Below are 140014 nucleotides of genomic sequence, written 5' to 3'. Positions count from 1 at the left end.
CAGTTTTCATTGGCCAAAGAGTTTTTCCATTAGCACATGAAACTAAAATTGGCATACTTCAAAAGTTTCAAAATCAAGAAGCTCCTCTCAAAGACAAAAAGAAAAAGATTTTTTTCCCATTTCTAAGTGCCCATAATCCTTTGGGATAAATTATTGTTTCAGAAGACAAAGAAAGAATGGATTCCAGAAATCTGTAGATGAAGATTCATGGACTAATCTTTTAGAGCTGAAGTGCTCTACTCTCTCTCCCCTCTCAAGTATCCAGGATCATTGTTCTCCATTGCAAGAAAAGCAAAGCATCTCAAAAATTAATTCAATCTTACTCATGATTTTTAAGGGTATCCATGCCAAGAATATTTGAATTTACAAAAAACAACAAATGGAATAGGGTTGGTATTATTTTATTTCATTTATTTATTTTTTTAGAAATTGGTTGCAAACAGAAGGATATTAAGGCATGCATCAGGTATCTTGTGGATATGTGTGGATGTGGAGAAAGAGTAGGAATAGGGCAAGTTCATTGCTGCCATCAATTCTCACCACAGCAATACCTTCCACTTACTGAGCACCTCCTTGATACTAGGCCATTTAGTACATTATATCACATTGAATTCTACTACCCTGTGAAAGGTGAGTTTATTTTACAAATTAAGAAATGAAAACTCGGATAAGCTAGATATCTTACTGGAGGTCTTGTGCTTAAGAGAGGGAAAGCTACAATCTGCTTCCCAACTAAGTTTCTCTCCATAATTCAGGAATGTGAATATTCAAAATTAGAACACAAGTCAAAGGATGTTGGGAAGGATGTAAGCCCTCTAGCCCAGAGGACTGGGGTTCCTTAACTCAGGTGTTCTTTCAACCCCACCCTCCAGGAAGTTGCTTCCCTACCTTTGGCTTACTAGGTCTCTTTGATCCTCCTTCCCCATGCAGAACAGACACTACCCTCGCCTGCCTCTTCTCCTACTTTCTACTGTGGAGACCTTCTGTTTCCATTTTCTCCTCAGTCTCACTCACCATTGGTTGAGAAGATGATGAAGATCCACCCCAAGTAGGTTATTTAAGACCCAACTCTAGAAGAAAAAGAGGGAGAAGGACAGGGGCTGGCTTTTGCCTGATCTCTGCCTATTAACAGTTGGCAGTGTCTGAGGCAGCCGGGTGGCCTTCAGCAGCAGCCCATGCTACCCTCTGCTGGTTACTTTTGCCATTTTCTATGCTCTTTGGACAGCCCAGGGTTGGGTGCCAGGGTCTATACTGCCAGTTCAGGCACCCAGAGCTGTGGTGGAGACCCAGTGTGGCAGGTGGTTGCAGCTACTTGGAGGTGCTCCAGATGCAAAGCAGCCCTGCTGAGTCCACAGGTGGGAAAGGGCTTGTAGGAAGAATGTCAGGTTGACTGCCAGCTATTCCCATCTTTTCCCTCTAACCATCTGTCCACCATCCTGGAGAGGCAGTAAGAACTTTTTTAGGTTGGAAATAGGTGTAAGGATCCATTTTGAATCATAGAATCATTCTCTATTTCCACAGTAAAGCACTATAGAAAAAGATAGTTAATGAGAATAGCATGATGCAGGCTAAAATCTCTAAAATGGTTGAAAGAGACATGTTAACCATATTTCAAAAAATTGCCTTCTCATCCTCAGACTCCTTGGCACAGCTTGCAGGAATCATTGTAAAAATGGAAGCAAGCTATCTGAGGGAGCTGGGTGGGGTACAGGAAGGATGTCAGGGAGTCCCTATTGGTCTCTTGTCCCCTCTTTTGCAAGCCAGGAGAAGGTGGCTCAGCCCAGGCTGGTGGGGAGAGGTCTTGCATTTGTCACGCTGGCCCTCCAGGTCACTCCGATACCTGCATTTCCTGGACAGGTTTTCTGGACCTCTGAGCTGCTTCAGCAGAGAGGGCAAAGCAAAGCAGTCCCTCCTGGGTCTGTGGGTTTCTCCTGGTTCTAAAGGCCCCCTTATTTCCTTCCCTGATGCCCCGATCTGCCTCTTCCCTTACTGAGGATTTCGGTTCTGTCCCTCTATTCCTAGAGTTGTATTTTGCTGCTCCATGTTTCCCTCTATGGCACTTGGGGGTCATTTCCTCTAGATTGGCTGGGGTGGGTGAGGAAACCCAAGCGCTTGCCTTAGAAGTAGGAATCAAGGTCTCCCAGAATCCCCAAGAGTCACCTTTCCTAGCACTACACACCCTGATCAGCAGCCTTAAGTGTGAGCTCTTTATCTATTTTCTTTTCTTTTGTTCCTTATGCCCATATGCTAAACAGTGAGGGGGGGGGGATGGGGGAGGGGGGGAGGCTGTCTATTCTAGATGTTTACTGTGGGCTTTCTCTGTGATCGTGCAGTTCTAAAAGCCTGGGTTGGCAAGAAGTGGTCCAGAGGATGCTAGGAAAGGCAAATCTTTCCCTTCTCCTGGGAGGACCTGTCACCACCCTCCCTCCCCCCACACAAACACTTATAATGGGAAACAATGAAAAACCGCAGGACACCTGCCTCTACTCAAGGGTCAAGGGCCAGACCCCTGCAGCTCATATCCAGGTCAGGGAGGAGGTCAGAGTCCAGGAAGAACAGCAAGGGTCGGTCACGTTGAGGTTTGAGTCTCCCTACAATAGGGGCACACATCCACTGCTGGGAGCACTGGACCCCAGAAGAACTCCAAATGTCATGTGAGGTATTTGCAGGTTGTCCTGTGCACGTGAGTGGTCTTGCGGGGTTTATCCTTTTTCTCTTCACCGTCTCCAATGTGGGATTATTGTCTTGTGCTCTGAGATACGGATAAGGGGGACCCTTGGTGGAGAGTAGGACACCCTGATGAAGGGGGAGGAACAGGCAGCTCAGCCTCTGCTAAATGTGGCAGGAGCATAGTCATTACCCTCCATAGCCAGCTGTTTCCAGCTACCTGTGCCTGGGCAAAGATTCTAAGTGTGCCTTCAAGCTTCAAAATTAAACCTCCAAATCCAGCTGCCAGTGGAGTAGGAAATCTGAAAATGTTTTTAAGTTTAGGAAATAAAGTATAACCCCCACACACCTTTTTTTTTTTTTGTAGTCCCTATTAAGTCCTTACGCCAAAGTAACTCCATTTTGAAAATCAGCACCCGCCATCACCATCTTAAGAAGCCTACCCAGGCATGACCTTCTCCTTAAGTGCACCCCAAAGAGTTCCTAACTATAAAAACCACAACAAAGTAACAATCACAGGACTAGATAGGTTATTTTTTAACCACTTCCTTGCCCATGATCATATAGTTAAGAAGTTTTTCCAGCAGGCTGCTGCGCCTTGCAGAAGGGCAGCCTGGTAGATAGTCTCTGTCAATAAACCTTTGCTTGGTTCAGTGCTGTATCTCTCATAGATATTAGTGCCAGCTACCCTAACAGTACACTACAGCACGGCTTACCAGCTCTTCTGAATCACCAGGTCTTAGTAGAATCTGGCTTCAGCATCCAACTGCATCTCTGGCTGTTTATCCACAAGTATCCGCCCATTCCAATTTATTAAAGAGAAGTTAAACCCAAGCATTTATGTTTGGATCCTGGGATCAGTCTCATTCTCCTCCTTGGTCCTCCCCTCCCTCCTCCATGCAAAAGTTACCTTCCCAGGTACATTGTTTGGGATTTCAATGGAGTTAATTTCTTCATAGAAAAGGAATGGTAATTTGAAAGGCTCTCAACCAGGAGAATCTTTGTTGCCCAAGGAGGATGCATTTGTGTGTTATGTAAAATAAACTGAATTTTAAGAAACATATTTGGACCACATCTCAGATCTGCAATCTCTTGTTTGGGAGAAAGAAAAGTGTTTAAATTATCTCAAAACTGATATTGGAAAGTGATCTTGTAAAGAGGGAAGAGGATCTGATTTCTCATAATACCAATTCAGGAAGGGCTGCCAGGGTGTTGGGGACAGATGCTCCTTCAAGCCTTGTGTCTCCTTTGGCCCTCTCCTGGATTTTCTCAGGAGTGTGAATCCAGCTAGTACTGAAGTTTTGCTCTTTGTTGATTCTTAGGTTTTTGTGATTGTTGGGAGTGGTATTTGGTGTTTGGAGCATTTTGTGGACATCAAGGGCTTAGTGAGAATGTTGAGACCCACACTAAATGAAGAAAAGACTAACACTTTAAATTGCTGTTTCTCATGATCAGAGGAGATGTTTAGGTGCTGCCATTTAGCTTTTATCTTTTTGAACCATTCCAAATTATCACTGTTTTGTAATAATAAGGTAAATATTTTATATCCCCAAACTGTGTTATTCGACAGTTTAATAATTATATTTAACTAGATGTGTCCTCTAACATAATTACTATAGTAATAATTAATGAGCATCCTTTATTGAGTATGGGAATGAGCTAGACATTTGAGAACTTAATACAGTAATAATGACCTCTCCTTCACCTTCTCAGAACTGCTTACTTAGCAAATTACCCCTTGCATTTAAGATTTGTGTTAGAAGAAGTGATATCATGGAAGGAAGTTACTTGCCCAGGATATTCTAGGATCTGCATTTCATCTCAAGTAACTTTTAAAGATAAAGTTCATTTTCCATTGACAGCAGGGGTTCCAAGTATGGACAAATGGGAAAGATGCAAAAAAATTACTGAGTCTATCAAGACTGAGGTAGAGGAAAAGGAGAAGTGGTTGTTCAGGTGTGCACTAGCACTGAACACATTCAGAGTCTTCTGGCCTCCCCAAGTAACAAAGGTGAGGAAAAATTTTCCTGAAGACAACCTGTTGCCAAAGGAAAAATGGACAGAACCATACAATAATGGAGACAGTCCACCTAGAGAGTAGGTGATAACCTCCAAATATCCAGCACATGATCTTGATGGTGACTCTGGCTCAATTATTCTGCCAAGCTACCTGGGGCAACAAAAACAAAGGGGGGAAATCTTCATCAAGTTAGATTAGGGCCCAGCTTCCTTCACAAGACTCCTAAAGCACAAGAAATAAAATCAATGAGTGGGGTGGATTCAAATTAAAAAGCTTCTCAGCAAAAGAAACAATCAGTGAAGTAAAGAGAGAGCCTACATTTTGGGAGTAAATTTTTGCTGTACACACGTCAGAGCAGTAATCTCCAGGATATATAGAGAACTCAAAAAAAAAAAAAAAAAAACTTCACACACACACAAAACAATCAATAAATGGGCTAAGGAGCTGAACAGACACTTCTCAGAAAAAGATATACAACTGGTCAACAAATATATGAAAAAATGTTCAACATCTTTAGCAATTAGAGAAATGCAAATCAAAACTACTCTAAGGTTTCATCTTCAGTCAGAATGGCAGTTATCAAGAAATTGCGAATTGGCAAGGATGTGGGGGAAAAGGCACACTCATACATTGCTGATGGCACTGCAAATTGGTGCAACCAATCTGGAAAGCAGTATGGAGATTCCTTAGAAAACTTGGAATGGAACCACCATTTGAGCTAGCTACCCCACTCCTTGGTCTATACCCAAAGGACTTAAAAACAGCATACTATAGTAACACAGCCACATCAATGTTTATAGCAACTCAATTCACAATAGCTAAACTGTGGAACCAACCTAGATGCCCTTCAATAGATGAATGGAAAAAGAAATAGTGGTAGATATACACAATGGAATATTATTCAGCATTAGAAGAGAATAAAATTATGGCACTTGAGGGTAAATGGATTAGAGAATATCATGCTATGCGAAGTAAGCCAATCCTAAAAAACCAAAGGCTGAAGTTCTCTCTGATAAATGGATGCTGATCCATAATGGCTAGGGGTAGGAGGCATAGGAAAAACAGAGGAACTTTGATTGGGAAAAGGGGAGGAAGGGGAAGGGAAGGGGCATGGAGACAGGAAAGATGGTGGAATGCAGTAGATATTATCACCCTAAATACATTTATAACTGCACATATGGTGCAATACTACATTGTGTACAATCAGAGAAATGAAAAGTTGTGTTGCCTTTATGTAACAACGAATCAAAATGCATTTATATATACCTAAGTAAAATAAATAAATAAATTTATTAAAAGAAAAAAGCAAAGGGAAGCCAGGAGTGGTGGGGCACGCCTATACTCCCAGTGGCTTGGGAGGCAAAGGCAGGAGGATTGCAGATCAAAGCCAGCATAAGCAAAAGCAAGGTGCTAAGCAACTCAGTGAGACCCTGTCTTTAAATAAAAAATAAAAAATAGCTCCTAAGCAACTCAGTGAGACCCTGTCTTTAAATAAAAAATATGGCTAGGGATGTGGCTTAGTTGTCGAGTGCCCCTGAGTTCATTTTCCAGTACAGGAAAAGAAAAAAAAAAAAAAAACAAAGGGGCTGAGACCCATCAACAGCACTATGACCCTTGCAAAACTCTGTGGGTAGAAATTGTAAGATAGCACTGGAGACCCAAAGACTTTGTTTCACCAATAAGAATTAAAGTAACATGAAGCTGATGAAGATGATCTTATAATAGAATTACCTCCAGTCATGTCTGCTTAGGGTCTTCCTGAAGGTGACATGTGCTCTAGTTCTGATGACACATTGTAGGAAGGTCTTGGAGTTGTCAGTGAGTCCACAGAAAATGAATCTCAGAAGGGAAAGAATGCTAAGCAGATTGGTGAATTTTTCCCCCTATCTTCCTTTTCCTTCATCTAAGGGAGTTTTCCTTAAATACATTATATCCTTAGCCTTAGATTATAGCTCCTGAGAAGTGCGACATTGTTTTTTTTCCCCCTAAAAAGTGAGATAGATTAAATCATTGCAGAATTCTCACAGTTCTTCTAAGTCCTTCAAAAGAAATGCTAAAAATTGGCTTTTTAAAATAGTGAATATACATATTCCATAAATTTTATTTCAGACTAGCATTTATTTTATTTTTTAATTAATTAATTATTTATTCTAATTAGGTATATATGACAGCAGAATGCATTTTGATTCATTGTACACAATTGCAGCACAACTTTTCATTTCTCCAGTTGTACACACCTAGAATTTTTCTGAATGATGTGGTACGTGAAAGATGGGACATACTTTAGTTTGTTATAAGGAAAGTAAACTATGTACTTTGCCGTACACTGATCAGAGGACCAAATCTCAGCTTTAGGAATACAGCTGTGGCAAAAGCAGTGCATAAGACCAGTGACCACCATGTGGTGGACACACAGGGGACAACATCCTCACCTCTCTCTTTTGTGAGAATTGATCATTTCATGCCTCATACATTATTTTGTTATGAGTGAAATTACTTTCAATTTAATTTTACTATAAAACTTAATGGGGAGTTTTATTTCTTTTTTATATACATAGTAGGAATACTAAATAGAAACATATTTTCTTGGGCCAAGGATGTGGCTCAGTGGGAGAGCTCTTGCCTAGAATGCATGAGGTCCTGGGTTCTACATCTAGTACCAGCAAGAAAAGAGAAATAACTTTTTTAAAAGATGGGTGTGGTGCTGGGGATACAGCTCAGTTGGTAGAGTGCTTGTCTTGCATGCACAATGCCCTGGGCTCAATCCCCAGCACCACACACACACACACACACACACACACACACACACACACAGTATGTTCTTCTTTTCTATAGTCCATTATTCTATATTTAACCAGATGCCAAACAGAAGGTAGCTCATCAGAAACAGACTTTCTTAATGTCAGAACCCTGGCCCATTATACCTCATGAGTAAGACCGCACTCTGTCAGCCTTTTTCTTGAGGAATATTTGAAAATTTATAAAAGATAGAACAAAGCCCTTAACGAGGTCAAGATTGTATCATGTGATATATCTGAAGATACAGTCACACAAATCTAGTAACTAAAAGGTGGAATACAAACTCATGGGGTACAATTAGCAATAACTTGATTCAGTTTCTCTTCACTACTTCTTTGAAGCCAGGCTGTGGGACCAATTCTTTCTTCCTGCTTGAATGACTTTTTCAATTTTTTTTTAAGTTATAAAAAGTCCCCTGGTTACTTCTAGTGATAAGAACTGGCTTAGTTTCTCACCCAGTACCTTGCAGGTGGTTGAATTTGGGTTTCCTCTGCATGTAACAGGCTGGCTGCAAAATAAAGCTAAGAAAGAGAAAACAGGAAGAAACCATAGGACACAGGAAATAATTTTAGAAAGTGGGGGATAGGACAGCTCTCCCATATTAGGGATCAAGCTTTCACACTGAAAGAGAGAGCGAGAGCTCCTGTTTGCTTTATTTATATGCGGGAAGCATCAAAAGTTTTCCTGGAATATTCTTTTGCCAAATAAGGTAGGAGGTGGGCTGTACAGTTTCTAATGGGTTGTGCCCCACTACGGAGCTATGGTCACATGCATTGCACAATCCATTGAGTGGGAGGGGCCACAAAATAGTTTGCAATGCCAAATCTAAATCTTCCTGGCTCAAGGCCAAATGAAGATGATCAAATAAGCTCAAATAATTGACAGGTGATTGTGGGAGACCAACCTTGCACGTGACTGAACCACTCCCCCGCTGGATGATGAGGAGTCAGGTGGCTGCTAGACTGCCCTGCCCTTCTTGGGTTGGAGGGACAGTGTCTTTGTGCATGGGCGTGCCTTCCTACAGCCCCATGGGCAGAGCTATGCTCACCTGTTCCTTTGTAATATTACCCCTTGCCCTGTTTGAGATAGAATATTCCATGGAAATACCTTTTGTGGGTTCCCTTACCTTACTGTGTCCTTGGGTGTGGCCTAACTCGATGTCAGTCAACCTGCTGATAGCAGACATCATGAAGCTAGATTCAGCCCCCTGAAACCTGACCCCTTGCCTCATTTGAATAGCTTCTCCTCAATAAAATGGGTCAGCACCTGCGGGCTCTCTCCCTCTGTCTCTTTCTGCAGACCATTAAGGTCAGAGGAGCTGTCACAGCAAACCCAAAGAAAAAAGGTATTTCTGTCTCTTGTGTGATTATTTCATGCAGCCTAGTTAGCCCAGTTCCCCTGGAGTGACCCCTGAGTGTTTTAGTCACAAATGCAACCTGGCAGGTGACGTCCCTCATTAGTTCCATTATTTTCATATCAAAGCAGTAGTACATTAATCAGTGCAGTTATCTTCCCCCTCTTATTTATCTGTTTATTTTTGACATAAGGTCTTGCTATATTGCCAAGCTGGTCTTGAACTCATGGGCTCATGAATTTCATCCTCCCAAGCAACTGGGACTGTAAGCATGTACCATAATGCCTGATTTCTCTTTTCCCCTTTAAATGTGGCACTTGTGCCTGATGAACCACAGTCCCTACTACTTCCTATAACTTACACTGGCTTATGTTCATCTATGGGCCATGCCTGGTGTCTTGGAAGCACCTGTGTTTGCAATCTCTAGTCAAGAGCTTTTTGTCCAAATTAAAACCTTTGAAATTGGTGGCAATAGATTTGTCCCCTACTTCTATGCATATCTTCAAGACTCCATATGAACTGTGTGAGGAGTAGGGAGTAGTGGACTATGTTAAAGGAGTCCTAACTAGTGGACTAAGTCTCACTAGGTTGAAGGAGTCCCATTTATTAGACACTACTCAGCTCTGACTTTTGCAGTTTGGAAATTCAACTTCAATAATTACAGATTCCTAATTTTTGTTTATTGTTTGTTGATTAAAATCTTTGTCTAAAATACAACTAGGCAAATACATGTCTGAACATTAGATTTGGGCTTTAAGATGCCATTTCTCTGACTGAGGTTCTAAGAGTTGTAAAAAGAACCATTTGTACATGTAACAAAAGACAGATTTCAGATCACCATGAGAAAGTCTTTATAAATGATGAGTGTCCATCAAACAGCTGCTTCACAAAGCAGCAAGCTGCCAATAGCTAGACATTTTAGGAATGCAGTTTTAAGTTGTCATCACAACAAGGAATTCCTGCACTGAGAAAAGACTGATTTAAGGATTCTTTTCATTAATAGGTAAATTTATGTACTGTACAATTGATACATTCAATGTGTACAGTTTAGTGATTTCTTTTTGTATATTGACAACTGCAATTTTAAAATGCTCTATCACCCCCCAAATTACCCTGTATCCTTTATCTGTCAACCCCACTGAGACCTTACCGTTCTAGGCAACTAAACTACTTTCTGCCTCTATTTATGTCCTATAAAAGATACTCTCCTAAAATCAGTAAGAAATTACTATTTTTATACACAGCTCATTAAGACAAGTCAGCAAAAAAAGATGGAATATGTGAGAAATAAGTAAAGGGAGTATTATAATGATAATATATTTCATTATAATTATTTTTTATTTCTGTAAGTTTTATGTTGTCCCCTCTTTCACTATCAATTTAATAATTTGAATATTTTCTCTGTCAATCTAGCTGAAGTTTTGTCAATCTTACTGATCTTTTCAATGAACCAAGCAAGTTTTAGTCCCATTGATTGCCTTTATTATTTTTCTACTTTTTATCTAATTAATTCCATTCTGGTCTTTATTATTTCATTCCTCCTCTTTCTTGGGATTTAGTTTGCCCTGAAAATTCTAGTTTCTAAAATGAAAGGTTAAGCTACAGGTTTGAACCTTTTCTTTTAAGATTTCTTTTTTAGTTGTAAATGGACACAATACCTTTATTTTGTTTATTTATTTATTTTTTTAATGTGGTGCTGAGGATCAAACCCAATGCCTCACAAATGCTAGGCAAGTGCACTAACACTGAGCCACAACCCCAGCCCCAAACCTTTTCTTTTTAATAAAGCCATTTATAGGTACAAATTTTCCCTCTAGGCACCCATTTGCTGCATCTCGTAAGTTTTTGTTTTTTATATTTCCACTTTTATCCATTCCAAAAATTTTTCTAATCTCTCATGTGATCTCTTCTTTGATGCATTGATTATTTAGGAGACTGTAAATTTAATTCTCACAAACTTACTTTCCCAAATTTTCTATTATTGGTTTCTAATATCATTAAGCTCAAAGAACATGCTTTGTGTAATTTTGAGGCTTTTATGTCTAGTGAGGGTGATTTTGTGCCCTAACATAAGGTCTGTACTGGAAGACAGTGCTTAAGAATCATGTTATTCTATTCTTGTGGCATGTTCAATAGAGTCCATCACATCTAGTTTCTTCATAGTGTTGTTGATGTCTCAGTTTTTTTGTTGGTCTTCTGACTTGTGTCTATTATTAAAAATGAGTGTTGTAATCATCAACTCTTCATTGTTATTTCTCCCTTCAAGTCTGTTGGTTTTCGCTTTGTGTGTTCTGGTTCTCTGTTGTGAAATGAATATTTATTTATATTTGTTGCATCGACCTGATTGGTTGACCCTTTTATCATTATAAAATGTGTTTTCTTGTCTTTGTCTTAAAATGTGTTTTGTCTGCATAGTCATTCCAATGATCTTTTTAATACTGCTTACAAGGTCAACCTCTTCTTATCCTTTTACTTGGAGGCTACTGTGTCTTCAAATCTAAAAATGTGTCTTTATAGAAAGTCTATATTATACCTTTTTTCTTGTGCTCTGTGATCTCAGTCCTGCCATCTGGATCCTCAGGTCTGTCCCTGGTCTTCCTAAGGTGCCTCTTCCCAGAGTCAGTGGTTGGGGGTCTGGTGAATCTGCCTGCCTTTGTTCAGGGCCAGAGCTCCTTTGTTGCCTCACTCTGTAGAGCAAGCCAGTGGACACCCTTGCCTGAGTCACAAAGGGTGAGCAGGGCTAGATGTGCACTTCCCAGGAAGAGGTCCCCTCTGCCTTCTCCATTCCCGTTGTTTGTGGTGGGGGCAGAGAGGGAAGTTTCCGCATTTTAGGGCCAGTAGTGGTCCTTCTAGAAGTTCTTTGTGGCCAGATTTTAAGAGGTCCCCCTGCAGAGGACTTCCCTCTGGTTTAATTTATAGCTGTCTGGGCATGGGGAGATGCCATGCTGTTTTAAGGGAGTGACTGGTGGGCTGAGGGTGCCACAAGATGGCTGCAGACCCCGGCTCAACTTTTTTTTACACAACTTGGTTTTAAGCTATTTTAAGAAGGTTTCTGATACTGTTGTCTGCCTTTCCACCATTTTTAGGTGGGTGAACTTGAGAGAATGTCTGCTGCCCCACTTTCTCTGATGTCCCTCTCCTCCCTCTCATCCACCATTTTGGGGAATTAGGGCAGTCTGTGTTTGTTTTCTACTCAGATACCCTACTTCCAGTCTCTCCAGGTCTCAGACTATGTAATATCAAGTCTTATAGCTTTTATTTCATCATCCACCTCTCAATTCTGCTTTTCCATTGCTAACTCCTTTTGGAGATGTGAGGCGATTGGGATACTGCCTGGCTCGCTTCTGCCATTTTCCTCACTTCAACCTTGTAGCAGTTGTTCTTGCTATCCTTTTGAAAATTAGCAAAAACAGGAGAAGGAAAACAGAGGACTTTTACTTAAGAACAATTTGGGTAGGACTCTCAACTATTTCTCTTTTTTGATAACTAACATATTGAAAGGTTAATAAAATAGGTACTTGTCACTCTGTTTTTCTATATGCTCAACAAAACACTGTTGAAATCTTGTTCCCAGGATGTGTTGTCCCCAACTGTGAACTGTTTGCTAATCTTGTACCCAGAATGTGCTGTCCCCAACTGCCAAACTGCAGGATGCACTCCCTCACTTGGTTGCAGGCAAACTGCTCACTCGCCCTGACCCATCAATGAACTTCCCTCCCTGCCCTCTCCAAGAAAAGTATATAAGCTCTGCTCAAGCTGTTCTCAGGGCTCCATCTCTCTTTGCTATAGAGAGCTCTGGGCCCCAGCATGCTGGTCTCCAAATAAACCCACCCTTCTGCTGTTGCATAAGAGAGTCTCTTGTGGTCTCTACTCCGACGTTTCGCCGGACCCTTACATTTGGTGCGTTGGCCGGGAAGTGCGCATCGCCGGACAGGGAGACCTCAACAAGACTCCTTTAGGGGGGTAAGTAAGGCGCCTTATCTCCTTCTTCTTCTCCTCCTTGTTTTTCCTTTGCGATTGTCTGGCTTCTGGTTTCTGGCTCAGAGAAGAGCGAAAGCTCTCAGAGCTTCTGGTTTCTGGCTCAGAGAAGAGCGAAAGCTCTCAGAGCTTCTGGTTTCTGGCTCAGAGAAGAGCGAAAGCTCTCAGAGCTTCTGGTTTTTCGGTTTGGGTTGGCAGAATGTGGTTGCTAGCGGAGAGCGTAAGCTCCCCCTGGCGGTGGTGACAGACGTGTCAAGAAGCCACAGGCCACGGTCTTTCAAGGGACGCTTTGAAAGACTCTGGGGGGGACGGAGGTGCCCCCATCTGGGAGGGACGGAGGTGCCCTCATCTGTATTCTGCTGCCAACCCGTCTGGTCTTGCCGGCAACTATTCTTTCTCTCAGGTTGAATTCACTGTCTGTTTTTAATCTTTGCCTCTGAACTTGTGTTACACGTTTACTGTTTATTGTGTGTCCGTGTTTGTGTCACGTTTGTATTATCCCTGTCTTTGTTCAAGTAACTTTCATTATGGGACAGATTCATTCCATGCCTCTGTCCCTGACCCTTGATCACTGGACTGAAGTCTGCATAAGGGCTCAGAATCTTTCTTTTTCAGTAAAACGTCAGACCTGGCAGACTCTTTGTGCCTCAGAATGGCCCGCCTTTGGAATTGGATGGCCTCCAGAAGGATCTTTCTACTTCCCACTAATTTAAAAAGTCAGAGATATTGTCTTTCTCTTTCAGCCGGGACCACATAGCCATCCAGATCAACAGCCGTATATCTTAACTTGGCAGAACCTCTGTGAATCTCCTCCTCCGTGGGTGAAAACTTTTCTTATCCCTGCTCCTACCCCTCCCCCCCACGATTCTATCTCTCAAACCCTCAGCTCCTTCTCCACCCTTTGTTCTCCCTGAGTCTCAAGATTTGACTCTGCTGAACTCTCCTCCCATTCCTTATCCCCTGCCTTCATTCCCCAACCCCCAACACCCTCTAAGTGATTCCCCTGCTGCTGACTCGGCTTCTCCACTACTGGAGGAGGTTAAGCCAGCTCAGTGCCCTCCAGATGACTCCTCCACAGCACACATAGCCACTCCTCCCCTAGAGGAAGCTGGCCCGGCTAAAGGAACTCGCCGGCAGCGAATGATTAAAAACCCTGAAGCCCCCGTGATACTTCCCCTCCGTCCTTATGGGCCAATGATAGAGGATGGCCATGGTGGAGAAATGCAAGTCTACCAGTATTGGCCTTTCTCCTCTTCAGATCTATATAACTGGAAAAATAACAATCCCCCTTTTTCCGAGGACCCCACCCGGCTCACAGGTCTGATTGAGTCATTGATGTTTTCACACCAGCCTACTTGGGATGACTGCCAACAACTCTTAGGCATTCTCTTCATGACAGAGGAATGAGAAAGAATCCTCCTAGAAGCAAGAAAAAAATATCCTCGGACCAGATGGGCGACCGACACAACTTCCCAACATAATCGAAGCTGACTTCCCCTTGAACTGACCCAACTGGGACCCCAACACCTTTGAAGGTAGGGAGCATCTGTCCACTTATTGCCGGGCTCTAATAGTGGGTCTCCAAGCAGCCGCTAGACAGCCAACTAATTTGGCCAAGGTAAAAAAGATTATTCAAGGGCCTAATGAATCTCCCTCTATGTTTCTGGAGAGAATTATGGAGGCATATAGGAGATATACTCCTTTTGATCCCCAGGCAGAGGATCAAAAGGCATCTGTCACGATGGCCTTTATTGGGCAAGCTGCCCTGGATATTAAAAAAAAAGTTACAACGCTTAGATGGATTACAAGATATGACTTTGAGAGATTTAGTCAGAGAAGCTGAGAAGGAACAAAGGAGGGAGAAAGAAAGGGAAGAAAGGGAGAAAGAAAGGGAGCAAAGGGAAGATGAGAGAAGCAAAAGACAGACTGAGGCATTGACTAAGGTCCTGGTCACAACAACAAATAGGCCAGAAGTTAAAAGACAGGGAGACAGAAAGGGATACCTGGGCCCATGCCAAAAACCACATCTGGCCTCAGATCAATGTGCCTACTGTAGAGAAAAAGGACACTGGGTCAAAGAGTGACCTAGAGAGAAACAGCCACGCCAACCAGCCATTCTAACTTTGGAGGATGACTAGGAAAGTCAAGGCTCGGATCCCCTCCCCGAGCTCAGGATAACTTTTGAAGTGGAGGGGACCCCAATAAACTTTGAAGTGGATACAGGGGCAATATACTCAGCCCTTAAGGCCCTATTGGGCCCTCTATCAACTAAAAGGTCTCTAATTCAAGGGGCTAACGGCAGTAAATATCAGGCTTGGACAACTAAGAGGACCATGGACCTGGGAAAAGGAAAAATCCATCACTCCTTCCTAGTGATCCCAGAATGCCCAGCCCCATTGATGGGCAGAAATCTGCTCACCAAATTCCGGGCCAGAATAACTTTTAACCCTGAAGGCCCCCAAATGGAATTTCTAAATCCTTCAGTAAAAACTCCTATAGTCATGGCTTTAACTATGTCAGTAAAAAAAATGAACATCAACTCTTCACACCCCCCCAAGACTGATCAAACAGGCAAGCTATCCCAGAAATGGATAACAGATTACCCAGATGCCGGGGCAAAAACTGCTGGGTTAGGCCTCGCCATAAAACAACCTCCAATAATGGTGGAGTTAAAAACCTCAGCCTCCCCAATTAATATTAAACAATATCCTCTGAGCAAAGAAGCTAAAGATGGGATAAGGTCCCATATTCAGAAATATCTGGCCTTAGGGGTCCTAAGGCCCTGTCAATCGGCCTGGAACACTCCCCTGTTACCAGTAAAAAGCCAGGAACTGGGGACTATCGCCCTGTTCAAGACCTAAGAGAGATCAACAACAGAGTGCAGGACATTCACCCCACAGTACCTAATCCGTACAATCTGCTTAGCACCCTGAACCCTGAGCGAAAATGGTATACTGTTCTGGACTTAAAAGATGCTTTCTTTTGCTTGCCTCTGCATAAAGATAGTCAATTGCTGTTTGCTTTCAAATGGGTAAACCCAGAAACTGGAACGACTGATCAACTAACTTGGATCAGACTCCCACAGGGGTTCAAAAACTCCCCCACTCTCTTTGATGAAGCCCTCCACAGAGATCTCAACAACTTCAGAACTACGCACCCCGAAGTCACCCTGCTTCAATATATGGATGACCTACTACTGGCAGCCGATACCAAGGAAAACTGTGAGTCTGGGACCCAAGCACTATTATCCGAGCTTGCTCAACTCAGGTATAGAGCTTCTGCCAAAAAGGCCCAAATTTGCCAGCAAGAAGTAATCTTTCTGGACTATTCCCTTAGGGGCAATAAATGATGGCTCACTAAGCCCAGAAAACAAACCGTTGTGCAGATACCACCCCCATCTAACAAGAGGGCAAATGAAGAAGCTAAATTGGCAGCCCTAAACAGAGTAACCATGTTAACACTTTCCATACGGAGGAAATATGAGTCAGAAGATTTAACTACATCAGAGCACCCCGAAAACTTAACATCTGAGGACACTGACACTGAACTCCTTGACAACACTGAACCCAACTTGCAATTTCAGAAAGCCCTACACTACATCAACTACATCAACTCACTCACCTTGGTTCAAAGAAATTGCAGGCATTCCTGAAGGATCAAGAACAGAGTTTTCCACTAACCGGCTCACAGCAAAAGGAAAAAACTGAACGGGTAATAAAAGTCTGTCGGGTCTATCAATTGGTTAATGCTTACCCCTCCAAGCTTCCTATAGGAAGGCGTCTTCGAGGAACCAGACCAGGACAATTCTGGGAAGTGGACTTTACTGAATTAAGCCAGCAAGGTATGGACTTAAATATCTCCTAATCTTTGTAGATACATTTTCAGGATGGAATGAAGCCTTCCCCGCAAAAAAGAAACGGCACAAATGGTGGTCAAGAAGATCCTAGAAGATATTTTTCCAAGATACAGCCTGCCTAAGGTAATAGGGTCTGATAATGGACCGGCGTTCGTGGCCCAGGTAAGTCAGGGGTTAACCAGGACCCTGGGGATTAATTGGAGGTTACATTGCACTTATAGACCCCAGAGCTCAGGACAGGTAAAAAGAATGAATAGAACCATTAAAGAGACCTTAACAAAATTAAGCTTGGAGACCGGCATAAAAGATTGGACTATGCTCCTGCCTTATGCACTGTTTCATGCAAGAAAAATGCCCTCTGTTTCTTTGTGTAACCTCACCCCCTATGAAATTCTCTATGGTGCCCCTCCTCCAATAAGGGACCTGACCCCAACTCTAAGACCTAACGATTCTTTTCACACCCCCTTGCTTGACAGACTTAAAACTTTTGAAAAAACTCAGTGATGCCTGTGGAAACAGCTGGCCACTGCCTACCAACTTGGGAATGAAGGAACTCCACACCGATATCAAGTGGGAAACTTCATCTATGTAAGACGACATCAGGTGTCATCCCTAGAACCCCGCTGGAAAAGACCATACCAGGTGCTACTTATAACACCTAAAGAGGTAAAAGTAAATGGAATCACTTCCTGGATCCATGCCTCTCATCTCAAGCCTGCGCCCTGTCCAGATTCTGGTTGGAAATTGAAAAAGACTGGTAACCCTCTCAAATTGCGTATTCACCGTGTGGATAAGGCTATAGACTCTCCCCTTGACCACCAGTGGTCCTAACCCTCATCAGCCCGTACAACAGTGATGGCTAATCTCAAATCATGTCAGCTGGCTATAGGTCTTTCCTATTGAGATATCCCTGATGAAAAAGATCCCACTAAAATTCCATTAAATCCCTTCCATACCAGATAATAGAAACAAACATTATGGATGTAGAGACACTCGAGCCAGATGTAGGTTGGTTAACCTAGATTACTATGTTTGCTCGGCGAACTATCAAAGCCACAAACAGTCACAGCTATATTAGGAAAAAACCAACTTCTTCTGTAAGTCATAAGGATGTAAACATACAGGGGCTACCTGATGGAACCCAAACCTCCGCCGGTTCTCAGACCATTGCCCCTTGCTGAAGTAACAGGTACTGAGGTATCTCTCCACCCATTCACTCCTCTCTTCTCCTGTCAATGTCCACACCGGGTCCCACCAGGTCCTCCTACCAGCTAACCCAAAGCTCCAACCAGCTGAGGAGAGCCCTCAGACCCCTATCCGAGATGTAATGAAAATGGCCTTTAAAGTTGCTTTGTCATCACTGAAAACAGGTTACTAAAAATTTAAAGTCCCTCACAGGCTTTTTGGGATACTCACTCCCGTCTTCCCCTCTGCTCTACCTGTTCTACTACTCGAGTTTTTGTTGCTAGGAAAATCCCAAACCCCTTTCCCATTATTCTTTTACATCTCTCCTTCCTCATTCTCAGATCCATGGAGCTGCTCTCAGCACCGCCTTCCCCGTCCTCCCGCTCTGTACCAGGCCCACAAAACTGACCTTCTTCAGAAGTCTTCACTATGGCTGACTTTAGGACTTTCAGCAAAAGAGTCCCTATAAAAGAGTTCAGTATAGATAAACTTCCTCTTTTCATATTGCCCTGTTCTACTTGGCCACTGACTGGAAAAATCAGCACTCCTAAGCTAGACACCCCCTTACTAGTTTTTCACAAAATATGTGAACAAGGCCTCTGGCCTTGAGCTGGGGCTTCACAGAGATGGCTACATTTCTAAGATAAAAAGTTATCAACTGGGCTCCATGGTAACAGCTGGCAAGGAAAAAGAAAAAGTTCTCCCCCTCCCAGGTGTCCTTGAAAAGTTAACTTGCCCAGAACAGAGAAAGAAAAAAAAAAAAAACAGAAACAAAAACTGCTTTTTGTAAACTTCTGCAGACTGGAAACTTCTGAGCCCCTTCCCTTACATGTTGAGTACAAAATTCTAAAACTACCTAAACTTGAGTTACAAGAGATTAATTGATTACAACAGAAGCAATGCCCTCTGAATCTGGTTGCAACCAAATAAGACTGTTTCCCTGTCTTCAGTGCTATCTTAGGTGCCTTGCCTTGCCCGTCCCTGCAACAGTATAATTCTATATACTTAAACATTATTTATGTTTTCATAAAATGGTCAACAGATGTGATTAATTATGTAATGGTGCAGATGTTTCCCAGAATGCTCTATCATGATGCAGGTTCATTTAAAGATCAAATAAAGGGACATACAACCTGGTTCCGCTGGGAACCTGTAGCCCTCACTCTAGCCATCTTATTAGGAATGGGAATTGCTGTAGGGGTGGGCACAAGGACTACTGCCCTGGTCCGTGGGACGCAACAAATAACCCAATTAGAAACAGCAATGGACCAAAACTTAAAGATATTAGAAACCTCCATCACAGCTTTACAGGAATCTTTAACCTCTCTCTCTGAAGCTGTTTTATAGAACAGGCGAGGGTTGAACCTCCTCTTCATGAGAGAAGAGGGCCTTTATGTTGCATTAAAGAAAAATTGTTGTTTTTATGTCGACCATACTGGAATTGTAAAAGAATCTATGAGTAAACTAAGAAGACGCCTTGAAGAACTTCAGAGAGAGAAAAAAAAAAAAACCCAAAAAGGATGATATGAGTCTTGGTTCACACAGTCCCCCTAGTTAACTACGCTTTTATCAGCCTTGGCCGGTCCTCTAATAATTCTTATATTGTTGCTAACATTAGGACCCTGTTTGCTCAACCGTGTAGTTTCCTTTCTCCAATCCCAAAATTGGACAAGTCAAACTTATGGTAATCAGACAACAATATACCCCACTAGCAGACACAGAATGTGATACCCCACAATGATCACTTTTATGATTAAAAGTAGCCAGAAGAAGAAGTGGGGAATGAAAGGTTAATAAAATAGGTACTTGTCACTCTGTTTTTCTATATGCTCAACAAAACACTGTTGAAATCTTGTTCCCAGGATGTGTTGTCCCCAACTGTGAACTGTTTGCTAATCTTGTACCCAGAATGTGCTGTCCCCAACTGCCAAACTGCAGGATGCACTCCCTCACTTGGTTGCAGGCAAACTGCTCACTCGCCCTGACCCATCAATGAACTTCCCTCCCTGCCCTCTCCAAGAAAAGTATATAAGCTCTGCTCAAGCTGTTCTCAGGGCTCCATCTCTCTTTGCTATAGAGAGCTCTGGGCCCCAGCATGCTGGTCTCCAAATAAACCCACCCTTCTGCTGTTGCATAAGAGAGTCTCTTGTGGTCTCTACTCCGACGTTTCGCCGGACCCTTACAATATCTAGTCATCAAGAGCAGTACTTCATGAACAAACTTGGTGTGCATTTCAGGAACATAGGAATCTTGTTAAAAGGCAGATTCTGGTCCATTAGGTCAGGAAATGGCCTCAGCCCTGAATCTATAACCAGCTCCCAGGGCAAGAAGCTAGAGAAAAGGAGTTGTTTGAATTTGGTTGTATTTGGAGTAAAACCAAATGGTTATGCTTCTCAAACTCCAATAAATCTTATTGTATGAAAACTAAAGCAATCTAGACATTTTAGAATCACCTAATAACTTCTCACACAGAATTTTTCTTCTACAAAAGGGTTTGCCAAAGACTGCCTAGCAAATTCTGCTAGAGAATTTAATAAGAAATTAGAGAAAACTGAAAAGCAATCTATTAGAATGGGGGAATGTGGGTGTGGTTGTGTGGTTGGAAGCAGATCCTTGAACTTGAACTCTTCTGCCATGTGAGAATCAGGATGTATCCTTTATGGTTCATGCTTGTAGGGTTCTGTGGAACCCCTAAATGGACAGTATTAAGAATCACTAAGCATGAAGACCTGGGTTATGTATCCTCTGTGCTATCTAAACTTGCCTACATGTCTTTACTTTTCTGAGCCTCATCTTTAAAAATGAGGTCAATATGCTTATCTTGCTAAGATAATGTAAAGTTTAAGTCAAAGTCCTAAGTTCATTATGAACCAGGTATTACTGATATAATTCTTACTCCTCCCTTACACAGAGCATATAATGTCAGGTGGTACAGGGAAATATACTGTATTTTTTATTTTTATTTTTTGATTTTTGATTGAATGATGGGTATACAGACCTGGAATTCTTTGGGGCCATTGCCTTACTTAATATTAATCATATCTAAAAGGTTAACAGACTCCAACATTACTTTCCCTTTTATGTTAAAAGGAGAGAAAGTGCTATTTAAATTTCATTGAACAACTCATCTTTTTTTTCTGAGTGCTCACAGGAATTATTCTCTAAAGACATCTTAAAGACTACTGCCTTCTAACTGAAGAACAGTTACATGCCAAACCTTGACAAATCAGGAAGCATTGTTTTAAACCCAGGCATGACAAAAACTTTTGTAAATCACGGTAAGTAGATTTGAACTTAAGTCACCCTTTCTACATGCTAAAGCTGGAACATAGGAGGCCAACTGTTCTGATATTTCTTAGTGGAATTGAGATTTGTGACCAGCATAATTAGGCTATTGATAAAAGCCTATTATTTCCTTTTCCATTTCACCCCATTTTCATTATCTGAGTGCTTATTTTATTTAAGTAACCTATCTTGTTAAATCCTCACAGCAACCATTTTAGGCTGGTACCGTTAACAAATGAGAATCTGACAGTTAAAGGGCACTGACCAAATAAGCCTGGGTTTAAGCCCACAGAGTGCAAAGCCAGAGCTCCTACTCTGAGCCACTATTTGCATAGATACCAAGTACCATGCTTTGAACCCTGCATACCCTGTCATTATGAATTCTTAAGAAAATATTTTTTCTTACTTGCATTTTCCTCCAAATACTAGGTATTGTTAGCGTGTACATCCGTATAAAAGAGAAAAAGAGGGAAACAGAATGCTTACCATCCATCAATGATCAGAGTTTGAAATGTAGTCATGGAAATGTTTTTCAGTAACTAGAAAATATTAATTTTCATCTTTTGAAACTTTAAAACTAATCATTGGAATCATCTTCGCCATTTACTGTTTTTATTTGTCTCATTTGGCTTTGTTTCTTGAAATCCCTTTGGTGGAGGGCAGTGTATTTTGTGGTTAAGAACAAAGAGGAGAGCCGGGCAGTGGCACATACCTGTAATCCAAGTGGCTTGGGGGGCTGAGGCAGGAGGATTGTGAGTTCAAAGCCAGCCTCAGCAAAAGCAGGGTGCTAAGCCACTCATTGAGACCCTGTCTCTAAATAAAATACTAAATAGGGCTAAAGGATTTGCCTCAGTGGTCAAGTACCCCTGAGTAATCCCTGGTGCCATCCTAACCCTCAAAAAAAAAAAAAAAAAAAAAAGAACAAGGAGGAGGAGGACATTAAGCAAACCCAGGGTTGGATGTCAACTGTCATTCACCTCTCTCATGCTTGGTTTCCTCATGTGAATAAGGGGGTGATGGTAATCATCCCATCAGGTTGCTATGACAATCAGTTAAAGTCATGAAGTGAAGTGCTGAGCACAATGCCTGCCTCATAGCCTGATCTCACAATAGATACTCAAATAGGAGATGCCCTCATCATCATCACCAGAAGCAGTTCAAGGATCATTAATAGAAAACAAATATTCATACAAGGGTCTAGTGAAAAGGCCAATGTACTCTCAACAAAAACAGAGATCATTGTGGGAGACAGTGGAAAGATAATAAAGAAGCCCTAACTCCTATTTCAGGGACTGTTACATGTTAAAGTGGGTGACTGATCAAGTTGGCTGTAGTCAACTTGTGCTAAAACCACAATTGCCTGGCATTGTGCTGACTCCACAGGTGGACAGGGGAGGCCCCGTGAGCAGCAGCAGCCCTGGTGCCATAGGCAGCTCACCAGTGGTTCTCCTTTGAGTAATCCTGTCACTTTGTGATCACACTGGCTATGTGCCTGCTAGAGGATCAAGAATGCAAAGGCAGGTTTCTGCATTTGGGTCTGTTTTTCTCCCCCCCCCCATTTAGTCATGAATAATTCTACTTTCTGTTTGTTTTAGCTTCTAAGAAGATCTATTGTGGATGTGGAAAAACACATGCTATGACTCCTTCAGGCAAACCCAGTGGGGTAGAAGACTGTAATCATCACTTTGATCCAGTGGTAAGTCATAAAGGCAAGTATTTGGTAGTTCTGTTTTATTTGTTTGACAAACCTGTGCCACTGTTGTTCAGAGGAAAGTGGAATGAAGGGTTCAGTTCAATGTTTGTTAAATACATTCCTGGAAAGAGAAACAGCATCGACTCCAATGTTTCAATGCAAACAACTACTGCTGACCACCACTTTTACATTTTTTCTTGAAGCCATTTGTCTCTAGAACCCTCAGGGCCTCCCCTGTTCACCTCAGGCTGTGACAGTTCTTCTGTCTTTTTAAGACTTCAAGTCCACTGCCTCAGAATCTCACCTCCTGGCCATAGGGCCAGCATTATGACAATGTCTTTGCTAACAGCATCAATTCCTTGTATCACATCCCCTTCTGGTCTCCCCTCCACTGAACCTCAACCCCTGTGAGTTTAACCAGGTTGCCTTTCTCCTTATACTTCTTTTTATAAAACCTAAATAAACAGTGTGTAACTGTTTTGCTCAGTTTTCCCCTTCCACCTTGGCTATTCCATATCTCCTTTTTTCAGGCTTCCCCAGACTCAAGTTGTTCTCTGCATCTGACCTTAACTAACATTTCCACTGGGTGACCCTGGAGGAAGCATCCTTGTTTCTGCCAAAGCTCCTCCCCTGTGTGTGCATCCTTTCCTCCAGCACTTACTCAGGGGCTCATCAGACTCTCTTCTCTAAGATCAGCTCATTTCTCAGCACACCATTCTGGTATCTTCCCTTGGTTTAAACAAACAAAACCTTAATGAAGTCTCCTGCTATAAACTACTCTCATTTTTCTGTCTAGTTGTCTACTCCAGCTGGTTCCACTCCCACTGAAATTCACATCAGTGACCTTTAGGTGGACAGTTTTCTTATACACTTTACTCTTCTTTTCAGCATTGTTCCACCTTATTCTTCTCCTTCTCAGCTTCCAACCTTCTCAGCTTTCAACCTTCTCTGCTGACTACTCCTCATAACTTCTAGTTGCAGAAGTCCTCAGAGCTTGATTCTGCAACCCTCATCTCTTCTTCCACCCCTTCTCCCTAGACAAACTCATTCTTCCCTATGTTTTTTTTTATATATATTTATTTTTTAGTTTTCGGGGGACACAACATCTTTGTTGGTATGTGGTGCTGAGGATCGAACCCGGGCCGCACGCATGCCAGGCGAGCGCGCTACCGCTTGAGCCACATCCCCAGCCCCTTCCCTAGGGTTTTTAAACACTGTCTAACTGCTGTCAGTCCCTAAATGTGTTTCTCTAAGGTCACTTTTCCACTAGATTCCAGGCTTTTCGAATTCCTGACCCCTCGTCCTAGCCCTGAGTCTTCTCCAGCACAATGGAGTCCTGTGGTCCACTTAGGTGTATTTTTTTTCCAGAACCCGGTGCCACCCTTATCACCTTCTTCATTGTGTGCCCTTTCATGTAGTTAGTATACAAGTTCCATTTGTCAACCTCGGAAATTTACTAGAATTGCTTCTTCTCTACTACCTGAATCCCAGTCCCCTTCATCTATCCTTGACTGCCACAGTGGTTTCCTTCCAAGTTTCACTGCTTCTTTCTGTGCTCTTTCCTTTGTTCAGCTCCCCACTAACCTATTTTCTACCCAGTAACCACCAGAATAATTTTTTTAACCATTATATTTCTGTGCACATCATGCCCTGCTTTAATTAAACCCCACTAGTGACTTTGCCTACTCTCTTTGGTGCCCATTCCCCTCCTACACTCCCCCTCACTATCTTCATGCCCACTGGGCACCTTTCTGGAGACTTCTGACCTAGCGTCTTTTCCACTTTTCAAGTGGCTAGCTTATCACATCCTTTATGTCTCCAAATGTTGCCTCTCAGAGTCCTTTATTGATTTTGGTGCCTAAAATAGGGTTCCCTCTCCTAGGGCTGTACCCCATTCCTTCCCTTCATACCGCTTAACTGAACTTTGTAATGATTTAATAATTTGTTGTCTGCCATCTTTAAAAGACCAAGTTTTTAGAGGAACCATGTTTTTTTTTTCTCTCTCTCCAGAACTTAGCATTGTACCTGACACAGACAGGCCATCAGTAAGCTTTTGGATAGATAGTGGACATGTGAATTATTTATGTAGCTGTAAACATAAGTATGGATGATATTGTAGTAAGTTCTATGAAGAAAACAACACAGAGGAAAATAACTGGAAACTGTGGGCGATTAAATACGGAATAAATAATGTAGTAAAGTAAGTCAGACAAGTTTTACTTGTCTTTAAAGTATGGAGAACTCAGTTTCAGGATGTAGGGGTGAGAGCTATGAATCTTCCAAAGAACAACAAGGAGAGAAATCACTGAGGAAGAACAAGTGTAGTAGACAAGTAGACACAGGGCAGTGAGCAGAATGAGGATTTTGCGATGAGCAGACTTGAGCTTTGGGCTGTTTTCCCACCTGCTTTCTCTGGCCCGGTTGCTTATGCTCTCAGAACTTTTATTACCACATCTATAGAAAGGGTTTTATATGGAAATTCAATGAGCTGATGTGTCAAATCCTGGACACATAATGAATGTTCTGTTAACAGTGGTTCTCTGCTTCCTTTCTCAGCAGAGGAGAAGAGGAAGCCGTGGGCTGCCAAGATTGGATGAGTAATGTCTGGGTTGGTTAAGCAAGAGCCTTCAATGCCAGCCAGCCAGGGAAATTTGCATTCGATCAGTAATGTGCAAATGAACTTCAAGTACAGTACTTAAGGAGAGGGATATAATGAAAATATGCTTTAGGAAGATCAGCCTTAACATACTTAATGTATAAACTAAAACAGAGGCAGAGGATTTGTCAGGGAGCAGTTGACAGAACATTGTCTTGGGCTAGAGGACCGGCTCAGTACCTGACCAATTACGCAAAACAAAGAGTGCATCTATAGTGTGGAGGTCTTGCCAAGATTGGAGCCAATGTCTGTATGGTGGTCTCAGTCTATGTAACTGGGTGACCTTGGATTATATGAAAGCCTTGGATAAGTGACAGGAGAAGGTGGTAGGAGCCAATCATTGAAAGAGTTCCAGTAGAAAGAAAAGGTCAGGGAGTAGGAGTAGATGTGGGGAGGATATTTGAAGTAGTTTGTGGAGTCAAGACAGGAAAATGAAGTGAGGATCTAGGGGAGCTGGTGGACCAGGGCAGATGATGAGGCGAGGGAATGAAACATGTTCATGACTTTGGACATTATAATTCACCTTCAAAGCACAGCCCAGCCCCTGAGAGTTCTTACGGTAAATTTTGGTAAATCTTTCCTGCTCACTGTAATATCTAAAAAAGTAACTGTTGATAGTGGTAACATTAAAACATTTGCACAGTAGAGTCCTTAAGAGTCTTTGACAGTAAGATAAGACTCACATTCATGGGTCTTAGCCATTTTGCCTTGTAAAGCTTATTTGTTTTTATTTTATTTTTGGTAGGTTTGCAGTTCTTGTGGCATAGAATCTTAATACCACTGTTGTGACCTTAGATACCCTGAGTGTCAGGGTAAGACTTTTCAAACAGGATGCTGCTTGTTTCAGTTACCACATCAGCACAGACCTTAATGATCAATAACAATTCGAAAAATGTTTCCATTGATGAAATTTTCATGACTTGCCTCTACAAAAAAATAGAATAATATATTTGGCAATGCTTGTCCAATGCTCACAATCAAGAAGGAATCCTGGAGGGCTTTGTGAAGGTTTTTGTTGAAGTCCTGGCTGCTGATGGTGATCAGTGTGTTTGGGAGGTGGTGCATTGATTTTATGTTTTATCACTGTAATTACAGCCAAATGATTGAATAGCATTCTAATTTCCAGGGCCTTATTTCTCAATCACCTTTAGCTTTGTAATGTTTGTTCACACATTGTCAGATGAAACTGAAAAGAATTAGTAGACTTTCACAACTGAAACTGAAAAGAATTAGTAGACTTAGTTAGCCAAGTTCCTATGCCTAGTAAGTAATGGAGCCAGGAATTGGCTCTTGATCCTCTTTTTATTTGCTAATTTTTCTTTGTATGTAATCAATGGCAATTATAATTATAAAATTAATGAGATTATATGAGTGAAAAAAGGTTATCATATTTGTTATATTCCCAAATTGGCATAAATCTTTAAATACTTTTAAAAACATCATTGTTTATAGAAACAGAGAAATCTTGGTAGAGATCTTCCTTCCTTCATATAAAAATTAATAGTAAAAAGTGAAGAAGAAAACAGAATTGGAAACCACAAGACCAAGAGTGCCTCACCATTTACCAGCTGTAAGTCTCCCAGGTGCTCTAAGCTGCCAATTATGGGATTAATGACAACTTCACAATGAATGCAAGAAACAGATGCTAAAAATATGGGGCCATGCTTTGTATATGTCAAACATCGTGTGAGTAGTCATCTATAACAAAACATTTATAACTAGGGTTTTATTCCCTATATTTAGAAAGCAAACGTGTGGGGTTACTTATTAATGGTAGAAGGACAGTGTTACCATTTCAATCTTAGAACTTTCTGGAAATAACATGCTGCTTCTAGCTTACAAAGCAGTTATCATTGTCATACTCTCTCTAGGATTCCATGTTTATATGGTTATAGTAAAGATTCTCTCGTTGAAGCTGTTTTTTTTCATTCAACAGGGAACCTGGCACTATATTGTCCAGTGAAGTAGATACTAAATTGAAGTTTAAATATTGGCTTTTGGGTTGGACTAGCTATATTTGAATGGTTGCTGAGATCCTGCTGATTTTTTTCTTCTTTTAGTGAGGTTGTGGTTTAGAAGATCCCTCCTGGCATAAGGTCTGGCTTGTGCACTATTTTGCAGTGGTACTGGGATCTGATGAGTAGGGCCCATGGAATAGCCATGGAGCTGAAGCCTGAGCAAAGAAACATTTGGAGGGACTATAGCTCTGGGCTCTGGGGGTTAATAGCTCTGGTACCTGGGGCGCAGGCATTCCCACTGCCACTTTGTTTTTGAGGTAAGGGTGCTTGTGAAGTAAGCTGGGGAGGCACAAAAGAGCACATAGGCATGTGCCTGTTCAAGTGGCTCTGGGATCAGGATAGGGCCTATCCTCTATGGTAGCTGAGCTGGTGACAGGAGAGGCATATATGAGGGCTTAACTTTAGGGCCTGGAGTCTGAATTAGCTTGCTATGCTGTCTGAGATGTGGACAGGCCCAGTGTGGGCCTGTAGAGCACCTGCAGCTCCTCTCAAGAGCAACCGCTGCTTGACGTTGGAGAGAGTTGGGTGTGCAGCTGTGCATCTCTGAGATCCCCCAGCAGAAAGAGCTGTTGGTTAGCTCAGTGGCAAGAGATGCCTGTGTTTTCTGCCAAGCAGGTTGCTGGGGACCAAAGTGGTTCCCACCCATAGTGGTTGGTATCGGTAGCCTCTACCTTTCTTTGCACCTGTCTCTTTGGCATCTTGAAACGCCAATATTGCCAATAATGCCCTCTTCGTGGATCCTCTCAGTTTTTGCCCTGTTTTGTGGCTGCATATTCCTTAGTGGGTCCTTGAGCCCAGTCTGTCTATTTTTGATTTGTGAATAGCTTTCTATATGTATTCTTCTGTGGGAAGATGAAGGTTGATATCTCCTTCTGTCCCATCTTGCTCATGTGACTGGATATTTCAATGGCTCTTCATTTGAGTTTCCATTTAGTTCATTATGATAGGCTGGCAGCTTGCTCTTGCTCTGTATCTCCTCTTTAATATGCTACTGTGAAAAAAGAGCCCTTGGGATAAATTCAGTTTCCTTATTTCTGAATACATGAGATTGTTTAGGAAGGCTAGAATCTCAAAGTTTATGTAGCATGTTGAACTGCTATTGAACATTGTAACACAAAAAATTCTAAGCCCTGGGTTCACATTGGAAAATACCAAAGATATGCTGCCCTGAGACAAGAAAATGAACTAGATAGAAGGCTTCTAGGAAACCTTTCCGACTTTGTGAGCTTTGGATTTTGTGGTCTGATAGCGTATATTCAGCAGCAGCCACTCTACATGTTTGTTACTGACAGAAGTTAATAATTGAAGAAAATTTTCTTAAAATAGAACAAAGATTTGTCAATACCTAGGAGACATAATCCTGGACAAACCATGGATAGGCAAGACATTTATTCACTTATATGATCTCAGTGCAGCATGTTTTTACAGCTTAAATGGTAAACTCACAACTGATCTAAACAAACTTTTTACAATGTGCAATACATGTAGGAATGTTAATTCAATATGATACATGTCACACATCTCCCAATTCTCTCTCCTGGCTATTTTATTTATTGGAATACACAAGTCAATATTACCAGAGAAACCAAAAGGTAAATCCCACTAATTCATCTATTAACCTTGTTTATACTTTTCTGAAGGTTCTTGGGTGTCTAAGAAATTTTTTAGGTGTCAGTTCAGAATGCTGACTTAGGGGGCTGTAGAAAAAGAAGACAAAGCTGTCATATGATCAAATGAAAGAAACTAGTCTGGCTTCTTCAGGTAAGGGGTGAAATTGATAGAAAGATCTTCCACATCATTTGAATGTAACAGATATTCTTTAATATTAACCCATATCCCTGTTAGAATTCATACATCGTCCTCGCTTTTCTTACCTGTGCTCTCAGGGTAACTGCTAGGTTTATTAACCATATTTTGCTTCTACACAGCTAAATATTTTATAGCATTCAATTATAAAGGCAAATATCAAAAAATATCTAGGACAATAAACAAATTATGTATTACAGTAATTGTAGTCTCATACCTTCCTATGAAGTCCATGTTTTTAGAAAAATATATTATTGCATAACCACAGGCACTCAGATTTCAGCACATTCTTACTTAAAACAGTATATACAGTCCTACTGGAGTCAGAGTATACTACAGATCCACTCGGGGGTTTGGGGTTGAAGGTCCCAGACGTACAGCAATATATGTACACACTCCTATATCACAGCTCTTGGCAGAGGCTTGCTTATTTTCTTAGCTTGCATCAAGGATCTCTCATGCCAGTGAAGGGGAACACAGGACACGCAGGTGAAGATGTTCTGTCCTAGGCTGCTTCCTCAGCAGAGCAGTCGATGCCTGCATAGGTAAACTTCTCATAAAGCGTGGTGTTCACGTAGGTCTGGAAGAGCAAGAATGGTTCAGACACAGGCAGCCTCAGCTCTGCCTCTGCAGGGGCAGTTACGATGATACCCTAGTTTTCTTTGCTTGTTTCAATTCACATACTAGATCTTTAGGGACACTTTCCTGTCCTCAATCTCTGTTGTATTTGACTGTTTTCCTGAAAGTGGATGTCATATGCTTCCTGTCCTTAGTCTTTGAGCTTCTCTTTCTCATGATCTCTCAATGCTCCCCCTGAAATAAGTTCTCTGGGGCTTCTTGCTCTGTCTATGTGTCCCAGGAATGATCTTACTCACATTACTGGTTAAATTACCACTCGGGCTTTGGTGAAGCCAAAATCTGTTTCCTTAATCTAGATTTACTTAGCTGTATCAATCTGGGGCTCAACAGGCAACTACCTTTTAAAAATATTGATAGGATTCCTGACCCTCCCTGTAGTAACCTGTAGTCTAGACTTGGTTATCTACTTGTTGAGTGTCCTTCAGCAAGTTACTTTTTACCTGAGTGTGTTTTTTTCGCCTACAAAATTAAAGGGTCAGCATATAGGCCCAAGATTCTTTCTAGCTCCAATAGGGTAATTCTGTGTGTTGTTCTAGCCTGAATATGACTTTATCTTGTACACAAATTTATTTCCCTCTAATTGTAACTTCCTTGGAATTGGGGAGGGGGCACATCCTTTACATCCCTGTATTATCTAAGAACTTGTTAAAATCGTGTCAGTGATTTTTGATGAATCGCCCTCGGTGCTTCAGGAACTCCAGTTAAACAGTTCCTGCTTCAAAGTGTCCACTCACCTTTCGTTCTTCTAACATTCTGTTTAAGGACACCAATATCTGGGCAAATGAAGGCCTCTCGTAGGGCTTCTCCCGCCAGCATTGTCTCATTAGATCATACCTTTGAGAACAAGAAGTTTAAGGGTTAACTCTGTGCTTCAGTCCCGGGTGTGTCTTAGTGTGGGGCAGGAAGAGAGGAAAGAGAATTAGCAGAAGATGAGAGCACAGCACCTGGAAGTTTCCACTAAGCTTCCTGGCTCTCTATCCACATCCCTTCTTCTCCACCCTAGAGTGCTATTCCTGCAGGATCTTGGTTTCCACTGTTCTGATCATCCAGAATGAACTGTTCTCTGTGTGGAGCAGCATTTCTCTTAGAATAATACTACCTCTCAGAATGGGAGTGTCTCTTGTAAAATGCTACCCTGACATCTTCCTCTTAGAGGCAAGACTCTCAGAAGCCCTGTCATTAAAAACAAAAGGCTCCAGGGTCAAAATGGCAAGCAGGCCTGCTGTGGTAGCATCAGGATGGTGGCTGGATGGTATTCACAAATGGTATGATAATGAGCTGGGGTTCATGCAAGATGATACAATGTAAAAGAAGCCATAGAAGGCTTCCTGAGGACCTTTATAATGACAGGGTGTTTTGCATCAAGAGAGCACTGGACCAGACCATGAGGCATCAGATCTTGCCTAAAGAGCAGGGAACAAAAATAGGAAGAGGATAATATCAAAGAGGTCATTCAGGAAAGAAGACTGGAAAAAGAAGTAATCATGTGGTTGAAATCTGTGGACACAACAGTCCTCATAGTATTTTTACAAAATTGGTTAAGTCTGAAGCACACAATTTAAAAATCATTTGGTCTGCATGTATATTACTTTAAATAAATGTCTATCACAATAATAAAGACCTGTTTAATCAGGTGTGATGGACTGAAGGTTGGGCAGTCATCTCAGAACCAGGAAAACGGTTCAGAGACACCAAACACCAAATCCGCTGGCACCTTGATCTTGGATCCCAGTCTTCAGAATGGTAAGAAATATGTTTCGGCTTATAAACCATGCAGTTTATGGTACTTTGCTATACCAGCCTGAACTGATACCAGGCTTAACGTGAAGCTTTCTCAGCTTGCCTGACCACAGAGCTCCCTTCCTCTTGTATCATTTATTTCTTGCAAGACACTAGTAGATATGCTCTCTGTGGTCAGAACCTCTTGTGTTATGCAGCTCTCTGGGACCTGCCCTAGAAGTACAGAAGCAGGATGTCTAGGAGTGGGCCAAGACCCCACAGACTGAACTGAATTATCAGTCAGTTACAGATAATAGAATGATTTTACTGTAACACATTTCTTTTCTTTTTTTTTTTTTTTTGTAACACATTTCTTAATGATGGGAGTTAATCTCCTATGGAATGACTCTCACAAAGTGATAGCTGAGGAACTTTGTCTACTAATGGTACAAGTACATCCAGGTTTGCCTCTATGGCCTACATGTATGCTATTATTAATAGTTTTCATTCTCACAAAGTGGCATAGTCTGGACAATAAATTACTTGTTCAACTTAGAGCCTCTGAAATCTCCATGCAACATTAAAAAATTCTATGCATTTATTTCAGATGTTGTCCTTCCTCATTTCAGTCTTGGCAAGATTTGTACCTTAAAATCCTCCTAGATTTCTATGCTTGGAAAACTACTCCTGCCTCTCCATTATGTAAAGGTCTTAATATAGAAGTACTCATTTTCTTCAGCTCTCTGGGGTCTCTAGGCAGTGTGTGTTGAGGGGTGTGTAGGTATCAGTGAGTTCTTCATTAGGGTGGACCTGTCCAAGCTGCACAGGAGGAAGGTTGAGATAGAGCAGCCCTCAGGGTGAGGCCTGACTTACACCTCGTCATCACAGTTCAGGGGCTTCTCCAGCCTGTAACCCTGAGGCAGCTTCTCATAGAGTTCTGCACAAGTCATTCCACAGTAGGGGGTACCACCTGAAAGATAAAGTGGTGTAGCTTTGAGTCCCTCAGGCACAGCAGGCAGTACATCCTGACCCAAAGCCAAGAGGTGAGGAGGGAGACAGGCTATCAGCGAGGTGAGCACCTGCTCTGCACCAGGCTGGACTTGCAAGGCAAGAGTGCACCGAGATGTGATCATTCCTTCAGGGGAAGCCCTATTACTGACCGAGCTATTTTTCTTCCCTAAGTCCGCCTATATGCAGAACAGCTGCTGTGCCCGCAAGATTTTTCTAACTGGAAAAGTCAGCAGTTATGCAATTCCTATTTTATCAATAATAGCTATTGTACATTTTTAATTATAAGATTAATATAGAAAAACTCGGGATACAAAAATAAGGGGGAAAAATCACAATAGTTCTTCTTATTTTTTCTGTGTAATGCCTTAGTTTTCTTGAACATGTAAGTATAAAATTGAGGAAGTAAACAGTTCTGATACCCTTGCCCAAGCAGAAACAACCTATGAAGTTCCTGGCCACTATGTCAATAGTATTCCATATGTTAGGTGTATGGCTTTCAAAAAGAGAAGCATGAGAATAACTATACTTTGTGGAAACCTGTAAGGTTGTATTTCCCAGTTACATCCTAGCACCACACGCCAACAGTGCCCTGTGGAATTATTAGGAGACAGTGCTGGAGGGTCCCCTCCCTTTGCCCAGTATCACCTGGTAGGGAAACATACTCACCTAAGCTGACAATCTCCCATAGCAACACACCATAGGACCATCTGCAGGAGGGAAGAATGCAAAACCTTTAATCAGCAAATAGGTTGGCCACTCCACTTTCTGGCCCCAAAGGTCAGGGTGATCCACCTTTTCTCAGACAGGGAAATGTGAAATGTCTGCTTCCTGGAATGTGGCCCTGCACACAGTGTGGGCTCCTTGTAGGCCAATGGAAGGGTATAACAGGGGAATGGGCTCACTTTGCCAAAACCTTTAAATTACTTTAAGTAGGAAATGCAAAGTAGTACTGTGAAAAACGAGGAAAATTCTAAGCCAGTTGGGTCTGAGTCAAATCCCCTCTCTGCCACCTAATACTCCTATAACCCAGGCCAAACTACTGAACATTTGGTAGCCTCTTAGTGTGTGTGTGTGTGTGTATTTGAAATATTTTAACTAAAGTTTTATTCTATACAACTATGAAATATAGATTTTTACCCTTTTTTATTGCAGATTGTCTAGAAACTACATTACTGTGTGGCTGGAGGAGAAAAAATATATATAACCATGCTGAGGGGGCAGATCTACAACAGAGATGGAAAACAGTCACCCAAGACTCAGCACACGGGGCGAATTGACCAAGTGAAACCCAGTCCTTTATCTCAAAGGCCCCTCATGCAAACACAACTGAGAGCTGGTAAATGAATATTTCATTTAATTTATTTGTTTATTTATTTTTGCCATTAGTTCACAACTATTGCTAATTGTTGTACCCAACAGATAGAAAGGATTTTTTTTTTTTTAAAGGAGCCAATTGCTCTCTGAGGAAAGGATAAAGACCACCTCAGCTCCTGGGAAATGTGGCCATGTCTTTGCTCACTTCTTCAAGGTGCAAGAGGTACACTTTCCAGAGTTAGCTGACCAGCAGCGAGAGAACTCTGTCTCTGTAGTTGTGCGGATCAGACTATCTTCGCATATTTTTTGAAAGTGGGGAGACCAATCCCTGCTTCAGAATTATGCAGAGATAATATATAAAAGGGACCTTGCAAGTGAGGATACAGTCGCTGCCAGTCCCCAACGTAGGCATAAGCAAAACCCCTGAAACAAGTCACCCTCTGGGCCTCAGCTTTTTCTTCTGAAAATGGGGTGCAAGACAAGATGGTCCAGTCTCAAACCCAATCCTTTTGACCACTGCCAGCCTAAGACTTGTCACTGCAGGCAGACATGGCCCTACTGTGCCACCACCTGTGCTCACCAGCAACTATTCTGGGCTGTGTCCTCAGAGCTAGGTCCAGGAAGGGGCGTCAGAGGCAGGATCATATGCCTCTAGAGATCACAAGGACACCACTTGAAGCAAAGGAGACCCCAAACCTGCCGTCAGTGATTTTACACTCTGGAAACTGTTCTGTGGCTTCATTTATTCTATATTTCCTCCACAGAAGTATAGGATATTCCTGCTTCTCTTTTAAGCCTGTTAGATGTTGATTTTTTTCTTGGGGGGAAAAATCCCTTAGCAATAAGAAGATTACTCACACGTCACTGTTGGTTGTGTACACGCTGTAATTGAGGGACTCGATTGCCATCCAGCGCACTGGGAGCCTTCCCTGTAGAGAAGAAAGGGAGAGGTCACTCAGGGTAGGGACCCTTCAGAGGCTCTGTGCTGGGCCTGTGTCTTACTCAAGGCCCACAGGGAACCCTGTGTGGTGCTCAGCAGACCTAAGGCACGGCAGACTCAGGAATCTTTGCTTTATGAATATCCCAGCCACAAGCATGTTTTCAAATTCAAAAATGTGCAGATAGTGCTTCACTTACCTCAGAGGGCCCCTCTAACAACTGTACATGAATTTGTGGATATGCACATTGACACACATTTGACCATTTACCTTGTGGTTTTCAAGACCATCCAGTGACTTGAAGAGGCAACAGGTGTAGAAACTGAGAATTGGAATGTGGGAAAGGGTAAAGGGAACACTGGGGTGGGGTGGAAGACCATGCTTGGAGGCCATGAAGGATTGCATTTTCCTGAGAAGGAGACACCTGAGCCCTGTTCTTTAAGAGGTATAGGCATCATCCAATATATGAGGAGGAAAGAGCATTTCAGGTCTCGGGGAACAGGATACATATGTATCAACGGAGGTTGAGATAATGTCTAGCCAGTGCAATTGACATTGTGTTTGGAAACGAGACAAAGACACACACTCACCCTTTGGGTGCCTGGCCCTCACTCCAGGTTGCTCCCATTTTTTTTTTTTTTTTTGGCTCATTGAATCCCCATAGGCAAAATGAGATGTGCACTAGACATTGTGAAGCTTGGTTTCAGACTTTTTTCCCCCATTTCCTCAAATTCTATATGATTTGTAGCTCTTTTCCCATCCATCCACCCCAGGAATCATATGATTTGCCACGGACAGATCATCTCTCACTTCCAGAGCTTTGTCCAAATTTTATCAGCTGCACTTCAGCTACATTAGCCGGTGGCAGGGCAAACCCAGGAGTACTAGAGCATGTTTCTCAGCACTGCCCAGCAGGCAGCTCCCAGGCCACTCATCCACGCAGTCACCCCACTCCCATCCCAAGGATGATTCCTCAATGTGCCGTCTTCTCCCAGGTCCGTGTGGAGTGGCAATTTTCGGAAGCATACATTTATGATTATAAATCCCAAAAGGTACTTCTGTACTTTTATATTCAAACATCAAAGTGTCCTTTCCCACATCTACACCTTTAATGTTTCACACTCACACCCTCATTCACTCTGCATCCACCCCACCCTGTCTCCCACCTATTACTCCAGCTCTCTTCCCTGACGTGGCTAAGGATGGAAGGTGAAGCCCACTCTGACTGTGTCTTAGGACTCACTTGCTTCCAGCCTGCTGGCTTTCTAACCTCTTCTAACCTCCTGGTTACCAAGTTCCACGTGCACTTTTTGCTTTTCTTTTTACTCCTGTTGGATCTGTCCCTATAGTTACCACCTTGATTCAGGCCACCATCATCCACCACCTCATGACAGCCGCTAGTTCACTGACCTCTGTGCCTAACTGACCTCACTCTAATAGTCTGTCCTCCACACAGGACATTTAAACAGCAACTCTAACCACATGGTTCTTTTCCTTAAAATTTCTGAATATCCCTGTCCCAAATTCAGGGACCCTCAGATCTTCTCCCTGCTTCCTCCTCCAGCCTGAAAATGGAACCCTGCTCCTGTTTCAGCAGTACTCTCCAGCTTTGTTCTAAAGGTCTCTGGGGCTCTCCTTTGACTCTATACTTTTTGTCTGTAGTGTACCTCCAGCTCATCTGACTCATTTTCATATCCAGTGTCTACTCGATATTTACTGTTAAACTCGGGTTTTGACCTCCTACAGGAAGCCCTCTCTGACTGCCCTCAGTCTTGGTTCAGTGCACTTCTCTGGGCCACCATGGCATGTGTGATTTCCTCACCGTTAGCTAGTTGTGTGTCTATGTGTGAGCTCTCCAAAAGTGGAGTCTGTCTCTAATATATGTTACCCCCAAACCTAGCATAAAGCATGAAACATCATGGTACTAAATAAATCAGTGATGAGGGTATGGAAACATTAATGATGGTGAAATTTTAAATCACTCAGTACAGGAGTTTGCAGCAACACTTCTAATAGTAGAATCCTCTAGGAGGATTTAACAAAAGCCCAAAATAATGCAGGACCACTGGAATCAGAAGTATCTAGATGGTAGGACTCAGCATCTGTACTTTTTTTAAAGCTCCTCAGATAATTCCAAGGTGCAGTGAAAATTGGAACCCCAATTTAATAAATTGGCCAGAGTTTGGCTATTGTGAATTGTGCTGTTATAAACATTGATGTGGCTGTGTCCCTGTAGTAAGCTGTTTTTAAGTCCTTTGGGTATAGACCAAGGAGAGGGATGGCTGGGTCAAATGGTGGTTCCATTCCCAGTTTTCCAAGAAATCTCCATACTGCTTTCCATATTGGCTGCACCAATTTGCAGTCCCACCAGCAGTGTATGACTTTTTACCCACATCCTCCCCAACACTAATTGTTGTTTGTCTTCATAATAGCTGCCATTCTGACTGGAGTGAGATGAAATCTTAGAGTGGTTTTGATTTGCATTTCTCTAATTGCTAGTGATGATGAACATTTTTCATATATTTGTTGATTGTTTATGAATGGATAACAAATGTGGCATATATACACAATGGAATATTACTCAGCAATAAAGGAGAATAAATAAAATCATGGTATTTGCAGGTAAATGGATGGAGTTAGAGAAGATAATGCTAAGTGAAGTTAGCCAATACCAAGAAACCAAATGCCGAATATTTTCTCTGATATAAGGAGGCTGATTCATGGTGGGGCAGGGAGGGAGAGCACTGGAGGAAAAGATGAACTCTAGATAGGGCAGAAGGTCTCTGAGAAGGGAAGGGAAGCGGGGCATGCATGGGGTTAGAAATGATGGTGGAATATGATGAACATTATCCAAAGTACATGTATGAAGACACAAATTGGTGTGCATATACTTTGTATACAACCAGATATATAAAAAAATTATGCCCTATATGTGTAATAAGAATTGTAATCCATTCAGCTGTCATATACAAATAAAAAAATTAATTTAAAAAATTGGATAAGAGAGGATAGTCACTCTGCCCCCTGGTGGTGCCTTGCTGCACTGCACCATCCTTGCAAAAAGCTTATACCTCTCTACTCTTTATTCCTTTCTTTTCCCTTCTTTTTTCCCCTTGCCCAGTCCCATGCTGCTACTGAACACAATACTCATCTCTTATGAGATAGAGTTTGACCCTGACCAGTGCTCTGCCCCTCTCAGCATCTCTAAGCTCTCCAAGACATCCTTGTCCTTTATGAAACTCCAAGCAAACAAGGGTTAGTCTTAGGAATCTGAGAGCATCCAAACATATAGTCTATGGAGCAACCATCACTGGACTTATATAAACCCCTCCATTCCCTCATTTGGGATGCCATAACCCCAGAGTGAAGCAGCAAGGGATTCTGTGTAGGAGATAGGAGTTGGGAGGACTAGACTAGGTGGACGAGTGATGGGGCCTGCTTTCTTTACAGAGGAACACTTGCCTTGAGTGAGTCAGTCTGCATAGCCTGGGAAGAAAGGATTGTCTGGAAGTCAGCCCTCAGGGGGGTGTCTGTGGCTTCTGAAAGTGCTGGTGATAAGACTGCAGGGCCTTGGACAGGGCCAGCCGGGCCCCATTTCAAGCCCTCATCAAAAAAAGATCCAAAATGACTATGTTCACTAGCTTTCTGTGGAAAGAATAACCCCAAAATAAAAAAGCTGTCAAGGTAGTGAATTATGAGTGCCTTCCTTTAAAAAAAAAATGCCTCGAGTATTGTTTCTTGTTTATCTTGTCAGTACCTAAAATAAATACATTAAGAAAAAAGGAAACCTGGATTTGAGGATAAATGCAGGACCCAAGCCTGGCTAAGAGGCGATTTGGTGCCTACCAAGCAAAAAGACCTTCTGTTTCACTTGACAACTGGAGCAATACCAGGGAAACTGAGCCTAAGTGATTTCTCTGACCTAGAAAAAGGGACAGCCATAAAGAATAAAAAGGGCTGGAATGTAGCTCAGTGGTAGAGCCCCCCTGGGTTCAATCTCCAGTACCACACACAAAAAAAATTTACAAATTTCCTACAGGGTCTCTTTATGATTTAGGAACCCATTAAATATATTTCCTTGATTTGGGAGAAGTTACTTTTTGTTTCTCTGAGATGTTTGCTGTTCCATGAAGACATTATCGGAGTTCTTAGAGATTTGAGACAAAGACATCGAAGGGCCTAGACTGAATACAGACAAGACACTCTGCCTGAATCACAAGGTCTGAATGTTCAATTACATGGTCACGTGAGACAGTGTGTCCATCACTGACCATATGGAGACCATATCATCTTAGGAACCAAAACTTGAGAGAATGCTTGCTGGGCCAGGCAACATCTGCCAAGATACAGTTCTATTTCAGTCACCACAGAGAACTGGAGTTCTAAGAGAAGTGCCATGAGGAGAAGGAGGGCCCTTGAAGTATGTTGGTTATCAGCGTCTATGCTGAACTCACCATCGTCTTTTTCACATATACTTCTTGACCTCGGGACAATCCAAAATCTGCTATTTTGGCTACGTAGTTTTCACCTACTAAAATGTTCCTGGCAGCCAGATCTCTGTGGATAAACTGAAACAAACAAAAAGCATGTATTTTCAGCATGATACTTGCTTTTCCACTAACTTATGTTAACACAAAGCCCTGGGAACCAGTTTAGGAAACAGAGAAGAAATAATAATATGAAAAGAGGTTTTTTAAAAAGTCACCAGAATCCAGTTCCCTTAAAGTACCTCTCCAAAAGTCTCAGATAGTATATTGTGCCAAATGACCCTATCACATCCTGGGAGAAGCATTTCAGAAAAAAAAAAAAAAAAGTACAGGTCATTAAATGTTCTAGTTACAATGTAGCGCCTTTGCTACTGTGCATTATTTAGAGGCAAACCAAACTAAGATTTAAGGCTTCTCACCAAATACATATTATGAAATGTACTAGATAAATAACTGTCAATATTGGGCATTGAATTGTATACTAACAGATGGGATATTAACCAAATAAAACTAGGGAGACTGTAAGAAGGAATTGAAAGGTTGACAGAAAAATCATGCAAAACACGAAAGCCCTGACTCCAGAGGAAAGATGCCCAGAGCAGGGTCCTCAGGGCAAACCTGCTTTTGGCTCAAGTAGTCCATGCCCCGGGCCACGTCTGCAGCAAAATGAAGCAGCTGCTGGGAGGACAGCGTGGAAGCCGTGCTGTTGGCAATGGCGAATGCAGGGTCTGTCTCCAGCACGCGGCTCTTTCGCAGAAAGTCCAGGAGGTTTCCATGGGGGGCGTACTCGATGGCCAGGTACAAGTAGCCTGTGGGGAAAGGACCAGGGCATTGCTGCATCATCAGCTGAACAGTTGTGAAATTTGGGAGATGTACTATGGGCCTTGGCAACTGCTTACAAACTCCCTTCTGTCTATCCGTTTGGGCATTTCCCCCAAAACGGATAGAGCTTGAGAATGTCTTGGTCAGCGAAATCAGCCATCCCCAAACACCAAAGGCAGAATTTTTCCTCTGATAGGTGGATGCTAATTCACATGGGGGATGGGAGGGGGACAGCTAGAGAGGAATAGAGTTACTTTGGATTAGGCAGAGGGGAGGGGGTAAGGGGGTCAGGAGGATAGTAGATAGTACATAGGATAATAGAATGAATCAGACATTATTATTACCCTATGTGCATATATGACCACGTGACTGGTGTGATTCTACATCATGAACAACCAGAAGAATGAGAACTTATACTCCATTTATGTATGATGTGTCAAAATGCATTCTACTGTCATGTATAACTAATTGGAACAAATGTAAAATAAAGGGTTAAACAAACAAAAACACAAAAGAAAACATCCAGTGCTACCAAGCTACTAATGCTGGGGACATGAGGGACTATAAGTGGCTTCCTCCTACAGTACTCTAAGCGGGCAGCCAGAACTCAAGGCATTCCTCTCCCTGACTCTCCTCTCCATTCCTACCAAGATGAACTAATGTGACCTTCCAGAAGTGCTTTCACCACTGGGGAATATGAGTAGAATGAACTCAAAGCATCCTCTTCCACCTCAAGAACACTCTCTTTAGGTCACCTTTAATTATTCGTAAAGAACTTACTATGTGTCAGATATGTTATTCTAGCCTGTCTCCAGCTTTTCTTGAGGTTATTAAAAACGATTAGATACACATAGTGGAAGGACCTGCCGAATTCTCCCCTGCCTTCTACTCATTCAAAACCTTAAATCACCATTTTGCTGATTTAGGCCACTGGCCAGCAGAATATTGTTTCAAAATTTGTATGTGGATAAAGAAACCAGAAAACCCAATTAGGAAAAATAAAACAATAGTTCCTAGAAAAAGTTATGGTCCATAATCTAAATTTTAATTCCAAGGGTTTCCCATCCCCCCTCCTTTTTTTGTTTTGATAAAATTTTTGCTCTTCAGAGCCAGTGAAATATAAAGCAATCTTGCTGGTGTATTTTTTTATAAGGAGGTTTTATTTTGATAAACAATTTTTAAATGTCAAATGAATTTGAACTTCAAAAATATTCTAAAATCAAAATTCTGACAAAAAAGAAATCTAAATTTGAATTCTGTTGTATTATCAGGAAAGATAGAATTAAATTCTGGTATGAATATACTTTCTCACATCTTTAGTGAATTATAAATTTTAGGAGCCAAAGAATTATGTGCTAATGAGCAAAATTTTAAGACACATATTTTTTTCTCAGTTGTTGATGTGATTTTCTTTTTAACTCACTGCAGTCCCACACTGATTATAGTTTTCAGGAAGTCACTCAAAAATAAATGTTATTACTTCATTATGTAACTGAGGGACATGATCTGGCTTCCAGAATTACACCCTTATTGGATCATAAAATGATATACTGTTGAAAGTACTAATATTTTTAGTTTAATAAATTGAGGAAATAGAAGTAGTCACTTTTCTATTGTTGGTGTTTGTGCTGCAAAGCCAACAAGAGGTTGTCAAGTTTATAAATCACTGCATGGAGCTTTTCTGTGGAAGTAAACTTTTCCATGAGGAAATCAGTTTAAGCATAAATTCAGAATTACAAACCTATGCAGCATGCAGGGGTGAACTCAGATTTTTATTGTAATCTACTCATCTATAGCTCATCACACATCACAATAGCAAGTACTCAATAAATATTTGAGTTCACAATGTAAGTTTGAAAGTAAGTGTTATACAGAATAGTTGTAAAGCTCTAATCTAATTGTACATGAACACCCTTTGGATACAAAAAATATCATATATAAGCTGCTTATTATTATTATTGTCATTATTTAATCTAAGTATCATCAATGCTTTCATATTACAGTACATTATTAGCATTCATGGTGTTAACATTTAGATTACCAATTTTCTTGGGTTCTAAGAACAATGAAAAGACAGATAAGAAGAACCTGTGCATGGCACTCTTTCAGCTGGTGAGGGTACCCCACTCCCCCCTAGTAGTAATAGTAGTTGAGAACACCTCTAGGTTTGTGAGGATGGGGCTGGTAGGAGCTGTGGATAATTTTGGGCAGTAATAGACTACTGCAGAGGCCAAATGATCCAGCCTCAGCACCTCTTCACAAAAGATGGCAAACTAGCCTAGAATTGGGATTGGCAGGTGCAGTTAACCTTACAATCTTTGTTTTTCAGCTATAGCCACCACATATATTCCCTTATTGACCTTGTGTCTTATTGTCTGTTATCACCTAGCAACCTGGACAGTTTTCAGTGTACAATTTCTAGTTTCAGTGTGAACTGAGTACATGAGTAAGATCCAGATCCATAGGAAGAGGAGATGGTCAAGAATCTGGATGGTCAAGAATCTTCCAGCCCAATTAAACCTGTGATTGCTCTAAAGCACAATGATTTTATATATATATATCTCAAGAGGAACCACCACCAATTTAAGAGTCAGGCTATTGAAGCTAGATCAGAAGGAGAAGGAGAAAAAGAAGAAGAAGAAGAAATAGTTGTGGTTGAAATTGAAGAAAAACTTGAACTTGATGTTGGTTGCCTGGAAAAGGACTGTGGGTGAGGATAGAGATGACCCCTATTGTGAAAGAGAAGATTCCACCTCATCCTGAGAGTGCTAAATTTCTGGAAACAGATGTTGTACAATCATAAATCAAAAAGAAGACAAGCTGAAGTCCTACATGTTGTTGTTGTATTGAAAATTTGACTTGTTAAATTTTCTCAATAAAGCTTTACAATTAAAAAAAAAAAGATGGCAAACCATGGCTCAACCCACTAATGGGACTAGAATTCAATTGAAACTGCAACTTAATAGGTAATCTTCTTAAAGTTATTATTTTTCTTAGTTTCAGTGTGGAATGTGCCTGTTTAAAAAAAAAAAAAAAAAAGATAGCCTGGCAGGAAAAACAAGAAAAAAGCACCTTACCTCGATGTTCACATGCTCCCAAGAGATTGATGATGTTTGGATGATGTCCAAGTTTACAAAGCACCTCCAGTTCTCCCGCAAAGTCCCTGTGGTCATCTTTGGAGGCATATTCTGGGAAGGAAGTCAAGGGTTGTGATCCTTCTTCACTGAACCTTTTCAGATGTAACTATCTCCTCTTGCTCCCCAGGACCTTCAGGTGCACTCAGTCACCATCAGGTCTGGAAAACTGTACCCACAAAGAGATGCTCTAAAGTAGGGCTTCTCAGCCTCAGCATTGCTGGGGGCTGACAATTTTCTGCCATTGGGGGCTGTCCTGTGCATTGTAGGATGTTTATCAGCACCCCGACCTCCACCCGATAGATCCCAGTAGCCTAACCAAAAATGTACAAGGCATTGCCAAATGGCACCCAGAGGACAAAATTGCACCTGAATAAGAACCACCACTCTATAAAGTTTTCTTGATTAACTCTCAAATACTCAATGAAATAACTCAGTAGAGGTGGAGCTGACCCAATGTTTAGATTTCAGCTCTTCCAGCTAAATCTGCTTTCTAGAAACAAAAAGCTAAGGAAAAGAACCAAATTTTTGGTGAAACATCACCAATAATGTACTTCCCTTACTTTAATAATTTTAACTTTTTAACAAACCAATCTTGCTAAACAAATCAAATCCCAATGACATTTTATAGGCATTCCTGTAGTCACGAAACTGGGTTGCATTTTTTTTCTATTCTTTTTGCCCTGTCTCTTCAACACACGTTGACCAGAGTGAAAACCACCAGCATGGTTGGTGTATGAACTGACCCATCAGACTTGAGTGTAGAACAGGGTGCTATTATTACTGATTTTGGAAAAATTACATGGTAGGGGAGGGGGAGATCGCAGGTGGCTCTCTGTATGGTTGAATGTGCTGAGAAATTGCAGTGATGTTTTAGATGGGCTAGTGGTACCTATAAAACTGACAATAAATTTCAAGTCCAGTGCCCTGTTCACAGCCACAGGAGCCTCACCATGGATCTGGCCCAGAGAGTCAATGTCTTAGGAAAATTTTGCTCTTGCTTCAGTAACCACCCTTGGATGCATTGCTCCTGCTGCCTCATTAAGCTATTTTACCTCTTCATATGGGTATAAGATGGAAAATCAGGCTTGGGTCATATCCCAGTACAAACTGACTTCATGAGATTCTGCACCCTGTCTCCTCTCACCATTTACACAAATTCTCCATGACTAAAGTAACAGAACAGAAGAAAAATTTCTGGCTATTAAGGGTTTTTTTTTTTTTGTGTGTGTGTGTGTGTGTTTGTATTTTTAAAAGAAATACATTCGTATCTCTAAGCATAGGTAATGTTTTGTTTCCTGAGGTGGTCTTCTTAACAATGCAGAAAGCAGATAATTTAAGAAGCTTTAAAATTAATTCTCATCTTGGGTTCTATATTGCAGTCTAAAAGAAGGAAAGCCCTCAGTGACCTTAGAGAGTCCCCAAGGTAGAACTGTACAACACCACAGTTAATCACATTTTCTGCTCTAAGGGACCACTTTTTGGACACACAGGCTGTAAAATCAATAGGCAGCTCCACAGTTAAGCCCTGCAGAAACTGCCAATTCACACAGAAGGCAGCTATGCTGCCAGTAAGCCAGACATTCTGCTTCCTCAATACTTATTATCCCATCTTATTAAACAGGTAGGTACAAACAGTCTTGAGATTAATGCTGTTAGAAAGCATTTAGTTCTTACGGCTTTAGATCAGTGCTTTTTATACTTGAGTATGCAGAAGAACTTGGTGGAGGTGAAGGGGTGGTTACTGGAGATTGAATCCAGGGGCCCTCTCTACCTCTGAGCTGAATCCCCAACCCTTTTTGTTTTTCACTTTGACACAGTTTCCCAGATTGGCTTCCACCTTGCAATCCTCCTGCTTCAGCCTCCTAAGTCACTGAGATTACAAGCATGCATCACCATGCCTTGCCATAAGAACTATTGAGTAAGCCTGTTTAGAACAGAGTCTCATATTCATTCAAAAAACTTGAATGAATTGGGTATCGGAAGGTCAAGTGGATGCATTTCTAACAATGTCTCCAGACATTTTGGTACAGAAAACCCATGGAGATTGTTATTCAAAAAAGTATAGTTTCCAAATGTAATGCACTCCACTATTGTCATTTATGTAAGAAATTAAAAAAAAAAAAGTATAGTCTCCAAATAGGATCAGCATCATTTAGGAATTATGAGATCCAAATTCTCTGCCCCTGCCCCAGATGCAGCCCAACAATTTTGGGGGATTTTGTTTTGTTTTGTTTGTATTTTTCTTTGTTTTTGCAGTAGTTGGGATTGAACCCAGGGGCACGTTACTACTGAGCTGCATCTTCAACCTTTTTTATTTATTTATTTATTTTGAGATAGGGTGTTGCTAAGTTGCTAAGGCTAGACTTGAACTTGGGATCCTCCTGCCCTTGTCTCCTGAGTTGCTAAAATGATAGCCATGTGCCACATCAATTGGCTCATCAGAGTGATTTTAAATAAACCTTCCAGGTGATTCTGATGCATGCTCAATTTTGAAACCAATCCATTATGATAAATAATGACGTGCCCCAAAAGTTAGCAGAATATGACAGAGAATCAGTGTTTCCAAATTCTCAGGAATCATGACACTGGTGTTGAATGACTCCCACCTTCACATCTGCCTCCTGATGCTATCACAGGCTGCATCTCAAAGGAAGCATCATCTTCAGCTGCACACTGCAGGCACAGCTGACAGGCCAATTTTTGGTTCAAAAACATGTAAGGGCATAGCGGAAAAACTTCAACAGGAAATCAAGTTGTCTCTCCACCCTGCTGAAATGCTGACTGTCTGTGTAACCACTGACCTTTCATTCTCTTGATGGCAGCGTCCATCCGTAACCCATCCTTCTTGATGCGCGCCTTAAGGACCTGGCCAAAATTGCCCTCCCCAATCACGTCTTGAAATTTGATGTCATTCCAGTCAAGCACTGGATAAATTGTGGGATCCGGGTTGTTTTTGGCCTTCCTGTTCAGGGCCAGAGTTCCTGAGTTGAACTGCACAGCTGGTTCTTCCCGCTGGAAAAATAATTTTTTAAAATTGTTTTTGTATTATTCTAAGGTGAATGCCTTCTGGTTTGTATCCACACCATGTGAAAAAAAGAAACAGTATATCTAATTCTAGAATGGAAGTGGAAACTGGTTTCATCTCACAGGCCACTCCGAAGAAGCCACTATGTGGGTTTAAGTCTGGGCCTCAGTGGAAAAGCATGTCAATTAGCCATGCCCTCAAAGGCCAAGAAAGGACAGAATAGCTATGCATGCCATGGGTTGGTCATTCCCAATTTGGTCACACTTGAATTTTCTACTCTGCCATGAGCGTTCAGTTCTGGTGTGGAAAATAACCTGGGAATCCAATATGGAACAGGCACTAAGTATGAGAGTCCTCCTAGCATCATCTTGGTCCTGGTCTGTTCTTGGCACTCCCATTCTCTCTCTTTTTTTTTTTTTTTAAAGAGAGAGTGAGAGAGGGGAGAGAGAGAGAGAGAGAGAGAGAGAGAGAGAGAGAGAGAGAGAGAGAGAGAGAGAGAATTTTTAATATTTATTTTTTAGTTCTCGGCGGACACAACATCTTTGTTGGTATGTGGTGCTGAGGATCGAACCCGGGCCGCACGCATGCCAGGCGAGCGCGCTACCTCTTGAGCCACATCCCCAGCCCTCCCATTCTCTCTTATCCAAAAGTTTAGACTCTCTTAAGCCCCAGGATAGATAATGGTTACAGCAAAACCCAGCATGGTGTCTCTTATTCTCCTGAATCCAAATGGCTCCAGACAGTATCCTAACAAAGCACTGATATCATGACAAGCTCCAGAACTCCAACCCCCTTGGTCTTTTCTTTCCAGTGACAGCCAGAGTTGAGCCAGCTCTGGCATGGAGTCAGACAGTGCAGTTCTCCTGACCTCCATGGAGGGGAACCTTGGGGACTCTGGCTCATAAAGGAATACCTCATTTTAAATATGGCATTATACTTGTTTTATGTACAGAACTGATAAAGTCAGGTACACCAAGTAATTTTACCCAGCTTGAAATTATAAACTAGAGAAATGTCTAGGTTTTAATATACCAATAAATAAATAAAAGACTCATGTGGAATGGCTGTTGGTAAAGCGTGACCTTGAAGACCTTTGCTATAGGTCAAAATTCCTAGATAAATAACAAGACAGCACCAGGCGCTACAAACTGAGTGCAGGCTGAGTGTTCACAGGAATGGAGGCACGCATACGTGTATGATTCTTATAAATGTGAGGGATGATGGGATTGAGGGATATGTTAGAAGAGGGAATGGGAACTAAGAATAGGAACATGTGGGGAGACCTGTCTAGGACAGTACATCATTTCCTGTCACACTGAGTAAGGTCTGGTTACTCTCATGTCCTTCCTTACCCAGAATGTTCAATTCATCCTACTGCAAAATTGTTCCCTCAAGTAACTTATCACTAGGACAACCATACCTCTCATTTTGGGAAGGAATGGAGAGCAGCTCGGTTTCAGGCCTGGTTTCCTGCGTAATTAAGAGTGCCCTCTTTACTCTCAAAATTATTCTGGTTTGAACAAGAAATAGTCATGCTACCTATATCCATTTGATAATGGAAGCCAAAGAGAACATGAGACTTGCCTATGGGAATTGTTTACTTTGCAAGTGAGGTCTCCTGTTCCACATGGTTAAAGTGAAGGTCCTGTCTACATGTGGAATTGCACTTATTAGCTAAGAAGAAGACAAGACACTACCACGTTTTGGAAGGCTTGGGCCATTCTCCTTTGAACATTTGCCTTCTTCAGCTGCAACATGATCAGAAAGGCCAACAGCACCGTCAGGCAGGTCATTCCAGCGGAGCCAAGGATGGCTATCAGCAGCATCTTACCTCCGCCCAAGTCTGCTGGGGCTGTGCAGGGGAAGAGAAGTGAAGCAGATGGGTCAGTTAGGTAGAACAGATGGGCCAAGACTGTCTGTGGGGGAAGACACCATGTAATAGGAGTGCAGCAAGCCCTAGTCCTGCCACTGAACTACTGTGACCTTGGGCTGCTCATTTATTTTCTGGAATTTAGTGAAGATAAGTCTGACCCCCAAGGTTGTTACCTTTTATTTAAAGTGTGCTTCTAAAATAGCAATATGCTAATCATTATCTATTTGTTCAACTCTTAATTCCAAACAGGGTCACAAGTAGATGAACAATATTGAATAATAGTGAGAATGACTGACCAGATGGACCATCTCAAGAGAGTGCCTCAATCTCCCCACCCAGGATGCTTTAATGTTCTGTGATGCTAAGAGCTGAGTGTGTAAGTTGTTTAGTTTTCTTCTTTCCTTGTTTTAAAGACCTGAGAGAGAACACTGGATGATATCCAAGGGTGGGAAGGAGGGAAAGATGGTAGAAGGGAGAGAGGGATAAGATAGAAGGGGAAAAATTTTAATTTAAGGCTCGGGTCAAAATAAGCTATTAAAGACTGATCTAATCCTTCTACTTCTTTCCCTTATTTGAATTTAAATGCAATTAACTCAATATATTTTATTAATAACAATACATAGATCATGATCCCAGTTGAAGTATTTCTCTGTGCTCATCTTCCTCTATTTCTATGTACTGTGCCTGAAAAGACATCTAGAAAGGTGAAGATATTTTTTGTTGTGGTCTTGTTTTTAAATATTTTTTTCTTTGTACTTTATGTATAGCTTGGGTTTAGTACCAATAGACATTTTACCAAAACATAGTAATTATAAAAATGCGACATTTATTAAGAATGTGATCTGAAAACTATAATTCTCTGCAATTGGCAGATGCACCATTCCTTGGACATTTCAAAATTGTTCCAGAATCAAAAATGAAAACACAGGTTCTTTTTATATCTTAAGCCCTAAGCAAACCTTCAAGAGAACCAGGAAATTTTTAGTGCTACAAGACTTTCTGTAAAAACAGACTAATCCAAATTATAAATTTGTAAAAATCACCTTTCCTTCTGAAATTTTACTATCTAGCTCCCTTATACACATTGTACGCCGCAGAGGGCTAGGAGGCGCCATGTGCAGACTTTGAGGAGACCCTCAGTGGCAGGCTGGTCCACATGGGGGCACTGCTTCATGTGATGACATTCAATGATTACAAGCAGTGGCACAGTGTGCTGGGCACTCTGGGAGGATCTCTCTCAATCTTGAAGAGCTTACCCTCCCCGAGGTGGGGTGAGGTTGGAAGTAGACATGAAGATCTAATAACCTGGATTAGAAGAGTAGAAGAAAACTCAGAATAGCATAGTATTATCCAAGCCAAAAGGAGAATTCATTTTGAAAAAGAACGGAAGGTAGTTCTTGGATCCTACTGAGGTGGCCAAATCAGCCTGTCTTCCGTAAGCAGGTTCCTCACTTTTCTTTCACCATAGAATCAAAATTCTTTTTCCTCCGAGTATTCTTAGAATGTCATACTGGGTACGGCACTAGGCTAATCTGTTTCAAGGTGTAATAGAATATGGACTGACAGGGGTCCTTCACTTGTGCACTTTGATCTTAAGGACCTATGTAGAGATAATAAAATCTATTAGGACAAATGAATTGTGACACATGTATGGGGTAAACCCATTGAGGGTTTTTTCCGAATGCGATCCACTCTACCAACCTTGAGACTCTGGGAGGGTCATCAGCTCATGGGAAAAGGACGGATTGCTTGACCCAATGTTGTTCTCAGCAAAGATGTCCACCTGGTATGCCGTTTCAGGCTCCAGGCCCTTGAGCTGATACTGAGTGATGGTGGCATTCTTGATCTTCACATCGATGTGCTGGTCTTCATTCTTTCCCTGAACCTTGTAACGGATGATAATGGAAGAAATAGAATAGCCATCCAGTATTGTCCAAGAAACCACAGCCGAAGAATCTGTGATGTTGGAGATCTTGATGTTTTCTGGTTGAGGAGGGAGAACTGGAAATTTAAAAAAGAATTAAGATATACCACCATCTCTTAGATTATCATGCTTTTGAGAAGCAGTTCATGTCACCTCACACACCATGAATGGCAAATGTGTGTTTTCTCAGATGGTAATTCCAACACACTGGTAGTGGCACCGGACTCTGTGCAGACTAGGAAGACTGGCACAGACAGAGAAATGGCAACACACCTATCACCTACTTGTCTCCTTATACTAGATGAAGACCTCAGAAATTCTGTTACTCTACAATCTGTGACAATTGTTCTCTAAGTGGGGAAGAATGAAAAGATTAGGTGAGCCTATGTTTAGGTAGTGTTTACAAAATACCAGGCATCATCTAGATCTTTCTATGTATTAACTCATTTCCTCTTCCTTACTATATTACTGTTAAATACTCAGTCACAGAGAGATTAAGTGACTCAGCCAAAGTCACACTGCTATTAAGTATAAGTAGGATTCAATTCTGTTAATATGGCTCTGTGTCTGTAGTCTTATCCAATGTGTCACATGGCCTCGGATTCAGATTCAGTGGGTCTGGGATCAACATCTGCGTTTTAGAAGGATCTTCAGATGAGTCTTTCCCATAAATTCATTTATGGAATAGAAGGCAAGTCTGCGTATACACAAGAAAATGTGTTAAGCTCTTAGGATAAAAAGTGCTACAGGGATTCTGGGAAAAGTAAGATCATATTCCATTCAGGACCACAGGCAGGAGAAGAGAGAGAGAAGATCTGAGGTTTCCAGGTCTGAATTTGACATGCACAGAATCAGTCCTGAACCTTACTGTAACTCCTTCCTAAAGGGCACAGGACACAAGGAAAGTTAGGCTGTTTAGAATGTGCCTCCACATTTAGACCTTCAGAACCACATCAGCAGGTACAGAGGCAGTGCTGATATTTTTATTCAAATTTTAGAAATGAGAAAACTCACTTCAATAATTTAAGGGACTTGTACTGGTCCTTTAATTGGCAATTAGTAAACTCAGGCTGTTTGACTCCGTATACCATTGTCTTCCCATATGAAGGTTATAAGTAAATTAGAACCTTTTAGAAGTGTCTTAAGCCATGCTATTTCTATTCTAAACCCTCAGAGATTCTTCATTCTAAATTTTCTGTTTCTACTGTATTGATTCCCCATGTCATACTCCTTAGGTAACAGTGGCAATTTATGAGAATTAGATATTGGATTTTGGGCCTTTCATTCCAATTGTTATTCTCTTTGTCTTGCAGGTGATAAATTACCCAACGCACAATTAATCAAAAGTCTGTGGAACTTCCTTTATATCTAGTAGTGAGCTTTTTGGATTTTTTTCTACAAAAATATAAAATAACCTTCCTTTCATAAGAAGATTACACAGTAATAGAAATATGAACATTTCCAGATTTCTATGAACACACGTTTAATATTTGTGAAGTTGTACCTCAAAAAATTCAACTTCATAAACAAGTTGTTGTCTGAGCACAAATGTAATCAGTGCCCTGTTGACATCTGCTAGAAGAATTATGAATATTGATGCCAACTAAAAATCATGAATTTACATTGGTCAGTTTATCCGTTTGGGGCCTGAAAGGAGTTATCCTCTGAGATAACTCAATGAACCTCTGATTTAGAGTCAGTGAACCTGGGACTAGTATCTCCATGTCACTAGGTTCCCCAGATGAGTAAAAAATGGATTATAAAATACTTAAGGAAACACTAATTAGACTTTAAGTAATTTTGAAATGTGACATCACCCCTAAAGAAACCTTCAAGACCCAGACTTGCTTTGAAGCTGTTGATTGCCAATTCAGAGACAAATCGGTAGCATGGTTTGAAAGGAAAAAGGATGATAGTAAAGGAGGGAGAAAGGACATAAAGGGAGGAAGAAAGAAAGGAAAAAAGGGAGAGGAGGAAAAGAAAACTGAAATATGACTTAGGATACTACTTTCAGTGAGTACTAATTTTTGTTTAATCCAATAAATATGATACTGATCCTATAATCAATAGTCCATAATCCTAATGAGGATAAAATTTATACAGAATAGTAAATTAGCATAAGATAATTTTATAAAAGAATATAGTAATTCACCATACAGTTATTAAGACACTTTACAAATATATAGTTAATTTAAACAGACTGGAAATAATATAGTAACCAACATAGGTCAATGGAAGAGAACAGAGAGCCTAGAAGTAGAATCAAAATCAATATGAAAATTAGGGATATGATACAGAAAGTATCACAAGTCACTAGGGGGACTATTCAATATATGGCATTGGGACCACATGTGAATCAATAAGATTAAGATAAAAAATATTAAAATATACTGTATACTCAAATAATATTCCTATATGTTAAAGACCCAAATATGTAAAACAAAACTCAAGAACTACTAGAAAAATACAAGGAATATACTTGTGGCTTGTAGCAGGAAATGATTCCAAAATACAAAAAACAACAACAAAAACCCCCAAAATGTGCCAACTGTACAGGCAAATATTAACAGGCCTGAGTGCATCAAAATGTGAAGAATATATGGGGTAAAAGACATAACACACAAGGTTAAAATAAATGATTAGAAGAGTATATTAGCAATGCATAAAACAAGATGGCACACAAATTATCTTTCTTGATTGGTAAAAATATATAATCTATAGCAAATGGACAAATTACATCCACAAGTATATTTTTAAAAAAACACACAAATAACCCATGCACATAAGAAAATGTGCTTGACCTTGCTAATCGTGAAGGAGATGAAGCTTGAAATTAATAATGGGATTTCTTTTTTGCTTTTAAGATTAGCAAAACTAAAAAGGGCTGACAGTATTAAGTGATATAAACACAGGGGAACAGTATAGATACAGAGATGTGAATCCAGTGCCCTCAAACTCCGTGACACAGTACACATTGAGTGGTGCCCATGAGTATCACTTCTGGACACGTTCCCTAGCAAAGCTCCCCCACGGCACATGGAGACATGAATAAGGTGGCAGTTGCATTTTCGTGACAGTAAAACAATGAAAACAGCTTAAATGTCCATCTAAAAAGAAAGATATAAATGATATAACATGCCATATATAACAGATGTGTATAAGGAATACATCAGATCTAAATAAATTAACAGATAAGAATCATGTTTATTAAGAAACAGATGAATGGTCTGTATGCATATGTACACTCATAGATCTCTATATATTATTATATAACAATGAAAGGAAAGACAAGATTTCATACTTTTGGTTGTCTCTGGAGAGAGGGGAACAGAAACAGGAATGATAGTCAAAGGGGATTTTAACATATCTGTATTGTCTTATGACTTCAGGTCAACAAAAAAAAAATGCTGAAAGCAAACATGACCAAGTGCTAACTATTGTTAACCTGGATGGTGAATGTGTGTTGTGTTAGTCTCTGCACTATTCTGTAACTTCTAAATTTCACATAATGCGCGTGCACACACCACACACACACACACACACACACACATATAAACAAAATCAATCCTAAATACTAGCAACACAGGTCATACTTTCAAGAGTCAGCGACATGAGAGAGTGACTGGAGAAACACTGAGCCAGCTTGCACACTGTTAATGAGGAGGCAGAGACCAGCTGCAGAAGAGAGCCTCAGACTTTGGGGATTTTACAAGGGGCCATGTCACACTGACTTATAGTAGTGTTATGCCCAAGAAGTATCTCATCTTCCCTAGGCCTCCAAAATGTAATTACACAGTTATAATTCATTGAAGCAAAACAGCACTTGCTGCGTAATGACATAAAAACTTTCGATCCTAAAAGAAACCCCAAAGTTGTAACAAATTTTAAATAACCAATCTGAAATATTGAAAAGCCTGAACTGTAGACTATTTTGAAAGAAAAAAAATGGTTTTAATGCTCCCAGATACATATATTTTAACTCTAGGAACTGTGTTTTAAAAAGTTTTCAAGTAAGTTGTTTAGCTTTTAAGATTAAGAAAGACTCATCCCTCATTACTGGGTATCCATGTACTCACAAACCTTACAAAACCTTATTCATGTTACTAGTCTACTTAATAAAGCCTTAACAAGGAGGGATGAATTTAGCAATCCTGCCTGAATCATTGAAAATCCTAATGGGCTTTGTTTTGAATTGCAGGTTAGTAAAATGACTAGGTGAACATTAATTGTCCTTAACTAACAACTACCTTTTATTATTTCTAAAAATAGTCTTTTTTAATTTATGTATGACAGCAGACTGCATTACAATTCTTATTCATATAGAGGGCACAATTTTCATATCTCTGGTTGTATGCAAAGTATATTCACACCAATTTGTGTCTTCATACCTGTACTTTGGATAATAATGATCAACACATTCCACCATCATTAATAACCCCATGCCCTCTCCCTTCCCCTCCAACCCCTCTGCCTATCTAGAGTTTGTCTATTCCTCCCATGCTCCCCCTCCCTACCCATTATGAATCAGCCTATTTGACCCAGCTATCCTTCTCCTCGGTCTATACCCAAAAAGACTTAAAAACAGCATACTACAGGGACACAGCCACATCAATGTTTATAGCAGCACAATTCACAATAGCTAAACTGTGGAACCAACCTAGATACCCTTTAATAGATGAATGGATAAAAAAAATGTGACAATGGACTATTACTCAGCAATAAACGAGAATAAACTCATGGCATTTGCAGGTAAATGGATGCAGTTAGAGAAGATAATGCTAAGTGAAGTTAGCCAATCCCAAAAAAACAAATGTCAAATGTTTTCTTTGATATAAGGAGGCTGAGAACAGTCTTGAAGTGGCAGAAGCTAAGCCCCAATGTCAGTAGCTGAGTGCTGTTCAAGTGTGACTAGAGAAGCAAGAAGGACTTACTGTCACTGAGGGTCCATGCGATGAGATCTTCACTCCACTCCCCCTGGGCCTTGGTGTTGACTCTGGCTCGGACTACGTACTGCTCTCTGGGGTGTAAGTTGTTGAGCAGCACTGAGGTCAAGTTGCCTGGCACTTTAATATTCTGCTGATCACTTTTTATTTGTACCGACCTCCTCTCTACTTCCACATAGAAATCATCTTCTGAGCTTGGAAATATCGGTTGCCAGGTCAAGTTTAGCGTGGTCTGACTTTTTGGTAGAAGACTGAGACCTCGTGGGGGAGGGAGTCCTAGGAGAAACCAGGAAGATCATTATTTGACAGAGGTCAGAAGTGATGATGTCCCAAAGGGACACCTTGGAAGAATAACTTTGGCTTCTAGAACAATATACAACTTCCCACGCTGTCAAAGGAAACACAAGCTAGCAGCCATACGATACTTGTTTTGCTACCCAAATAGCAAATCTTTAAAATAATATGGGGTTTGAGTAACTTTAATACAACCCCACTGGAGAACTTGGGGGATATTTCTTTAAGAGCCTTAAAAATGACTGAAGAAATAAATCCTGAAGGAAGAAGAAAAACTATGTGCATGGAGATATTCATTATAACATTATTCATAACAGCAAACGATTGGAAAAAAACTAAATCGTCAAAACAGGGAAATTTTTAATGAATTATACTATAGCCATCAATATATTAAAATAGATAATTAAGAGGAGTGTGGAAACCTAGTAAAAATATATATAGTGCATGAGTGAAAAAAAAAACTGAGTGCAACTTGGTAAAAGTCATCTAAAATTGGTAAAAGATAGGAGGGAAACTATTGAAAATAAAAACAATGGGTTTTCCTAGGTGGTAGGGTTGTGAGTATTTAGCATTTGTTACCATTTTGAGAAATACATTTTAAAGCTGTTTCAGGGATACTTCCCCTAAGCAAGGGGAATTTCAGACATTATAGCAGCTGTGATGGCAAGGTCATCCCTTTCCCTGCTCAGTTCACATCCAGGTATCAGCTATGCCAGTTCTGATGGTTCATACCTGTAGTCCCTACAACTTGGGAGGCTGAAGCAGAAGGATCTATCACAAGTTTGAGGCCAGCCTCAGCAATATAATGAGGTCCTCCCTAACTTATTGAGATCCTACCTCAAAATAAAAAGTAAAAATAGCTGGAGATGTAGCTTAGTGGCAAAGCATCCTAGACTCCCCCCCCACACACACACACACAAAGTATCAGCTATGACTACACACTGCCATAATTACCCACATGAACCTCCATGACCAAAGAGGTGGCTGAATGGAAACAATATGGATTTTAAAATCAGAGAGCAGGAGCATGCCACTTCAGTTCCATGACCTGGTGCAAATTCATAGCCCCTCCAAGTTAACATGTAAAGTAACACGAAAATACTCTCTTCCAGACTTAGGAGGAATGAATGAGATAATGGATGTGAAAATGCTTTGAAGGTATTGGAGGCTCTGTTTATATTTCTTCCCTCCCATCCTGCTTCCTTCTTTCCTCTTGTGTTAATAATAGTAATCAATGTATAAATCCCAGATATAAATTCTTTTCAAAACAAGATGGGTATCCCCTCATTCGTGCATTCTCAGTGGCAATGTTACCAACCCTAGGGGACAAAAATTGGCTCTTAACAGCATAAGAAAATATTAGATTATTACAATGGTTCATAAAGGGTCATGATACACAGATGGACACTATCATGGTATTAAAATGTCTTGGGGAGAGGAGAAGCCTATTAGGACAAAAGTGTTTTTAAAAAGCTACTTATGGAGTGATTTTTTAAAAAAATGAGGTTAAGAAACACTGCTCTGACTCTTGATTAGAGGTGAGAGGAAGGGGCTGCTTTCATTGAGCTGGAAATCACACCAGCCATCCTGACTGCTCTCAGACTAGTGAGATCCAGCGACCAGGCATGCTCTTGCACTTTAGCATCATGCTAAAGATCTCTAAAATCTAGGCAAATTGAGTGAGGTGGTGTTCAGTCCTTTTGCTAATCTCTGAAGTTTAAATTCCAAAGGCAGCCACCCAGAGTGGTTAGGCAGGCTTACAGTGGCAAAGTGGCCTGAAGAGATGACGTTTTGGAGAACACATTGGAGCCTCCCAAGCTTGTGTCTCACAGAGGAGACGCTGGACAAATACAGACACTTCCCTTTCCCTTTCCCTTGAGGAGCATGGCAGCCCTTGCCCCTGCCCTGTCTGCTCTTTCTCCAACATGTTCAGAATATGTTTTCTTCCCTCTTCTGTTGGTCTCCCTGGCTTTCACCACCTCAATCAACACACATAAACAGTGCAACTTTCAGATGAATTAAAAAACCAGCATCAGCAAAATTCAGATGGGAAAAGGAGAACCTTCAAGAACTCCCTTCCCGTCCAGCCTTGAGAAGTACTTTGAAGTATTCCAAGAGACTTCTGAATACATCCTGGTTGGAACATATTCTGAGGGCTATATGGTGTGGGCCTGTGAAGGATTTATATTCTGTTCCATAAATACTGCCCATTTGAATCAAATTAGGACTTCTTCCTTCAGATTCATCAAGAGAAAATCAACAACGATTTGCCTTTTGGCAGCACCCTGATGACACATATGAGTTCCCTTTAATTTCAGTTACAGAGATCCCTTTCTAATGACTTCTAGTTTTATTTTTTTGCTTTCACAACCTGATGGGTTCTCAGAAAGCCAGTTCTTACTTGTGCTTAACCTCTACAAGCCCCATTTGGTTCTTTAAGGATGCTGGTCAGATGAGACTGGTGGATAATGAGGAGGGGGGGAGCTGTCTTTATTGGGGTGCACAATCCCCCCAGAGGATCTAGGTGTTCTTCCTAGTTCTCTCACTAAATCATTTCATATCTTCCTGCCTTTAGTAAGTGGACCAAAAGAGAAAAAAAAAAAAGGAAATAAGGAAATGGCAACTTTGGGCTCATAGGTAAAAATAAGAAACAAGGATATGGATTCTGATGATTTAGTATGGTACATGATTCATAAGACTCGTCATCACAGGCAAATCACAGGCAATTTATTAACCACTCTGAAACTCTACTTTTCCATCTGTAAAGTGAGGAAGATGATTATTTTTACCCTATAAGGTAGTATGAATTAAATTTATATGAACCTGAAACTAAACTATAAAGAATTGACCAGGAGAGAGTAAGATAATAATTATACACAGTGATTATGCACAGTGAATAAGTCAAAGGTCCAGAAAAAAGAACTTTACAGAGGATCACTCTGGTGTTTCAGAGGAGGCCCCTGGTGGCAGAAAGCTGTACCCCAGGTAGTGTCAAAGGGGCTGCAAAACAACATCAAGAGCTTCTCCATGAAACCAATGGAAGGCCAACAGGTACCAGACGATTTTGGTGAATTGAGAAATATCTCTACACAAATTATCTATAACATGTAGACCCAAATCAGCAATATTAAACATCACTTGAGAATTTACTAGAAATGCAAATTATTGAACCCCAGCCCCACCCCTACTTCAAACCTGCAGAATCAGAAACTCTGGGGATGGGCCCAGCAATCCAGTAAAACAATCTCTCCAGGTGATTCTGCTGATGTTTGAAAACCACTGATTTAGCAACAGGGAGGCAAAGATTGTAAGAAACAGTTTAAGGAGATAAAACTGGCTATAGGAGGGAGATATGGGAAGTGAAGGGGTAAAGCAGGGGGTGCTGTTCTTTAGATAAAAGCCTTTCATTCTATTTGAAGTTTTAATCATGTGTATGAACTACTTTGAAAAGTTAGAAATTGTTTTAAAAAAAATAAACAAACTGGGATTTCTAAAGTATGTCTGTGGCAGAAGCCTGGCCTGGACCCTTAAGATGGAAACAGGAAGCCGGTGGTGAAATACAGGAGCCCAGGCTCAGCACAGTTGCTGCTAAGTAAATCTCAAGTCCTAAGGGATGTCCCTGCCTTCCTGAAGATTCATCTGCTTCCTTTTCTGTCCCCGTGGATGGCTGCAGACCCCCTCCCCCAGGGAGACAGACCAGGAGTCCAGCCCAAATAAAGGCACTGTTTGGCCTGAAGTTGCCAGCCTTCCTGTCACTTTCCCACCCATTCAAAAGCAAACTCCGTCCACCTCCATCCCCACCCACCCACTCACCCACCACCACCCTTCCTGGTCTTCCTTCCTCTTTCCCTTTCCTCCCCCTCCCACCCGGCTCATGAATAAATGCCTGTTGGCTTCAACTGACCGATAGAAGCTGTTGTGAACCGTCTCACGGGTCCAGGATGCCCTTCCCCGCCCTCTCCGCGACGGACCAGCTGCACACAGAGCTCGTACTCTGTTCGAGGTTCCAAATAGTTGAGCGTAACAATCTCATTTGTCACTGAGAAGAGGAAAAGTCCAGGAAACTTCAGTTTGCATTTTGTTAAATTGTTTAAACTTGGGAGGTTATTAATGCAATGTAAAACAAATTTAAAATTTCAAAAAGATAACATCTGGGTGAAACAAGCAATTCCATCTTTAAGACCTCATTTTTTCAGAATAAGAAAAATGTGACTTTTGGAAAAATGTTTCCAGGTCACGTTGTGTCGTTATGCATATCTCTGGGCCACCTGCACATTTCTGCCCTTGTGCTTTTTATCTTTCCATTTGCAAAATAAGACCTTACAAATTTACTATATGAAACATCATACTTAGGAGGAAAAACTCAATAAGAATAATTTTATTCCTACCTGTTTTCAAGTTAATACACTGATTATAATCAAGTTATTGAGCAAAAAAGACTCTTGAAGGGTTTGCTTAATGTGATCGGACAACCAATTTGTAATAGTCACATCTATATAAGGAAGGGTTCTGAAGTCCCTGAAAAATACAGGATTATTTTCAAATAGCATTTTCTCCTTAGTTATTTGCTTTAGCCAGCATCTGTATCTCCATGAACATTTCAAAGGTAAATTTTTTCTTTACGCTAAGATAAATTCCTAATTGGCAAGGGGAGAAATAGACTATGTTTAACAGTTCTTAGAAAGGTACTCTATGGATATTCACTGGTAGACAAGGTGATGGCTTATTACCACCATATGACAAAATGGGCCTGGCCACTGATGTTGGAAACAGCTGTCGAGCAAATCAGCTCAACATCCCTGAGTCCATATTTTATTTGAATCTACAGTAGAACGAGAAGAACTCAGTAGCAATATTTTCACTTCATCCAATCTACCTAGTTTGTCAGCAGCATTATTGAATTCAAACCCTCCTTTTCTTCTTTAATAACTTTCTCAATTATCTACATACAGTAGATACAGAATCATTTTTAGGAAATCTTGGGCAAAGTAAGATTAAATATGGAAGGATACATGTTTCCTACAAGCTGCATAGTGGCAGGTCTGTCTATGAGATGGCTCAATTAGAGCATCAATTGATATTTCTGTTCTATTTTCATTTTTAAATTATGATTTTATATCATACAAACAGAACTGTAATTTGTGTTTCAAAATAAATTTTACTGTTATCATGAACTTTTGACATTTTGTCACATTTTGCCAAATTTTTTTCTTCTTTCAGGAAGTTGGAGGAGCGTGATAGAGCTCTCTTTAACCACACCTCCCTCTTCTCCCATCCTAGTTCTATTTACAACTGCCCAAACTTTTCAGGTTCAAAATCCTGAACCTGTGTGTTAAGAGTCTGCAGGACAGGGCAAGACATGAAAAGAGAAAAAGAGTAAATGACTTAACAAGGCACAAAGAATCACCCCTAGGATTTAGGCAAATTAAGTCTGCCTTTCCAGCAAGCCCTGGGCTTCCTGTTTCCACATTCATGGTGTAAACACATGTTTTCACCACGACCAGGCAGGAGAGAGTGCTCAAGGCAGAACTGGAGATCCAGAGAGGCCTAGACAGGAAATACTGACCTAGATAGTTACTCACAATGCAAACGGTCTCTGTGCCCCTAGTACACAGAGACTTCCAGAAAGTCAGTCCCAGAACTTAGAGAGCCCCCCACACTCTCCTGAATATTCTGAAATGGAATAGAGGGTAGTGGCAGGGAGAAGGGGATTTCTATATTTGGGGAATAATTTTTTTCCTGATGTCATATCTCTGGGGCCCCTCCTGAACAAACCTTACCTTGAATGTGTCTCCAAGCCTCATAATGATTAACAGGTTTATACAGAAGTTTCTTGGATTTGATTGGCCCATCCCCAAAGTAAGGCTCAGAGCTGATGTTGATGATAGCAAAGTTATGTCCAGTGTCAATCACATTCGGTGCATTCAGGGGCTTTGGGAGAACTAAATAAAGTTAAAGCAATAACATTAGTCCTTAGGCTTTGGGGTTTTGTTGTTGTTCTTAATAGGGGTAGAGGAAGAGTGCTTTACATTTCCAAGTCCTCTTGGAGTTCTCTGCTCAGATTCAATGCTCTCTGAGCTCTCTGCTTTGATCTTGTCCCTCCTACCCATTATCCAAAAAATTCTTCCCTAAAATACTCCTCAGCCCACACCCCTTCAGTGGATTCTCCTTATACATAGGATTAAAATCAAAACCTGTTCCATGACCTGCCAGGCCTTGCACAATTGCTCACTCTAATTCCAAGCCTCCTCTTCCCTCATTCAGTACCCTCCAGTCCCATTCACCTTTTAGTTCACTCAAACAACAAGCACCTAGCTCCTTTTCCTCTCAGCCTCTCTGTTGATGTGCTGCAAGGAATCCACCTCCTATTATTCTCCCAGTTAACTCCTACTAAGCATTCACCTTTTAGCTCTGATATGGCTTCATCACAGGAGGCTGTCCCAGAACCTCGATTAGATGCCTGTGTTATATGCTCTCAGAGAACCTCTACTTTTTTTTCCTTGTAATTTTCTGAGTTAATTATTCTAAGTTATTGTGATTATTTTATTGGTCTTCCTACCAGGTCATGTATTCACTCACTCATATATATGCTCTTTTTTCTGTTTAACAAAACACAGATTTATTATTTTACAGTTGTGGAGGTCAGGAGTCCGACGTGAGTCTGACTGGGCTACCATGGAAGTGTCTGCAAGACTGTGTTCCTTACTGGAGGTTCTAGAGCAGAATCTACCAGAGACTACCTGCCTTCCTTGGCTCCAAGTCTCTTCCTCATCTTCAAAAGCCAACAAAGTCAGGTCTCTGCGACCCTCCTTCCACTATTTTGCCTCTTTCTGGCTATGGTCAGGAAAGATTCTTGCCTTAAGTCTATCCAGTGGGTGTCCACTGGAGAGTCTAGAACAATCTATCCATCTCAATGACCATGCATTCTCAATGGAAGTGAGAGCAACTCCAAGGAACTGAAAACTGGTTTTTGGAGGAATCAAAAAATTTAGATATTATAATAGATTGTAGACCTCCAAAGGGTCACAGTCCATAAATGGATGACAGTACAGCTGTAATGTTGAAACTTTATGGTGCTAGGAGTTTTAGAATAAAATTTTTAAAAGAGCTCCTCAGTTGAATGATAATAAAAGAAGGTTGTAAAACACTAGACTCTAAACTACTGTAGGGCAAAGACCATGAAGGTTTGTTCACCAGTACAGAACCTACCAGGTGCTCAATAAGTGTGTGTCAGTGAGTTTCCAGGAGCTCAATAGCTCCATTAGAAAGAGACCTTCTTGGGCTGGAGATGTAGCCCAATGGTAGAACACTTGCCTAGCATGTGTGAGGACCGGGATTCCATACCCAACACCTCAAAAGTGTGTGGGGGGAAGGTTTTCTTAGAAATACATACCTGAGGTTTCTTTCCCTCCTCAAGAATGTGTATTATATGATACGAAAGCTTCAGATATCAGGGGACAATTCAACATTCAGTAATTTTACTTTTCTTCTTTGCCTCAACACTTTGACTTAGAAGTGACCTTCAAGGCTACCCCACTTAAAATTGCAGTCATCTCTTCAGCCTGCCCCAGCATTCCTTACCCTACTTCTGCTTTAGTTTCTTCCATGGCACTCAGCATTTTAACCAATGCTACAGGTTATTTATTTGCCATCTATTTCCCCCAAAGGAATATAAGCAAGGTATAAGAAGTTATTTTGATCATGTGAATTTTCTACTGAATAAAGAGATTTTGAAAAAAAAAAGAGAGAGATTTTGGCTTTTTTCTATAATTAAAAAATAAATAAATAAATAATGAGTCCAAGATGGTGTACATGGATCCTCAGGGCAGAGAATTAAAGTCTATGCAGTTGTGTTTATGACTCTGCTATTACTGACCTCCTTTTAAAACACTACTATGTTCTGAGTACTTATACCATTTCATTTATTGAGGTTACATCTGGGATCTCCCAAAGGATTTCTAATTAAATAATGGGATGGACTAGATGCTATACAACTTTGGCCATCCTGCTTCCTCATCTGTAAAAGAGACTTCAAAAGCAAAATGGTCTAGAAAAGATAGTTCTGGTGTTGAGGTCAGGAGACCCAGATTTAAAACTAAGATTGGCCACTTATCAGCTGTGCTATCTCATACACTTTAAATCCTCTGAATTTGTTTCCTCACTGGAAAAGGAGATAAAAATATCTGCTGTCCAAGGCTCTTGCAAAGATTAAATAAGATGAAGTATGCAATGACTTCGTATTTAGATATTGTAATATCAGTGCCATTTGTAGAATTTATACCAAAGAGCTATTAGGTATTTTTGTCTAAATGAATTCATATGTCACTTCCATATTTAAAATTCCTTGTTATGTCTATGAATGACCAGCCAAGTTAATTTGTATTTACCTCTAATTTATTATTTCCCTTCAAGCCACAAATGTATACATATTCACTCAGGTTAACTAAAAAATTTGAAATACCAATTTATAACAGGAAGAATGTCCACAACCCTGAATTCATGAACAATCATTCATGTTAATTTTTTAAAATAGCTTCATACTAAGTGAGTGATCTCCAGATCATGATGAGTAGAAAGTCACAATGATGAAGCTAAACTTATTGAGAAAACTTACTGAAAAAATGTCACAACGATGATGATAAAATAACTCTCAGGGGTTGAGAAAATAAGCTTTATTTATAAAGAATGGCTCATGGAGGTTAAGTTCATTTGTTCAAGACCACATACAAGATTACCAGCTGTTAGAGACAAAACTCAAACTCAAGGCTATGTGACTTCAAAAATTATACTCTTGATCTTTTTATTCTACTTTCATGGACATGATTTTAATAAAAAAGACTCAGTTCCTAAAAAATTCCTCAAAAGTATTTTGGTTCCCCAGCAATACATAAACACCACGCATCAAAGGTGTAAGATCTTCCCATGGAAAATGAAGCTTACCTTTAACAGAAATGTTGAAGGGCTTTTCCACCATCCCAGCCACTGTGTTCACACTGCAGACCCACACCCCTGAGTCAGGGGGGAGAATCCGGTGGATGGTGAATATGGCCACTGAGAAATGATCTGTGTGGTTAAAGTCGTTTGGCTGAAATAGTCACGTACAAAAAAAAAAATTAATTAAAACTTCTAGGGAGTCATAAACACAAAGGTCCAAAACACTGACCCCATCTCATTGTTTAATAAGTTTTCTAGGAGAGATTAAGTAGCTCAATGTAATGCTAATATAATTATGGCTTATTTCCAAAGCTATTGTAGTAGCCCTGAACGTTTATATTGGATGGATGCCCTCTCAGATCCTGCTGTTGTATTTATGTTTGGGAGTGTGAGGTAAACACAAGGGAGGAGTCTAATTCCCTTTAAACTGCGTCTGATAGCATTTGTTCTTTTCTGGTCTTCTACCAAGATGGCTGGGTGGGAGGATAAGTGGTTTCCAAAGTATCTGAGGAGCTGTTGGGTGTGGATCATGGGAAAAAGCCAGGGATCTGAAGACACATGGACCTTGGTTTACTTTTGATAAATTCCTCAGCTACTTAACCTCACCCTATCAGTCTCCACTTCTGTAGAAAGGGGGACAGGTAGGACTACGAAGCTATGGGTGGAGAGCAAGATGGCAGCTGAGTAGGAGGTTCCAGCAATTGTTTCCCCAGAGAAATCAATTTGAAGAGCTATTCACACCCCAGACTGCTGTCACAAGAGCAAAGGGAAACCCAAAGAGAGATCATAGTACCTGCTCTTAGAACAAAAATGAAGACATACTGAAGAAGGTATCAGAATAAATCAAACAGAAAAAGAATAAGTAAGCTTGAACACAGTCTGTGTGGATATGGAGGAGAAAAAATGGGGGAAAAAGTGAAATAAAGAAAGCTTACGAGAACTTTGGGATAGTATTGAGAGAAAATATTTAGGTTACTAGGGTTCAAGAAAGACTTGAGAATATCAAAGAGGTACCAAATTTATTCACACTGATAACAGAAAAATTATCAAACCCAGAGAAAGATACAAATGTCTAAGTAAGGAAGATGAAAGCTCACTGGTTTGATTTAACTCCACCAAATCTACCACAAGATATATTATAATGAAACTCTAAAGGGTCAAAAAGAATTTTCAGCCAGATGCAGAGGCACATACCTGGAATCCCAGATACTCAGGAAGCTGAGGCAGAAGGATCACAAGTTTGAGACCAGCCTGGGAAAATTATTATCAAGACCCTATCTCAAAATAAAAGGGCCAGGGATGTAACCCAGTTGTAAAGCACTAGCCTAGCATGCACAAGAATTCTCATGAAGACAAAGGAAACACATAATGCATACAGGTATCCCAATACATCTGACAGAAGACTTCTCAGCAGAAACTTTCTAGGCCAGGAATTAGTAGGAAGAGATTTGTGCACTAGGGAAGGGAAAAAAAAAAAACTGTCAACAATGGATGCTTTACCCAGCAAAGTTATCCTTTAAATGTCAAGGAGGAGAAAAAGACATTCCAAAACAATCTGAGGGAATTTATCACCACCAATATGAGAGAATTTATCCCACAAGGAATGTAAAAGAGATTGTCAAATTATAAAACGGAGACACCAACCAGTAAGGGGAAAATATCAAAAGAGAAACAAACTCACTGTTAAATTCAAAGATGAATCCAGAATACCCTAACAGTGCAAACATGGTACCTAAATCACTCATATCTTCAGTGTGAAGACTAAAATATAAAACAGTTAAAATAATAAATATTAATATATCAAGAGATATGCAATGTAGAAGTATAAGACATCAAAAATTCAAATGTGGAAAGAAGTATAAAAAATGTATTAGTGTTTTAATCTTTTTTCTTTGTTTATTATCCTCTATTTCTGAATGATTTCAAGTTGCTATGACTCCAAATAGAATTAAAAGCTAGTTTTTGTAAGTCTCATGATAGCCATAAAGCAAAAGTCCTTATTAGACAAGCCGAAAATAATGAATCAGACAGACTGCTAGAGAAAAATCAGTTAGCCATAAAGGAAGACCATAAAAGAAAGAGAAAGAAACAAGTAACAAAATGGCAATAGTTATTAAACCTTACCTATCAAAAACATACCTTCAATGTAAATGGGTTAAATTCTGCAATTAAAAGACAAAGCAGCAAAATGGATGGGGAAAAAAAGACCCAAATATATACATGGCTTATAAGAAACTCACAACCCTAAAGGACACATGAGGACTAAAAATGAAGAGATGCAATGCAAACAGAATTCAAAAGAAAGCAGGAGTAACCATATTGATTTGAGATAAATAGAATTTAAATCAAAAGCAATAAATAAAGTCAAGGATATAATGATCAATTTAGTCAATTTATCAGGAGGAAATTTTACACACACACACATACACACACACACACACACACTTGTAAAGACAAACATACACTCAATCCAATAGTAGAGCACTTAAATATATAAAGCAATTATTAATAGTAGAAAACTATATTAAATATTAATGGAAGAGATATATTTCAGTACAATAATAGTAGGGGACTTCCAGAAATGGACAGATGATCCAGGCCAAAAATTCAAAAAACTAAGACCAAATAGACCTAACAGACTTTCTATCCAACAGTTGCCACAGTGCACTTTTTCCCCTTCAAAACAGAACATGGAACATTTCCGGGATAGATCATGTTATGTTAAGCCTCAAAAAAGTCTCAACACTCTACTTTTTCACACTAGGGATTGAACCCAGGGGCACTTAATCACTGAGCCACATCCCCAGCCCTTTTTATTTTTTATTTTGAGACAGGGTATCACTAACTTGTTTAGGGTGTTACAATGTTGCCAAGTTTGACCTTGAACTTATGATTCCTCCTGCATCAGCCTTCCAAGTTGCTGGGATTATAGACATGGGCCATGATACCTGGCCTCAACACATTTTTTAAAAACTGAAATCATATCTTTTTAGTCACAATGCTTTTAAACTTGAATTAATAACAAGAAAGACTTTGGAAACTATATAAACACATAAAAATTCACCAACTTACTCCTGAAAAACAATGAATCAAGGAAGAAATTAAGGAAATCTAAAAATTTCTTGAAACAAATGAAAATGGAACTAATATACCAAAACCTATGGGATAAAGCAGTATCAAAAGGGAAGTTCATAGTAATCAAAACAGAAAGGTCTTGAACAAATTATCACTATACCTCAAGGAACTAGAACAACAAAAGAAACCCATAATTAGTAAAAGGAAAGAAATAATGAAGATCAGAGCAGAAATAAATGAAATAGAGACTGAAAAGAAGAATGCAGAAAAAAAAAATCAATGAATGAAGAACTGGATCTTTGAAAAGATTTAAAAAATTAACAAACCCTTAGCCAGACTAGGAACAAAAAAGATGACTCAGATAAAATCAGGTATGAAAAAGAAGACAACCAATACCATATAAATGCCAACAATCATTAGACTTATTATACACCAACAAAATGAAAAAATTCCTGGATACATATACCTTACTAAGATTAAATTATAAAGAATTAGAAAACCTGAACAAACTAATAACAAATAATATAATTGAATTAGTCATGAAAAGTCTATCCAAAAAATCCTAGGATCAGATGTCTTTATTGCTGGCACCAACAGCTGATGCCATCTACCATGGGCAAGTCAGAGAGGGAGATTAAGAGAACCCACATTTTGGATGGCACTAAGGCATGTCTTAAAACAGAGAGGACAGTGATCAGGGACATTATCAATCACACAGTGAGCAGAGGCTCACCACATGACCCAGAGTGTAACTAGAAAACCAGGTGATTATCCTCTCTTTGCTGGTTTTCATGAAATATTTTATTTTTCATGAAATATTTCATTGAGTATATTTTGTAGTGAAAGCTTTCTAGTTGTGAATTCTTTTAGTTTTTGTTTATTGTGGAAGTTTTCCTTGCATCATCAAATCTGAAGCATTAATCTCATAAACAAGCAGGAGTTTCTACCCTCATATCAGATAAAGTGGACTTTAAACCAAAGTTAATCAGAAGAGCTTTTAATACTGCTTAAGGGAATTATACATCAACAAGATATAACAATTATAAATATTCATGCCCCAAACAATGGAGCATCTATGTACTTCAAACAAACCCTTATCAATTTCAAGAATCAAATAGACCACAACACAATAATACTGTGTGACTTTAACACGCCTCTCTCATCACTGGATAAATCTTCCAAACAAAAACTAAATAGAGAAGCTATAGGACTAAAACATACAATTAATAATTCAGACTTAACAGACATATAGAATATTTCATCCATCAATAACTGAATACATTTTCTTCTCAACAGCACATAGACCCGTCTCTAAAATAAACTACATTTTAGGCCACAAAGTGATGCTTAGCAAATACAAAAAAAAAAAAAAATCGAGATATCTTACATTCTAACAGATCATAATGGAATGAAATTAGAAATCAATGACATAACAAAAAATAGAAGCTATTCTAATACCTGGAGACTAAATAATATAATACTGAATGATCCATGGATAGCAGAAAAAAATCAGAGATGAAATTTAAAAATATTTAGAGGTAAATGAGAACAGCAACACAACATATCAAAATCTCTGGGACACTAGGTGGTTCTAAAAGGAAAGTTTATAGCACTGAGTTCATTCATTAAAAGAATAGAAAGTCACCAATTAAATAACCTAACATTACATCTCAAGGCCCTGGAAAAAGAAGAGCAAATCAACATCGAAAGTCATAGAAGAAAGGAAATAATTGAAATCAGGGCTAAAATGAATAAAATTGAAATTGAAAAAACAATTCAAGAGATCAACAAAACAAAAAGTTGATTTTTTGGAAAAAAAATCAATAAAATTGATAAGCCCTTAGCCATGCTAACCAAGAGAAAGGAAAAATTTCTAAAATTTGTGATGAAAAAAGAAATATCACCATAGACACCACTGAAATACAGAGAATAATCAAACTATTTTGAAAATTTAATACTCCAAGAAAATAGTCTTGAAGATATCAATAAATTTCTAGAGACATATGACCACCCAAATTGAACCAGAAGGACATAGAAAATTTAAACAAATTCATTTCAAGCAATGAAATTGAAGATGCCATCAAAAGTCTACCAAGAAAGAAAAGCCCAGAACCAGACAAATCTCAAAAGTTCTACCAGACCTTCAGAGAAGAATTTACACCAATCCTCCTCAAACTATGCCATGAAATAGAAAAGGAGGGAACGTTCCAATCTCATGAAAGCTAGTATCATCCTGGAATGAAAGGAAAGAAATCTTCCCACCAATATCCCTAATGAACATAAATGCAAAAATGTTAATGAAATACTGGAAAATCGCATTCAAAAACACATTCAAAAGATAGTGCACCATGATCAAGTGAGTTTCATTCCAGGAATGCAAGGTTTTTTTCAACATATGGAAATCAATAAATGTATTTCACCACATCAATAGATATAAAGACAAAAATCACAAGTTTATCTCAATAGATGCAAAAAAAAAATCAGTTGACAAAATACAGCATCCATTCATGCTCCAAACGCTAGAAAAACTAGGGATAATAGGAATATACCTCAACATTGTAAAAGCTATATATGCTAAATCCAAGGCCAATATCATTCTAAATGGAGAACAATTAAAAGCAGTCCCTCTAAAAACTGGAACAAGACAGGATGCCCTTTTTCAATTCTTCTAGTTAACATGGTCCTGGAAACTCTAGCCAGAGCAATTAAGCCAAAGAAAGAAATTAAAGAGGAGTGCCCATGGGGTTGGGGTTGTGGCTTAGTGGTAGAGCGCTCACCTAGCAGATATGAGGCCCTGGGTTCAATCCTCAGCACCATATAAGAATGAAATAAAGATAATGTGTCCAGCTACAACTAAAAAATAATAAGTATGTTTAAAATTTTTTAAAAAGAAATTAAAGGAATATATATAGGAAAAGAACTGAAACTATCTCTATTTGCTGACAAAATGATACTATATTTAGAAGACCCAAAAACTCCACCAGAAAACTTGTAGAATTCATAAATGAATTCAACAAAGTAATGTGATATAAAATTAACATCCATAAATAATTGTTTTCCTATACACAAATGATGAATCAGCCGAAAGAGAAATTAGGGAAACTATCTCATTCACAATAGCCTCAAAAAAAAAAAAAAATCCTTGAGAATTAATCTAGCAAAATAAGTGAAAGACCTCTACAATGAAAACTACAGAACACTAAAGAAAGAAATTGAAGAAGACCTTAGAAGACAGAAAAATCTCCCTGCTCTTGGATAGGCAGAATTAACATTGTCAAAATGGCCATACTACCAAAACCATTACATAGATTTAATGAAATTCTTATTAAAATACTAACAATATTATTCATAGAAATAGAAAAAGCAATCATGAAATTCATTTGGAAAAAATAAGAAACCCAAAATAGAAAAAGCAGTCCTTAGAGAGAAAAGTGAAGCAGGAGGCATCACAACACCAGACCTTAAACTATACTACAGAGCTATAACAACAAAAACAGCATGGTATTAGTACCAAAACAGACATGAAGACCAATGGCACAGAAAAAAAGACATAGAGACAAACCCATATTAATACAGTTATCTCATACTAGACAATAGGCACCGTAAATATACATTGGAGAAAACATAGCCTCTTCAACAAATGGTGTGGGGAATCTGAAAATCCATATGTAGCAAAAATAAAATTTAACCCTTCTCTCACTCTGCACAAAACTCGACTCAAAATGGATCAAAGACCTAGGCATTAGACCAGAGACCCTACAGGTACTAGAACAAAGTATAGGCCCAACACTGAATCATGTTGACTTAGGAACTTCCTCAATAAGACTCCTAAAGTGCAAAAAAAAAAAAATCTTTGCTACTTGCACCTCAAATAGAGAATTAATATCCAGTATATATAAATAACTAAAAAAAAATTAACACACACATAAAAATAATCCAATTAATAAATTTGCAAAGGAACTAAATAGACATTTCACAGAAGAAGAAATATGAGGAGTCAACAAATATATGAAAAAATGTTCAACATCTCTGGCAATTAGAGAAATGAAAATTAAAACTACACTGCAATATCATCTCACTACAGTCAGAATGGCAACAATCAGGAATACAAGTAATAATAAATGTTGGTGAGGATGTGGGGGAAAAGGGACTCTCATACATTGCTAGTGAGACTGGAAATTGGTACAACCAATCTGGAAAGGAGTATGGAGATTCCTCAGATAATTTGAAAAGGAACCACCATTTGACCCAGTTATCCCACTCCTTGGCATAGATCCAAAGGACTTAAAATCAGTATACTACAGTGACACAGCCACATCAATGTTTACAGCAGGTCAATTCACAAGAGCTAAACAATGAATCATCCTAGGTACCTTTCAATAGATGAATGGATCAAGAAAATGTGGTATATGTACACAAGGGAATGCTACTCAGCCATAAAGAGAAATGAAATTATGGCACTTGCCAGTAAATTCACGGAACTGGAGACTATCATGCTAAGTAAAATAAGCCAATCCCAAAAAAACAGAGGATGAATGTTCTCCCTAATATGTAGATGCTAACTCACAATAAGCGGGCAGGGTTGGTGGTAGAGAAGAATAGAAGTACTTTGGATTATATAAAGGGGAATGAAGAGAAGGAAGGGGAAATGGGAATAGGAAAGACAGTAGAATGAATCAGACATTACTTTCCTATGTGCATATATGATTACATGACCAATGTTATTCCATAGGAAAGACAATGAAATGAATCTGACTTAAAGTTCCTAAGTACACACATAAATACACCACAATGAATCTCCACATTATGTACAACCACAAGACTGTGATCCTAATTAGAATAAGATGTGCTGTTTGTAAAAATATATCAAAATATACTCTACTGACATGTATAACTTAAAAGAATTTTTTTAAAAATCCTAAAATTTTAAGAAACCATACACACACACACTGCAGATGGCCAAAGAAATACTGAGCAAAAAGAATATAGTAGGAGGATTTACATTACTTGACTTCAAACTAGACTACAAAGTTACAGATTTTAAAACAGCATTAGTCTTGGCACAAAATTAGACACATAGACCAATGGAACCATATAGAGAGCCTAGAAGTAAGCCCACACATCGGCAGCCAACTGGTCTTGACTTAATTGCTGAGAATTTGCACTGGAAAAAAAGACAGTCTTTTCAGTAAGGAGGAAATTGGATATCCAAATGCAGAAGAACAAAACTACTCTCTCTCTCTCATCATATACAAAAATATAGAAAACTCAAATTAAAATGGAATAATAATTAATAAATGAATTAATAAATGAAGTAATAATTAAATCTATGAAACTACTAGAAGACTACACAAAGGAAGTTCTTGAGGACATAGGCCTGGGCAGGGTTTGAGAAGATCCAAAGCCCAGGAGACAGAAGCAAAACTGGACATAGGCAATTACATCTAGTAGATAGCTTTTGACCTCAACAGAGGTCAAAAGTCATTGAAGTGAAAAGACAAGCTATGTATGAGAGGGAACATTTGTAAACTATATATCTGACAAGAGATTATTAGTGGATGATACACTCAAGTAGACATTTCTCAAAGGAAAACATACAAATGGCCAACAGGTACATGAAATAATACTGAACTTCAGTGGTCATTAGAGATGTGCTCTGAATCTCCCTATACTTTTCATTTTGTTCTTCTAGCTTATACTCACCACCGAGGTCTCAAAACCTCATTCCCGTTAGAATGTCTGTTAAAAAAAAAAAAAAAAAGCATAACCTTGCCAAGTGTTGGCAAGGATGTGGAGAAAAGGAAAGGCTTGAACACTTTTGGTGGGAATGAAAATCAATACAGCCATTGTAGACAACAGTATAGAGGTTTCTCAAAAAAAATTAAAAATAAAAATACCATAAATTCCACTATTGGGTACATATCCAAAGGAAATGAACTCATTATGCTAAAGAGACATCTGCACACCCATGTTTATTGCAGTACTATTTACAATAGCCAATAAATGGAAACAACCTGTCTCCAACAACGGATGAATGAAGAAAATATGGCAGTAGACACAATGGAATACTATTCAGCCATAAAATGGTTGAAATCCTGTCGTTCTTGATAACCTGGACGGAACTGGAGGTCATTATATTAAGTGAAATAATTCATGCACGAAAAAGGCAAGAACTACATGATCTAACTTCTATGGGAAGTCTAAAAAAAGTTCATTTCACAGAAGTTGAGAGTAGAATGTTTACCAGAGGCTGGAAGGAGTAGAGGGGAGGAAGGATGTGAAGATGTTGATTAACAGGTACTACATTAGCTGGGACTGGTGGAGAGGGCTGTAATCTCAGCTATCCTGAAAGCTGATGCAAGAGCAACACAAGTAAGAGGTCAGTCTCAGCCACTTAGTGAGAACCTGTTCCAAAATAAAATAAAAAGGGCTGTGGATATAGTTCAGTAATCAAGTGCCCCTGGGTTCAATCTCCAATGACAAAAATAAAGAGAAGGGAAGGGAAGGAAATAGAGAAAAGAAAAAAAAAAAAGAGGTACTAAAGAGCCCTTGCCTAGCATGAACAAGGCTCTATGTTCAATTCCAGTACCACAAAAAATAAGTAAGTAAATAAATAAGAAAGAAAGAATGCACACACAATTCTATGATTAGATAGAAAAAAAGATTTGTGGTTCTATTATCCAGTAAGCTGACTGGGTAGTGTTTGATAAGAATATGGATGTACTTACCTTCATTTGAACATTATACAATGTATACATGTATCAAAGTATCATACAGTGACCTATGTACATGTACAATTTTATGTATTAGTTAAATTTTTTTAAATAAAAATAAAGGATTAAAAAAATAAGTTAGAATAGTATGGTTCACTATTACTGGAAGGTGGGCATTACTTCTACTAGCTCATGGTAAAGCCACCAAGATTTTTGGGAACTGTCCATTAGTTTCTTCTACCTAATGCATTCATTGTTTGGGATTAGGAACAATTGATGTGTGGACAATGGTAACGGAGAAATTTATATACCCTGCTCCCAAGAGGTCCCTCATACCTGTCTTTAGTCAAGTTGATTTTTCGGTCATCTTTATTTCAAAATCTATAATTTTCTATTAATTAATTAAGCCATTAACTTTCCAAGGATTGCTTATAACATGAAAAAATTGAGACTGGCTCCTTTCTCTGCTACATTTGGAATGGCTGGGAGAGAGAAAGGAAGATGTTGGATAGTTAGATCAGTCCTATCCAGCAAAATAGAAGTGCTGTGGCACAGCCCTAAGTAGGAGAGCAAAGTGAAGATGTACAGGGAATCCTAAGAAAAGGCACTCAGATCTAAGGGGTTCTGGGGAGCGTGGTTTCTGAGGTGGAGATGTGGAAAGGAGATTCAAGACCTTTCCAAGTAGAGTCAAATGGATCATGCTGAACTTTCCTCTTCTATACTCCCATAATTGCTGCTCTGAAAAGCATGATAGGAGTAGACCAGTCAGTAAAACTCCATGTCCTAGTAGTACATGAATGTACGGGCCACCTTACATTTCCTTACATTTCCTGAATATGAGGAGTTACCGATGTGGGGATATGGTGAGGGCAGAGTCTTGCAGTGTGGCATGTATGCACAGTGTGGTATGTACATCCAGCTCGCCACACAGAGTTGGACAGTTCTGTAGGACACCTTCCATCCTTGATACTCAGCTCCATTGACCCCGCAATGGTGGCATATTCCCAACCTCACACTGCAGAACTGGCCATGCAGAAGAAACTAGTGAGGCTGCTCTGAGTCTGTTCTGCATCCACCAGAATATGGCATTTTATCAAAGCATGCTGGCCAAGGAGGATGTAAACACTGAGTGAAAATCTAGCCTTGAGAGAGTGATTACCATACTGAAACCATCTCATGGTATTAGGAAGGCAGATTAAAAGTGGCTCTTACTTGGAGCACTGTCCCATCTGGCTTCACCAGGGTCATTTCTTCATTGGCAGGTAGTGGCCGGCCAGAGGCTTTGCAAATGGGATTAAATTTACCACTGTTTACTTCTATATGATCTGGCAAATCCTCTATCTTTGGCGTCATCCTTGGCATGCCTGAATGAAGAAAGGAGAGCCATGAAATCTGATCCTGAACCCAGCAGCAGCAGTAATAATAATAATAATAATAATAATAATAAAAAAATAGCTAGTTCAGCAAGTCATGCACAGTGCAAGAGATTTACAAATATTTTATCATTACATAATAAACACGTGAGGTGGGTGCTATTGTGGTCTCCATTTTATAGATGAGGAGACAGAGGCTCCGAGGCCAGAATCAAGCCTAGCCCTTTATAAATCTAACGTCTACACTCTTCACCATAGGGCTACGTTCTCTCAGTGGACCTAGGAGAAGGAGTCTCAATATTAAAATGATCATCATGGCCACATCTTCCCCTGACCGTGCAGTTCAGTCCCTGTCTTGCTTATTAAGAGTGTTATTTCAAAACCAAAAGGCAAATTCTAGTTTCTCCCACTTAGCAAATGACCATACAATGTTGCTAATCAACAGCATTATTCTTAGTTGGGGTAAATGAAAACTATGTCACTGATTGGGAAGTCTAAAAGACACATAAATTAGAAGGAAAATGTGATTTAAATAATAAACAGTTCAAAGAAGTGATGTGAAGTGTAACTTCTCAAAATCAAATTCTAGTCAGCAGCCAACTCCAATTTAGTGCTGCCAATAATGAAGGGAAAAAAATGTCTCTGGTATTAACAAAGGTAAAGGGATCAGACTTCCTTGCCTAATATCTGCACAGTAGAGAATGAATTATGCTGAAATGCAATTATATCATTCTGAACTTCAGGGTCTTAGGGAAACTTGCCATTTGTGATTTAAATGATCCATTGTGCGTATGTATGGGATATGTGCGTATGTATGGGATATGGCTTAAGTGTGCCCTCCAAAGGTTCCTCTGCTGATAACTTGATCCTTAGTGTTGGGTTTTAAGTGTTGGGATCTAATACAAGATAATTAGGAAATTAGGGGTGCCATCCTCAGAAGGTGTTAATGCGGTACTTTTGGGACCCCGTTTAGTTCCCTCAAGAGTAGGTTAATATAAAAACAGTGAGCCTGATCCCGGAATCTCTCTGCCTTCCTGCCATATCATGTGATCTCTTCTGTATACACTCCTGCCATCTGCCATGAAACTCACTAGAGCCCAAACAGATGGGACCACCCGATCTTGAAATTTCAGTTAACGAAGTCTATTTTATAAAGTACCCAGTTTCAGGCATTTTGGTATAGCACAGAAAACAGATTGGCATAGGTCAGTAAAGGATATGGGAACTGATCGCCCCAACACAATGTGGAGAAGGGAAGGAGGAAGAAGGCAAAACATTGATCCTTTCCCAATAAATCCTTTCCCAGTGACAAGACAATCCTGAGAAGGAAGCACACATCAATCCTAAAAATGGCAGTCCCTGGATAAACATTGATCCTTTACTATACAATAATCCTTGGAGGAAAAAAGATAAGCACTGAGACCCTCCATTCCTGCCCAGTAAAAACAAGTTTCAAATTCTCACATCCTATTTCCTAAGGGCCCAAACTGATATGTTCTGTCAATAATTAAGTCACACCTCAGTGTAACCTATAAAACCCAGGCCCCTCTTATAACCAGTGGCTGTTTTCTACCCAGAAAATGAGCCCCTCTGATGCCTTACTCCACTGCTGAATAAAAGGCCTTGCTGATCCATGAAGTCTGCTCTCATCCTGGTTATTTGTGTTTTCATTATGGTGCTGAAACCATTTTAATTGTTTTTGCTTATAAGCAAAACTTGCCTAACACTTAGTAAAATATAACAGGAGACAGAGGTGCCCTAAGAGCAGCAGTAATTTATGTGCTCCTGCATATTGGTGGTGGGAAAAGGTGAAGTCAAGGTAAATACATCAATATTGATATTTCATCCTGATATCTCATTTCTCAGGCTTAAATTGACATGGATAGACATGGAGAGATGATTAGAAAAGCTACAGAATTTTGCAATCTAAGTAGCTGTTTAAGGAGGAATTTTTTAAAAAGTACTTTGACACTTTAAAAGCATTCCATTCCTTTATTCTTGCATTTTTTGAAGTTGTCAGAGGTGAAGGGGATGTGCTTGAGGAGTGGGGAATAGTGGAAGGGAGCTGCTCTTTGAAAGCAGGGACTTAGGGAGAGTGCAAACCTGTGTTAGGGTCGCCCAAGCAGAAGCATACATTTTGCAGCATGAACCTTAGAACAGAAAGGAAGCAGTAAAGTACAAAATCCAAATTCTTTAACTTATGAATTGCCTGTTTTCAATTCAATTCCCTGGTACCTAAGGCATTTCCTTCCCTTCTCAGCACTTAATCTCTGCCCGGCTGCTAAGTCCAGACTTAGAAAAAAGAAAATGTATAAAGCTAAAGAGTTTAAAAGCCTTTGGGAAAACCAATTTTTGGTATCCTCCTCCCTATATTTCTGATTTCAAAACTAACAAGAGAAAAGACTCTGACTGTCTTAATCTGAGTGTAGATTTCACTGAATGTATATCTTTTTTAAAAAGTATGATTGAAGAAGTAACATTTTTTATATTTTTAAAATTTGAAAATATATAAAAGGTATGCCTCTCATTTTTTTTAAAAAAAAAGCATATTTTGTGGGTATTGATTAGCAAACTTTCTGTAAGGAAAGCAAGTATTTTTAGCTCTACAAGCCACATTCTCCGTAGTAACTGTACAGTCTGCCCTGGTAGCATAACAGCAGCCAGTGTCTGTATATGGTAAATTAACAGGTGTAGCTGTGTTCCAATATAATTTTTATTTACAATAACAGTAGAAAATGAAAAAGAATTAGATACTGATACATTCTATAACACAAACTTAAAAAATAAGGTAATGGAAATGAAAGAAGCTAGCTACAAAAGATCATATGATTCTTTTTTTATTGGCATAAAATCTTTACAGACAAAGTAAATTAATGATTGTCAGATACTGGGAGGGGATAATAAAATTTATTGCTAATCGATACAAGAGGTTTGGGTTTTGCATGTTGAAAATGTCCTAAAATTAGATTATGGTTATAATTGCACAATTCTAAATATACTTTAAAAACATTGAACTGTAGATTATAATTGTAATAGACATTATTATCCAAAGTACATGTATGAAGACACAAATTGGTGTGAATATACTTTGTATACAACCAGAGATATGAAAAATTGTGCTCTATATGTGTAATAAGAATTGTAATGCATTCTGCTGTCAAATATAAATAAATTAATTTTAAAAAGTGAGCATTATGGAATAACAATTATATCTCAAGAAATCTGTTAAAAACAGTGGGTTGAATTTGATCTGTGAGTCTGAATATGCTGACTTCTACTCTAGGGTAATTTCTGAACTAGGATTATTTAAAATCTCATCTTGAGTCTAATCTTTATTAAATGTTTTATTTTTTTCTCTTTTTGAAAGTATGCTTTGTCCAAATCCCTCCAAATAACTCTTTCCCTGTTATGTAGTTCAAGGGAATGCCTGGTTCTAGGGAAGGGAAAAGAGACCACCGAGCTCTCTAGGGCCCGTCCTCACTTGCTGTGCAACTAAGAGAACAGGGTTTCCTCCTGGTGGGAAGAGGAATAAGGACCAAAGAAGAGAATTTGAATGCTAGTTTTTAAGTTTTACAATAAATTCTTCTTAACTTCTGGAGGGAAATGGAAGTAGTGGGAGGATCCTGGAGCAAGAGCCCCACCAGGACAGCTCTGTGGAGACGCAGTGAGCATGCCCCTGTCTACAGTGTTACCTTGCTTTACCTTCTCTCTCACACTGGAGCCCTTGCCATCCTGGAGAGCAGAGACACCCTTGGAACCGGTCGCACGTCTCCCCATTAGTGCAGCTGCACCTCAGCTTACAATCTGGCCCGTAATAACCAGGGAGGCATGCTGTAAACAAAGACATCACAACCACTGTTAACACAGGGAAAGGAGGAAACGGAGGCTGAGAGTAACTGGTTCTAGTTTTCCCTCCCAGCTATCAACTGTGCTGATTCATATAAGGTAGTAAGTGATTGATGTGAATTACCAGGAACTTAAAAGGTTGGAGAGTTCTGCTTCCAAAGAGTTGAATAAGTTCCTACCAGAAAAAAAAAAAAATAATTGAAAGCACTGAAACACAGAAAAAAAGAAGAAAAAACAGAGAAAATGAAATTTGAAAGTCATAATGGTGTGTTTCTCATTTTTCAGCTTTTTGCTTAATTCTTGGGTACAACTGACACCACACAGGGTGATTAAAACTCCAAAGAAAACCTGTAGTCTTACTGGCCTGACAAATCAGAGGACAGAGCTGGGACAACTGTAGCCACAGGAGTGTAAGAAGGAAAATCTCAGAAAGGGAGAATCAGAGAGAAGACTCAAATCTTTGGCTGACCCTTGAACCACACATATTCAGGACCGATTCAAAGTAGCCCAGCTCAAGATTAAAGACCTGACCTGAGTTTGACCTGACGACTAAGAGTCAAAGTTTGCAGCTCAAGTTCTTCTTAGTTAATTGCTTATGAAAGTAAAACAAAATCAACATTCCTCAAAGGAATCAAAGCAACTCCGGAGGCTGACGCAGGAGGATAGCAAGGTCAAGTCCAACCAGGGCAACTTAGAGAGACCATGTCTCAAAATTAAAAATAAAAGGGGCAAAAGTGTAGCTTAGTGGTGAAGCACTGTTTACAGTACTTAGTACTATAAACATGTAGGTCAGTGGATCAGAGAGCCCATAAATAAATCCACGTATTTACTGTCTAATGATTCTACACAGGTACCAAGAACACAAAATGGGGAAAGGATAATCTCTTTAACAAAAGATGCTGGGAAACTAGATAACCACAAGAAAAAAAATTAGATCTCCATCTCTCCCCATATACAAAAATCAACTCAAGGTAAATTAAAGACTAAAACGTAAGACCTGAAATTATAAAACTACTAGAAGAAAACATTCTGAAAATCTTTTGACACCAGTCTGGGCAATTTTGTTTTGTTTTATTTTGACATGATCCTAAAAATACAGAAAACAAATGCAAAAAATAGACAAATAGGATTGCATCAAATTAAAAATCTTTGACACAGCAAAGGAAACAACAGAGTTAAGAAGCAATGAATAGAATAGTAGAATGTATTTCCAAACTATACATCTGATAAGGGGTTAATATCCCCAATACATAAAGAACCCAACTCAAAAGCACGAAATTAATCTGATTAAAAATGGGCAAAGCAAGGTTAATGAATGGAGTTGGAGAACATCATCCTAAGCAAAGTAAGCCAATCCCCAAAACCCAAAGGCCGAATGTTCTCTCTGATAAGTGGATGCTGACCCATAATTGGGAGAGGGGGCGCATAGGGAGAATGGAGGAACTTTGATTGGGCAAAGGGGATAGAGGGGAGGGGAGGGAAGGGGAGGGAAGGGGAGAGGAGGAGAGGAGGCAGGGGAGCAGGAAAGATGGTGGAATGAAAAGGACATCATTACCTAGGTACATGTATGATTGCTCTTATGATACAACTCTACATCGTGTACAACCAGAGAAATGAATAGTTGTGCTCCATTTGTGTATAATGATTGAAATGCATTCTGCTGACATGTATAACTAATTAGAACAAACTTTAAAAATGCCCCCCAAATGGGCAAAGAATCTGAATAGACATTTCTCTAAAGATAACATACAAATGGCCAACATGTATATGAAAAACTGTTTGATATCCTTGATTGTCAGGGAAGCACATTTCAACAATGAGCTATCACCTTGCAACCTGTTAGAATAACTATTATCAATAAGACAAGAGGTAAGTGTTGGTGAAGATATAGAGAAAAGGAAATCCTTGTACATTGTTGATTGGAAAGTAAATATGAATAACAATGTGGAAATTCCTTTAAAATATAAAAAATAGAACTCTCATATTGTTTTAGTCAACCTTTTCACTGCTGTGATGAAAACACTTGGCAAGAAGAATTTTAGAGGAAGAATGTTTATTTTGGAGCTCACGGTTTTGGAGATTTCTGTCCATACATGGCTGGCTCCATTGTTCTGGGCCCAAGATGAGGCACAACATCAGGGCAGAAGGACACAATGAAGGAAAATAGCTCAAGAGCTTAAGGCAGGACAATCAGAAAGCAGAGAGACAGCTCTTGCTCACCAGGGACAAAATATAAACCCCAAAGGCACATCCCCAGTGACCTAAATCCTCCAGTCACACCCTATCTGCCTATAGTTACCACTCAGTTAATCCCTATCAGTGGATTAACACACTAATTAGGTTAAAATTCTCATCACCCTACCATTTCACCTCTAAACTTTCTTGCACTGTCTCACACATGAGCGTTTGAAGAACACTTCATATCAAAACCATAACACATATGATCCACTAATCTTACTTTCTGGAAATGAAATTGATATCTCAAAAAGGTATGTGCTCTCCCGTATTCCTTACACACACACACACACACACACACACACACACACACACACACAGGAGTAATATTCATCCCTAAAAATGATAGGAGATCCTGTTATTTTTGAAAACATGGTTAAATCTGGAAGATATGATGTAAATGAAATAAGCCAGGCACAGCAGGGCAGAGACTACATGATCTCTCATAAGTGGAATCTAAAAAAGTCAAACTCATAGAAGCAAAGTCCAATAGTGGATATCATCAACTGGGGGTGGGAGAGGGCAGGATGTTGGTCAAATGGTGCAAAGTTTGTTTTGCAGGATGAATAGTTCTGGAGATGTAGAGCATAGTAGCTGCAGTTAATAAACACTATATTGTGCATTTGAGATTTTCTAAAAGAATAGGTCTTAAATATTGTCATCACAGACACAAAAAGATAATTATGTGAGGGAACAGAGATGTTAGTTAACTTGATGACTGTAATCACCAAATGCTTGAATAAGGTCCATAGATGATAAGATCATAACATTTTCATTTTTGAACCTTGGTTTGGATATGACCCCAAAATTGATTTTTGTGGTTCACTGAAATACAACAAACACACACACACATCTTCCAAGATCTTCTTATTCAAAGACTGATCTAAAATTCAACAGAAATAGAAGCATCTGGAAGCTTGTTAGAAATGCAGAACCTCAGGCCCCATTCCAAACCTACCAAATCACAACCTGTGTTTTAATACAATCCCCAGGTGATGTGTCTGAGATGCACTTATGACATGCACAGTCTCTCGTTATGAAAGCATAATTTCTCTTGAATGAAAGCATCTGTGATTTAAACCCCTGTATCCCAGCAACAGATGGTTGACTGTGCTGTCCAGGTGGGTCCTACTTTGATTCCCAGCAAACTGCATCTCCTTTGTACACCAGCTAGAATGTTTTACCATCAAGGGAGTGACCGGTGCATACCTTCATTGCACTGCAGACCCTTCCAGCCTGTGGCACAGGAACAGCCATAAGGGTCTGGGAGACAGAACACATAGGACTTGCATCCCTCTGGTCCACTACACCTTTCTTGACAAGTTCTGCCGAATGTGTGTAGTTCACAAGCTTTGGGGGAACCAAAAAAAAAAAAGCTGATTGAGAGTCCAATTACAACTACTTGAAATGGAGGATTTTTTTAAAAAAGGAATCCCTCAGACAGGTGAACAGAAATGGTAGTCTGATCTCAGACTACTAGGCTTGGGCAGGATGAGCACACATTTATGGCCCATTTTACACACAGTCATACTGCCTCACAGACAGGATATCAAGGCTGCCACTAGGTTTCACAAGTTATACACTGCACAAACCAAGGTGATAACATTCACATTATAGGCATCATGGACTTGTGTATTCTTTATAGCTTTAGAGTGGCTGGTAATAAAGCATCTTTTGGAAAGGGTATCATTTTTTAATTCTTGCAAAGGCAGAATATAGACTAATAGAAGCCATTTAGCTTCCATTCTTGATGCCCAGATTTAGAATTCTAGATCCAATTAGTGATTGCTTTTTAAATCCACAGCTTACTCACCAAGGACGCTCTACTTACCCTTCTCACATGTCCTTCCCATAAATCCAGGAGGGCAAATGCATTCCCCAGTATCTTCATGGCAGACACCATTGTTCATACAAGCAGTACAGACACGCTGACATTCAGGTCCCCACTTCTGAGCTTTGCATCCTTTTTTATGAGAAACAAGGTAGTGGTGAGCAAAGTACAATCACTCAACAAACATTTACTGAGCACCCATTATGTGTCAATCATTTTAGTGGACATGGGTAAATGAAGATAAAATAGCCTCTGCTCCTCACCCTAATAGTCTAACATAGGAGATATATCTAAACAGTAACTAATGATAGAAACAAAGACAAGAAACACTAAATCTTATCTTGCAGGTACAAGAGGGCACAAATGAAAGCTTCCCAGAGGACATGGGATAGGAGTGGAATTTGTAGGCCCACCTTAGCAGCAAAAAACACAAGGTTGGAAAACGTGTGACAGGCAAAGGCAAGGCATGGGGAAAGAGTCTGGCATGTTCAGGGAGCTGCAGGTGCCATTAGAGACTGTAGCCTTAATTTTTAAAGTGTGGTCCCTGATAGGCAGCATCTCCATCACCAGGGAATCTCATAGAAATGCAAACTTCAGACAGATCCTCTACCCACAACCTGTTAAATGAGAAACTCTGATGTCAGCCTAGTAGTCTATGCCGAACAAGCCTTCGCAGTGTTCCTCTCGTATGCAAGAGTTTGAGAACCACTGGTCTTGAGTACATGAAGGAGGGATAAGGCTAAAAAGGAAGAAGCAGCCTAGGACATCCACCTCACAGCAAACAAGTGAAACAAGAGACACAAGCCAATCGCACAAGGATGGGGAATTCAAGAATCATCTTTCCTGGTAACTTCCCTCCAACACTTGGCTATTTTAAGTTGTTCATGAGGTCTGAGGTGACCTTCTTATATAAGGAACACCCAACAGGTCTGGGATGATGCTTTGCGGTCAGGAATTTGGTTTCATTTCTCATTTAGAAGGAATTAGTCTTTGTCCCTGAATGTTAATCTCACAGAGGTGAGCTTGGACCTGTGCCTATAGCGGATGCAACCTGACCATCTCTTATCACAAGAAAGCCTGGCTATCAGTATTCTAAAATAATCAGGAGAGATTATTCTCTCCTGTCAACAGAGACCATTTCTTACAGCCTTCCATGTAATAAAGCCACAAATTGTGGAAAAGCCAATATTTATATTCCTTAATAAAGAGAGGAAGGGTCTGCACAATTAATGGTTTCTCAAGAGCCAGACCACAGGCTATTTAAAATGATGGCAGACAGTGTACGTGGAACTGTCCTCCAGCCCTGTGCCTACCCACGGAGCTAACCCAGACTCACTGCTGATCCCAGAAAGGAGGAAGAAATAAAGCTTCAGAGGACAATAGGGTGATCTCTTAGGGATGGGGAAGTCAGGACTTTGTTGATAACCAACAAGTATGCAATTAGGCATCTGTGATTTTCTTCAAAACCTTGTGATTCTGTATTTTAAGATAACAATATTCCTGGCACAAAGAAAAAAAAAACTACTGTGAAAATTTTTTTTTGTCAGGGAGAAAATTTATACTGAAAAGAAATGCAATAAATGTAACCAATGTTATTTTTTAAAAATATTTATTTTTGTAGTTGCAGTTGGACACAATAACTATTTATTTATATGTAGTGCTGAAGATCGAACCCAGGACCTTACACGTGCGAGGTGAGTGCTCTACAGCTGAGCCATAACCCCAGCCCCACCAATGTTATTTTTAATACAAAATCTTTTAAGCTCCTAGTCTACAATTCATCCCAGAAAGATACTCTCCAGCTATATGAGGGGAACAAAAGCCTTTAGCTTCCCTCATTTCTTACTAAATATCAAAGAAATCATACCGGGGGAAATATTCTCAAATAGGATGATTTTGGCCCAATTCAAACTTCCTTAGATTGATTTCAGATATTAGCAGTGCTTCTTAAATAGTTTCATTAAAATTCCTTGACAGTATAAGGGGGAGAGAACACACACACTCCAGGCAATCAGGACATCAAAAATGTATTTTAAGTCTTTTGCTTTATCTTGAAAATTCAGGTGGGTTTCAAGTTTTAGTCTACACTAAATTTTATTTGTTCTCACATTAAAAAAAAAACCAACAACTTAAGCTCATCCCACTGTGATGTTGTGATATACTAAAAAATACTTAACTGGTCTCTGCCCCTGGTTCCCAGCACACAGTTCCTAAAATCCTTGGAATCTCCAAAGTGATGACTTCCCTGTGTATGCTAATGAGGTGACTGGTATCCAGGAAGCCCTAAACAGCTTCAGATCAGGAGCTGACCACCAGAAAGACCAAAGCATGATGTGAGAGTTGGGACACTCAGTACCACCCCACCCCCCCGCAATCTTCAGAAAGGGGGTAAGGGCTGTAGGCACAAGTCCAAGTTCATCAGTGTGAGATCAACATTCAGGCACAAAGGCACCAATGGCCAGTGATTCAAATAATCACACCTGCCTAAGGGAGCCTCTATGAGATCCAAAAAGACAGGGTTCAGAGAGCTTCACATTGAAAGGTTCCTAGAGGGTATCTGTGCCCTATGCATCTCTTCCTCGCAGTTGCTCATTTGTTTCCTTTGTAATATTCTCAATAATAAACTGGTAAATGTGAACATTTCTCTGAGCTGTCCTAGCAAATTAATCAAACACGAGAAAAGAATCTTGAGAAACTTTGATTTACAGCCAGCCAGTCAGAAGCACAAGCCATAACCTGCGGCTGGCAATTGGCATTTCAGGTGAGAGCAGTCTCATGGAACTCAGCCCTTAGCAGGTGGGATCTGAGGCCACCTCCACGTAGACAGAGTCAGAACTGAGTTAAATTGTACGATTCCCAGCTGATGTTCACTGGAGAATTGCTTGGCATACAGGTTTAGTGAGAACAGAGAATAGGAAAACCATTCCATTGTTTCCACTGTCAAACAACCATGTATCAAATCTGAAGTTTCTGATGTTCCTAGACAAGGTTCCCCATTTACCCCAGACTCTAAGTTCCTTGGGAACATGGTAGTGAATCAGACTAGAAACTATCTAAATGTAGTGAAGAAAATCATTTCCTTGCCATTCACATTTGTTTATCTAATTCTATATGTAATTCTGACTGGTAATTACCCAAGGGACAGGGATTTATATTGTTATACTCTTCTCAACACTAATACAATGCTTGGTCTAGAGTTATAATCGATACATTGTACTGAATGAATCAATTTACTAAATGAATTAACTTATTTATTAACTTGTGTTATCTTCATGAATCATAGATAGTATTCGGAAGAATGACAGCAGCTCATGCACTTAGACCTGAAGACCTGAATATTTAATATCACAACTAACCTAATTTTTTCCTAAGAGCCAGGAAAAAAATCCAGGACAAATCTTTTGCTTTCTGTAGATTAATTTCATGTAAAAATTGCTAATGGAAAGTCCCACTTCAATAGTTATAACAGGTAAAAAATGTTTTCCCTAGCTGAGTGTGTTGGTATACACTCCTGAAATTCCGGTTAATTGAAAGGCTAAGGCAGAAGGATCTCAGATTCAAGACCAGCCTTGGCTACTGAGACCCTGTCTTAAAATAAAAAATATAAATAACTGAGAATATAGCTCAATGGTAAAGCATCCCTGCTTCAATCGAAGGAAGGAAGGAAAGAAGGAAGGAAGGAAAGAAAGAAAGAAAGAGAGAAGGAAAGAAAAGATATTTGAGAGTTAAATGACCTGAAAAATGTGGGATTTTTTAGAAAACAATGTTTAACTAGAGGTTAACCTAGTTCACCCCACCCCATAGCAGACACTTTTCAGGGAGATTATCCTGCTCACTGCAATCCCCTTTTAATAGGAATGATTCTGCTATTCAAGTGTGAGCCCCTGGTGTCTATAGCATGTGGCTCCTCTCTTGCCCATAACCCCTTAATCTAGGCTGATAGAAATCAGATATATGTTAGGATGATCCCATCTTTTCTCCTGGGAATTCAAGATCTGAAAGGAAAGTACATTGTGGGAGCTAAGGTACAGTAATGGCAGCATCCTAGAGAGAAAGCACTCCCCATTCCCCCACCGCTGAGCTTTCCATCTTTCCTGGAACTTGCTTGTTGGTGTTTTTCATCAATTCTCTCAGAGTCTTTGCTGTCTTTCCAACCAATCCCTGTTTTTTTTGTTAAGTAACAAGAGTAGGTTTCCTCCCTTAAAACTGAAAGTCCTGCCGGGCACAGTGGCACATGCCTGTAATCCCAGTGGCTCTGGAGGTTGAGACAAGAAGAGCGCAAGTTCAAAGCCAGCCATTAGCAATGGTGAGGCGCTAAGCAACTCAGAGAGACCCTGCCTCTAAATCAAATATAGAATAGAGATGGGGATGTGGCTCAGTAGTTCAATCCTTGATACAAAAATAAAATAAAATAAAATAACTGAAATCCCTAACACTACACCATCACAGGGGATGGCCTTACAATCACTTACTCCGGACTATCAGCCTGGTGAAGGCCGATGTGAAGAGGTTTCCTCCTATGTACCTGGCGGAGTACACTCCAGCATCCTGGGGCTCAGCACGAGGCAGGTTCACTTCTAAAATATCAGGTACTTCGTGGCGAGGCACAGAGTGGATAAAGGAACCTGATGAGAGAGAAAAGCAGGAACAATAGGTTGTACTCAAACACTCCTATTTCCTCATCTATCCTTGCAATCAAACCATCTCACATTTTACATGGATGAATTTGGGCCTTATCATATGATGATGGTCTTTTATTATGTAGAATGTCATGCACATTCATGAGGGTACAGTGTGCATTTGAACCCCCTCCTTTACTTAGGTAACCAGAGAACCTAAGAAGGCTTCTATCAGCCAGAATTGAATAAACTTGCATCATCGCAGCTTTACAGCAAACATCTGCCCCTGAAAACCACAACAGGATGATGATCCAGTACATCATCTATGTTATCTGATGCCCCTGCACCCTGGTGCTGGAAGGAAGTGAAACATGTACTCACCATTCTTGTAAATCACTGCATCTTCTTCCTTAATTAACACCTTTCTGAAAGATATAGTCACATTATCTCCCCTGTCCACAGTCATAGTCAACGTAGCTGGTAGGAAGGAAGCTTTTGAAAGAGACGACAAATACCAAAAATGAGGTCACACATTTTCCCCAAGGAACAGCGGAACACCAAATTTCAAAAGATGAGACCTGGCATTTGCTAGGAGTCAGCTGGTTTTTATGATATGAAAAACAATGATGGCTACTAGATTTCCATCTTTCTTAAGATATGTATCTTTTTGAAAATTCTGAGGAAAGAAATGGTCATTTTTCTGTAAAAATAAAGGTATATACACACAATATATACCTTTATACATATAGATAATTTTCCTATGCAATTGATTGGAGAGGCAAGGACTGTTAACATCTAATACCCACCGAAGTCCTGACATTAACTATAAACTATATACTAATCATAAATCTGCCATTCTCCTCCAATTCCTACTGAGTTTCCTTAAAGTGAAAAGAACATGAATAGAACATGAATTTCCTCAAAATGAAATGAGAACATCTGCCACATGGCTTTCCCTTGGTCCTTGGGTATGGTGGTAGTTGCTTCTCAAACTAATTCTAATTCTTTTAGAGTGCTCCAAGCATTTCCCAAATGGAATGAGCACAATGCTGGACTAATGAAATATTGAACAGTAAAGGATGAAACCTAATATCTTATTTTTCTATCCTTTAATTATATATGTGTGAACTGACATAGTTATGGAACTGGACAGTACTGGGGGGAAATGGAACATTATTCTATCTTTGAGTTATAAATTCAGAGTCAATTCATTGAAAACTTCTGTCACCATGCCAACATTGGAATACAATATTGCCTGAGACCTTTGGGTTATTGGAAAAGAATATAATCTTCTCACATTCTCCCAGCTGCAAGAGTTTCTGAATTCCTTTAATTTATTCCATAATCTGCAGAGAACCCACACTCAGTGGAATGAGGAACGATTAACTTTAGACTTGTAAAATTAAACAGTGTAAAATATAAGGATTACCACTAAAAGAAGGGAAACAGTACATATAATTTTATTAAACATGGAGGGCAAGAGAGAATGCAAGTAAACAAAGGAATAAAATGAAAATACATAAAGCCAAAGAAAATCATGGTGGAGAAAAGACAGAAAAAAGATGGCAGAAGACATGCAAAATACATGGTTTGAAAAACTGAACAACTCAGAATGAATTAAAATAAATATGTAACCATGTACTATTTTCATGAGCTATACATTAAACATAAAGACAACTCAGGTTGAGAATAAGGGGATAGAAAAATATGTACTGAACTAACTAAAAGAAGCTAAGCTTTGCAACATTAATATAAAAAAAATTCTAAGGCCAAAATTTTTAGGGATAAAGATGGTCTTTACATGAAAAAAAAAAAGCAACAATCCACCATTCTAATAAGTCTCATTACAAGATGTCATTCTCATATCTTGTTCAGGAAGATACAATAATCCTGAAATTGTACACATACATAACAATACAGCTTCAAAACTCATGGAAACAAAAACTATTAAAGGAAGAAACTACAAGCATACTAGAAACTTTCAGAAACTTGTCAAATGGAAAATCACTATGCAAAAATATAGAAGATTTGAAAAACACCATTAAAATGTGTTGAATATTCATGGGATCCTTACCGCTGTTATCTCAATACATGTTATTTCTAAGTGTTTTACCTCCCTGTTAAGCACAAAGCACATCTCCATGAATAATAAATTCCTAGAAGTCAACAGCAAAATAACAAAACGCCCCAAGGTATGAATTCAAGAGTTTCAGCCAAGGGCCAAGATTTGAAGAATAGAGAGACTCTTGCTGAGGACCTTGTGCTTACTCAGCCAGTCATTGTGCCTTAGTTCTTGTTTCATCTGTGGCTTTCTGAAGGAGACTTGAGAGAGACTGATTAAGAGCTGGGCACACCTCTGGTTTAGACAGCAATCCTGTGAGGGCAGAAGATGCCTCTAAACCATGCTCAGAAGGACTTGGTTTCTCTCCTATTGTCCTTGGCTGTGGGCTGACCCTGCTAAGTTGGGCATAGCATACTGCCAGGACTTCTTTGGGAGGCCAAGTATGTAAATATCTTTAATGCAGATGACCACCTGGGGCAAACCCAGAGGGAGCGTAGAGTAGCCCTCCCATAGTATGAGATGCAAGACCTGGGTTTGAATCTACCCTCTGCCCCTTACCCATTCTTGAGTCACTTCACCTCTGCAAATCTCAGTTTTCTCATAATTTGGAAGTAGTAACATCTACTATAAAGGCTGTTAAGAATATTAAGTGGTGCGTGCCTATAATCCCAGCACCTTGGGAGGCTAAGGTAGGAGGATCACGAGTTCAAAACCAACCTCAGGAAAAGTGAGGCACTAACCAACTCAGTGAGACCTTGTGTCTAAATCAAATACAAAATAGGTTTGGGGATGTGACTCAGGTCGAGTACCCCTGAGTCCAATCCTCTGTACCCCCCTCCCCGCAAAAAAGAATATTAAATGATGGATGCCAAGCCCCTGAGGTGCTTATAGAATCCTTTCAACAAATAAATAGCAACAGTGCTGAGCTGATATTTGTACTGTGGATGTGAGTGGGAGCTTTCTTGATGGTGCTAAAATAAACTTGCTGCAGGGAAGGCAGCAGGGATCAGGGAAGGGGGAAACTGGCTTTATGGGGCTCCTTCTCACAGTGACTAAGTGCTTCATGAAGCCATTCTAACACATGAAATTCTGCTCTCTGCAAAAGGCTTCTGGGCTCCTGAGAGAGTTTTCCCCCCAACCATTCCATGCCATTTTTCCTTCCTATGTGGTTTGTTTATATTTTCTGGCCCTTTGTGTAAAGGTTATTTAGTTGACTGTGGGACCTCTCACTCAGCATTGTATTGAGATTCTCCAGTAGGCTCAACTCCAATGTAGTTCTCCCCCCTACTCTGTGGCCCTTTTTTAATTTCAGACTTTGTACCTTTTAAGCACCCTGCTTTCACACCAGCGCTCTGTTGCTGTCTAGTCCCTTCCCTCCTACATTCATGTGTCCAGGCTGACTGTCCTCTGCTGGGTTCTAATGAGGAAGGGCTAACCTTCATGTTCTACTTTGAGCTTCCTGATGCACAGGAGCCTGACTGGGGTTTAGTACACATATTGAGGTTGTGTGACTTCGGAGATCTTAAAAATAGTAGTGCCTACCATATACTAGGTACTGTGTCCTAAGCCCTTAAGCAAACTAAATCTTCATAATATCCCTATGAGACGGGTACCACCATTATGTTAATTTTACAAAAGAGGAAACTAAGCTACAGAGAGTTTAAGTAACCTGTTCAAGGTCACATGAGAGCTCGGGAGACCAAGGATTTGAATCGGGGAAGCTGGCTCCAAGGGCTCTCATAGATTACATAACATGAGCACTCAGAAGGGTTTCAAGTCCAAAGGGGGCTGGGGATACAGCTCAGATGGTAGAGTGTTCATCTAGCATGCACAGGGCCCTGGGTTCACTCCCCTGTACCATAAAGAAAAACTGGAGGAAAAAGTACACAGTAGTCAGTTATAAACAAAGATGTTTCTCATGGATGAAAAATAATTGATCTAAATTTCAGCTGTCTCCTTTAAATTTAATATTAGATCAATACTGATGACAGTAATACAGTATTTCATCCACAATTATTTTGTCACAACAGTTTTGTGAAAATAGCACGTCCTCAATTTACTCATGTCAGAAACAGTTAAGGACAGCACGTCCCTTACCAAAGGCCTCCTAACTGAATAGGTGAAGTTGAGACACAAACACAAGAGGTCCACACTCACTCCTTGGCACCAACTCTGCAGGCCTGCACCCTTAGCTCTCGTCACTCATGTCCATGTGCTGAGTTTCCTTCCTTCTCTTCCGCTTCTTTTCCCCACATCTCACCATCTCCTACTCATTCATGGGTCTCCATATGGATGTCTCTGGGGGCTTTGCACACTTTCTAGAATCCAGGTCAGGTGGCCACTCTCCAAATACCCTACCCTTCCCCCATCACATTCCTGCTCACAGTGAATGTCCCCTACCAGACTGTGTTCCAGGGGTATGTGGAGGCAGGACCTAGGGTGTTTTGAAAGGCAGCACAGTGATGGTTAGAGTTTGGCCTCAGGATGGGACCCTGAGTTTGCCTTCCAGGTCCAATGCTCACTAGTGAATGCATTGAAACAATGATGAGCCTCATCTATTAATGAGTCTTAGTTGTGCTCCTCTGATTAGCATAAATGAGATGGCAACATATATAATGTTGCCAGGGGAAATTTCAGGCACAGAAAAAGTATTCAGGAAATATTAACATTGCATCTCCATTAATATTGCAGCACAAGACAGACTCAAGAATAGTTATAAGATGAAAAAAAAAGAATGAATTTAATTTCAGGTTTTCCCATATCCTTTATGCTTTTAATGTGTTTATTTGTGCTATTTGGATACAGATGGTTCCCCTCCATCAAACTCACAAGTCATGTTTGGGTAGTTTGATGTTCTTAATGTAAAGCTATTTCTCAAATGAAAACAGGAAGGAAAAAAAAAAAAAACCCTGTGTCTTTTCTAATGGATTATTCCGAAACAGTTCTTTGGATCAAAATTTATTTATAACTTCCTACCCCCAAATGAAATCACCTGTGAGGTTTGAACAAACTGCTGTTGATTGTTTTGGATGAGGCCATTGATAAAAATGATTTGGCTATTTGGGATGTGTGAGCCAACTTAAGCTGTGTTTTGGCACATCTCAGATGGATTTTCCACTTCCTCCCAGATGCACATGTCAGCAGAAGTGGGAATATACTGAAGTTTATCCTCTCCTGCTGTGTCCCTGAGCAGGCATTTCTGAGTTCCCAGGATGTTTTACTAGGGAATGAATAGTGGCATGAGGGCAGTTGGGGAGGTTTTCTTGATTCACCATGATGGATATCACTTACGCTGTGCCATATCTCTCCTACTGGGTGGATAAAAAAGAAGAACCAGTTCCCCAATCTGAGAGGCTGTTATTGCAACTACAGGAGAAAACATGCCATATTTTTCCATTTTGATTAAACCTCTGCAGTTATGTTAATATGTGATATTTAAAAATTCTATAACTAAGTAGGAAATTAACAGTCCCACTAAATTATTACTCCAAGGCACCAAAATAAGAGTTGTTGAACATGTTCTGTGAACCAGATAATGCTGGTATTTTTATTTGATTCTTAAATTTGCTTATGGTAAAATCTTTATCTTCCACTCTTTTTCAAATAAGGAAAAACTACAACCCCAATTAAGTGATGTGCCTGAAGTCCTACCATTCAGTGCAGAGCTAGGATCAAACCCATGTCTGGCTGACTTCCACACTTCTACTCTGTCCCCTGGGTCATTTGTAGGGTTGTAGAATTGTTTTCTTATTTTTAAAAAAAGTGCTCAAAGTCAGACAGTTGTTATCACTGAGACCAATATACAAGGATATAAATGTGAGGGTTACAAATACAGGCTCTGAAATCATATCATAACTCTATTCTGCACATCAATGTATGCATGGGAATTAACGGGTACACCACCTTATTTAAAACAGCAGAATGCTGTAGGTATTATAACTATTTCACAGATGGTGATAAATGAGACTAACAGAAGTTAAATGACTTGCTTAAGGAAACCCAGTTGGTAAGTGGTAGAGAATTCAAATTCAGGTAAGGATAGGTCTAAAAGCCAATCTCTCTTCACTATTGCTCACTATCCAAGCCTGCCTTGCCTTATCCTTTACCTGTGTGATCCAGACTCTCAATTGAGAGAGATTATTGCAGTTGATTTTTAATTCCCAATGGGGATCAATACGTTTTACTATTTATATATTGTCAGGGGTAATCTTGGGAGAGCCTAAGAAGACCAGGGTGGCACTCCTCACTTTACTTCCATGAAACCATAGAGTAAAAATCTCCTATCACCTTCATTCAGGACAGGGACACTCAGCAGAACATTACTCTTTACACAAGTCAAATCCAAAATGACATGTGAAAAATAATAGAGCTGACTTTCAGCCGTGATAGCTTTGGCACACCTCACATCCTTTGTTCAACCTCTCTTCCCTCACTGGAGGGCTGCATTCCTGGGAATTTCTGTTGTATGCTTTTCCCACTTGCTCTGGTGTCACTTAAAGGTGAACATTTCAGTTTTGGTAAGAAAATCCTTTCCTTCATTTGTAATGAATAGCGATGTTATCACTTTTGACCTTAAAATAAGCTTATTGCCCTCAAATTTTTTTACTTACCACCATTAGCAAATTCAAAGAAATGTTTTCAGGTGGACCCCTGATACTAGCTGACTAAATTCTTGCTACTCAAAATATGGTTTGTGGTAGAGCATTTTCTTATCACCCAGAACCTACTACCCAGAAGAGTCTCAGGACTCTTCCCTAACAATTGAGTCACAATCTGCATTTTAGCAAGACGCATAGTTGATCAATAAATATGTTAACACTGACAAACATGGACCTAAAAATCCTTCAGATTCTTATATAAGAAACTACCAATGAGAAATGTGCAGAGGTGTGTTACTTATCTGGGTCAGCTTAATAATAATAATAATAATTATTATTATTATTATTATTATTATCATTATTATAAATCTAAATCCCCAAAGAGCTCACAATACCATTATTTTTTAAAATAAATTCTGAGCCCTTGTGTCTAGAAACTATTAATTTGGAAAGGACTTCTGTATTTTAGGTATCAGCAACCCAGAGAAGGTGTCTGGATGAGAGGCTGGATCATTCCAAGGAGAGGGCATCACACACAGCTGGAATCCATGCTTGTTGCCATTTAAGTTTGCAATGCCCTCACTCTGAATCTAGGCTCAGCTCTTTGACTTGCTTTGGGAAATAAAATGAGGCATAATCACGGGTAATTCTGTGCCTACATTGTTCTCATGTACTTCTACCATATTCATGAGATCATACCTAGGTTGGCCTGCTGCAGGATAATAGCCACATGGAACTGAGCCAAGTGGCCCCAGCCAAGGCCAGACTGAAAAGCCTGCAGCCAGCCAACACCATGTACTAAGAAAGCCCCACCAAGGCCAACAGAGTCACTCATCAACCCAGCTGACAGCCTCACACTAAAATATTCCATGTCATATGCCATTGTGATTACATTACACAACATTGTTGTGGCAATAGGTAACTGATACATCAAGTAACCAATTAAATTGAGCTACTTACTGGTATATACTTACTGGTATATATTTCCCTGTTGAAGATTTTATTTCTACATAATTTTCTCATGAAAATATTAACTTCTCTAGTATGAGCATTTAGGAAAAAGCAAAACAAAGTATCAAATGAAAACTTAATGAGAAATCTCAAAGTAACCAATAATTTGGCAATATGGATTTTTTTTGCCATAATTTTCAAATGAAGACATGACTATGTTACATGTATACAATAAATGTCATGATATTTCATATCATGAACTAGACACAAGTCTACAGAGGAAGTTGGGCTGGATGGTCTTTTATGTCTACTATTCTAGGTACCCGAGACAGCAATCTTAGGTCCCGAGACAACAAAAAGGTCCTTGAGCTCTACACTCAGACAGGTCATGCAGCCTCTGAGGGAGCAGCTGCCAAAACAAAAGGTATGTGCTCCCAGTGGACCTTACCTGTCCACATTTAGGGACATATTACCTTGTTGACGCATCTTCATGGTCCGTATCCTTATTGCCCGTCCTCGAACTCGCCCTTCACAGAAATAGGCACCATTGATTTTACTAGCCTTTTCTCTCTTCCACACGACTTTTTTAGCCCATTCTCTGGTCACATCTTGGGTAACTTCCAGTGGATCTTGATGCTGGTTCATTAAGGCTTCAAAGTCTCTCCCTATGGTGATGGGCTCATGGGGATGCCATCCAGAGGCGATGCAGGTGAGGGATGTTTCAGCATCAGATACAAGAGGTAGGGAATTAATCAAGATCAAGTCCATGGCACCTTCCACTGTTCCTAAAGGAAAAATGGAGAATAATGCATGCTGAAGGCCATTAAGATAGCTCGTGGGGTAAACTAGTCTTGTCTAAAGTATCGTCTAAAAATAGATAGTCTTTCTAAAATTCCACTAGTCACCAAAGCTTCAAGACCCTTTATCACCCAGACCCTGCTAATTCCCTTGCCCCTCTGAATACCCTGGGGGCAATGCACGGTAAGTCCCCCCACCCCCTGCAACAAGCCATGCACTATGTATATCTATGTACTATATTGCCTGAGACCTAGTTGGGCACTCTGAAAATTCTTGTTGAGCCGAAATAAATTATACTAGCATTACTATCATTATTCATTATGATTAGTAATTATTATTAGTTATTATTGATGCTATGTAGTATTGCCAAAATAAAGTGTTATAAAGAAGCATCAACTGCATTCACTTATGCCAATGAAATAGAGCCTCATTTTTTTAAAACTTCCCCAGTTCTACATTAACTTCTTCACAATGAGAGGGACAGTGACTAAGGGAAGTCTGCATTTTCCTCTGAACCTCATTTGCTTCCTCTTTAAAATGGTGACAAATTCAGAAGATTAAATAACCTGCCAAGCACTGTCATATTCTGAATGCCCAGTGACCATATTTCATTTCTCTTTCTTCTGTTTTCAGAACACCTAGTCACAAACCTTACCCCCTTCCCAAGCATAAAAACAAAACCATGCCTGACCTTTAAGATTCGGTCTATAAATGTATTCCATAAATGATAAAACACACTTTTAAAAAAACTTTGTTTTATTTTCTTGCTATTTCTCTCTCCACCCACCTACAACCCCTCAAATCTACCATATTCTTCTTCTCTCTTGATTTCTAAAGTTTCTAACTTGAATAAATGGAATCTGTCTATTCTCTCCTTTCTAAATGTGGAAATATCAGGAATGAAAAATATTTTCTAGCTCTGGTAATGGTTGACCCCAAGTTTAGATAACATAATCAGCAGATTAGAAAGATTAAGCACATTCATTGGATGGTGAGGACCCAACCGAAATCTCAAAGACCTCTATGTAGATATAAAGTTATTAAGGCAAGTTACACTCTTTAATTTAATACCCATTAAATTCTCCCAACAACCCTCTATAGCATGCACCTTTATCTCAATTTTAAATATGAAGAGCTGAAGGTTCAAAAGATTGAGTAGCTTGTTTGACCTTTCAGAGCTATTTAAGGCAGAGCTGGGATTCAAATGCTCACTCATCCCTTAGTCCTCAAATACACCACACCCTTTCCATACTTAAAGTCTATCTATTTGCAGTACCCTCTGCCTGTAAGACTCTTCTTCACCATTGAACAAACTTCTGTTCATTTGTTGGGTCTCAGCTTAAATGCCACTTTCTCATAGAGGGTTTCTCTGCTTGCTGTATATAATACCTACACATTCTCATCCCATTTTCTTCTACCTCAGCCTCCAGTTTATTTCATAAATATCACCATAATTTGTGATTACTTTATTTACTCTATTCCCCTCAATGGTAAGTTCCATGAACTATTCTGCATAGGAATGGAAACTTAGGAATTCATTTATATAGAAATACTCTGCCTAATTTTGACACATACAGAACTTAAATGTTTGTTGGATGGATGGAGTGATGCCAAAACTCTATTCCAGGTCTATTCCTATTCCTATTCCTACTCCAGGTCTGCCTGATCCAAGTCTATCCACTTATCATGCTCCTAATTTTATAATAACTAACTTAAAAATGAAAGCACTCCTATGAATCTAAACTGATCTCCTTTCCATCATCAACAGATTGTTTTGATAACTGAGTTTTTAGGAGGCAAAAACAAATGTCATTGTTTTTACAAAATACCATAGATAGGTGATCAGCAGTTCCTGAGAATCTGCAGTCAATTGGCATTCACTTATCAGACATTATTTGATAATCTACTTAGGCCAAGCATTGTGCCTGGTATGAAATTCTCATAAAATTCATTTTTAATGGCAATTACCAATGTTTGCTACATGCTGTGATTTCGAGTATTCCCTTACTTGGAGTTAAATCTTTATCTAGTTATTTAGGAAGAAGAATTTCAAAGTCAATATAAGCATTGTATATAGGGGATTGAAGGACAAAAAAAAAAAAAAATCTCTCCTATAATGGGTTTCCCAATCTGACCACAAATGGAAGGATCTATCTTACATCGAGCCTTGTGGATAACTTTTAAAATCTCAGGAAAAGGAACAAAGGTTAGGACTTTTTTTAAAGTGTTGCAAAAGAGGATGAGTGAGGAACCCTAGCAGTGGAATTACAGCCCCCAAAATAGCATCAGTACACACCTCCCTCTTTATGTGCACACCCAAACTAGCACTGCTTCCAAGCGAACACCACCGTATCTCCTGTGCTCATCATTCCAGGCATGTTCCAGAAGGGGTCATCAAGAGGAAGGAAACTGTCACTCTTTCAGCTCCAGTTAGATCCAACCCCATTTCTAGGGCCAGTTGAGTGATCTGCCAAAACCATGGGTTCTGCTCTAAATTAACACCACTGGCACTGGCTGAGGTTTATTTAATGACTGTAGGAAATAATAGAAAAAGCAGATGATTTGAAAAGACAACCAAGCTTCATCTGTAAATAGTTTCTAGGTATGGATCTAGAGATTTTTTCCCTCTTGTTCATCTAGTTATCTCCCTTTTCTTTCAATGATGAAAAGGGAAATTGTATGTACTCTGAGTGTCCGGACTTGATTACATTTTGCCACCTTATTTAACATGACAGTTACAGGAAGCTTTCTTCCAAAGGTGAGCTCTGTCCTTTGTAATACCAACTACAATCAAAACAGAAGGATTGTACATGTGAGTTTTATATATAAGAGGAAATAACCTATCCTGAGCTGGATCATTTGCCTAGTTTTATTAAAATAAGAATCTGTATTTACTTTCATATGTCTAAAGAATTTCTAGAAAGTGACATACAGAACTAAGGACACATGTGACCTATTAGGGGAGAACTGAGTATTCAGTGAAAAACAACAGGGAAAGGACATTTTCCATATGCATATGTATAGCTTTTAAATGATTTGAATATTACCCATGCACAAAAATTAAATGTCATAAAAGTAAATGTTATTGGTCTTCCCTTAAAAAATGGATTATTGGAAGGGAATCAATAGCCATGAAAATACATGTCTCTTACCACCTATCCCTATAGCCACTCTTAATCTGGGATTGCATTCAAATAATGCATTTTCACTCACTCTCTTCTTTGGACTATTACGGAATGTGATGTCACTCTACAATGCTAAAAAAAATGGGGATAAAATAAAATTTAAAAAGAGAAAGGTGGCTACACTGGGCCTTTCAAAGAGACTAGAGCAGAGGCCCCACTACAATGGGTACAACTCTGGCCTATGGCTTCTTGAAAGGGTTCTACTGCTGACACCTGAGAGGCATTACTGAACAGCGCAGCTGGCGTCACCCAAGGAATCGGTTACTAGGGACACTGTCCTGAGAATAACTATGGAAAGACAGATCCCACATGGACTCATGCCAATATCAGTCCCCATGCCTAACTCTTTTCCTTACATGATAGCAATCCTCTCCAAGTCATCCATTTTAACTCCTTTTTAACTCAATACTGGGGACTAATATTGAGTTTTTTCATCATACCTATAGCCTGAGGGGCTCTGATCAAATTTACTGATTAATTCCATTTATATTTTATTGACAAGGCCAAGAATCTCCCATAAGTACAATGTACATTGAAATCTACACATCTTATCTTTTTGAGTGCAATACTATTTTTTCATAGCAAAGATTTCTTAAGTACTTTACAGTGTTTACATAATTGTGTTCTTGGCAAAAAAAAAAAAAAACTTTCCTTGTGGCAAGACGATTGTTAATTTCCAAGTGAATCATTGATCATCACATCAAAACTCTAATCCTACTCTCAAATGTCTTGCTCACTGAATTTGCTGCGAACTCTACTCAGCAGCATCTGATCTTTCACAGATGCATTTTCTCACCAAACCTCATCATGGTGAATTCAAATGTCTAACTCTTATTGCATTTGGATTTTGTTATATTCAATATTCTTTTGAAAAATGAGCCCTTAACTAAGACATGGAAATATTTTTCTTTAAAAATAGCCAGAGATTCTACTGTCATGTATAACTAAAAAGAATTTAAAGAAGAAATAGAGAAATGATTTTGGACTTGAATCACAACTCCCATGTAATCGAACTAAGTTGAATGAGAAATTAGAGGTAGTGCCATGTTTTTTCAAACTAAATCTCAAGGAATAATTACTTCTCATTTTCTAAAAATGTATTCCTGAAGTTTTAGAGAGTAGGAGAGGTCAAAGCAACAGAATGAATTCCAGACACCCACACCCATGCACTCTCAGCAAGCTGCTCAATGTTTTTTGTTTACATTTGGGTTCCACATCAGATTTCATTTGGGGAAAAATGATTCTGCTTAATTAAAATCATAAAACCTCAGAGGTCATCCATTTTAACTCCTTTTTAACAGATGAAGAAAATGAATGTTTAAACATGAATGTCAATAAAACAATCTGTTACAACACCACATGCTTGCTCCAATTAGCATACCCTCCTCTATTCCAGTTCAGCACAGCTGCACATAGTCAAGTGCTGATTAACCTAGCTCAATGATCTGGAAGCATTGGCAGGCCAAAAGGAAAAAGCAGGTTAAATGTTTGCACAGTGAGTCCATTCCCTTGTGCATTACCTCAGAATTTGGGGGGGTGGGGGGTGGAGTTTCATTAACATGTGTTTGGAATATGTACCACATCTTCAGAACAACCTTCTGTATGGTTCTTAAAAGTTTGGTATTAGCTATGTTTAAAATATTTTGAAGTTGTTAATGGTCATTTTATAGGTATTTTAAATATTTCTGAATATTTGAAATGACAGTCAGGACTACTCTGGCCAAAAGCACTTCAGAGATCAGGGGATTGGCAATGAACTGAAAAGGCCTTAGCCCAAAGCATTTCTGGAATCAAGACCCACTGGCAATGAGCCAAAGAAGCAAAGACAATCCCAAAACTATCCAGGGTACTTTGTGGAATGGCTTGAATATTAGGTATTGTTTAAACTGTCTCGTAAAGGAGTAGTCTCTTCAAATGTATTCAAGTCATTTATGTGTCCATTTATTCATTTACTAAACAAATGTACTGAGTATCTTTGATGTGTTTACTGCACTAGGCCCTAGAGACACAGCAAAGAGTAAAACAGGTATGTTCTCAGCCCATCCCTATAGGTTTTCACAAGAAAACGGGGGACAAAGACATGGAAAAATGAATCACACTAATAAATATGAGGTTGGTACCATGCTAGAAACTATGAGAGGGAGTAACAAGATACTATGGACAGAACAATGGTGAACTTAATCAGACCTGACTTGGGAAGAAAAGGTTTGGCAACATTTAGTCTAAAAGAATATTGGAATTACTGAGACAGAACAAGGCAGATGGGAGAAGATAGAAAAGTTTTCCCCAAAAGGATAACTACTAAGCAGGGTTTTAAAGAATGAATAAATATTTAATAGGATTCACTTCTTAAATCTGTCCTAACACTGGCATTAATTTCTGTTTTTGGGTTCTAAGACCTACTGGCGCCATTTCTCCGTGTCAACACTATGTTAAAGTATTTTTAGTATCTTCTCTGACTTCTTGTCTCCCCTGAAGAAATACAGTTCCCAGGCATGCTTCCAACACTTTAATCTTTTCTGTTGTTGTTCTCCATTATCCTTTTATGTATTAGTAAATCTCAGCCATACTCCATCCTCAAGGTTCCTTCCAAGAAAACATTAGGCAATTAACAAGATGATACCGAAATGCACAAGACTGGAAATAACTAAAGGAAGTCACTAACTTTTTATTGTATACCTGGGAGTTTAGAGTTAGACAAGGCATCCTGGATGTGGCTGGGCTGCGTCTTTCTAACAAAGTATTTTCACCCAGGAGTTGTGCCAAACCAGCCTCCCCTAAGGGCATGCCCACTTCCCGTCTCTGTTTCCCAGCCAAATGGGGACCTTGTCTGTCTGTTGGAGAGAGTAGTATCTTTTACCCACCTTCAAATGCCAGAAAATTTCCATCAAGACTGAATAACACAGGTTTTAATTAGAATTAGAATCAGTCAACTGGTGGTCAACTTTTTATTTCCAGGAAATAGGCAGCATCCACAGAGTGAGACTTTATTGAATGTCTTGTATATGTGTGCATCTACATGCAAATCCATTCTGGGAGGTACAAGGGTGGAGGAAATAGGGTCAAGGATATTTTTAAACTGGAAAGAGATTGTCCAGTGCAAGCCTTATGCTTTATAAGGGGTGCTTTAGAAAATCTTGTTGCTGCTGTGATCTAAGGCCCTGTCAAGAACAAGTTCAGAGGAGGGAAAGTTTGTTTAGCACTAAGGATTTCAGAGGTCTGAGTCCATAATCAGCCGGCTCCGTTGCTCTGGGCTCTTGGTAAGGCCACACATCATGGAGGAAGAGTGTAGTAGAGGAAAGCAGCTCAGGACATGGCCACCAGGAAGCAGAAAGAGGTAGGGGGCTCCTCCACTTACCAGGGACAAAATACATACCCCAAAGGCACATCCCCAGTGACCTGCCTCCTCCAGCCACGTCCTGCCTACCCACAGTTAGCACCCAGTTAATTCATTCAACTGTATTAAGGCACTGATTAGGATAAGGATATCATAACTCCATGATTTCACCTCTAAACTTTCTCAGCTTATCTAACACTTGAGTTTAGAGCACAACTCTTATCTAAACTATACAATGGGCAATAGGAAAGAGACTAAGGGCCTAGACAAGACATTGGTTGGTTGTCATACAAAGGAGTAGTAAAGCCAACTCTTGAATTCTGATTTTCTAAGGCCCTTTCTGTCACCCCAGGGTTGCAGTGTAAATGGCCAAATCCTTAGTGAGACAGACTTTAGAACATTTACAAATCTGGTAGGATGCCACCTGGAGAAATCCTGGAGCTTGGTATTAATTAGGATAGGAGGAAAGACACTGAAGATAAGTGGTGAAAAATTTGGAAACCATACAGAACAGATGGAATAGAAGTGCCAAGGAATGAATATCACAGACATCCCTAATCCTGACAATCATCTTTCCTATTTACTTTGCCCTGAGAAAGAGAAAGGGATGCTTTCTAATTGGACCACTTCCATCCAGCACCAAAAAATCTGGTATGGAAGGATTCTGTCTTTGTACCCAAGCCACTTTCTCTTTCTGTACTCTTCTTATTCAATCATCTACCTCTCCCCTATGCTGCCCTAGGATAAAACCCACATTGCACATACTCAGAATCAAATACCTCTATTGTCTAAGACATCATTGAACAAAACTCTTTAGCTTCTTAGGGCCCTGTCCTCCAGCTCCCCAAAGAGAAAGTTATTTAACTTGACTGCACCAAAAAGAGAGTAACCAAGAATTAAAAAAGAAAGAAAGAAAGCCAATCCATTCCATTGAGAACAATTAAAGGAGAAAGCCAAAGAAATGAGTCTATAAGGAAAGCAATTCAGAATTATAATTGTTCCTAAATTAAGACTGACAAAAGAAGTCAAGCCCTCCGAGCAGGCCTAAGATTTTACCATGTAGGAAAGAATGCTAACACTTTTTTTATTATATACTATATAAGAAACACTATGTTAGGTACTTTACAAATACTATCCAGTTAAATTCTCACTTTATAAATGATTTTTGTTAGTTCATTAAAGTTATTCATAGTAGTGTTCATTTTGACATATTCATAAATGAATATAACATAATTTGCTCCATTTCAATCCCCAGAACCTCCCCTCTCCCTCCCTTCTTTCCCCCTGGTCCCCTTCCTCTTATACAAAAATTAACTAAAAATGGATTGTGTAAAATGTAAAAATAAAATCTTTGGGGGGGGGCGGTTATAGGAGAAAAAATATTCATGATGTTGGAGATAGGCAGAGAGTGAATTATTAGCTATAACACCAAAATTTTGATACAGAAAAAGAAACCAACCAGTTAGACTCTATCAAAATTTAAATCTTTAGTCTATGAAAGACATGGTTAAGAAAATAAAGACAAATTATTTGCAAATCACCTACCCGAAAACATTTTTAAAGACAAAGAAGAAAATGCAAGGGAGTGTTTTCAGGCCCAGAGACACCCAGGAGGACTTTGTGTTAGGTCAGGTAAGCAGTCTCCTGAGGTTCAGTGCAAGGGCCCATGGGCACCTGCTCAGGTTCTTCAGGTAGCCTCCTTGCCCTATCCCCCCAGGCTGCCAAACCTCTCAGCTGGATGCAAAACTGCTTTTCCAGAATTACTTGCAAGTGAAGAGAACTGGTCTCCTGTTAAGGTCAACCTTGAAAGAACAAAGTAAGAATCAAAAGACTTTTGAAGGAAGCAGAGAGCACCTTCCTTGGCCTAAGATTGTATAAGAATGTATAAGAAGCTCTAAACTCAACAGTAAGAAAACAAACAATCCAATTTTTAAAAAGTAAATAAATAAGCAAAAGATTTGAGACATTTCACCTAAAACAATACATGATGGCAATGAGCACAAAAAAAATTCAATATCATTAGCCATTAGCACAATGCTAATTAAAACCATAACAAGATGCAACTACACACTTATTTGAATAAAAAAAATCAAGTGCTAGTTAGAATATTTAGTATTATATTTCTTTTATAATTTTAAAAGATTTTATTTATAAAAAGGCACATGCAATTATACTGTCGTGTGTAACTAATTAGATCAAATAAAAAATAAAAAAATTTTTAAAAGGCACGTGCAATAATTAATCACTTTAATGGCAGCATTCTAATTAGTCATTACTTTGTTTCTCTCCTGTTTTAGATAGTGACTCCCTGAAGCACAGAATTCTACTTTATTGACCTTCAACTCCCCAGCACCATGCGCTAATTGACAGATTGTACCTCTATTGAATGTGTTTGAGTGGAATCAAAAGAATTCCAACAGGAAGGGAAAGGACTATGCCTAAAACCCAGGTAACTATTTTGTGAATTGCTAATTGCCTGGTACAATCAACTATTCCTGGGATAGTAAAGTAGCTATAAGAGCTTTGGTCTTAAAGTTCTGTCTCCTCATTTGTAAAATGGGAGCATAGCTTTGAAATCATTGATGCTTGCATAAAGGGACATTTTTTATCAGCATGGTACAAAGCCAGTTTGATCAAGTAAATCTGTATAAAACTGTGGTCTGTGTCGACCCCCAACAAAGGACTGAAAATGGCTTTGTGTCCTGCCTACCTTCCCTCATACTTCAAACCCATTCTGACAGGAAACAAGAGCCAAGGAAGGTGCTCTCCACTTCCTTCAAAAGTCTTTTGATTCTTACTCTTTTCTTTCAAGGTTGACCTTAACAGGAGACCAATTCTCTTCACATGCAAGTAATTCTGGAAAAGCAGTTTTGCAACCAGCTGAGAGGTTTAGCAGCCTGGAGGGATAGGGCAAGGAGGCTACTTGAAGAACCTGAGCAGTTGCTCATGGGCCTTAGCACTGAGCCTCAGGAGACTGCTTACCTGACCTAACACAAAGTCCTCCTGGGTGTCTCTGGGCCTGAAAACACTCCCTTGCATTTTCTTCTTTGTTTTTACAAATCAGACTGTGAACACTTAATATTCTACTCCTACCAACACTTTTGTGGAATGTTCTTTGGCTTTAAAATTCAACTGAATCTGTCTTTCAACCCATGCTTTAGCTTTCAAGTGGTGGTCAAAATATCCTAATAAGAATGTTGTGCAGACTAAAGAGATCTTTTATGGGGAAGTGCCTGTATAGCACAAAACTCTTTCCTAGGGAAAGGCCAAGTAACTTGCTTGACATTCTAAAACAGCAGAAAACCTGCTGTTTGTCCTAAATCATTTCATGAGTAAATAGAGAACCTGACAATGAGAAGTAATTTTCTCATCTTTTGCCCAGTGGGTCTTCCCTTCCGTTTATGGTACTTTGCTTTTCTTCCCTCTGGAGCAGGACACTAGCTCTGGATTCTGAATCATCAACCCTGCTGGCTCACTAACAGGGTCATGAACTTCACCTCATGGAAGAGGGTAAAGGGGCCCTCTAGGTTTATATCATTTGATTTAGGAATTCCTTTATTACAGGATCTCTTGTTCTTCAGGCTTAATGTGAATTATTTCTATGACTGATTGCCATCTATTTGAAAATCAGCTTGTCTGACCATATTCCCTTTCCTCCATCCAAAAAAAAAAAAAAAAAAAATCCTGCACACTTCCAAACTACAGACACTTTTGCCAGATGGAATTCCAACTGGATGCTACATTACCTATTTCCCTATTAATCTCAGGCCTAAATGTCTCATGAAATATTAAGAGGAGGTTCCTCTTTGAGAGGGCTCTTAAAACATCCTAGATATGGCCATATTTATACTAATCCTCTTGGGCCCTCATCAGGCCCAACATATTATACGTATACCTACATGGAGTATAGGTATGTATGTGGCTGTTCATGATGTGGAGCTACACTGGTCTTGTATTCATAATGAACATAGGAAAGTTATGTACTATTTATTCTACTGTCTTTCATATTCCCATCTCCCCTCCTTTCCCTTCACTCCCCTTTGTATAATCCAATGAATTTCTATTCTCCCCGCCCCTCATCCTTAGCACGAGTTAGCATCCACATATCAGAGAGAACATTTGGCTTTTGGTTTGGGGGGATCAGCTCATTTCACTTAGCATGATAATCTTCAGTTCTATCCATATACCAGCAAATGCCATAATAAGGGCACCTAGGTTGGTTCCAGAGTTTAGCTATTGTGAATTGAGCTGCCATAAACATTGATATGGCTGTGTCACTGAGTATTTTGATTTTAAGTCCTTTGGGTATATGCTGAGGAGTAGGATAATTGGGTCAACTGGTGGTTCCATGCCAAATTTGCCAAGGAATCCCCATACTGTTTTCCAGAGTGGTTGCACCAATTTGCAGTCTCACCAGCAATGCATGAGTGTTCCTTTTCCCCCACATCCTTACCAACCTTTATTATTACTTGTATTCTTAATTCAGGCCCCACATTTCTTCCAACAACAATAGAATAATTTCAAACAAATTGGGAGCTCTTTAGGAATCACACCTGGAATCTTCACATGAGTTATACTGCCTGTCTGCATTGCCCTCCTCCAATAATGTCTCCTCCATCCACAGTCAACTGGCTGATTCCTTCTTAGTTCCCGAGATTTGTCTCATGCACTCACCTACACAGGAAAGCCTGACAGATTCCACAAAGTGGAGGCTCTGTCTTACTAACTAGGCTGACTTGGTATCTACCAGGCACAGCAGTGTGACAGGCCTTGATCTTACATTAGCACCTGCCATGCATCTCATCACACTAATGACATAGGAGAACTCTTCTTTTATCTTCCTAAGTAGACAACATAAGATCAAGTGGCTCTGGCAGCAAGGAGACAGGGCTATCTATCTATGCAGTCTCTTGGGGGAAAAAACCACACAAAAATATGAAAATATGAAACCATCCAAAAATATAAAAGCCAAAAGGGCAATTTCATTCATTGTTCCAGTTGGATATTCTGGGTATGGCTGGGTCCATTTAGCATACAGATTTATTTACTCCTTCCCCTTTTTTTTTCTTGAGATGGGGTCTTGCTATGCTACCCAGGCTCAAGTGATCCTCTTGTCTCAGCCTCTCAAGTAGCTGGGACTACAGGTGTGTACCCCCATGCTGGCTCTAGTATACACATTTGGACTTCATACTGTAAGAGTATCATTTGCTAAGACCAGGCTATTTGGGGGTTCTCCATTTTGACAAGGTGTTCACCTCACCAGCTGCTCTCTAGCCTTCTACGCCCACCTCTGGGGCTGCAGAAACTGCCTGTCTCAGGTTGAGTAAAGCTCATGGGTAGCACCAGTACAGAAGGAGAGTTTAGCCAGGGTAAGTACTCTCCCGGCTCCCTCCCTAGTAAGCCTTCTACAGAAGCCACAGTTCTTATGGACAGCCAGTCTCTGCTCTCTCTAGGTTCAAAAACTGCTCCTTCCTTTTGCACCTTTGGTCTACATTCATTCTAAGCAACACTCTCAAATAGATAAAACCAAATTTTCTCTAGACATAGATGCCCATCCATGTATCTATTCCCCCAGCTTTGAAGCAGTCCCTTGGATACCTCCCATGAGCTGCTATTTCTTTAAGAAACTCAGTTTGCAAATCCCCACTATCAAGTATTTGCTAGTTCTGATTTTCAATGACTGTTTCAATTATACATGAATGACTACTAGAAGTATTTTAATAACATAATAGCCATAAGTTATTAAGTACCTACCACATTTCAGATATTTTAAATGCATTGTTTACTTTATGCTTACAAAAACATGTGAATTGGACATTGCATCTTCATAGTGCAGACAAGGAAACTGGCTTAGACAAAATAAGGATCGGTGATGACTAAATGAGACCTCAAATGTAAAACATGGGATTAGTGTTAGAATTCACAGCCCCACCTTTGCCCTGACAGAGCTTGGCAGGGTGTGTTCTCCATATGCACTATTTCATTGATTATCCATTGTCACAGTTCTTTCATCATTCCACATGAGCACTCCGCAGACCTTGTGTAAGACTTTGAATCTAAAATAGCAGATTTCCCTTGGATCTTGTTTCCCCTTCATTCTCCTTGCCCAAACTCAGCAATTGGCTCTGGCCTTAGTGCAGAGATTATGGCCTGATCAGTACTATGGAAGACACCACTCTGCTTTCTTAGTGAGCTCATCAACTCCCAGAGTTTCAGTTACCACTTGTTCCAAATCTAGGTATTTCAGTCTTACCTCTTCCCCACTGTAAACACATTATAATAACACCTGCTGGATCCTACATAGTCAATTAAAGTGCAGTATGTGCAGAATGAACTCAGTATATATATATATATATATATATATATATATATATATATATATATATACTTTCCCTCTCGTCCTTCTTTATTTGTAAAAGTCTAACCTTTTCAATCACAAGTGCTTGCAAACTCCAAGTTCTTGTCAACAATTCTCTGCCCCTCATCAGTCCCCTGGTCTGTCCATTCTAGCTCAGTACAGTCTCTCATATGCAACCCCTTGTTCTCTCTCACATGAGCAACTGCAAAATTTTAGTGCCAGTGGTCTTTTAGACACCCTCCAGCCTTCCCTTTCCGGGCCATTGCTGACATTGTTTCTTCTACTAAAGACACCCTCCCTTATATATATTTATCTGTTGAGGTCTAATCTCTTCCAAGGTGCTACTCAAACCTCATTGGTAATAGGGATTTGTGTTTCATATATTTTTCACAACTTAAAATACAAAGTTCATGTACAGATTGTCTATTATGGTTTGGATGGAAGGTGTCCCCCAAATGCTCACAATGTAAGACAATGCAAGAAGGTTCAGAGGAGAAATGATTGGGTTGTAAGAGTCTTAACCCAATCAGTGATTTAAACTCCTGTAGGGACTGACTTGGTAACTGAACTGGTCAGGTGTGGCTGGAGGAGGTGGGAATTGAGGCATGGCTTTGGGGTGTATATTTGCTTCTGGAGAGTGGAGTCTTTCTGTCTGCTTCCTGGTCACCATGATGTGAGCTGCTTCCCTCTGCCACACTCTCCATGATGTTCAGCCTCATCTTGAGCCCTGAGGAATGCAACCAGCCTTCTGTGGACTAAGACCTCTGAAACTGTGAACCCCTGACTAAAGTTTCCCTCCTCTATAGTTGTTCTGGTCAGATCCTTTAGTCACAGCAGCAAAAAAAGCTAACTAAAACACTGTCATAACAGAAAATCCAAACCTATCACATCTGTTTCTTGAATTACAGAAAATACAGAGGATTTGAAGATTTAAAAAAAATGGGAGCTCACATCTACTTAATGATTTCATATAATGGAAATATATCCACATACTTAAGTCTGACTTTCAGATTTAAAATGTCATTTGACTGGCAACTTATAGCCTCTCCCAGCTTCCCACAAAAGACAGGAGAAAAATGAAGGGCACCTACAGTCAACCTACTGTCACATCTAGAAACCACAAAGACCAGTGGAATGAGACTGAAAAGAATATTTTTATCATTGAACTATTTTAATGTCAATTATTCCCCTCAAAATTGAAATTATATACTATAGAAAGCAAATTGAATCTCAAGTTTCATAGTAAGTTAGGAAACACTTGGAAAGGAAAAGGATGAACGTGTGCACAGTCCCTCACTAATATGTAAGTCTCAAAATATGTTTTCCTTATTTATTATTAGAAATAGAGAAGTGTAGACTAAGGAGTGCTTTTGAAAACTTAAAGGTAACAACTAATAAAGTTTTACAAACAGGATGTATACATCACAAATGACTAGAGAAGATCAATGTAAACAAAGTCTAAGCCAAATAAGCAAAAAGAGGGGAAAAAACACTAAAAAGGAACAGCAGGAAAGTGTAAAACAAAACAAAGCTTAGGTCAGTACGTCAGAAGTTAAGATTAAGTAGTATCGATGATTTAAAGATAGATGTTTAAGTTGGCATATAGGAAGACAAATACTCTGACACTATGAAAAAATTTAAATCTTCCAAGATGATGCTAATAGGAGACACACTTAGCACAAAATCTTAAAATCAAAGAGATGGGCAAAGAATTTATCAAGAAATTAAAAGAAAAAGGCCAAAAAATAAAGGAAAATAAAGCAAAGGTAGTAATATACATTTCAGAAAATGTAGAATTTAAGGTAGAAGGCATGAACTAGAACAAAGCCTAACTTTTTTATGTTGTTGGAAAAGTAAAGCCCATAAGGGAAGCGTAGAGGTTATATGTCTTTGTGCCTTGAATCAGAGAATCAATATAAAGAAAAAAAACTGATAAAAGCAAAAAGAATGCAAGAAAAACACAGGAGTTTTTGAAGATAATATCTTAATTCTCTCAAATTCTGGCAGGTGAAGTAGATTAAAAATCCAAGATAAAACTTGAAGATATAAAATAATTTCATGATTGTATGTAATTTTTTCAGATATTTATAACTCTACACCTTAAAACAGAAAATTCCCCTTATTTTTTCCCCGAAAACCTTCATGCCATACTTATCAAAGTGTTTGTGCCCCACAGAGCAACATATTATTAAGAGACAGAGTTTGGTTTGGTTTTTTTAAGGTACTGGGGGTTAAACCCAGGGCTTCATGCTTACTAGGAAAGCACTCAACCACTAAACTACATCCCCAGCCCAGGATTCAGGGTTCTCAAGATCAGTGGGTAAAAAACTATGTGGAGACAAAAGTCCTCTTGACAATTCTTTAAATAAGCCATGAAGGATAATGTAGACATACATCATTTATTCACAGATATAACAACCAGGCTTTCCTCCAGCACTGGAGTAGATCACCAGTTCCTTCGTGAGAATCAGATATAAGTAGTTGGTTGGTGTTCAAGAACTAGGCAGCATTCACACATGGTGGTCACAATGGGAACTTCAGGAACCAAATAATTGATACTAAGCTTGGTTTGGGGTATATGCCCTTGAAGTGAAGAGCATGTGGAAATCACTTGCATTATTTATATTTGTTTTGTACATCTTTTAGACCAAGAATATATGCTTGAATTTGCCTAATAAACTTGATATATCTTGAAGGTGGTATTCAAAATAATCTAATGGCGAAGACCAACCATTGAAAATAGACACACATTTGAGCATCAGAAAAGGAACCTGAAAAACTTTGATGAGCCAAGACATTAAGTTTTTTGTTGTTGAGTCATGAGTAGTCTCGAGATCCTAAGGGAGTGCCCAGGAAGCCAAGGTGGCAGGACAGGGGAACTCAGGAGACCTAATAGCAGTTATTTACCAAATGGTAGAGAACTATTTCACTCCTAAGAGCTAGTGCAGAGAACCAGTGTATGACAGTGGAACTTCAGCCCTTTTCTAACTCCTATTATGCCACACATACACAAATTAATGAAGGCTAACAAAGGGAAATTGCCCAGGAAATATTCCTGAAATAAGAAAATTACCCTATACCACAATAAATCAAGTTTAACAATAAATTTGGGAACGAAAATGAAAGCAAAACTAACATCTTAAAAATCATACAAGAGTCTTCTAATGATTCTCATAAAAGTTCAAATATTAAAAAAATAGAATTTCTAGAAAAATAAGAACTCTACTTTCAAAATTGCTATAATAAGTCCAGAATTGCTTTCAGAGACATCGTTTTAAATATTTGCCTATTGTAAACAAAACAATAACTCCACTTAGGAAACCATTTTAAAAGAACTAAGACTCAAAAAAGGCAGAGAGAAAAAAAAACTAAAAAGGGGGAAAATGAGAATTTTGAGATGATCTTTTATGTGGATACAATTCATAATACCAAGCCTCGGACATCTATTTTGAAGTAAAACATTGAGAGTAAAATGTTGAGAAAATACTTCAAATCACAAGAAAATCTCATGTATAATTCTCAGCTAATAAATCTTAAAATACACATAAGATGATTTATTAGGGAATACAAATTTGTAAAATTAAACTCAATAAGAAAAAACCTCACCGAGCATGTTGGTTTATGCCTGCAATCCCAGCTGTTCAGGAGGCCAAGGCATGAAGATCACAAGTTCAAAGCCAGTCTGACCAATTTAGTGAGGCCTTAAAGCAACTTAGTGAGACCCTGTCTCTAGATAAAATATAAAAAGGGGTGGGGAATGTGGATCAGTGTTTAAGTGCCCCTGGGTTCAATCCCTGGTTCAAAAAAAAAAAAGTAAAAGCCTCAACTATATCACCCAAAATTCACAGGGCCAGCTGGTGAGTTTATATAATATGAAAATATTGCTGATGAGTTTATGTAATATGAGAATATTTCTTGAAAGTAGAAAGCAAGGCTACCAATCTATTTAAGCTGGTATAGTGCTGTTAAAATAAATCTAAAAAATAATTTTAAAAAAATACTACATCTCTCATTGAAAAGCAAAAATCCCTAATATTAACAAAGGAGTTCAACACATTTATTAAATGATCTGTCTTCCATAGTTACTATGGATTCATCCCCAGAAAGCAAGAATGTTTTAATATACCACAAGTATGTTAAAATATGATCTAATAACATTACATGAAAGGTTCTATATGAAATTTTACCAAAAGATAAAAAAAAGGTTTAAAGACAAGGAGATGTTTTATGTTAAGTGGAAAGGCAGAATTTTGGAAAGACAAAAACTCTAAATTAAAAAGTAAATTTAATGTAATCCCAATCAAAAAATCCAACAGGTGGCACAAAAGGAAAGAGGACACAAAAAGAAATGCCAAGCAATACAATGGGCAGCTGAAGGATTTGACAAATACAGTTGTTTTGTACTTAATATGAAGTTGCTTCTACTGCCCAGTATAATTTACCTCTTTGTTTCAATTTATCAGTTCAGTGAGTTACACTCACAAATGCATTGTCTGTGTTTATGAGTGTGCCTCTGTCCCAGTGTGTGTGTGTGTGTGTGTGTGTGTGTATGTGTAGAAATTGTTGCTGTTCTTATTTTTAAATGAGGTGAAAGGCTGAGTTGCACATCTAGATGGACATGCAGCTGAACAGAGAAGCGCAGGCAGGAGTAAACAAGAGGGTTATGAATTCAACTAAATCAAAACTGAAACCCAGGCAGTGTTAGAGGAACCCATGAAAAGGTAAGAGCCCTGGGCATTCACAAGGGAAAACTTGTAGAGGCATCGGAATTCCACAGAGAGGGATATAAAATTTTATCTTATCTAGAAAATGTTGATGGTGTCGCTGGATGGTGGTATTGTACATAGAAAATAAAAAGATAAATATTTTAAGAATTGAATTCATTAGAAAGCAAGCAAGCTACTTGTGGTCGACCCACTAAGCCTTGGATTTATATCAGTGCCTTCATCATGGTGGCATGCCTACATTATCTTCTGCCTCCTGATGTCTGTGTGGGGCCATGCCTGTCTCAGAGTGCAGGTGGTATAAAGGTGCAGGGCCCAGATTAGTACTGCTGATCATGAGAGCCACCAGTATGTGGTCAGAGGCTAGAGGGTCATCCCGAGTTTGAATTCTAAATCTGCCACTGTTCACATAGGTCACATAGTACCATAAGCAAGCTATTGAGCATCTATGCCTCTGAGTGGTCATCTATAAAAATGGAGGTAATACACTAACATTTCCCTGTGGATGGATAAACATATGCAGATGTAATAAAATGTTTTATAAATTTTATGGAAGCTATAGTAAATGTACGTCAAGACTGGATAGGGAGAGTAGAAGAGAGGGATAGGGAAGGCTGATAAACAGATACTAAGGAGAAAAAAGTTTGGATATTCTATTCACAGGAGGGTGACTATTGATAACCACAATGTTCTGTATATTTTGAAAAAGTTAGAAAAAGGATTTTGAATTTGGTACTATAAAAATGATAAACATTTAAACAATAGCTATATTTACCCTGATTTGAACATTACATAATATATTAAGACATCACATGGCACTCCATAAATATATGCAGCTTATATGTCAATTAAAAAGTTTGTGGCACATAGAATAGTCAATAAATAATTCCAATAATGATTATGAAGATAAAGGTGATGGCGATCAGTGATTACAGAAGCTGTAAGACCAATGAAGAGAAAATGGGTCTGGTCCCCTGCAAAATCGTCAAAACCAGACCCCCATTGAGCTGACATCCTGCCATCAGAGTCTATCATGGGGAAAAGTTAATGTTTGTGATAGCATTTTTACCTTATAGCTAGAGAAAATGAGGTCCAGAGAATAAGCTGATAATGATACATAAAGACAAAAATCATTTTTTAATGCCCATTTTGTCCTTTTTCTCGTGTCATAACAGCCCAAAGAAACAATACAAGAAATGAGCCACAGTTGGCACTTATGCTTCTGAAAACTCAGATCTGTATTCCTTCCAAGTCCTGGCCTCCTGAGCTGCATTGCTGAAACTTCCATTCTCTATTTATCAGATCATTAGATGGATCTTGCTCTAGAAGGAGATTGTGAAAACAAGTTTCAATTTGTGGACTATTCAGTGGTGAAATCTGAGGATGAAGACATCCAAGGGTGACACACATTGACAGTGGAGGATTACAAAATAAGATTTACATGGGTTCTAAGAATGAAATTTTAAATCCCTGGATTCAGAATTTTAAAATATGACTAATCAGCCCAGAGTCCTAGGTATCAAATATAATCTGATTCTCCTAATTTGGGTTCCTAAAGGCATTAAAAACTAGGTTAAATTGATTATAGTGCTTAGATTGTGGAATATAGAATGTGATCAAAGAATCAAAGAAAGCCAGAATTTTTCTCTATTGTGTGCAATTAAAATTCAAGCTTGGCTGAGGTCTGTGTGGCTAATTTCAAAATTTTAATGTTTAAAAGGGAGAAACACTGAAATGTTGCTGAGAAGGACTCAATAGAGTCCCCAAGGTCCTAAAGGACTTCAAGTTTGTGGGCAATGAATCTCAGAGTAAATGAGATGATGTTAGCTCCCTATCCAATTATACACAATATCAATACTAATATAATGACAGTTCATATACCCCAAATTCTTCTTTTTAGCAAACATGTTTTGCTACTCCAATGACAAGAATCAATCTCATCATGTTCATGACTTTAAATACATTCCCTCAGCCAGAACATTCAGTCAAAAGCCCCAAGTCTTACCAGCCTTTTCATACAGGTGTGCCTTATCTGATTTCCAGCTTAAAGCAAACAGAAGATACAAATCAACTTTCCATGCTTCAAGTCCAGATTCAAACTGTACTTCTAACTCCTGGTCCAATAGTCTATAACCATTCACGCAGGCTACTCAGCGGTCATTCTAGCTCCAGCTCTCGTTGCCAGAGCAAATCCCCACAGCTCATATCAGTCATTCCCCAGTGTGTTCTTACTGAAGTAGAGGCATTGTTTTACCAAGTAAAATATTATGTTAAATAAAAGGTTGAGGCCCAGGCCTGGGTCACACCCATGCCAGCTGTGCTAGCCCCCTAGGTCCTTCCTTGGAGCAAGAATGAAGCCACAGGCCTGCTGTCTAATGGGAGAGTTATAGGGAACAAAGAAAGTGAGGACTTGTGCCACATAGCATTGTAATGACAAAGGGAGCCAGGGGAAGATCCTGGAGGGCAGTGGCGGGCTGCATTCTTCACCTTACTCCAACTCAATTGACAGTGCCTCCTAAAGTTTATAAGAGGGTGAAAAGCAAAAGACACAGAGCAGGTGACATTCCTTTCTGATGGTGGAAATTTCTGGACATTCCCAGCTACCTCATGATCTAATAAACTACAACTTATACAGCATTTTTTAAGTTAATAATGTACAGGTGACCCTCCCATCCCAGTCTAGGTGTTCACTTTCACACTTCCCCCTTCCTCACTGCACTTCAAGTTTATCTAGGTGGCAGGATTTGTTTCAGGCTTTACTCAGCAATAACATGCAGCAAAGAAAACCTGTATTAGCTCTGTGACTGCACTCTCCATGTGATCCCTTCTGGTTTATGGTCCTATAGTTAAGACCTCTGTTTTTCTCTCTGGGCTTCTGCAATATAGCAGAGCACGCAGGACTGTGTTTCTCTTTAAAGGTTATAGTTAACTGATGTTTAATCCAAACAATCAAAGCTGTCTCTCACTCTCTCCCTCCCTCTATATAGACATAGGTATCTTCTTGTATCCTAAGAAGCACATCTGGTCAAAGCATTTAAAAAACTGTTCACCTTTTACCTATTGATTTATGATGCTTCCCTTTTCCAATGTTGCTTTCATGTATAATTACAGTCTCTTTGGAGGCTTTCTATTCTGCCACATTTATCTGCCACATTATTTTTTGTTTTGCTTTTGCTTTTCTTTTTTTTTTTGGGGGGGGGGCAGGGTGGGTACTGGGGATTGAACCAGGGATGCTTCACTACAGAGCTACATTCCCATCGTTCATGTTTTTGTTTTTTGCTTGTTTGTTTAATTTTGAAACGGGTTCTCACTAAGTTGCTCAGGCTGAGCTGGAAGTTGCAGTCCTCTTGCCTCAGCCTCATGAGTCACTGAGATTACAGGCTTGTGCTTTTGTATTTTAAATACTGTTGCTAGAGGCATGCTTATACATTCTATTTTATAGGGAATCTCTTATCATTAACTTGACAATACCTGCAAGCCTTTTTATCTTTTTCAGATGAACTTTAGAATTATTTTTCTCAAAGTCCTCAAAAACAAAATTTAAACTCTCTTAAATAAATTTCTCTAATTCTAGGGGAATTGGATCCCACTACCCAGTTATGCCATCCTTGCCAGAAACAGAAGTCTTCAGTTACTCAAGATTTGTTTTTGATTGTTAAGTATTTATTATTAAGATTATATTTATTTTTAAATCTAAGTGTGCTAATCCTGTTGCCTGCAATATTTTCAAATTAGGTATTACATGAATAGTCTTCAAGATCTCAAAGGGACCAGATTTATTTTCCTGGATGGAATACATATGTTTCCATATTAATTTCAACTATACCAACTCTAATTGCCTTTTTAAAGTTTTTATCTCTATAGGCAAGATGTAATGAAGAAATAAATTCAAGGCCAGAAGAAAATTTACATGGATATTTCAGATGAAAGAGCAAGAAAGGATAATGCTGCCTGTTTGAACTGGATTATTGATAGGAGACTTAACTTTTCTTAAGTAATATATCAATTTATAATAAACTACTTAGAGGGGAAGGGGAAATACTGGGGAATGATATTGGTCAAACTTCGTTATTATATTGGGTACATGTATAAATATGTAACAACAAATCCTACCATTCTGTATAATTATATGCATCAATAAAAAATATGGAAAAATTACAATAAAACAAACTACTTAACTTTGTAAAAAAAATAGAAGAAGAAGAAGAAGAAGAAGAAGAAGAAGAAGACGACAAAGAAGAAGATCTGATTAACTCTAGCAGCTAGATTTTTTAAAATGTTTTTCTGTGTCTCCAAATGTTTCTACATGAACAGGATTTTTAATCAGAACAGTGTCCAAACAAATGCTATAATCTATAATAACTACTTGGAGTTCCCTTTTTCATAGCTTTTATCTCCCAAACTTCTAAATCAACCGAATACTAACTATGAAAGACCTTTCTGTCTCTTTTTGTCTTATTTCAGTTGGTCATCTGAATATCCCAAAAAAAATGTGCAGGGAAGAGATCAACTCTGAAATCTCAATCTCTAAGAAACACTGCATTAATGAACTTCATGAAAGTCAGGAACATTTTATGACTCAAAATAGACAGCAATCCTGATAAATGTAGGTCCTTTTATAATTATTCTTAGCCTATTAGGTGATACTGATTTTGGAATAAAATAATCTGAATTTGTAAAATCACAAACAATAATGTATTTAGTGGTACTTTGGAACATTCCAATTTTTTTAAAAAAAATACATATCCTTAATGTGAAATCCTTTTTTAAACATTAAATTGGGTTTATCCAAACACAGGAGAAATTGTTAGAGAGAAACATTCTACCTTTTGCATACATTTTGATGTATAGCCTTCATTTTTCTCCTAGAATAGATACAGGGAGAAACTGAAGAAATCAACATATATAGTTATTTCTTGGTTGAAATAAAATACAGTTTCATATCCTGAATGTTTATTTAATCTTATCATAACATTTTAAAAGCTCTTGCTGTATTTTGCCAAGTTTTTTTCTAAAAACTATAGTATGAGAAGGAACATTTCACCAGCCCTACACTGTGTTATTGAGTATCTCACTGGCTTTTAAACTTTCCTAGTTGGACATAGAAAAATGATATCTTGTTTTGGTTTGATTTTGTCTTGTGAATTTTTTCACAGGCTCATTAGCATTTGTATTTTCTTCTTTTGTGCATTATTTGTTCCTCTATCAATTTAAACATTTTTAGTCTATCAATTTTGATGAGCCTTTTAATAAAAAGTTTAATCTTTTATTTGCTCTATTTGTTGTTTTACTAATTTTTTTGCCTTTAAATTTCCTTATTGTTAGAGTAACAGTTTGGGTATTTATGTAGCCAATTTATTTATTTTTATGGTTGCTTCCCTTGTTTTTAAACTTGAAGTCTTTTTCTGTATGGAAATTCACCATAGACTCACTTCTATCTTCTTGTGATGGCTAGGGTTTTGGTGGGTTTTTTTTATTTCTTTGTTTTGTTTTGTTTTTTTAATGTATTATATCTCTTTTTTAGAATACCTTTGTTTATTTATTTGTTTTTATGTGGTGCTGAGGATCAAACCCAGTGCCTCACATGTGCAAGGCAAACGTTCTGCTGCTGAGCCATAACCCTAGCCCCGGCTAGGGTTTTTGACATTTAATGCACTTGGAATTTATTTTAGTGTGTGGTAGTGAGGCAGGACAGATAGCATTAGGTAGAAAGGAGACAAGCAGGCCAAGAGTGGCCATGATGTGCAGTCCATAGTTAAAGTCCACCCTTGCATGGATTAAAAGCCACATTTAATTATCACTTTCGCATACTTTAATCAGAAAGAGCACTATTAAATCAGTTATTAGACCTTATCCACAGATCCAAAAGTAACTTCTTTTCTGACCTGGACCAAAGAGCAGGTCGGAGAATGCCTGTTTTTAACAAAAAGATATTTCTGTGATTTATATTTTTAAGACCTGATTACTTCATCCATACATCATACTCTCCATCAAAGTCACATTAACATAGTACTGTTTAAGTTCACAAAGCAGAACAGGAAAGCATCTGATGGGAAAATTATTAGAGTTTTTTTTTTAATCAAAAATAGAAAAGAGGGTTGGGGTTGTGGCTCGGTGGTAAAGTGCTTGCCTAGCTCATGTGAGGCACTGGATTCGATCCTCAGTACCACATATAAATAAATAAAATAAAGGTATTATATCCACCTACAACTAAAAAAAAAAAATATTTTTGAATAGATTAAAAAAAGACATGGCCTCTAGGAGGTAATGGTCAACATGTCCAGGCATTAACACAAAGGAGGGCTAAAAACACCCCCTAAGGTCAAGCCTCTGGGCTATTAATCTTAACATGTATAAATATGCCTAGCTAAGACGTAGCTGATGTGTTCCTCTCCAAAGCCCATGCTCTATTCTATTTCTCCTTCAAATAAAGAGAAAAAAATAGTGTGTGTGTGTGTGTGTGTGTGTTTATCACACACACACATAAAATACATTTGTGCTTTTTTTTTTTTCAGTATCAGGGCTCTCAATCACTGAGCCACATCCCCAGCTCTCTATTTTATTTAGAGACAGGGTCTTGTTAAATTGCTGAGGCTGGATTTGAACTTGCAATTCTCCAAGCTCCTGGAATTACAGAAGTGCACCACCTGGCAAGGCCTATGCCTCATTTTAACCCATCCTTAAATTCCTTTCTGGTGACATCAAGAACCCTCATGGCCCAGTTGAGTTCCACCTCCCTTTTGTAAGACCTCCTTGGGACTCCTGCCCTAGTGATAGTGAGAGATTAGGGGAAAAAAAAAGAAGTTGTTTTTTGGAAAACCAATTTTCCTAGAGCTATTATTTCTTTCTCCACTGACTTGTGTCCTTTATTAAGATATTAAAATGTTATATAAATGCAGATCTGATTCTGGCCTTTCTACTCTGTTGATCTGTCCACTGTCATCATAGAATTTACTCCACTTTATGACCTAGCAGAGGTATTTCAATCACTCTTCCTTTGAAGAATTTTCTGTTATTCTTCCCGCTAAAGATTATAACTTTATTTTTCCAGATAAATTCTTTTTTTTTTAATTGTCAGATCACATCTTTGGGGAATTAATAGCAAGCAATGTTTAGGATATATAGGAGGAAAATTATAAAAAGTTTGTGTGAATGCATAGGAAACCAACATCTAAGATTACATCAGTTTGTTTGTGTGTGAGAGTGCATGTGTGTCCACATACTGGGAACTGAACCTGGGACCTTGAGCATGCTAATCATATGCTGCACCACTGAGTTTATGCAAGGAAATATTGTAAAGATATCTCTTTCCCCAAAGTCATCAGTTTAGTAGAAATATAATCATTTACTGAATATCCAGTGTGGCTAGGGCTTAGGCGAGGCTCCTCAAACTGTAGAAACCAGAGATCATTCTTCTAAGATGAGAAAATATTTATCTGTCAGGAATAACTGGCAGAGGCTGTGATGGAGAGTGGTAACTCAGCAGGGACCTTGAACGTCTTTACTGTTTGTGCCAAAACCTGGAACAAATATTTTATTGGGTGGATATTTGGATAAGTCACTCAATGAAGGATGGAGTGAAAATTGAAAGCCCCGTTTGCATAACAGTCCAGGGCTCCTGCTGAGATTTCCAGAGGAGATGAGGTTGGATAACTACTTGGCTCTTATTTGCAGAGTGGTAGTGGTGGGTGGGGGTGGGGGGGGATTGCCTGGAATAGCAGTAGAGGCAGTGGAAGAAAGAGAAAGGATCAAGTGGGAGTTGGAGAGGAGTTTAGTCATAAGAATGGAAATCTGTCTATTTGTGAATCTTAAGTTTTGTACACTGTACAAATCTTCAACCCACCAAAAATTCCAAGATACTAGCCTATGGAGTTGGATCTGTTTTATGTTGGTTTGACATCTCAAGGGGTTGAGTCCCATTTATAATGACTGTGGGTGAGAAGGGCCTATTTCAAGGGATGCAGTCACGTCTGGTTACACTGTACGGTAGTGGAGGCAGAAGCTCCTCCACCCACTAACCCCAATCTGGGTAATGTGTCTACATCTAGCCACCTGCTTTCATTCCTCCATATGTTTGTCACTAGTGTGTCCTATCAGAAACATCCTATGATTTCAGTCAATGGAGCCTGAATCGATTTCTCTCACCTGCGCTGCCTTGCTCTGTACTCCTGTGAAAACGTGATAACTAAATAACTCAGACTGCAATACACTGTCTGTCCTCATTATTTATGGGTTCTGAGTCTGTGGATTTGCCTGCTAACTAAAATTTATTTGTAACTTCAAAGTGAATACTGGCAGTGAGTGTTTCCCAGGCATTTGAAGGCATATGCCCAGTCCTTGATGTACAGGTTCCCAGCTGAGGCGGACCAGGCTTCCTTCTTAGCTCACCTCCAATAAACAAGTGTCCTCTTCATGATAGATTTAGTGTCACTTTTTGCATTTTTTGTACATTTTGTTGGCAACTTCACCATTTTCTGTGGTCCCTAAGCATAGGGCTGAAGTGCTATCTAGCATTCCTGAGCTCAAGAAGTCAGTGATGTGCTATAGGAGAAATATGTGTTAGATAAGCTTTGTCCAGACAGGAGTGCTGTTGGCTGTGAGTTCAGCATTTAGGCATCAACCACAAATTTTAAATGATTTGTCTTTAAACTAAAACATACTTGAACGGGGTTATATACAATCTGTTGACAAAAATGTAAACAGAGGCTTACAGAAACCCAGTCCTGTGTTCATAGTTGACAAAACATGACTATCATGAATGACAAGAATCTTCCAAATGTCTAGCTGCATCTCACACCCCAACAGCAAACTCCTTAACAGCTAGGTCTGTGATTTATTTACATTTCTACCTGAAAAGTGTCTGATGGCGCGATGTGCAGAGTGGGGGCTTATAAAATACGGAATAGGAAGGGTTGAGAATCAGTAAGTTATGTTGAGAAGGGACATGATGGAATGCAATAACCTTTACAACCGTGGAGGATTCAAAGTTCCTCAGTGGATGCCTGAAACTGTGGAATATAACAAATCCTATGAGATGTATTTTTTCCATAAATACATTGACAAACTTAATGCTTTTTCTATCTTAACTAAGCACTTATAGCACATTGAAGCCATAACTTTTGCCATTTGAGGTACAATAGCAAAACTAGCATGAATTTTTTTTTCTTCCCGGTTAACAGAAGATTCCTTCTTAAGATAGATCTTAGCAACCTAAGCATACAATGTTTTTTTCCTTCCTTATTAAGAACTTACATTTTGTCATTTTCGGGTTCCCTTTGGCCTATACAAACTGCCAGCATCGCTACTGTAACTAATATTAAGCTAAGTGTTACTTAAACATAATAAGTACTGTACTACATGGTAGTCCATCTAGCACCTAAGATGGTCCCTAGCTAATGAGCAGGTAGCATATACAGCAATGGATATGCTGGACAAAGGGATGATTCATATCTTAGATAGGGCAAAGTGGTGGAGTAGAAACAGATTTCATGCCATGCCAGAATGGTGAGCCATTTAAAAACCTTTGAATTGTACAGCCAGGCGTGATGGCTCACATCAGTAATCCCAGTGGCTCCATAAGCCAAGACAGTAGGATCACAAGTTCAAGAACAGCATCAGCAACTTAGTAGACCCTAAGAAACTTAGCAAGGCCCTATCTCAAAATAAAAAGGGATGAGGATGTGGTTCAGTGGTTAAGCACCCCTGGGTTTAATCCCCAGTACAAAAACAAATTAACTGATTCTAAAAATAAATCAAAAGCGCTGAAAATGTAGTTGAGTGATAAGAGCATTTCCCTCACATATGTGAGACCCTAGGTTTAATCCCTAGAATGGAAGAGGGAAAAAATTTACAAAGAAAAACTAAACAACTTCTAGTTATATATATAAACAGAAGTAACTATTTACAACTAGTAGGGGCTTGGGAGTGTAGATCAGTGATAGAACACATGAGGTCCCTGGGTTTGAAAAAAATAATAATAATAATAAAAATCACTTGAAAAAAGTAAAAAAAAAAAAACCTTACATTTATTTCTTGACTTTGCCATGTAATATTTTTGGCTTAAGGTTAACCACACATAACGAAGTGTCAAAAGCTGGGCTATCGATGGGGAGATTACTGTACAGATTCTTGGAGTCAGGGTCCTCCTAGGAGCAATTATCCTCACTGTATAGTGAGACATAGGAAATAATAATGACAGTCAGTGTCCACTGAGCATTTGTTATAAACCTGTATTTTATGAAGCATTTGACAAGCTCCATATTGTATTATTCTCACAACTCTTTCCAGTGGGAAATATCATTATCTTCATTTCACAAAGGAGGAATGACTTATTCAAGGTCACCCAGCTATCATATTGTTGAATGGGCTCCTGTCCAGATTTATCTATGCATAGGTAAATAGGTGCTCTAAACCATCTGGTCATAAGGAGAAAAAGATGAACTTGGTAGGAGTCACAATCCTTGAGTTTCATCAGAGAGTGACCCACAGGATATAATAATAATAATAATAAGGCTCCTAATAGAAGCTAGCCCATCATTGGCTCTCCTCAGCATTAATGGGTGAACAATGATGTAGTCAACAGTGATTTTTCCCCGTAGCTGGCAATGACAGTGCCTTTTGTTTGATTCCAGAAGCAGCTGGCAGGACTCATGTATTACTCACAGTAGAATCATACTTCACTGATGGCTGACTCTGTGGTCAGGGTTGTGTCTAGGCCTGGAGATTACTACAGGCCTCTGAATGTGGCTGAGCTTCTGCAGCTGTCATGTGTTTCTGGCTCCAGTTCTACACCTCTTGGCAGGTGGCTTGTGTGGAAAGCATTGCTGACCCTGGGTGTGAGATGCACAGGATGAAGGGGGCTGGGCAGGCCAGGCAGTGCAAAGCAGGTTCATGCTGCCAGGGGCCTGAAGTCTATGCTATGAAGCACTTATTCACAGAAAAGGGGAAATTATAAATGCATGATTTGGGGATTCTTCAGAAGATCACTCCTTTGAGTCCTTTTGCTGATACAGAATGCACTAACACTAGGCCAATTTGTGAAGGAAACCTTTCCATATTCACTCTAGGGGTGAATCTTCCACATGCAGGGATAGTGATAATTAGATGGATAAAATTGGTGCTAATACTAATATTTACTTTGTGTTTTCTAAATATAAGCATTGCTCTAAAAAATGATTTATGAATTAACTCACTTATTCTTCCACTAAAACCCCTCAAGTTTGGGACTATTGTGATGCATATTTTACAGATAAAGCCAAGTAACTTGCACCATGATACAAGCTGGTAGTGGTTGTAGGTGGTTGAATTATTGGCTCCAGCTCTTTAACTCTCCTTCTGCATACTTGCTCTGGGACCAAGTGTACTTTCTAGCCTTTGAGAGTAGGCTTGGTACATCAATTTGAGAGTAATAGTGTGCTAGTTCTAAGCCCCGGCCTTAAGAAACCTCACTTCGTTACTTGTTTCTATGAAGCCCTCTTGTGTTTCTAATATCACCAAGAAAACAACTAGCCTGGGTATCCTGCTGATCCAAGAGGGAGGACATAGTAGCAGAGCCACCCAGACAACCCACATACCTGCAGCAAGAAGCAGAGCTGCCCCAGCCGCTTCACCCTAAGGCAAAAACACTCATCCCAGGCCACCCTTAGATGAGTCAAACCTCAAAGAACCCAAAGCACATGACCAATCAAGTATTGGTTTAGTCATCAAGTTTTGGAAGTAGTTTGTTACACAGGAAAAACTAACCCATACAAGAATAAAGTTTGTTTTAATCAGTTTTTCACTGCTGTGACCAAAAGACCTGACAAGAACAATTTTAGAGGAAGAAAATTTTATTTGGGGGCTCACAGTTTCAGGGGTCTCAATCTATAGACAGTCAACTCCATTGCTCTGGGCTCAAGGTGAGGCAGAAATCATGGCAGAAGGGTGTGGAGGAGGAAAACAGTTTAAGACGTGGCAATCAGGAAGCAGAGAGAGATAACTCCCTTCACTGCAAACAACATATATATCCCAAAAGGCACATCCCAGATGATGCACCTTCTCCAGCCATACACTACAGTTACCACCCAGTTAATCCCTATTATGGGATTAATGCACTGATTAGGTTAAAAATCTCATAACCCAATCATTTCACCTCTAAATTTTCTTGCATTTTCTCACACATGATCTCTTGGGGAACACTTCATAACTAAACCATAACAAAGTTGGATGCAAGCTCAGGCATTGTGCCACACAGTACCCTCTTTAAGCTCTAATTTATATCCCCTTCCACACTTGGTGAAAGTGAAGGAACTTAGGTTCTAATGAGCTGAGTGAATTTGAGCAAAGAACCTGTAAAATGAGCCAGTTAATGTAAATCAGTATATCTGATTTACACAGGCACAGAACATTAGCTCCACATGATAACTAGTAGAAGAAAAAAATGGATTTGTTGTGTGTGGAGGTGCACACCTGTAGTCCCAGCTACTTGGGAGGCTGAGGCAGGAGGATCTCTTGAGCCCAGGGATTGGGGGCCAGCCTAGACAACATGAGACCTCACCTCTAAAAAATAATAATCATAATTAAACAAAAATTTTAAAAGGATTCTATGATCTTCTGGGAATTATTGGTATTCTATAAAGATACTGCAGAAATACTGGGACAGATAATCTTTTAAATCTGATCATTCTATTATTCTGTCATTCTAGATAACTGTGTGGCTCCTCAAAAACATCCACCCCGTGGGTAGTTCCTAAATACCATGTAAAATAACTGCTTACTTCAGGTAATTTGGGGATGACATTCAGAGGAAATTGAGTGTGTCTAGGAAGGAACAGTTCTTTCCCTCCTTCTTCAAACCCCTGTATATCCTGCCTAGAATCTGGAGCTAATGCTGACAGAGAGAAGGAGCTGACCTCCTTTCTACCAGCCTGCTCTCTAATCAAACTTACAGTAAAGCTCATGGAACCTGCCAGGTCATGAGCCATCTCTCAGAAAGCAATCTCTGCTTACCTGCCCTATTTCCCCACCTCCTACTTACTCCTAAACCTAAGCCTCTCACAGTCACTAAAAATGCTTTGCAACAGTAATAAGTAGCCAACATTTCCAGTCTATGTCTCCTGCTCCTGCCTCCACAATTATTTTTCCTTTTTGTAGTGCTAGGGATGGATTCCACAATTTTTGACGTAGTTGAAACTCCCTCCTCCCTTGGCTTAACCTTTCAAGACCCTGTGTTTCCTCTTCCTCTCTCCACATTACCCCTTGATGTAAGTATCCCCAAACCTGCATGCTATCTTCTTCTCCGGACAGGCCCCATGCCATCTCGCCCCCTTGCACAGTTCCTGCTATATCCTGAAGGCTCCCACATGTCTTTGTCCCTGCCATTCAGCCCATCTCGAGCCAAATTACCTTCTTCTCAACCCATTTTCCTCGACTTCTTCCTTGCCACCTCCTTCAATGTACCTGACAGTAAAGCCACACGGAACCACTGCATAAGTTCTTAAATGTTTTATCCTGCATTTTTTCATGATTTTCCCTCTGCGTAGAATGATTTTACTCACTTCCATAACTGAATATCCATGAGGCTTAATCCTAGCCATCCTTCTCAAATGTCACCTCTTGGTGAGACCCCAGTTGTCTCCTGGGATTATTTGCCCCAGCTCCCATGCTTCTGTCTGCCTATCTTAGAGTAGGGCTTCTCAGCCACCAGATTGCAAGCTGATTGAGCTAGGGCTCTTCTCTTCACTATGTTTGGGCCAATGCCTAGCAGATTTCCAGGATGAAGGAAGAACTTAATAAATGTTAGCTTGAATGAATGAATGAATAAAACTGACCTACCCTTTTCTCCATTGATAGGAAAGGCTTGCTGCCTAATTGCCTGACCTTTCCTGTATCCAAGGCATAAAGTAAGTCTTGACTGTAGTTTGACTAAGAATGCCAACTTTCCAGGATTCCTGGGAGAAGCAAGATTAAAGCCCAAGGCAGTCCTTTGAGACATACTGATTTCCATGAGACCCTTTCACTTTATTCCTGTCACTAGGATACAAGTTGTTTTAATATGTTTATTTGAACTCACATGTACATACATAGTTCTAAAAAGAATGAGATTAAAGGACAAGATTGGTTAGAGCAGATCTCCCAACCTGCATTCATTCACATATTGCTTTTGTGGTTCTTACTTGGTTTGCACGCTACCTCTATAATTTATTCCATAACTATTTTAAAAATTAATTCAAGTTTATTAACTTGAATTAATATACAAAGAAATATTACAACTTAAAATATTGTTCTGAGTACCACATAAAATCATCTAGCAAGCTAGCAATAGTATATATGACAATTAGAGATGCACTAGTTCAGAAAATTTAATCTAAAGCAAAGTTATTTATTAAATCAGTTCTCTGCTGGCACTAGTGTACAATGTATGCCTGGTGCTAAAATATTGAAATATCAAGCACAGCTCAAAGTCCAGCGGGCAAAAACAACAAGTAAATTGTAAACTGCAATTTAATGTTCTAAGTACTATGACAGAGGCAAACACAGGGTACCTCTGTCTGACCCTTCTTGGGCATCAGCGTAAGCCCCCATCCCAGCTCTTGTTCTAGCTGCTCCTGCAGAGGCACTTTCTGAGCTCTGAGCAGGTGCAATCTCTAAGTAGTTCACCCAGAGCCCATCTAACTGTAGCTCAGATTCTCACTAGCAGCAGCCCACTGAATTACTACATCACCCTCAATAGAAGGGTAGGACAGCAATGGATAAATGTCACTCCATTTCATTCTTAATTCTGCATGTCATCTTGTAGAACTTCTCAGAAACTTCTTAGAACTGCATCCTGGTACAGTTCCATTGCCCTGGTCTCTCACCTGGAATCTCTCACTTCTCTTCCCTGGAATGACCTTCTAGGTAACTAGCCTATAGGTGTGGACCTGCCTCAGGGCACATTTTTTGGCCTCAGGCAAAAGCAGGGCCCTAATTCATGTAAGGAGGTCTGAGATCTTTAAAGGGATGACACCTGAGCTACCCTCTTAATCATGGGTATGTAGGGCGGGTGAAGAGAAAGGGAAGAAGGTGTTCTGGGCAGAAGAAACAAAACGACATGAAGGCTTGAAAAGAAATATTTGGGAACTGCAAAGAGCCGGGCATGAAAGGAACACAACTGTAACACACCATGAGGGATGGAGAGTCGCAAGAGGTTGGTACAGTAGGCAAAGGCTGGCCCTGAAAAGTCACTGGCAATAACTAACCAATACCAGCAGCCTCTTCTTAGGTCCTGAAAGAGGAGCCATGAAGAGCAAAATAGGTGGATGTTTAAATCAACCCTAGAAGACAAGATGCCAGGGGTAAGGACACTAAGATTTGAGCGTAAGGGAAGGAAGAATTAGAAGATGCAGTGAAGTGAGGCAGAGCTGCCTGCCCCGCCACCCCCAAACACAGACTCACAGACTCTCTCTGCAAGCTGGTTCCCAAAAATCCAGTAACAAGTTTAATCCAAAGCAAGGCAGAGTCCACTTGAATTCAGTAAATTGTCAATAACTAGAAAGTAACAGGTTCAGGATAAATAAGATGGGGATCTATAGATGACAAATCATTCTAGAGCCTCTGTTCCGTCAAGACCCAGAGAAGAGAGGAAATTGTAGGCCAGCAGGGAAAAAGAGGAGAACCCCATCTTGTCAGTTGGTTGAGCCACAAAAGGAAATCCCCCACCTGACAATTCAGATACTTAGCAAAAGCCCAAGAACTCATAGCTCTAAGCACCTCTCTCTGGTGCAAACCAGGCTTAAGGCCTGAAGAGAAGCCAGGGAGTCTCCTCCAGAGGATGAATTGTGTGCACCAGAGAATGGAAGCCTGTGTTAAAAGGACTAGCTTGAGAGGCTGCAGCTTTGTGTATAAGCAAACAATCAAGAAAATCTGGTTTCTATTGAGGGCTTACTATGTACCAACACTGTAAAAGTACTTTTAAGTAGTTTTTTTTTTTTTTTTTTAAATAATCTTCCCTGAAACCACAGGAATAGGCCCTATTAGCCTCATCTTCCAGGAACCAGCCTGAGGTGACCCTGAAACACTAGTTAGAAGACAGCATGGTGAAGCATTTTTAAAGAGCTCACAATTTGGGTTTATGTCACTCAGTTTAACTCTTGTCTCCATCATTTCTGATGAGACAAGGTCATTCAGGATGATTCACTTTTAAGATAGAGAAACCAATTCAAAATAGCTCAAGCAACTAAAAGAAACTGGTCTATATAACCAGAAGACGTAGGGATGGGTCTCTGATTCCAAACCAATAGACCCAGGGATCAAATAGTATCATCATGCCTGTCTTGGTTCTGTTCTGTGTTATGGGCCTCATTTGCTCCCAGGAAAGAACAGCTTCCTTCAGGTGATCAGGGCAGTAGCTAACTCCAAATAGTATCCTCAGTGAAAAAAGAGCTTTGTTTTCAAAGTCCTCATAAATCTCAGGGAAGAAGTCTAAATAACTCTATTGGGTCCTGCATTCTTCATTTGAATCAGTTATTAAACAGATGGAACATTCTGTGATCAATGATTGGTAGTCCCATCAGAATCACAGAGAGAAAGTAAGGCAGTTCTTGAAAAGTAGGAATGTTGAGCAGTTCAAAATAATGTATGCCTACTATATTTTAATTTCGGGCAAGTCATTTAACCTGTGAAAGCCTTTGTTACTCTGTCTATTAAAAAAAAATAAACAATAGTACCTGTTGTGCAAAGTTGTGAGATATTAAAAGTCATATTAAACACTTGACACATAGAAGCAGTCACTTTATGGTAGTCTTTTTGTTGTTGTTGTTGTTATTGGGTACTGTTATTGTTTTGTGATTGTTTACACATGGGATGGGAAGTTGAAGTCCATCCCAGATCTCCACATCGTCATAAAGCACTCCTGGCCCCAGGGCGGTGTCCTCTTTGGCCCTGCAGCCCGACGCCTTGCACAACCCAGGCTGTGTGTGCCAAGGTTAAGCTGGTTCACCGTTAGACTGCCACAGAGCAGTTGAGTGCCTCCTGGCCCCAGCAATGTCAATACTGCCTTCCTGGCTCCGCCTATTGTATCTGGAGGAAAGTGGCTGAGCATTGTCTTCCAGAGCTCCCCCCAGGAAGCATGATATCACCCTCTAACAAAAGCGGGAAAGCTGACAGATCTGCTGAGATGGGTGTGGCCACCACACACACCTCACTGTCAGGCCAGTGCTCCCTGCTTGTCACAGCCTCTGTGACAAGCAGGGAGCAAACAGCAGCCACCCTCAACACCCGGCCGCATGCTCTGACTAGTCCTTATATTTTCTCCCTGTCTTTGTCACCCCCACACTATGTTAGACACAACTCCCAAATAATGGGAAGGTACTCCTCCTTTTTGGCAGATACTTAGGGGAGAAAGATGATCAGATTCCTGAAGGGACAGAAAGAGATGAGGGTGGGGGTGTATGGGTGGGAGGAAGCAGGCCTGGCTCCATCTAAAAAATCATTCTGCACGTGTAATGCAGAGAGTTAAGGAATAGTCTGGCCAGACTGGTGGGAACTGGGTTATCAGTTAAAATTCCAGAAATAAGGGAGGCAACTTTAGACATTCCCTTTCCTGAAGGCCGGGAGAGACGCCAGCTGATCTTCTGACACCCCTCCCAGCCCTGCTCCAGCACTGCTGCCAATACAGCTGGCTCCCTGTAAAATAACACATTTGCAGACCCATGCCCAGTGCCAAGCATGGAGACTGTCACCCTGCTGTCCCTGTCTTACTGATCCCCTTCTTAAAAGGCTCCTTCTGTTGTGACTGAAATTCCAATTCTCTAAAATCCCAGGAAAAGAAATCTAATTGGTTTTTCTTTTCCTACCAACTCCCTGACTGCTGCTGCTTCATCAAATCCTTGAACATCTTCTCTTTCCCTTCCCTTAAGTCTTGGTTTATACCCACGCCCCTGACTCTACTTACCATAAACTACAGATTTCTTTGTCTTAATTTCTTGCCCAGCCCCCTTCTTTTGAACTTCAGATCTAGAGAGCCAACCTTTTGCTAATTATCTCCCTTTACAGGTAACCTCAAAATCATTATTTGCTCCAACTCCAATGAGTTCCTTCTGCCATGTTTCCCAACGTAATGAATGGTACCACATTATCCAAGTAAGAATGCAGAAGTTTGATGACTCTCCTCCCTCAGTCCACCTCCCACAGGGAACTGTAACCTAAGGCCCACTCAAACCCCAGTTCATCCCTATAACCTTCCTTCCTGAAATGTTGAAAACCCAAATTGGTCCTAGCCCACAGTCCCTGCCATCTTAATCCATCCTCCACCCTATTATTGGAGTGAATTTTCCAAGGCATAAATCAGATATGATATGATAGGACAAGCACCCTGCTAAACTTCAACATACAGAGTGAGGCACAAACTACTTCCAATGACCTACAGGGCCCTTCCCAATATGACCCCAATGTTTATTAAGGCCCTTTCTGATCTGACCCCAACCTTTATCCTACTTGGGGTGGGAGGCGATTAGGGAAGAATGGAAGTACTTTGAATAAAACAAAGGGGAATGAAAGAAGGTAAGGGAGGGGAAATGGGAATAAGAAAGATAGTAGAATGAATGGGACATTACTTTCCTATGTTCATATACGAATATATGACCAGTGTAATTCCACAACATGTACAACAGGAAGAATGAGAAGTTATACTCCACACATGTAGATGTCAAAATACATTCTACTGTCATGCATAACTAAAAAGAATTTTTAAAAGTTTAAAAAACTACTTCCATCTTATACCCCAAATTGACTCAACTTCCTTCCTTAAGTTTGCCCTGATATTTCACACCCCTACCTAGCTCCTTATAGAGTGCTCCCTCTGATGAGAAGTTCTTTCTTTTTTTCCTTTTTGTCTTGATTTTAAAATTATTTGGCTACTCATAACTCAGATTGGCTGTGCTTTTTGGCAATATTCTTGATATTTAGTAATTCTTGGAAAGTGAGAAAACTTCAAGCTAAAATTGTTTTCAAATATCATTCATTTTCTTTATATTAAGTTTAAATACGTTGACATTGTGTTTTTAGACATTCAATTAAATATTTATGTTTAAGGGTTGAAGGTATAGTTCAGTGGCAGAGTGCTTGCCTACTGTGTGTGAGGCCTTGGGTTCACTCCTCAGCACTGCAAAAAGCAAACAAATATTCAGGCTTAGTTTGGATGTTGTGGCTTCATTGCATCAAAGACAATTTTTGTAGTCCTTGAAAAACTCAAGATGAATTGTAGGCATATTAGATAAATTTTGTGTTAATATGTTATAGGTATTATTCAAAATAGAGGTATTTACAAAATCTGAGATTTTCAAGAATTAAAAAATGTTTTATTAGCATTTGTACTATGTTTACTTGCAGAACTATAAAGTCCAAATCAGAAATATCTAACATCAAGTAAAGACCTGCTTAAACATACCTTTATGAATGTATCATGTATCAACAAAGGGAAGAAGGAAGTTTTCTTTTCACTTTGTTGACAGGAAATATTTAACATAAGCTAAACTTTTAGGATAAGAGTGAATACTGCTTACAACAATTACAAAAACTGATTATACCTATTTATTACTATTATTTCCTCCTGGCTGAAACCCTTTCTACAACATTTCCTTTTTCTTTCAGATCTGTCGTGGTTGTTTACCACCTTTAATTTTATTCAATAAAAATCATTAGACATTAAATACATGGAATAAGAGGATAGAAAAGAAATCACATCTGTTCTCAAATATTTTAGAGGCTTACTGGGCTAAATTCATGTGTCCAGAGCTCAAAGACACAGCCTCCAAGGGCTGCACAGAACTAAGGGAAGAACAACAGCAAGGGACAGGTTTGGCCCAGGCAGGCAGAGCTGAACTGTTTGGAGAATGAAGATGAAAAAATGCTACTTCCAAATGGATGGAACAGCATGAACAAGAGCCAAGAAGAAAACGTGTAGATTGTGGAGATTGGCCTGGTTGAAGCAGAAGGGCCATGAGAAGGATGAATGGGTAGGGGAAACATTGAATAGTGGGTGAAGTGAGCTGGCTTATTGAGCGAGGAGTGGCCAGAGCAAGATTTGAGGGACTGGATAATGTTGAGCTCTTGTAGGAGGACACTGAATAGTGAGAGACTTGCCTGAATCCTGGGAAAGATGACATCACTCTTGACTAGCATGGTAGTCCTCACAGCAACACTTCTCCTCTGACTATATTGGCTTCACTTATTAAGAGAATTCTTACTGGTTCAGCACTTTACATGCAGTATCACCTTCGATCTTTATATCAACCCTGAGAAAAGGATAGTCTCATCCATAAAAGATGAGGTTAATATGGCCTCAAGAAATTAACTTTTTACAGGTATCCAATTGGGGCTTTGACATTATCATCTCACATCTGTGACTTCATGCTTTCGATCCCTCGACTTTCCCAGTATATCTGTTGTCAAGTTTCTTGGGGTGTTTAATGGCTGTGTTCTAAGCTGTGGATTGGAGTGAAGTGATTACTGTTTCTGATTTGGGCCTTTGATTTCTGCTAATGCAACATATACTTTCTGCATTATCTTTTTAGCAAGTAGAGCATGTGTTAGCTCCCATGAAATTTATGTATTACCAAAATCCTGGGTGTCATAAGAAACTTTCAAGTCAGTTCTATCCTACATTGAACATACTAAATCCAAGCACAGCTTTGCATTTATCTATTTTGAAAGGGTATCTTTTGGTTTTAGTAAACCCTTGTAGCCTAGAGAAATCTATTTGAATCCCAATTCTGTGTGCTAACAAGTAAGTCCTCCACAACAAACAGGCACAGGCACATAATACAATAACACAATCTCTCTCTCTCTCTCTCTCTCTCTCTCTCTCTCTCTCACTCACACACACACACACACACACACACACACACACACACATACACACACACACACACACACACACAACCACACACATACACACATACATATCTTTTAATGAGTACAGCCTTAGGAGACACTGATAATTTCAGAAGAATTGAGAGCTCATTAATCTAAATCCCTCAGAGCACATACAGTCTTTTGAGATGGTCTTGGAAGGCTCCTTCCCTTCTGGAGAGATTCTTAAAAGAACTAGACTCTTCCAGGAGGTTCTCCCAGGACAGGGCTGAAAGGGGAGTGCTAAGACCTCCCTACAAAAGAGGATGCATAAAGGGGACATCTGTGAAGGAAGTAAAACCTCTCTCCTTTGAGAATAATCCCAAGGGGTGTCTTTGATCCCAGCTTCTAGACTTCCACCCTTGACTACTCCACCTTGACTCTAGTCGCCCAAGATCTTGGCTAAGAAGGAGGCTCCACCTGGGCCCACTTTCCTTACCCAATAACTGCATTTCCTCTGCCACCCCAGAGAAGATCTCTGCCATCTCTGAATTCATTCAATGTTTAAAATGTCAAATGAGACAGGAAAGAGATATGAAGACATGTGTCCAGAGACTTTCCCTTTGCATCAGTGTTGATCACATAAGCACATTCCATAATAAAGCACAAAGAGTAATTCTGGTGCAGGAGGGGAAAATATATTCAACTCTTCAGAGAGAACTACCTAGTTTGAGGACGGGAGAGTAAGGAAAAGGTAATATGTTTATGAGAACTTGTTTGCAAGCTGAAGTTGGCAATGATTCTCAACTGGGAAAGGCAAGTATAAGAATGTGAGAATTTGTGGGAAGGTTTCTGACAGCTACGTATCTCCTCCAACCTCTTATGGGTCAGCATCTTCACCAACCTGAGTCACTTTTATTGAGGCAAATGGACTGTATTTTTTCCAATCTCTTGGTTCAAGAAAAAAAAGGAGTATGAAACTACCCATTGGACGAGAGAGAAACCTATAAGCTGTACATCGCTTGCCCCACTGCTCTAGTCTTGCAGTGGAGTCTGGCTTGAATGGGTTCCTACAGCTATGGACACGAGCAAGCTAGATTGCTTTTGCTGCAACAGCCAAGCCTTGAGCATTCATGTTCACAGAAGCTAAAACCGAGAACACAAGATAGGACTCCACACAACAAACCTACCCCAGAAATTAACATTGCTAGGGTCCCCCTTTCTGTCTCACAAGAACATGACCTCCTCCCTGCCCTCTGCTTATTCTCTGGAAATCAGTGCTTGTGTGTGTGTGTGGGGGGGGGTTCTTTCTCCCCACCCCCTTCTTCAAGGTACTGAAGTCAGACACATAGTAACTCTTTTGGCCACATAAATTTTTTGTTGTTGTTTAATTTTGTGACAATGTTTCTAAGCTTCTAATTGCGAAGTGATACAACATGGTCATTTATGGGGAAAAGTGAATTAAAACAGCTCTGTGTATTATTTAACCTAAAAGGTACATCAGAAAAACTGAAGGCACCTGGAATTTGCAGTCCTTTCATCCCTAATGTAGAATTGGTTTCAGATTTTGTATCACTAATAAATATGACAATTGGAAAGAAAGCAAATCCTGGGTCCAGGAAAGAAAGCAAACCCAAAATCGGGAATCATAATGATTTAAAGGTGATTATACAGAAATCAACATTTTGCATTAATAAAAACAATCTATATACTGAAACCATCTAAGAGAATCTTTCATTTTTAGTAATTTGTTTTACACATTCTTACTCTTTAAAATACTTAATTTTGCCAGGCGCACTGGCATATGCCTATAATCCCACTGGCATGGGAGACTGAGGCCACAGAGGATTGCAAATTCAAAACCAGCCTCAGAAACTCAGCAAGACCTTGTTTCTAAATAAAAAAGGGGCTGGAGTTAAGCACCCTGGGTTCAATCCCCAGTACAAACAACAACAACAAAAAAATCAAATTTCCAATACATTCTTTTATTTAAAAAATTTTTTTAGTTATAGATGGACACAATACCTTTATTTTATTCACCCATTTCCATGTGGTTCTGAGAATCAAACCCAGTGCCTCACATGTTCTAGGCAAGCACTCCACCATTGAGCAACAACCCCAGCCCCTCCAATACATTTATTTTTGAAAGTGATATAGAACAAACTGTATGCGATTCTGTTATCTTATTGAATTTTAAAATACTTAATATTTCAATCAAAGAAAAATAAGAATATAAACTGCGCTGCTAAGTAAATGTCCCCAAATTCATTTCCAATATCAATTTAATTTCCATTATAATAATTACAACATTTTCAAGCCAGAGGTAAGAGACTGATGGCAATGATAATGTATGTGTGATCTGCCACTCAGGTCTCAATGCTGCTCAGCCTGTGTCACACAGGTGAAGAAAGCTACTGGGGCACACCACTATCGAAAGAATCTGTGCAATAAGTACACTAAGTCCCAACACATTCTGGCCAACCACTTCTTAATGCCACACCAGGTCTTGGTACTCTCCTGTGCCCAGTGATCTGGGTAACTGTCTAAGCTTTAGCTTCACTGGACCAATAAGCACTATGAATTGCTATATGCCAAATATTGTCTAAAGTGAAATAAAGATTATGTACTACAAAGCCCAGACTTTGGCTGCTTTCATTAAAATAGGGTGGGAATATGAAATCTTTACAGAAAAATATTTTTGTTCTTATTTGACAACAACAGTCTGCACATTGTCTTAAGTGGGCCCCCATAATACTTGACATGAATTTTAGTTTTAAAAAATTGAAGGTTTTTTTTTTTTTGAAGCAGGTAAAACCAAGTTTTATTCTGGTTTATTAATAAGGAAGCACTCCAGAATGAGGAGTAAGAAAACAGTGCACAGTAATAAACAGAGCTTTCTAAATCAGGTGACTTAATCAGTCCACAGAGAGTTTATGGCTACAAAGGAGGCAATCACCCAAAAGAGCTCTAGAAAAAATCAGTTTTTGCCACAAGGGCTTTGAGTACATATATTAACTGGAGAGTCCTAGAGACTACAGCCACCCCTGGTTAACCAGCACTAAGATTTGGTGAGAGAGCCCAGAAAGTCGCTATTTTTTAAAACATGAAATAAAAATAAAATAAAGCCAAACCTTACCAGAAAGGAGCAAGCTGACTCCATAGAGCACGAGGCCGGCTAAAGAGTCCATGCTTTCCCAAATCTCTCCATCCAGCGTCCACAGATGTGCATGAGGTCCCAAGGATCCTTTCAAAAACCCAGAGCTTTGTGACTTTCCACTTGCATGTTCTGCTAGCTCTTGTTTACAAGTTCGAGGCAAGAAGGAACAGCACAGAAGCAGGCTGTAACAGTCTCATTTCTGTCTGAGCACAGGGAGTTTTAAGTTCCTTTTTCCTGTTTCCTTTGTAGATTAGGATGGGAAAGGCTGTATCTTAAAGGCATTTGGTATCAGCAGGGCTGGGGGCACTGCAAGCCCTGTCCATCTTGCAATTCATCAAAACACTTATCTGTTACTCCTGCTTCTGCCTGTGCTGCTGTTGTAGGAGTAGAGGAATTTTTGTTGAAAGTTATGAGTCCTGGTCAGCATTTTCAGAAACAATGGGGGTATCCTCTCATAGGCGGAGACCTGGGAATAACAAGCTCTCCACCTATGTATGGTATGTGATGAAGATCAGGCCTCCGGGGACCTCTAACAGCTCTCCCAGCTACAGAAGGGTCTTGTGGGCGTGGGGAGCTTTTGCTTTTGTATTCTCAGTTTAACCCACATGGTTTGCATTGGGGGGGGAAAAAGTTTCCTGTGGCGAGAAAACACAACCTGGAAGGCGATTAATTTGAGCAAGCACCGGTGAGGTCAGTTCTCAGCGTAACCAAGAGAGAACAGAGTCCAAAATTGTTCGTCTGTTTTCTTTCACACAGATGGCCTATTTGCTGGCCAGGAGCCCAAACACAGGCATGCTACTAGCTATAGCTTTAATTTTTATTAACATTTCATCTAAAAAGGTGATCTAATTTCGTGAAGTACTTGGCATAGTACGATTTTAGTAATGAGTAAGGCACAGTGGTGCATGCCAATAATCTCAGCTACTCCAGAGGCTGAGGCAGGAAGATGACAAGTTCAAGTCCAGCCTGGGCAATATAGTGAGATCCTGTCTCAAAATAAAAAAGGCTGGGGGTGTAGCTCAGTGATAAAGCACCCCTGGGTCCAATACCCAGTATCAAAAACAAAACAAAGATTTTGATAATGGGAAGAATTTCACAGTTTTTGACCAACAGTGTTTCAGAAGTAAGTTATATACATATTTTTAAAAAGTAAAAATCAAACAAATTCCCCCTAACCTAGGAGAGAAATAGTATACTTCAGAGCAGTGAGAGTCCATGGGCCAAAATAAAGGTGCCATTGGAATAATGATATCTAACACAAGCTCAGAGACCATATTCTTATCCAGTGATCATTTCTTCACAGTATGAATTATAACTTTAGGAGAGAGTAGGCATTCCACTCCTCACTGTCTTCCCTCCTTAGTAAAAAAATTTTCTACCCTATTTCCCACCCATTTGGGAAAAGGCAGATACTACCAACCTTGAGTAGTTCCTGTCACAGGTTATATCACATTAGAGATGATCATAAGAACCAAATGATATTTCCAGTCTGCGGGGAGGGCAAACTTGATGCTCTGTCTTCAAGCACACCTGGGATCAAATGCTGACTCGGCCACATGTATTTGAGACAAGTTAACAACATGGGTTTTAGTTTCAGCAAATGTAAAATGATAATAATAACTTCTTTGTGGGTTTTTTTTTGAGAAGATTAAGAGAGGTTTAAAAATACGCATAAATACTAGTACCATACCTAGTTCACCAAAGCTTTTCATTAGATGTTAATATGTTTATTTCTTCTCATCTCTCCATTCTGTTTTTTATTTAGGTCCGAAGAGCTTCTGCCAAAAAGCCACTCTCTATTCCTGGGAAATGGCTTTAAGCTTGGCATTGTAAAGGACCAGGTGTCTGGCCTTGTGGGCTCTAACGTCCCCTCTGCCACGATCTGCCTGTGAGACCTCAGGCAAGTTGTTTCCCACCTCTAGTCCTGATTCCTCAATTGCAAAATGAAATATTTAGACTGGATGTGA

General features: G+C 39.5%; 1 protein-coding gene and 1 pseudogene across 2 annotated transcripts; one reads left to right on the top strand and one right to left on the bottom strand.

Moving 5' to 3' along the window:
• Positions 1-28819: 28819 nt before the first annotated feature.
• Positions 28820-138528, bottom strand: Tek (TEK receptor tyrosine kinase). 2 transcript variants are annotated; one of them, XM_026387884.2, is made up of 23 exons: positions 138027-138528; positions 96154-96465; positions 88451-88561; positions 87923-88075; positions 83451-83582; positions 82829-82969; positions 79241-79369; positions 75378-75529; positions 64384-64528; positions 61224-61385; positions 59348-59482; positions 55138-55425; positions 49984-50283; positions 48107-48261; positions 46186-46396; positions 43325-43435; positions 40044-40234; positions 39393-39506; positions 34859-34929; positions 33353-33393; positions 32549-32645; positions 30691-30790; positions 28820-29897 (listed from the first exon to the last, which is right to left on the bottom strand). In XM_026387884.2, exons 1-23 carry the CDS (start codon positions 138076-138078, stop codon positions 29823-29825), a joined length of 3378 nt encoding a protein of 1125 aa, XP_026243669.1. In that variant the 5' UTR covers positions 138079-138528; the 3' UTR covers positions 28820-29822. The 2 variants fall into 2 exon arrangements, with proteins under 2 accessions (XP_026243669.1, XP_026243670.1); XM_026387885.2 differs by having other exon boundaries at positions 48110-48261; positions 138027-138527.
• LOC113182099 (cytochrome b-c1 complex subunit 7 pseudogene) lies at positions 31163-31518 on the top strand (annotated as a pseudogene).
• Positions 138529-140014: the final 1486 nt, after the last annotated feature.

This window comes from Urocitellus parryii, chromosome 4 (genome assembly GCF_045843805.1).
Source record: "Urocitellus parryii isolate mUroPar1 chromosome 4, mUroPar1.hap1, whole genome shotgun sequence".
NCBI lineage: Eukaryota > Metazoa > Chordata > Mammalia > Rodentia > Sciuridae > Urocitellus > Urocitellus parryii.
Note: the sequence above shows the minus strand (reverse complement) of the source record. Positions and strands in the feature narration are given on the sequence as shown.

Bases quoted from the DNA above. Each gene is read 5' to 3' on its own strand.
- Tek (XM_026387884.2), bottom strand. From the start codon at position 138,078: ATGGACTCTTTAGCCGGCCTCGTGCTCTATGGAGTCAGCTTGCTCCTT. The intron at 96,466-138,026 runs GTAAGGTTTGGC...TTTTTCCTTTAG, and splicing joins AGTCAGCTTGCTCCTTTCTG to GAACAGTGGAAGGTGCCATG. The intron at 88,562-96,153 runs GTAATATGTCCC...CTCTTTCAAAAG, and splicing joins CATGAAGATGCGTCAACAAG to CTTCCTTCCTACCAGCTACG.